Source organism: Lemur catta, chromosome 2 (assembly GCF_020740605.2).
Source record: "Lemur catta isolate mLemCat1 chromosome 2, mLemCat1.pri, whole genome shotgun sequence".
NCBI classification, from domain to species: domain Eukaryota; kingdom Metazoa; phylum Chordata; class Mammalia; order Primates; family Lemuridae; genus Lemur; species Lemur catta.
In genome coordinates, this window is record NC_059129.1 from 112,157,126 (window position 1) to 112,301,304 (window position 144,179).

The window sequence follows — 144,179 nt, forward strand, 5'->3', positions numbered from 1 at the left end:
AGAACAATGAGAGATTTTTCTTGCTCTAACCTAGCCAAGGAAAAAGGGAGAATTGGAACATGGTCAGAAAGAGGCTGGAGACAAAGGTGAGAGTAGGGAGGTGACATATGCCCAGTGTGCTGCCCATGGGGCTGTCTTCTGCTCAGAGAGGATAAGTGACTTCTACTGAGGAGGATTTGGGAGAAAAGAGATTGAGATAAATAAAAGCATGGAGAGAATCTGCCAATGCTAAATTATTCCACCGGTGTGTGGTTCCTTTAGAAATGCCTATCATGGGAGTATCTTTACTTTTTTTAAATAAAACCACTGATCTCAGACATCTGGGCAGCTTATGGTTTATCCGTTTCTTAAAGTTATCTCTAAAGTAGGAAAGTCCATAAACTCCAGTTTCTCTTTGTTAAATAATTCTATAGTTAGGAAGGTCTCGCTTTTATCTAATTATTATGTCTGAACACACACACATACCCACCCCCACACCACATACACATAAATTTTGCCAGATTAGATGAATATTTTATGACTACAAGCTTTTTTTCTAAATAAGCTAAAGGCTACTGGAAATTATTGATTTTCAGTATTTTTTGCATGGGTAGACTGATTTCTTCTTTTCTTTACTAAAATGGAAAATATCTATTTACCATCCTTTGCATAATAACTCTGTATAGATTTGAACTTATTCAAAACGGATTGTCAAGATGGTAGTTAAAATCCAAGTCAATAACCTAGTATTCTGTTTTGCTTTTTGCTTTTTTAAATTAAACTTTATCTTTGCTTTTAGGAGTTTCATTCATTTAGCCAATGGGATTTTGTGAATGGGATTTTTCTTGTATATTAGACCTTATTCAATAAATAGTTAAATTAGAATGTCAATGAACCAAATCTAAGCATCTTTCATTTACTGTAGAAATAGAACCCTTTAGATAAAAGTCTGATTCTAATTTAATATCCACACATAGTTTTAAAAAGCAAAACAAACTAGTTGGTTATCAATATCTTCTACTGGAATTCTATACCTGGTATTGAAAATGCTAATGTACTATATAGTCTGTTTTGTTTCCTGTTTTTGCACTCAGTGAAGAACTAAAGTTGATATTCAATCTCAGTAAACACAGCTGGGGTGGTTGATATATTTATTTTATTCCCCTTTTGCATTTAAAAAATCAAACTTAATATTATTTTATATATGTGGTATTTTATAATAATAAATTCCTTTTGGAAGCTGGCATGGTATCATTTATATAGAGGATAAATAACGAGTTCTACAATTTTTTGCAAATTGCTTTCTCTTAAATGCAACAGGAGGTGGCTGGATTGAATAACCTTTAGCATTCCTTCTTGATCTAAATTTCTACCATTATGACTGGGGTTTTGGATATACCAACCTTTCCATTGGAACAATGAAAACTGGTTTTATTTTAAATTATGGGTTGTCAGTAAATTTTGGAACATTATAATCATTAAAGGAATCGTGAACAAGTTGCATTTTTAATATTGTGTAGTCATATACAGTGTCTGATAATTCAGAGCAAGAGATCTGGGACACATTTTTCAGGAAAGGAAGATTCTTGCTTTCTTGAATGGTTTTCCCCAGCATCTCTCTAATCCAACTGAAACTTTGCCTATAAAGTGCATTTTTCATTAAAGAAAGCAGATTAATTTAAACACTAAAACTACGGTGAAATGATGAAAGCCATTTTCTTTCTTAGGGTAAGAGAAGCACAGTTTATCTAGAGTAAACCTCAAGAGATTAATCACTGAGTTAAGGATGCAAGTACAGCAGTGTTTCTTAAACTTTGATGTGTCTACAAGTTGTATGGTGATCTTGTTAGATGCAGATTATAATTCAATAGGTCTGGGATAGGGTCAGAGATCTTACATTTCTAACAAGCTCTCTGATGATAACAATTCTACTGGGATCTCACATAACAATAACGTATTTAACTCTAATATTTGGGGGTAAGTACGGTTAATATTTTTGGCTTGAAATCTACAAGTGTTTGGAGGTCACTTTCTCTCCTGAACTTTCATAGACTACAGTATTGATGGTTAAGGTGTGTGGTGCCAAAACTAATATGTTCAGACATAAATTGTCCCTTGACTAAGGGGATTTGTTTACTGGAATGAAACTAAATTTTCTAACACATGATTTAGGCCAACTGTGTCTACAGATATATGCACATGGGTTTTGAAGTAAATACAGAATTTTTAAATGTATCCATGCTATTTAACTTTATTTTGCATGTTTCAGATGATTCCATATGAACCAGGGTCAGGCTAGGAAAACAGTTAGCTGCAGCAAGTTATATGCTTTTTAAATTTTTTTTACAGCAGAAATTTGTTTAGACTGTTTATAGATAAATGTTGTAGAAATGTTTTGTATGAAAATGGAGGCATTTGTTTATAAGGACACACTAAGTCATTCATGTAAAAGCTGAGAAGACTATCATCATTGAACTGAGAAATACCTTTTATTTGTTCCTCCCCTTGAGGTGTAGCCTCAGTGTTGCTATTGGTGATGACTATATCAGATAAGTTTCAGAGCATGGCTTATTGATAATGAATAATTCATAAACAGATAATATTCACAATTATTAAAGTATTTCAGAGGCAACATAGGTAGAACTTCAATATAACCCTAGTTAAGATTGTCTTTGTTCAAATCTAATATAAAGACCTTACTTAATTTTAGAGAGGAATTTTAATATCCATCATCATTTTACATATTTAAAAATTTAGGCATAAAAATTTGAAGTCACAGAAGTTGTCAAGAACAGAGCCGAGAATAGATTGGTTATCTCAAAATTGTGTCCTCCATAAAATTCTCCAGATAGGCTTTCCTCTGAGAGAAATACAAGTAAATTTTCCTTTGTCTTTGAGATTTATTTCCTTCAGTCCAAAACATTTATCAAGAGTCCATTGTGTGCACTGAACTATTACTAACTGTTTTGTGGGAAAGGATTTATGCAAAAACAAAACAGCAAAAATAAACTATATGGACTTTTGCTCTTGTCAAGATGAGTAATAGAGACTAGATTTACCCTTTGCCTGGAATAATTATAAAAGCAGATAAAATATACAGGACAATGGTTTTCAGATATGGAACATTAGGCAGCACAGGATAGTGATCCCTGAGAAAGAGGAAACAAATAAGGTGAGCATGATGATTGCCAAAGCTCAGTGTCTAAAGAGAGTTTTCAGGTCATAGTGCAGGGAAGGAGAATCCGAGTGGAGCCTGGTTTTCTCTCAGAGTGGAAGAGATGCAGCTGGTCATATGGGTAGCCAGAGCTCCTAAAGGTTGCAGAGTAAGGTCCCTGAACAGAGAGAGTTCTTCTTGTTGTACACAGAAGAGAGCTATTCTTGTTGTACTCAGAGAGAGCTCTTCTTGTAGTACACAGAAGAGCTCCTGAAGTCTCCAGAAGATCCCCTCAGGTCTTCAGTTGGGTATATATCAGCTTATGCACATCGGAAAACTACTTAAGGTTGGGAAAGAACCACCTGAAGCAGCACAGGCAGCAATCAGCAAAGGTTATCCAGAGTTGGGAGTAGTTCTTGTTCCTTCCAGCCAAAGCAGAACACCTCATAATTGAAGAGACGTAAGAGAGAGTACTCAAAAAGTTATCACCTCAGTAGGGAAGCAAAATAAGCCCTAGACTAATAATGACTTCTTTCTAATCCTACCTCACAAAACTTAAAGGTATATGCAGATTGCATGAGAGTTGGTGCTCCTGACCCCAATGTTGTTCAAGGGTCAATTGTAGTTTGGAATAACTCAGGAAAGCAAGGAGCTTGCCTGATATTAATAAATCTTCAAGGTGGTTGATTGCAGGCCCTCCGTTTTCTTTCCCTCCAAACTTTTCCCTTCCTTTCTTTATCAGTACAAGGTTGGAGAAAAGATTTACCTTGCGCGTATCTACTAATTGGTAATGCTAAGGTTTGATTTGTTTGTAAAGGAAGATGTCGCCTCCTAGGTATCAGAGTGGTGCTTCAACTCTAACCATGAGAAATCAACTGTTTGTTCTCAGTTATTATTATTATTTCCTTAAAGTTCTTTCTGCAATGTCAATTACTGTGCTCCACTTCCCCACCGCTGACCCCAAAGAGTGTTGCACAAGAACCTATTGATAGGGTCAGTGTGGTTTTAAAACCACTTACGGGTCCCAGGAGAAGCTTGAGTGGTTGGGAATGGAAGATGAAAACAATGCAGAAAGAGGACAGGCTTTGCTTTCTTTAAAAGTTTGTCTAGAGCTGCAACTAACAAGGAAAATCATTAACAAAATGCGTTTTATCTAAGAAGATCAGAGAAATGTTGATATTAATGATTATATTTTAACTGTTAAGATACTTTAAGGAATACAATTTTTTGTTACTATTTGGGATTTATGGGCTAATGTTAATGTTAATTTTTACAGTTTTTCTAACTCCTGTACCTTAGATCTAAGATTAGATATTCATCATGATTAAAAAATGAATTCACAACTTCTAACACAGGAAATCGTGATATCTCTAGGGAAATTAAAAATAAAAAACCAAAAAACTATTAATAACAAAAATATCTGTATCAGTAGGGTTAAGTTTAAATTTTATGCTTCCAAGTAAATTTTTAAAAGAGCTAGGCTTCAAGTCCAATGACCCAGGAACATCTCAGAAGCTTCTCTTCTTTAGGAGACTCTATCCACCCCAAATTCCAACAGTGATGCATGAGCGGTTAGAGTTTATTTAATCAAAAATGACCCAACTCATTTTATAAGGCAACTTATTCCTTATATTTATCTGTAGTTACTAACTATAGATAATATCTACTATAGATAATATCTACATAATAAATAATATCTACTATGAATAATATAATAAATATCATAAAATAATACTGTTATTAGAGTTCTAATAAAATATATATTTTATAATATTAATAAGAGAAAACATTAGAGACACCAGGATTTCCTGTGTTAGAAGTCATGAATTCATTTTTTAATTATCATGAGCATCTAATCTTACAGTTTTTACCTCAGATTTTATAGTCTGCACAGAAGCAATTCATATAAAAGTGTATTGAAAAATTTTAAACTATTTATATATATATTATTACAAATGAAGCTTATGTGGACAAATTAAAACATACTGGTGAATCATAAAGATATCTTTGTTAGGTTTTTGACTGCTTTAATTTTTTTTGATGTTTTTGCCAGGTGTTAAGGTCATCATGTCAACCAGAGGAGGGATAATGGTTGGTAAATTTGTGTGTGTGTGTGTGTATGTGTACATATATATATATATATATATATATATATATATATATATATATATGTAATTATGGTTGAGTAAAAAGGTGTGTGTTAGTTTACTTCTATATTCATACTAAAATGTTTATTAAATGCCCACTTTGTGCTAAGCAGTTTGTCTGTGCTGTACCAGTGGATGGTTAGATGGTTAGCAATTTTTTTTATTGATCCTAAAACATTCAGAATTGTCTCATTTACCGGAAGAAGTTAAAAAATAACATTATGGAATATAAGAACCTAGTGCTGAGAAACTTACAGTAGAATTAGGAGACAATACACATCAAAAGTTTTAAGGGCCTGTCAAAAACTTAACATAATAATATTTTTCTTTTAATTGAAAGTGGCCATACTCCCTATACACAGGAAGGAAAGGCTATAAAGTATGGATAGCAACTCGGTATATATTTGGATAAACTGATCAAAAGTGGAAAAAATCCATCAATGAGCTCCCAAAAGTACATGATTTGTGAACAGGAGTTTGAAGAAATTAAGTGACATCACTTAAGAGTGGAAGATGGCACAAATAAGTACATCCTCCTGCACCAATCATAAACAGTAGGGTAAGGAAGTCACATGGAATAGCAAGCTGATGAGTTTACTGGGAAAATAGGATCTGTGCTGGGAAATGATAAGAATTACAATGAGATGCAGGTGGATGGGTAAAGTGATCTAAAGAAATCAATTCAGAAACATAAAGAATTTTAGAGCAAAACAGTCCTTTACCCTGCATCTTCCCTTCAGTCATGAGGAAACTGACTTTACTAAGATTACATGGCCACGGGTGGCATTGCCACTTGGGATTAGAGCCCAGGGTTTCCTGTTTTCAGTGTTCTTTTCATATTTCCTGCTACTCTGCAAAACAATGTCCCACTGACCAAGAGCAGAAGAGACACATGAATACAATGATAATACAGAAATACTTTCTTTGGAAATTTCTATTTTAAATACTAAAAGGAAATCAATCTCTTTCCCTTCCCTCTGCCTTTTACTCTACAGACTCTGATCTTCTGAAAATTGGTCATGCCCTAACCCTTTCATTGTCCAGCTTCTGTCTTGGTGAATGTTAGTTTGGCATCCTTTCTGCTACACAGCAGGAGCAGGGTCACCAACTGGCAGCATAGGCTCTACCCCTTCTGCCTGAGGACACTCTATCACCCAGCGCCAGTCTCAGGGCAACATCCTTGGTGGTCTCCCAAAGACAGATGCCCCTCCAATCTGTTCCAAACCTCACCCTAGTTATGCTGCTCCCTGGCCACAATTTGGAATCCTTTCACTGTCATCACTCAGCAAATAATGGATGGAACCTTTGATGGTTTATAGTTCCACCCACAGTTCTGCACTGAGCAGAAGGGAGAAAGGACCAAAGAGTGTTAGGCTTTTAAAGGAGAGCTTCATTTGGCTCTGGCAGCTACTCTAATACATCTCAGAGTGCCTGTCATCTGGAGGAGGATGGGGTACCACAGTTAGCACTGCTTTCAGCATTTCTTTCTCTCTCTAAGGATCTTTAAGATTGCCCTCTACAAGGCATGGCTGGGGAAACTAGTTTAGCCTCTATCACAAATGCACAAGGTCACTACAACAGCCCTTCTAAATCATAATGTTTAAGGAGGGATGAAATATGGTCATCCTGTAGACTCTTAGTACGAGGGAATCAAATATGTCCTCTAAAATGGAAAATGAGTTAAGAGGAGGAGTAGAGAATCCCATTTTCTCAAGCCCCTGTAACCACACTTTGCACTGTCCCAGGTACATAACTCTTTGCCTTTGCGGCTTTTGTCTCCAAGGACAAATATCTACTCCAAGGGGTGTAAAGTCTCTGGGCAGGGCAGTTTTGTTTTTTTTTTTTTTTTTTTAAGAAACAGGGTCTCTCTCTGTCTCCCAGGCTAGAGTGCACTGGCATGATCATAGCTCTCTGCAACCTCGAAATTCTGGGCTCAACCAATCCTCCCAAAGTGCTGAGATTCTAGGCATGAGACACTGTGCCCAGCCTTTCTGGGAAGTTCTATTCTTCTGAATTTCATATGTATTAAATGTCATGGTTGGAAAGCCTTAGAAACATTGATAAGCTTCATATTATCATCGTTATCTTAGTTTGCCAAATAGACCTGAAATGCTATCTTGCCAATGTCATAAAGCCTGGCTGTTAGTGTGTCTCAGAAGACCTGGCTATAGTGGACTGAATAGTGGTCTCTAAAAAGGTATGTCCATGTCCTAACCCCTGGTACCTGTGAATAGGACCTTATTTGGGAAAAGGATCTTTGAAGATGTAATTAAGGTACAGACCTCCAGATGAGATCATCTGGGATTAACTGACCCTAAATTCAATGACAACTGTCCTTAAAAGATGGGGAGAACATAGATATAGAGGAGAAACACAGGGAAGATGTGAACATGGAGGCAGAGATCAGAGTTATGCAGTTAAAAGCCAAGGAACACCAAGGCTTGCCTGTAGCCACCGAAAGCAGGAAGAGGCAAATAAGGATTCTCTCGTGAGCTTCACAGGGAGGGTTGCCCTGCCAACACCCTTGATTTCAGACTTCTGGTTTCCAGAACTGTGAATGAATAAAATTCTGCTGGTTTAAGTCACTAAGTTGGTGGCAATTTTGTTATGGCAGCCCTAAAAACCTAATACGCAACATATAGAAACATGGAGAAGACTGATGGTGAATAGTGTCTGCCTCTTCTGCTGAGATGTCAGCCAGCCTGGCCCTGAAGAGTGAAACTAGATCTCACTAGAAACCTTGCAGACATACCCCTTCTCCCTGAAATTGCATTTAGTCTCTCCCAAACTTTAATCCTCAAACGGTTCGTGCTAATTCTTGCTTCACTCCCGCTCCCATTTCTCCACTCCTCCAAACAGTATTGGCTATATAATTTGTGGGGTTCGATACAAGATGACAATGTAAGTCCCCTTGTTTAAAAATTAAGTATTTCAAGGCAGGGACAGTGGAGCATTAAGCAAAGCATAGGACCTTCTTAAAAGTACAGTTCTGTTTGACTGCACAGGTTGCAGGCGCATGAAGCTGGCCCTGCCTCTTACATCCAACTACTCTGACTTTGCAAAAATCCTCATTCAATACTGAAAAATACCAGTACCCTTATAAACTATTCACACAGTCTATTTTCTGGCTTTAAGTAGAAATCAGCTTTCTTTTGAGAATAGCTTTCCCTAGATGTCCCTTCAATGTAGACTGCTCATTGTCTCACACTCTAGGGCCATTAGGGATAGCATTGACGTCCTGTGTCTCCCTAGTATTGCTGCTTCTGAACTGTTAACTATCTCTTTCTTATACCAGCCCTTGATTCACTTAGGATCTTCCTCCCTGGACATGCACCTCCTGCCCCAACTGTGTATAGTCATCCACTCAGTTCTGCATCAGTCCACTACATTCATGAAAGTGTTTTTTTAAGTCTTTGTTTTTTATCGTATAGGATCACTGTTGGTGGCTTCAATGTCTATGTAGATAGTTTTTTCAATATCTTAGTTCCCAATTTCTTGATCTTCATTCTATGCCAGTCAACCCTACCCATAGCTCCTCCATAGACCATGCCATCATTATACTTCTAAAACTTCAAAGAAAACCGTCCTATTTCCCAATTACAACTTCTTATCTTTCTATCTCTCTCATTTGATGGAGATTTGTGGTTCCTGAGTTCAAAACTGGTTTAGATTCTTCCCAGCTATTTAGCCTTATTCAAAATATCTAAACTTGCTGAGCCTCAGTTTATTATCTGAAAATAGAGATAATTATTTCTATATTGTGGGAGCATGGATACTGAATAATTTAAAAAGTCTGAGTGTAGCACCATTAGCAGACTCTAAAGTGTTAATTAAAATGAAATATTTATCTGGTTATATTTTCATATTTCGCATAGATTTTGCCTAAAGGGAATTTGGAAGTGGCAGTAGTGAAGTGGCAGACGTCATAGGCCTCGGATGGGAAGCCGGGGCACAGTATGAGTGAGCAGATTAGCGTTGAGAAGACTTTGGCCACTGATTACCACTTTCAGGAAACAAGAGGAGATCGCAGATCTTCAGTGAGAAACCAGTTTCTCAGGAAGCAGAGAACTCCTTAATTTTTATCAGCAGCACCCTCATCCAGCTAAAATGGCTTTTAAAGGGCACAATGAGACTTTAATAGTCAGGAATTTATTTTCCTTAATAAGAACCTGAAAGAGAAACTTGATAGACATTGTTTTCTGCTTTTCTTTGCAGAAAAAGTTCCCTGCATTGCATGCTGCTTACCAATCTGCTAAAATAATCTGTTAATAAATGCGAAGACAGAGATTCTGGGTGCAGATAAGAAAACTGTGTACATTCCTACCCTCTTCAAAATCCAAGATTAGATCAAAGAGCAACCTTGTGACACCTGGAGCGCAAGCCCTGGGGCGCGCACTAACCCGCGGGACGGAAAACCTGATGCAGCGTCGGAGAGCTGGAAGAGAATTGGAATTCCCCCAGTCACATCAAACAAATTCTTAACAGAACCTCACAGTCATCCCAGGGAACTGGAAGTGGCAGGCAGGGAGGACACGAGATTTGTGACGATCACCGATGATTAGTTGTGTGTTAACGCACACGCAAGCAAAAGAGCTCTCCCCAGGACGCCAGCAGGGAAGAGCCACTGTCGCGCTCGCCCCGGGGAGCTCCTCGGGGGCCGGATTTGCACCGAGAGCAACGCACCGCCTGGGAGCCGAGCTCTGCGCCTGGGGGCGGGACGCGGCGACCGCTCCCTCCGCCCCCCAGTCGCTGCCTCCGCCTGGCTGCGCCCCGGCCCAGCAGCTCAGGCGCGGCCGCATCCCCGCGCACCGTATCGGCGGCTCCGGGCCGCAGAAAGGTTGGGCGAGCCCGAACGCGAGAGGACCTGGCCCAGGCTCGGCGGGCAGCTCCGGGCGCAGCTGGTACGTACCTGGTGGACGGGAAGCCGGAGTGGGTGTCACTGGTGCGAGGATAGGGAAAGGACTTGGGGTGTCGGGGGAGACTGAGGGAAGGAAGATGTGGTAAGTGCAACTTTCCCATTTTCCGCCCCTTTTCCTCCCGGTCTGCACAAGTATCTGGGGAATTCAAAGCAGGTGCGTCTTTTGCTAGGGTGACCACACCATTTAACACGCACACCAGGGTACTTTTAGAGTGAAAGGGGGGCGCTCAGGTCAACAGGCGTAACCCGGGCAGTCTGGCCACCTGATTTTTGCCCACTCTGCCCTGAAGGTGGGCATTAGTGACCTCCTGTCACAAGTTGCCCAGCCCTTCTCTCCGGCCAGCAATGCCCTGTCGTTTCTCTTGGGCGGTGCTTTCCAAGCCCCCAGCAGCCGCGAGCCGCCACTGGGTCAGCAGAGACCCGAGTTCTAACCGGCTCTGCCAGCGTCGAGCTGTGTGGCTTTAGCTAAGTCACCCCACCTCACTGGGCTCCGTCCTTTCTTTTGATAAAATATGGGGATAGGTAGACCGGACGAATCTATGGGTCCCCCGCAGCTACTGGATTTTCCCTGCCCCTCGGTCACCAACGGGCCGCGGTGGAGGGACCCAAGTGCAAGGTAGTCTCAGGGGCTGAGGGACCTGGTGGGCCTGGGTCCTGGCTGTTGCTGCTGCCGCTTCTGCACCCCCTTGGGGACGCTCCTGAAGGTGCCTTCTAGGGAGAGATGACCCTGCCTTACCGTTACCCAGGCTGGCCAGTCCCTTCTGAGCGAGGCCCGGAAGATCAGGTCAGACCCGTGTTCTCTTCACGGGGAGCTCGGCCAGCCAAACTCCGGTCCTTTAGAAAAGTGCTTGGCATGAGCTAGGCACAGGGGAAGCACTAAAACAAACAAACTAACTAACAAACACCCAGCAGGTGGTAGTGTTATTAGCTGGAGTCTGTGGAGGCCTGGAAGGTGGGAGATTCAAGGCTGATGATCATTAAAACGTTCACCAAGAAAAAAATAAAAAACCAAAACACTTATCTATGGTTTGAATACCAGAAAGACACTGTATTAGAATTACTGAGTATTGCATTTCTCTTTGTATGTATATATATTCAAAATCTATCTATCCACTTTATCTCTTCACATGATGGCTTCCTTCTTACTGACATTGCCACGCATTAAAAAAAAAAAATCCTCCTGGGATTTAATATTCAGAAAGCCAAGAATTTGAATTACTAAAATGAGAACTGATGACCATACAGCTTATGGGTAGCATTATAATGTGGTAGGTTCTGGGTCAAGATTGGTTAAACCAGCATTTTAAGAACCTTGTTTCCTGTTAGCGTGTGTAGCCTGCTAGTCAGTTCCCCCTTACTGGCACTATCTCAAGAGAGTTCATTGTCTAAAAATGTGTTTTGGAAGTTCAAAGGATTCAATTTTGAAGGAAAGTATAGTTTTGAAAAAACAATTTTTTTTGGAAAAAGTTTTTAGTAATTGAATTTTTAATCTTATCTTTATCACAACTTTCTTCAACAAAATATCAAAGGCCAATGGACTACTTTATGCAGAATATTAAAAAAATGTGTCAAATTTCATTTTTGTTAAAGAATTTTTTCCTCCTTTTTAGTCAATTTTAAACATATGTTTAGATCAATGATGGATCAATTTAATTTTCCTCATAATTTTTACAATTACTTAAATTGTTATGCAGGTTGCATTACAGCATTTTTTATAACTTTATGGAGATATAATTTACATATTATAAAATTTATTCCTTAAGGGTGAAGGACTTTTTAGAAGTTTACCCTTTTCAATTATTTTTCAATAATTTTTAGAAATTTTACCCAGTTGTAAAACCATTACCATAATCTAGTTTTAGAACGTTTTCATCACTTCGTAAGAAGACTTTGTAGTCTTTATTCTCACCCCCAGCTCCAGGCAACCATTAATCTACTTTTAGTCTTTATAGATTTGCCTTTTCTGAACATTTCTTCTAAAGGGGATGATATACTATATACATGGTCTTTTGTGTGTGGCTTCTTTTACTTAGCATAATATTTTTGAGGTTCATCCATGTTGTAACATGTATCAGTATTGAGTTCTTTTTTACTGCTGAATAGTTTTCAATTGCATGGATATACCACATCTTGTCCATTTCACTAGTTGATAAACATTTGCGTTGTTTCCAATGTGGGGCTATTATGAATCATGCTGCTAAGAACATTCACATGCATGTCTTTGTGAGTACATGTTTTCATTTCTCTTGAGTAGATATGTAGCAGTGGAATTGCCAGGGTGTATGATAAATTTGTGTCTAATTTTTAAAGAAAATTACAAAATAATTTTTCTTGTAGAAATTGTATATTTACAAAATGTAAATATATAAAAAACTCTAAATTCTAGAGAAATATATGTTTCTTACTGGATCATATGTGATTTTATAAGTATATATAGAGTTGGAGAGGAAATACTGCTTTCTTTTGCATTTAGAGCTCAAGTACAGCAAACACTTTTGAAAAAAAGATTGCAATATCTCTCAGAAATGAGATTTTTCTTGCTTAACTTTTTTCATGCTAAATGAGAGTGAATCAAGCTTAATCAAGACTAAATTTCCTTTAATGTCCATTGAAAATAAGGAAAAATGTAGTTTGAAAATTATATTTTAAGAAGTTGATTAGACTCAGCCCTGAATGGCTTGACAGTAAATTCAGTGATTTTTCCATTCCTTCAATCCAAAATTTTAACTGAGTTAGAAAATAAAAAAAAAAACACCCTTTGTGAATATCAAAAACAAACTACAAAATATAAATCCTATGATAAAATAAGCTTCTGTAACCATGATGCCATGCAATTCTTTTAAGTAATAATTAAACATATTCTGTTACCAGATGTGGGGATCTAAGGCCCAAGATTAAGTGATTTACATATATAAAGAAATCACATATTTGGGGTAAATCCAGGGCTCTGCTTTCCTGTTTAAAAACTTCTCCCATTAATGCCATTAATGTACATCCTAAATCCTATTGATCTCAGACATTTTCATATACTTTATGTCCTTTTTATAAGTCATTATCAGTTACTAACATTATGTAAAAAGAACTCTAGGTTAAGCATTTGAACATACCCATAAAACCAAAAGAGGTTATTATTTTTTCTTTTAATTAGAGGTATAACTCATTTTGGGAAATCAAACAGATATTCTACTTTTTACTTAAGTGAAATATACTTTTTGTTCTAGCTCCCAATGGCAAATAGCAGTTTTATGCATCTGCACAAGTAAGGAACATGCTATGGATTTTACAGGGCAGAGTGAATTTGTGTCCTCTAGTCACTCCTAGTCTTAAAAATGTGATAGTGTCCAAGAGTTGGGTGCTTGGTTGGAGAAGAGAATTTGGAGATATCTATATAAAAATGAAATAATTCAGATTTGCATATACTCCAGAACAGGAGAAGGCAATCTCACCCAGAATCCTGGATCAATTAGAAATAGGATTTCTCAGATTGGAAAGAGGCCAAGGGAATGGGGCTGCTTTAAGACCATGTGGTCTGGAGCCAAGACAGTTTTAGTACTTGTTTGAGGGAGAGAAGCAAAAGCATTTACAGACAGTGTGAACAGAGCTAGATGGCTTCCTGTACCTCCTGGACTCTCCCTTCCTGCAGGCACTACTTCCTTTTAAGCTTTAAGATCTGCTGTGCTGATGAAAGAGAGTCCCCATCCCCATGGGGATGTGGGGATAAGCATGGTTAACTGTAGGTTTTCATTCTATGGATAAAGGAAGACACTGAAGAAGTCCAGTGTGGTAGCTTTGGGAATGAAACCGTGGAAGACAGGAAAGAATTAATTAGTCTTCCCAAGTGTGCTTATATTTTACTAATCATAAAGTGATTTATTTCTAGACTAAATTTTGTGGGTTGGGCTAATACATCTCAGAAGAATAAAGCACAATTCTTAAAATCTCTGTGTGTATGTGTGTGTGTGTAAATAAGGATGTCTTACAACTCATGCAGTTATTAATACATTAGTTTATTATGTTAATTTTAAAAATTGAGAATATTGATACTTCTATCAAAGAGCCTCTGGAGCCAGGTCTAACTTTAGATCTCAAAATGCTGAAATAACTCCCTCTTGTGTTCCTTTCCCACAGAGGTCTTTAAAATCTAATAAAAAGCCAGATTATAGGCATGATGGATTTTGTACACTCCGAGGGTTTGTAAAAAGTCTATCAAGCCAAAAGAAGAAGTTATAAAGACCAGGTCTTTCACAGAAACCACTCTGCCTCTCAGTTCCTCCATCCCTGAAGAAGGGTGTCTGTCTATCATCATTCTGTGCATTGCAGTGAAGAAGCAGAACTTTTCACAGTAGTGAAGAGTAAGAAAAACAAACAAACAAACAAACAAACAAACAAACTCTCTCCATGTCTTTTTAACATATCATGAAGCTGTTTGTATGTGTTTATAAATGTATACTCTTGTGACTCTCCAGAGGTTGGATTTGAGTGGTATTGGACAAACTGCTGTTGTAGTTTAAGCAAGAGATGCTAATGAGTGAGTCAGGGCAGCGGAATTGGGGATAAAGAAGAGTATTCAGGTTCTAGAAATATTAGGGCCTGCAAATGATTTGGTTTGATGACAGTTGGGATATGAAATTAGGAGAGCTGAGAATGAAGACTGCTTCTCAGATTCTTGGCTTGGGATTGAGAGCTGGCACTATTTATAAACATGGGAATATAAACAATGGCGGCATATTTGATGGGTATACTGGGTTGGGTAGTATCTCCCCAAAATTCATGTTCTTCCCAGAACCTCAGAATGGGACCTTATTTGGAAATAAAATTGTTGCAGATGCAATTAGTTAGGATGAGGGCATACTAGAATAAGGTGAGCTCTTAACTCAATATGACTGGTTTCCTTATAAAACAAAGGGAAGCGACACAGAGACAGAGACACATAGAGGGAAGACAAACATGTGACATTGTAGGCAGAGATTGGATTATGCAACTACAAGCCAAGTGATGCCAAGGTTTGCTGGCAACCACCAGAAGCTAAGAGAAAAGCATGGAACAGATTCTCCCTCAGAGTCCACAAGAATGAACCAACCCTACTGACACCTTGATTGGATTGTTGGCCTCCTGAACTGTGTGAAAATAAATTCCTATTGTCGTAAGCCACTCGGTTTGTGGTAATTTGTAAGAGCAACCCTAGGAAACAAATATAGTAGGTATCAAGGAAGATGTGAGTAAAAAACAATTCAGAGGTAAATATATCCAAGAGGCTGTTGTATAACAAGATTTAGTTGACACTGGCATGCGCGAGGTAATGGTATAATGATGAGACCTCTTATGAGACCTCCTATATAAAGCACATAGATTGAAAAGGAAAGTGGGAGAAAATGGAAGCCTGAGAAATGGGTGCCCTTGGAAGCCCCAAGAGGAGGAGCTGGAAAGGGCATTGCCATAGCAACAAAGGTACGTAAAGCTTAACAATGTGTGGTGTAATCAACAAGTCATAGTCAAAAGAGAGGATTACAGGAGAAGGATTGAAAAGACTTTTGATTTGACAAGTAGAATGTAAGGGTAATGGCTTTCATTGGGAAGTGAAAGCCGGATTGTATTGAGTGAGAAGGAAGTGGAAGGTAAGGAAATGGGATCAGCCAGTGTTGAGTACTCATCCCAGGATTATAGGTGAAGGATGAAGGAGAGAGTTGGGTATGTAGGGGTCAGGACACAGGGTCAAATCCATTTTTATTTAATGTTTAAAGGAAAGCCTTACTTCCCCCTTTAGATGCCATAAAGATGTCATTAGTGTGGGAGAGGCTGAGGGTACAGAAAAGGTTAATTCGTGGAGCTGCTTTCCACAGGAAGGATTAAGGGCAGAAGTGAAGGCCTTAAGCATACAATATGTTTTCAATCTGTAATAGAAACTTGAAATTTTTTTAAAGGAGAGTAGTTATTTTTTTCTTTCCATAGAAATAACTATATGTTAAGAGGAGAAAAACTTGTATTTATTGAGCAATATGCCAGACCCCAAACTAGGTATTTTCGCATATTTCATTTATTTTTCAAGCTGTGGAGTTGGTCTCATGGCTCTGTTTTCTAGATGAGTAGGTGAAGAGAGTATCTATTTAAAGTCATTTAATAGAAACTGGCAGAACTGAGATTAGAAGCCATGTTTGATTGATGCTTAAGTCCACAGACTTTCTACCACACTAACTGGAACTGAATAAAATGCCCAGCTCACTCACTCCTGCTGGATGTTCATAACAGCCACTGGCTGAGCATGGCACACGCTCAGCTCTTGTCCTCAGTATCATTTGTAAAGACTGTTGCAAAAAAGCAATGTGATGATTTGGGCAGTGCGTTTTCTGTATGCTGACATGGTTGAAGTCCTATATCTCTGAAGTAAACCAGGCCATTTCAGATTTTTCATTCGTTTGTACCATATGGATTTCATCATATGGAAATGGGGATTGGGAAGGGAGCAGTTTTTATTTATTTTTGTCAGGAAGAGGTGGAAGAAAGTTTTCAGGGAAAGTGAGGAATGCTTTCCTGACAGTGTAGATCTGGGTCAGCTCCCTAAGATGTTTGTGGACTTTTGCCAAACAATATTAAGCTTCAAGCAAAACCCAGCATAGTTTGTTCCAACTCTGAGAAGTTTGTATTTTGGATTCTAGGTTTGAATGCTTTGAAAGGAACAATAAACCTTTCAGTTTTATCTGAAAAACTTAAGGAAACAAATCAGTTTTTTACTCATAGATTTTTATTTTTACTGAGCCTTTAAAAACATGTTTTAATTTATTCTAACTTGTTGAAAACTTTTCATATTATCTGTCAGTAGTTATTATTGGTCTTAATTGTCAATTGATTTATTTCCTTTTTGTAGATTTTTTTTCTTCAATGTGATCTACACAAAATATGGATTAAGTATAATGACAATAGTTTAGGTTATACCTAAGGACTTCTCAAATTATTTCATATAAGGATTGTTAAAGATTTACTTTATCAGGTAAATTAAAATATTTTTAATTTTAATTCTAACAGTCATTTATAATTATTTCAATATTGAGTATCTTCTAGTCTTTGTACATTTCTAAGGATATATTTTTACATTAGTGCAATAAGGATGTATAGTTTGCATCCTACCTTTTTCCTCTTAAAATTACCATTGCTGGAATAAAAATGAGTAGGAACATCAAATTAAAAAATAAAAGAAATAACATTTTTCTTTATTATGTATAGTGTCCTATAGAACAGTTTTTGGCTAGATAAAATTTCAGACCTTAAGGGTATGAAATAGAGCATTTTCCAGTTTGCTGAAAGACTACATTCTAATTTCACTGTACCTTGTGGTAATCATTGATTTAACTCAGAAATGAGAAAACAAGATAAAAGAAAAGCATACCCAAACCATTAAAATACATTACATTAGCAATGTTTAAATGAAGAATTCAGTTTTTCAAGGAGACGATATGTACTTACTATTATAAATTGTTCACCAAGAATCACAGATATGAAAATATAGTCAAACAATTACTTTTTTAATTTCAATCTCATCCTTTTGTCAACTCTTTATCATTACATGATAATGTGTTATTCTACATTTCATTTTCTGGGCAACCAATGTTTGCCACTTAAAATAACATATTTTAAACTTTCAAATTTTGAAATAGTGTTTTTAAGATAATATACATTGCAATGAAAAACAGAAATTTCCAAAAAATATTAAGAGAAAGTAAGGTCTATTTATATTTGGTTGGCCCACCAACTAGAAGTAATCATAATAAAATTATTATTTGCATATATGCAGCTTTTTTAAAAAACAAAATGATATCATACCACATGTGTTGTTTCCCAGATAATAAATCAACTTAATATATCTTTCCATTTTATTAAATTATAGTTTTTAGTGGCCGCATATGCTCTATTAAAATATTTAACTAATTTTCTGCATATACACAGAATGTTACTAAATTTGGTTTTATAAAAAATATCATAGCAGATAACTCTGTGCATAATTTTATACACTGTATATACCTATCTGATTAATTCTTTTAGATAAGTTTCTAGACATAGAATTTTTGGGTCACTGGATATTAATTTTTTAAGACTATTGATATATTTTACAAATTTCTTTTCAGAAATCCTATGCAATTTACATTCAAACTAACATTTTTACTAAATACTAATACAGCTCCAAAAATTTAAAATTTAGAAATCAGCAGGAATGATAACTCATATTTGTATTTCTTTGGCAATGAGGCTGAATGTTTTTGGTTAGCCAACCTGTTTATTGAGTATTTTGGATTTATTTTTATGAATTGCTCTTTATATTCTTTGCCTATTTGCTTTTTATTTATAAGTATATTAACTTTTTGTACATTTTTGTTGCAATTTTTAAATCAGTTTTCTTTTCGCAATTAATTAGGGGGCATTACTTTGTAGAATACATAATTTTTTATGGCTGTCAAAGCTATCAATTTATTTTCCATAGTTTCTGACTTTGTTAAGTTTGAGAAGGCCTTTCCCACTTGTAAACATATTCACCTACATTTTCTTATAGTAAATTTGATGTCTTTTGCTTCTATTTAAAATTTTAATCCTTTGGCAATTATTTTAGTAAGGAATGAAGTAGGGATCTAACTAAAAAGTATTACTTTTTTATGGCTAGTCTTGTCTCAAATCCATGTGTACTGTAACTGTTTCCTTCCCCATGGATCTGAAATAGTATTCTCTGCCCCCTCACTCCAACACCTGCCTGGAAGCTCACCTTCCTCAGAGCTGTCCTGACTCTTGGGAAGTGCCACAGACTTTCCACCCTCATGCTTTCGTGCTGCCATTCCTGCACATGTGTGCAGGCTCTTTGACTGTCTAAGCCACCTTGATCCACACTGTCACCTACCACCTGAGCCCCAGAAGGAAAAGAGTGTCCACATCTCATATTATACCAACCAGCTTTCCTAAATTCCCACATTACCAGTTTGTTAGCTCTGTAAAATAGCTAATTTTCCAATGCTTAAAATCTCTGTGTTTATCATTATCTCTTCATCTTGTCTCTGTCTTGAAACATTTTTTTACTTTTTCTGCCTCTCCCCTGGCCCAATTCCTCCTTTTTACTCTTCCTTCAAAACCAATCCATCATGCTCTCTGGAACATCTGTTCAATCATACTAAACTCCCTTATGTTATTAACCTCCACCTTTTTCCTTAGCCCTGAAACTTGACTCTCCCCTGGGCATTGCATGACCCGGTGAGCCCTTTTTATTAGAGACTGCTTATTGTTTTGTATTTCATGAATCTCAGAGTCGAGAGTGGTGACACATGCCCTCCATACACCTATGTGCCACCTCTAGGCCATTATTTCTCTACCCCCTTATACTCGCCCCTGCTCCTGTGAGCCATCTGGCTGTACTATCCTCTACAATTGCTCATTTCTATCATCTACACTGACGGTCTACCACCTAACAAGCCCCTCCTTCACTGAACACTCCAGCAACTGGTGTACAGTCATGTTTTCTCACCCATCTCTTGTCCTAAATCTGAGTGCTTTCGTATTTACATCCAACACTATGACCTCTCAGTTCCTTGACCTTCATAACTCCAGTGACATTCTCTTTTACTCCTCATCCAACCATTTCTGTAGCCACACCCTAGACTTGTTATCATACAAAAATGTTCATGTCCTAAAATCTCAAGTTCAGAAACTCTTTGGAAATAGCATCCTATGTCCTTTTTTTCATACCAATCCAAGGATTTACACCTACACTTACCCTTTGGCTTCATTGGGATGACTAATTCTTTGATCCATCTATTGTCATTGTCCATGTTCTTAGTGCTTGGAGTAAAATGTTTCTTTGTGGCTTCCCTGCTTCCATCTACACAAGTAAATGGAAGAGTTACAAATTCTGTGTGCTTCTGGCTGATCCCTTTCCACCCTTTTTCATATAACCACAGCAACCTCAGAGCCTCACCACCACCAGCCTTGAGTCTTCCATGAACCTCATGACCCCTTCTCTTTTTGTTTTTGTAAATCACTGCAAGAATCCCCAGACTTCCACGTACCATGAGCAACCATCCTGGTTTTCCTGGGACTAAGGAGTTTCCTAGGATGCTATGTAAAGTAAGCCCTTGACGTAAAGACTGCACACTTTTGAAATTTTTGGAAGTCTGTATTTTCTTTTTGCAAGTCACCTGTCTTCATCTTCATTTTGAAGCATTAAGCTACTATTTTATCTAAAGTATGTGGTAGCTTTTACTGTTCCTTTTCTTTCAATATGACCCTTTAAATATATTGCACATTGAGAAACTCAGATAACTAAGTATATTAGTTAGGTATATTACAGTTATCCATGATAGAAAATCCATGTTGAATTGGAATTAAGGAGAAAAGAGGAATTTGTCATGTTTATGTAACTGAAACCAGCCTTCAGTCACAGCTTAATCCAGAACTCAAATGATTTTACAAGGACCCAATTCTTCTCTCCTTCAACTTGTCTTCATTCTCAGGCTCCAATTGGTGGCAAAGCAGCTGTCAACTGTTCCAGTACTAATTTCTCAAGTATAGATTCTAAGTAAAAAAGTGTCTTACTCAGTAGCTTTGGCACTAATCCTAGGATGGACGCACTTGCATTATAAACCCATTCTTGAAGTAATTGGTATGGCTGGGAAAATGTAATAAGCCTGCTGGGACAGATTTGAGTAATACCCAATTCTGTACCAGTCACTATGACCTGAAACATTTGGATCTTTTATTTGTCAGTCCAGGTATTAACTTCATTCTTGGAAACAACTGAATCCCATGGAGTGTGAGTAGAAGAGGGAAGGCTTTTCAAAGGGAGAAGTGTGTTGGGCAGGCAAATTGCTTACCACCATCATCCAAACTGATGACAAATGGGTTAAAAACAAGAGACATAAATAGGCTCTGATTAAACCTGTAGGACTGTCTTATGTATAAAAACTGTAAAAAATTATTAATATATAGGATTTTATTACATTATTTTGACTGAATAGCAGTATTTTTAATATCTTGATTTTTGACTGTATTCTTTTCAGCTGAAGTTGCAAGGTAAGCCTTGTATAAATAAATTCTGTTCAATATATTCTCTTTAATCATCTTTAATGGATTTTATTTCAAATTATCTCTGATCAAATAATATTTTGAAGAGAAATAATAAATAAGAAACAAGGGAATCTTTCTCTTTATATAATTATTTTTGCAGCTAATATTTAAGAAAACATTAACACATGATTTGGGAAATAATAGTTGGGGAAAACAATCACCAAACTAGAAATTAAAAAGCTTTGTTGTGCAGCCAACTCAGCTTTTAATTAGTCATGTGATTCTGGAGAAGTCTCTTAATTTCTTAAGATTTCAGTTTTTTGTCAACATGATTACAATAGTGTGAATAATAGGATTTCAGTTCTTTATTATGAAATCATTACAGTGAAAAAAGTACCTGCATTATTCTTAATAGAGTACATAATTTCATATTGGTACTACATGTGCCCATTTATTTTCAAGTTCATGTCTTTGCGTAGTTATAGAAGTCCTTTATCTAAGACTTTAATGAACTCTGGAACTTAGTACATGCATCCTTGAAATGAATAGTTAACTAAGTTCAAATGAACAAATGTCTATTAAAAGGAATTCTCCTGGATACAGGTTATTTGTTTTTAGTGATATAGTGCATATGGAAGTGAGTGAGACTCCATCTTTTCCATAAGAAGCTTAGAATTTTATTTGTTTAGGGGTGGGGAGGGAATATAATACATACAACTGTCCTTCAAGGCAGACTGTAACAGGTGCCATGAAGGAAATCAAAGGTGTTCAGGTGTTTCAAAGAAGACAAAGATAAACTTTGAGGCTAATCAGAAAGACTTTATAGAAGATGTGGTAATTAGGATGGTCCTTGAAGGAATTTCAATGAATGGGTAAAGCATTCCTGATTGAGAGAACAGCATGAGCAAAGGTACAAATACAGAAAAGAAAGAGACAGAGCTGTGTAGAGATTTAGGGACTGGGCAGAGATAAAGGTAAGACAGATTGAGACTGTAGGAGAGAGTCTTAAGTGCTGGGATGAAGACTTTGAATTTAAATTTGTAGCAAGTGGGCATCCTTGAACATTTTTGAGTAGGGAGTAATATAATCCACACTGTACTCTTTAAGTTAAAAATTATTTTGACAGGCTGTCTGTATGTTAAATACAAGAGTAACATACAATTAAAAACAGAAGAAATGGTTATTAACAGAATCTGTAAAATACTAAAGAATTTTGGTTTACTGATGATTCAGTATGAATTGGTCATGTCAAGTGGTTATCCAACAGGAGTAGTATGTTTTTCAACTGTACAAATAGTAGTATCTTATCTAGAACAGAGGAAGTGATGGCCTAATTCTGTTCTTCCCTGGTCAAATTGTTCTGAACATTTTACTCCTATAAATAAATACACACACACATTGATTAGGATGATGAGTATTGCAGAAGTGATAGAAGGAATAGTTATGAAGTGGAGAGATTGGAGAATTAAACATTTAAGAAAGAGGGCATGGAAGAGTATCACAACATGATGTATAAAAAGAGAGAGAGAGAGAAAGAGAGAGAGAGAAACAAGCCTAAGCTTTGGAGTTAGATCTGAATTTAAATCTAAGGTCTGCTCCTTACTAGCTGTATTATTTTGGGGAGATCACTTATCACTTTGCAGTCTTAGTTTCTTTTTTTTGTAGGCACTATTATTAACTTGCAGTTTTATTGTCATGATTAATGACTGTGAAGTGATGAGCACGTTTCCTGGCATGCAGTACACTTTCATCTCTGTGACCATTATTTTTATTTGAAGGACCATGTTACATAGATCGGGCTTTAGACTAGTCCTGTGAGGTACCTCAAGAAAGATTTTGGAGTAATATTGGAGAGAGAAAGATTTTTTACTTCAAAACAAAAAAGATGTGATTAGGGTTAAGCTGCAATAAAAAAGTAATGGTAAGCCTAAGTGGGTAGAACTTTCTAGTTTAGATGTGGTGGTGGTGGGCTAGAGCCAGGACTATATATATCTTCTATGTGAAAGTGAAGAAATCCCATCCCTCCTTAATATAATCTAGGAGGGATTTCCAAAGAAAAGGGCTTCTCACACTTTTCCACCAAAGAAGTCCCAGAATTTAGAGGCATAAGTCAAAGTGCTCCATAGAAAACAGTTTCTTTAAAATTTCATATTCATCTTATAAATTTATATAAATTTTATATTCTATTTTATAATATGTCTGTTTTGTTTTAACATGTAAATAGATCTTTAAGATATAAACTGTCAAGTAAAATCACCTAGATATACAAAATTTATCACGTGGTTGTGAGTATTTTTGGCATTCACAAGAGTATTCCCAAGGGTACCTGGTTGAAGAAGCACTGCCTTAGTAGTATACAGAACCCACAAGCTCATAGCAGACAAGGATTCTCTCAGTTTCTCAATACAAATAGGCTAATAATTCAGATTTCCATTGATCAGAATTTGTGTTTCTCAGTTTAACCTACACAATTATATTACTACTAATATCAAAATATTTGGCAATATAGTTGCATAAGCATATGCAAGGAATAAATAAATTTCAGAAAAGGCATGAAAATGAAGGATATGTCTAGCTCCTGAGGTTGTAAGAGGTTAAGTGACTTTGTAATATTACACCTGGCTGCTGCGTTCATCATTCATGGGCTTTTGTGTGTTGTTTGCTCATGTTCCTATTTAATTTTTCAATTAGTGCTTTGAGGGAGACAGATGTTGAGTAAATGCTGCTTTGTGAATTATTATTTTGGAGGTTTTAAAATTAGGATACTTTTTTTTTGCTTTTTATTTAGCTCTAAATTTTTTTTGTTTTATATTATTTCTCCTACTTTAGTTGCACCAAAGATTTCTGCATAAACTGCTTTAAGAGTTACTGACCTGAAAGGGAAGTTATCTTCCCTGAAACTCGATCCAGACCAGCTTTTGGTGATTTGCTTACCTGACCATGCAGCTCCTCCCTTGAGTTTCATGTTATGATTATAATAATAGGAGCACAGGCAATCTGATCACTTTAGCCGTATTGCTGGATAGTTTATATCACTGCAGGGGGTATCTGTTTATTTACCCTACAATGATTCATCATAGTTTAGCTTAGAAAGTTAGAAGTCAGCTTAGAAGTCAGGAGATTGACTTTTGTTTTAAATTTTGGTTAATTACTTTGTTATCTATCCCTGATATTATAGCTTAATGGCCCCTTGGAAGATTGAAGAGATTAAAAATGGAGAGATGCCTGATGCTTGTTCATTTTACAATTTTGTCTAGGAATACTGCTCTCTAATTTTAATAAATTATAGTAGAAACACCTCCTTAATGCTAAGGAATATGCCAGGGCTGAGGAGGCCAAGTTGAACAGAACGAGGTCCTAGCCTTTGAAGAGCAAGGGGTTTATGTTGGGTAGGGAAACAACTGCAAAACTATGTGACTACAGCTACTGTAGCAGTATGAATCAAGTATAAACATGCTCAGAGGTAGTTATAAGAAATCCTAAAATCAGGGATGGTTTCTCAGAGGAGGTGATTGTTGTACTACATCTTGAAAGATAACCACTGGTTTGCCAGGCAAAGGGGAAAGTGTCCTAGGAGGAAGAAAGAGATTTAAAATGTGGGATATGTTTATGGAGCTATCATTGATTCAACATAATGGAGTAAGTACAGTACAGACCAGCAGCAGGAGATGTGGCAGCAGGAGATAGGAAACAGGTTCAGAAGGGCCTTGCATATCATGCTAAATAGTTTGGACTTGATTGATGGTTTTGAATTAGGCGGGTAATGGAGTATTATTTTTACGGTGGTATACTGGGTGCAAGCCCATGTCCCTTGGAACATATACATCTCCCTCTAAAACACAGAGGTAACCTACATTAAGGGAAATAGAGGAAGGGCTGAACTCATGTTTTTGAGTGGGTGAAGTTTTAGATTGTTTGGCTGTGTGATTGCCTTCTAAGAGGGAGGTTAGATAGGGATGGAAAAATATGACTAATTAAGATTCATTGAGTTTGAAACTAAGGAAATGTTGAGACTGAAGATGTAAATATGGGTGTAACTGCAGATAAGAATTGAAGGCCCTTTCTAGAAATTGCTATACTTAAATAGAGTCTTGTGTTAAATTTTGTTAGGAATAGGTTTGCGGTAAGAATTATATGATTTAACTCTTAAATTATGTTTTCTCCATGTTTTTGTCAACAGAAAATATGTAAATAGCAAAATTCTTTGAAATTATGAAAGATTTCAAAGTCATATTTTAAAAGGAGTGGCCTTCTTTAATTTATTTTTTTAAATGCTTGGAATTTTTTTTGCCAAAGATTTTTGTTCTGGTGCTTTAGTTTTTCCTGGTCAGCTTCTCTACAGCTCCAAGGATAGAGTTTAAATGAAGGATACATTCAAGGGTACCCTTCAGGATAGGGACTCGCTCTCCTCTGAATTTTATTTAGCTGCCCTTGCAGAGCATTCCGAGAAGTGTGTGCATAGATTATGTAACTAGTCACTTAGGGCCATTGGTCCCCTGTTAATCTGGCCCTCTTGAGAGACAGTGAGCTGGGAGTGCACTGGGAGCAGGTAGGTCAGACTCCGCATTGTTACTTAGCAGTCCCTGCAGATTAGTCATAGGAGGTTGTTGCTGAGCAACCAGGGGGCTCTGTGGTGGTGCATCAGCCCCCTAGGAATTTTACAGTAGTGGGGGACCCACCCCCATGAGAGAAGCAATACAGTCTGGCAGAAGGCCAAGCCTCCCTCAGAGACACAGGGTTGTTAGTAGTAAGTATTTGACCTTAGAATCAAAGAAGATAACTTATGTTCTATGAACATGCAAATGATTTATGAAATTTCTTCATGTATATTTAATTAAACATGAACTTGGGGCAGGGAAGGTAGCTCTGGCAGTTAGAGTTCTCATTTCAAATATGTTCATTCCAGGTTCTTTCCTCTTCAGGCTTAGCTTCAAGGTAAGTTTTCTGGGTCAATGAAAAGTAATTTTTCTTTGTGCTGCATGAAATATGTAACTTTTCCTATTAACGTTATTTAGCCAGAGTAAATATTTACATTTGAGAAAAACCAGCAAGCAAATTTGCTCTGGTCAAACAGGCCTGAATGGAAAAGTATTTGATTCAATATCAATGGATGAATTTGCTACTAATATTTGAGATACGCCTTGAGTTTTCTTTCTGTATAGAAAGGTTAGAAAGTAACAATTCACCAGGACCATGTCTTATTTTATTTTTAATATTTCACACAGCACATAAATTACCCTTTAGGAGAGTGGGTAAAATGTTGAAACTAATCAGCTTTGTGAGAAGGTTGAGTTCTGCTTTTAGGACTCAAAAAGTTGCCCTGTTGAGCAGTGGCTTCTCCTAAAGGTCATATTTTAAAGGCCAAGACTTAACACCCTCAATATCTTAGAGTATCACACAGTTTCATCGAAGGCTAAAGTGTGGAGTAGTGAAACATGCACTGTCAGATTTGAGAAATAGTTAACATTGGTCAGGTAGAGAGAAGTGATGGTATAAACCTTTCTTATCTCCCACTTTCATGTTGATATTGTATACCCTTGATATGATGTGGTGAAAATGCCACTTTGCCTCTGTGGTCTTCCTCCCAAAATCTTATACCCCAGTCTAATCATATGAAAACATCAGACAAATCCCAATTAATTAACTGTGACAAATGTGCCATACTAATGTAAGATGTTAACAATAAGAGAAATTGATTGTGGGGTTCTATAGGAACTTTCTGTACTATCTTCAAATTTTCCACAAATCTAAAAGTATTTTAAAATAAAAACCTTATTTTTAAAAAAATACTACTACCATATGATCCAGCAATTCCATTTCTAGGCATATATTGAAAAGATTTGAAAGCAGAGTCTTGAAGGGACATTTGGACACCCATGTTCATAGTAGCATTATTCACAATAGCCAAAATATGGGAGCAACTCAAGTGTCCACTACTGGATGAATAGAGATGCAAAATGTGGTATGCACATTGGAGTATTATTCAGCCTTAGAAAGGAAGAAACTCTGACACATCCTTCAACATGGATGACACTTGAGGACATCATGCTAAGGGAAATAAGCCAGTCACAAAAACACAAATATTGTATGATTCCACTTATATAAAATATCTAGAGTAATAAAATTCATAGAAACAGAAAGTAGCATGGTGGTTACCAGAGGTTGTGGGGAGGGAGAAATGGAGATGATTGTTTAATTTGGTATGAAGCTTCAATTTTGCAAGATAAAAAATTCTGGAGATTGGGTGCACAACAGTGTGCAAATATTTAACAATACCAACTGTATGCTCAAAAATGATTAGGTGATAACTTTTCATGTTATATGTATTTTACCATAATTTAAAAAAGAAGTGCTGTTAAGAATTACCATTTTCAATCCATTAGCCTGATAAAGTCAATACCACACAGATATACTATTTCTTTTCCTTTTCAGTTTATGATTCTCAGTATCCTGTTTGAAGGTTAGTAACCTAGTGATATCAGATAGTAGAGAGGTTAAGAGAATAGAATAATTAGTATAATATTATCCCAAAATATTTGCAACCACTGGTCATCCAAAAGCCTGTATAAAAATTACCTGGAAACCAGCAGGATAGAATGAATGCTAATAAGAACTCAGAGTTTGAAGGGAGGAAAAGATGGATTGGCAGCATTTTTGGTTGTTTTAGTCTAACGTAAAAACTTTCCTGAGCAGAAGACACAGTGATAATTATATATTAATTATTTGGGTTGATATGTTTTATTTCTTCTTTAGAAGCAAAACAAACATCCTGTTATACACACTCTATATTTGTTCCACTAAAAGCCTACAACACGATGACAGAGAGTAGGGGAATATTTTCTATTGGAATGTTTCTAGTAATGTCTGGAGTTATTAGTGGGGTTTTAAGGAGGTGGACTTAATATTTGTGCCATAAGTAATTATTTCAATTACATGGCAGGATTAAATGGCAGGTTGAGCCAATTGAGATTTGTCTCTGATTTGCACCCCCTTTCCTTTTTTTTTCCTTTTAGAATCAGTGTGTCTTTGAAATCCAAATACATTAGAGTCTAATTTCTTTGATTTTTTTTTTAAGCTGAAAATTCTTTAGAACATCACATTTCCAAAAGGAAGCTATAACACTTGGGAATGTGATCACAGATACCTTCTAGGGTCCTAATCTGAATTTAGTGTTAAACAAAAGAAGCGAGTTTTTACTTTTGCAATTCTTCAGGGAGAGTAATAACTACATATGTGGTATTTTATTGTATGTGATCTTCCTTAAATCCCAGAGCAACCTGGAGAGATAGGCAGGATCAATATTATCATGCCCATTTTGTGAGCAAGGGTCTGTCATTTACCTACAGGAAATGAGTGGACTCCTCAAAATCAGCAACTGATAAATGGATAAGCTGGATCTAGAACTAATTTCAGTGCTTCTCCCTCGATATTATGCTGCTCCTAGGACTTTCTTTTACTGGCTCACTTGTAAGCTGTGAGAAAATGTGGGAAACAAAGGAGAGAGAGACTAATCAGATTATTTGAAAACTAATGTAAAAGAGTGGCTAGCATAGTGCTGCTGATTTTTTTGGGGGGAAAAGGATTGTATTTGACAGTCTCAGTGAAATATTCCTACCACATATAATTCTTGGGTTTCATACAGTTATTAATAGAAGTTTAGTTACTGTACTAAGTGAATGGTCTGTGGAGGATAGATTGGAAGGGGGATGCCTCAGACCAGGGAGACTAGTGAGAGATGCTCTAATCTCTGTAAGAATGCATGGGATAGAGGAAGGTATGGCTGGGGAGGGTCAACCTGTGCAAATGGTGCCTGTGCAAATGGAGTTGTGAGGAAGAGTGAGCTAAGGAACATTATGAGACTGGAATAGATAGAATTTGATGGTTTATTAGAAAGGAAAAGGAGAGGGAAGACAGCAGACAGCACTGACCCCTGAATACGTAGTATAAAACTAGTCTCTCTTCTCTGAATAAGCTTAGTAAAGTTAAACAACACATACAAGCAGAGAAATATTGATGTTAGTGGCCTCACACAGGAGAAAAAGGGACAGATGAGCTCTATAAAATGGAAAAAATTGCCTCTCTCATCTTCAACATCCAAGCATTTAACCATGGATGTGTCTGCTCAAATATGTAAGCTGCCTGAGTGAAAGGGGGCTTGTTTTACCCTGTGATCAGTTTTAGCCACTTTCATCAGAAGTACGTATGGAAATGAAAATATCTAGATTGTTTTCTAGTTATTTAAAACTAATAACTAGTTTTAAAATGGGTCTTTTAATATATACATGCCTAAAAGAATATGAGCAAGAAAAAGCATGAAACCTCTTGCTCTTAGGCATTACATGTGGATTGAATATTTTGGGGTTCATTTTTTCTCTCCAAACATTTCAGTCACTATATCATGTGACTGAGGAAACAATGTCCTTGTTCCTTGGCACTGGAATTCAAAGATGAGCTGTGGAAGGGATAGTATTGCTTTTTAAATCACACATTTGAGAAAGGCTGTCACTCACCTAGTTAATCTCCTTTTAATGGAAATTTGAAAATCTGAACAAAAATACATATCTTGCTATATTGTTGATTTTACTATTTAGTAAGAATGTCTATGACTGTTCATGTTACACAGTTTAAGAGCAAAATGAAAGAAAGATTGCTTAGAGTACAACTGATGGGTTTGAGCAGTGAACAAAACAATAAAAAGAAACACACTCCTTATTCATAAGGGAGTATGGAGCTGCTTACTCAAGAAAATTTGTCCTGTTCCTGCTATCAATCAGAGAAATAGAAAAGGAAAAAAATTGAGATGAGGAATGAAAAAGTAACAATGAACATTGTTGAAAAATTGTATGGCATTTAGTCACTAAATTAGATGTTTTTTGCCCAAGGAACCACTTGTTCTTTTCTGTAAGAGACAAGATATTTATCTTAATAAATCTTTTTTTTTTTGCCTTTTGTTTCCTTCAGGGGACATGGTATACTGAAAAGGCACTCCATCAAGAGAAATCTGGGGGAAGGAGGAACCTATAAAATTACTGAGGCAACACACTAGCAGAAAAGATTGAGGTAAGTACACCTTTTGTTCCATTGATCCTGGAACATATGGAATAACATATTGAGAATGTCCCTGAAAATGTCTGTGTTGCTATAAAGCCAGAGGGCGCAGAGAAAAGGTAAGGTGGGATGTTTTCATTTTAGAAAACAAATCAATATAGTTTAACCAAAGCTTGACAGAATCTATTGTTCATGTCAAATTACTGAGACCTTGAGATACACCTTTTCATCCCGTATCTGCCAGGGATCCGCGATTAGTAGAGAGACTGAGCTTGGTTTGATATTTCCATTCTTAGCTGTGCCTATTTAAATTGTTCTCAGTAGGGGCAGCTAGCCCATCAGAATAATCTTTTAAAATTTATGGCCTTTAAAACAGAGGAGGAATTTATACTATTACCTATTAGATCTTATAAATTTACTACTTTTTCTCATTACTATTCTCCTCAAAGACCACAGTAATAGATTTATAATCAATTCATACAAGTAAATATTCTTGATTACATTGGTGGACATAAACCTCTAATACTTTTTTGAGAGATGGGTTCCTGTTTCCTAGTGATATTGATCTATTTTAAGGATGGATTAATCCTAGCACTCTGGGAGGCCGAGGCGGGAGAATCGCTTGAGCTCAGGAGTTTGAGACCAGCCTGAGCAAGAGCGAGACCCCGTCTCTACTAAAAATACAAAAGAAATTATCTGGACAACTAAAAATATATATAGAAAAAAATATTATCCAGGCATGGTGGCACATACCTGTAGTCCCAGCTACTCGGGAGGCTGAGGCAGAAGGATCACTTGAGCCCAGGAGTTTGAGATTGCTGTGAGCTAGGCTGACACCATGGCACTCTAGCCCAGGCAACAGAGCAAGACTCTGTCTCAAAAGAAAAAAAAAAAAAAAAGGATGGATATCTGTGTATACTCATATTCACCTGCAAAAATGGCATGTCCTTTGAAAATTAAGGGCACATTCATGTTGCAATCTTATGTGTATTTCACAAAAATTCTGTCAGTTTGGTGAAATTTGTATTTGAAGGCACTCCAATCCTTTAGTGCTGCATTGTTCTACCTAGAGTAAGATCCTGGCTTCCTCACTGCAGATTAGATGATAGATCAGGAAAACTGAGTGTAAGCCGCAGCCTGTAGGAAGGCTGCAACAATCCTCCCACTCTCAGGTTCCTATGAGAACACGGCTCCAAGGGAATAGGAAAGAGTGGAAGACATTACATTTGGTTTAGGCTCATTGCCTGGGATTCTCAAAATCAGGATGCAACTTTCCTATTAACCCACTGTGATTTCATGTAGACATTGGCAATGGGTTCATTTCCATGTGTCATGGGAGCATTTTTACTTTAATGTCAAATTTTAAATTTATGTCAATATGTCTAGAAATAAATTTAAGAATAATAGGCCTTAATTGAAATATACCTTTTATTATGAAGTAATTTCACATAAATATTTTTCAAAAACATTTATATTTCTATGCAAACCACCAGAATCTCCACACTAGGAAAAAAAATAACAAGGAGAATTTTAAAAATTAATTTTGTATTTAAGAAAAATTAAACTAAGATAATTAAACTAACTAAGGTCTATATTGGGGGCTCAGTGTACAGTGATATATAAACATAATCTTATTTAATTCTCATGATAACTCTGTAAGGAAGGTAAGGAAGGCATGGTTAGTCCCTGTGATATACATGTACCTTCCCAAATGCACACATTTAGCTAGTGGGTAGTAAAGTTAGGATTTGAGCCTAATTCTGTGTGATATATAAGACTATGTCCTCAACTGGCTTGGATAGAAAGGTTTGGAAGGAGCTAAAATACTATCTGTTTCAGTGAGTAAAGTATGTTGTTTTCATAAGGTATCTATAATCAGTTTTTAAAAATATATACTTTTAAGGAACACATTATCCCTTTACTCTACAAACTCTATTAAAGAGATAAAACATTTTTTTGATTTATTTAATAAAAAGCACAATACCCCAAGAAAATGCCAAAATAAAAAAACACTAATAAAACTAGCATAAAAAAATCCCTCAAATCATTGAAATACTAGCTAAAGGAATGTAGAAATCAACAAAATAGACTAATACAACACATGGTGTTTTATTCTAGGAATGTGACAGTGGTTCAATATCGGGAAATTTATTAAAATAATTTCATAGTCATAGACTAAATGATAAAACTCCTATATTTTTTACTTCCAAATAAATTTCAAGTACATTTGATAAAATGTAATTATATTTCCTTTAAGAAAATACTATTACATACAATGTAGTAATTTAGGAATAGGGAGATATCATTAAGGTGTAAAAAACTTCAATCAATGACAGGGGGAACAACTCCATAGCTAAGCATAGTCCCTTCCAACTCAAGGAAACAGGGAGTGGCTTATTTGTACTCACAAGTACCGCCCACCATCTCAGAGATTAAGCTGGGGGACCTAATCACTACACACTGTTGGGAAGAGGTGAAGACTGCAGGTCAGAGGTAACCCAAAAGGCTCATCAAATCTGCTAGAATACCCCATAAGAAACACAGGACCAGCACACCTTTCCCTGGCATGCTCAGGGACCAATCTTCGAGGACCTGAAGACAGGCCCACAAGGCAGGCCTCGCACAACCCAGGTCTCGACCAAGAGACCAGATGAGAAGGAATCAGTGAAAGAACTCCAGAAACATGAAAAATCAAAGAGAAAGAACACCCCGAAAAGAAAACAGTAAATCCTTACCAATGGATACCAAACAAAACAAAAAGATTGAAATGACAAATGAAGAATGTCAAATATGGATTGTAAGGAAGCTCAAGGAAATACAAGAGAAAATAGAAACCCAATATAAAGAAATCACAAAAATAATGTAGGGAATGAATGAAATATAAACTAAAGAAATAAAATTATTAACAAAAAATCAAACAGAACTTCTAGAAATAAAAAATTCTTTCAAGGAAATACAAAACACTGTGGAAAGTCTTAAGCATAGACTAGAACAGGCAGAAGAAAGAATCTCAGAGTTGAAGACAACACCTTTGAGTTAAACAAGTCAGTCAAAGAGAAAGAACTGACAAGTAAGAGAATGAACAAAGCCTACAAGAAATATGGGATTATGTAAAGAGGCCTAACATAAGAATCATAGGCGTCTCTGAGGGCAAAGAAGAAAATACACAAAGGTTGGAAAACCTATTTGAGGAAATAATTGAGGAAAATTTCCCTGGCCTTGATATAAATCTAGATATTCAGGTACAAGAACCTTAAAGAACCTGTGGGAAATTAATTACAAAGAGAAAATCACCATGACACATAGTCAAGAGTCACTCCTATAAGCCATAAGGTAAAAGCATTGGTAATTTACAAAGGAAAGCCCATGAGACTAACTGCAGACTTCTCAACTGAGACCATACAAGCCAGAAAGGATTGGGGCCCCATTCTCAGTCTTCTCAAACAGAATAATGGCCAACCTAGAATTTTATACCCTGTAAAACCAAGTTTTTTATATGAGGGAGAAGTAAAGACTTTCTCAGACAAGCAAACACTGAGGGAATTTGTGAAGACCAGACCTTCCCTGCAGGAAGTACTCAAAGCTGCATTATACATGGATTAACACAATAGATACCCATCAGTGTAAAATCACCCAAAAGCTAAAGGTCAGAGCCCAGATACCGCAATGACTCAATAGGTAAACCAAAGCAATAAAGTTCTGCTCAACAGGATAAAAAGAAATCCACCCCATTTATCAATTATTTCACTAAATGTAGATGGCTTGATATCCCAACTCAAGAGACATAGACTGGCTGAATGGAAAAGAAAATGCAAGCCAAGTATCTGCTGCCTTCAGGAAACACGTCTAAGCCAAAAAGACTCATTCAGACTCAAGATGAAGGGATGGAAATCAATATTCCCTCCAAATAGAAACCAAAAGAAAGCTGGTATAGCCATTCTCATATCGGATAACATGGATTTCAAATCAACAAAAGTAAAGAAAGACATAACAATCAGATGTAAGCCTAGACAAAGAATTTATGAAGAGCTCAAAGGCAATCTCAGCAACAACAAAAGTAAATAAATTGGGCCTGATTAAATTACAAAGCTTCTGCACAGCCAAGAAAACAATCAGTACAGTGAATACACAACCTACAGAATGGGAGAAAATATTTGCATGCTATATATCTAATAAAGGGCTAATAACCTGAATCTACAAAGAAGTCAAGCAAATCAGCAAGAAAATATCAAACAACCCCATTAAAAAGTGGGCAAAAGGCATGAACTGAAGCTTTCCAAAAGAAGATAGACTAATGGCCAATAAACATATGAAAAAATGCTCAACCTCTCTGATCATCAGGGAAATGCAAATCAAAACCACAATGAGATATCACCTAACTCCAGTGAGAATTGCTTTTATCAAAAAGTTCCAAAACAGCAGATGCTAGCGTGGATGCTGAGAGAAAGGAACACTTATACTCTGTTGATGGGACTGCAAACTAATATAACCTCTATGGAAAGTAGTATGGAGATACCTCAAAGAACTGAAGTAGACCTACCATTTGATCCAGAAATCCCATTATTGTGTATTTACCTGAAGGAAAAAAAAGTCATTTTATCAAAAAGACACTTGCACTCAAATGTTTATTGCAGGACAGTTGACAATCCCAAGGATGTGGAATCAACCCAAATGCCCATCAATACATGAGTGAAGTAATAAAATGTGGTATATGTATACCATGGAGTACTACTCAACCATAAAAAATGGTGAACTAATATCTTTTGTAAGAACCTAGATGGAACTGGAGACCATTCTTCTAAGCAAAGTACCACAAGAATGGAAAAACAAGCACCACATGTACTCACTATTAAATTGGAACTAATTGATCAACACTCATGTGCACATATGGTAGTAAAACTCAACAGAAATCAAGCAGGTGTTAGGGAGTGGGAGAGTTCTAACAGGTTCAATGCACATTATTTGTATGATGGACGCACTTACAACTTTGACACAAACTGTACAAAAGCCATTCATGTAACCAAACACTTGTATCCTCATAATATTCTGAAATTATAAATAAAGAAATCATAGAATGAATTAAAAAAAAAAAGAAAACGTAAGAACCCTAGAGGCTTACTACATGACAAATTTCATTCTAACCAATGCAATAAATTTTAAAAAGACAAATATTTCCTGAGTTTTTATTATCTATGCTAGAAACTTTTAAATGCTTTATAAATATTATTGTCATTCTCATTTTACAAATAGGAAGCCGAGGCCAAGAGAAGCTGAATAACTTGGCTGTGATCACACACCTAGTAAGTGGCAGATTTGAATTAGAACTCAGATGGTTTTAAATCTTTAATCTTAGTAAATACTATGGGGTGCTACCTCTCAAAGGTTGTAATTATTAGAAAAAAGGTGAGATTGTGTTTCTTAAAAAAGTATATATATATATTAACTAAAAATACCAAGAGGATCAACTGAAGAACCATTAGAGTAACACACTTCAGTTAACTGGCCATACAAAAGATAAATGTGTATAAATCAATTGATCTTTTCATAACAGCAACAAATAGAAAATATGATGAAAAATCTTATTTATAATATCAATTAAATATCATATAGCTATAAATAAACCATATAAGATATATGCAAGACTTAAATGAAGAAAATATTTTATTGAGGAACACAAAATAAACTTCGCAGTGATGTAGGTGTATATTACATTCTTGGATGAGAACAATAAATGTTGGACAGATGTTAGCTTCTCCAAATTCATTTATAAAGTAAATACAATTTCAATTAAAACTCCAAACAGATTTTTGGGAACAACTTGGCAAAATGAAAATTCATGTGAAAGAATGGACAGTGTGGGAAAAGCAATTTTTTGGAAAAAAAAGAAGAATAACAAAGGAACTTTGCTATTTCCAACTATTAAGATCTATTACAAGGTTACAGTTATTAAGATAGTATGGCACTTTTATTAAAACAGAAATTTAAAGGAGCTAAATCAGTTTGAAAAATCTCCAAGACAAATCAAAGCATATAAAAGTAATGCACAATAAAGACAGCATTTCATGTTGATGAAGAAAGTACTGACTGTTTAATGAGCAGAACAGAGAAAAATGACTAATGTTAGGAAAAAATGTAAAGTCAGATCTTTTATTCATAAAATATTTAAATATCAGATTGATAAAAGAAAAAAATAATGAGACATAGCTGGAGGAAAATAGATTGGTGAATAATTTTATATTCTTGTCTAACATATCAAAAGCAGAAACCATAATTAAAAATTGATAGACTTGATTATAGATATATTAAAAGTTCTGTACACATAAACAGAAAAGAGACTCAAACAGCATGAATCTAATAATGTGTTTGAAAATCATTTTTTCTTGATATTTTCAGGGGGAACAGAATTAATAATCCAGTAAGTTCTGACTAACATTATACTATGTAACTGCTGTTTAAAGGCTTAGACAGCAAAGACCATCCTGAGATAATACTAGTTTGGTATTATATCCCCTGCAGGCACAAAACATCATAGAAATTTTTGTGGTATTAATGTATGTCTTACCTAAAAATAAAGATGGAGTTCTAGAAAAGAACAAATGATACCAAGGAAGGTAGGATTGTTCCACCTAAAAAGGTCAACTAAATTTGGGTTATAGTATCAAAGAGAGTAAGGGATTTTAACCAGACAGTTTTATAATTCTTTCATGTACCAGGGCATTTTATTTCAGAAGAAGTTATTTGCAACCTCCTTGAGTAATGTCTGAATTTTTATAACATGTTATCTTTAATAAAAATGAAATAATTCCAGTTTTCTGTCTTCCGTAATGCAGTGGATAATTGCAGAGGAGAGATACGATGATAAAATTTGGAGAAAAAAATGTGTCCTGTTTTATTGTAGAGTGTGATTGCAAAAAAGATTGTTTTCTTTATCTCCTTTCAGAATAGCTTTGCTCTTTCAATGCTTGAGCCCCAGAGCAAGTGTGAAAGGAAAATTTATAATGACAATGAACTAGAAAATATTTTTTACAGTTTTAATTTAGGTAAAATATCCTAGTTTATACCAGCCTATCCTATAACCATCAATTCACACTAACAAAATAGCAGTTTTCTATCCTGGGCCCTATTAGTATAATTGCTGGACTCTGAAGAGTAACCAGTGGGCCCATGAATCTCCTAGTCTTTCTGTTCGCACCAGCCCTTCTCCATGTCCCTGGTCAATGCACCGATTCCTGGCCACTGCTCTTCCTCCTGAGGCCGCTCACCTTGCTTTGTGCCTTTCTGCTAGCAGTCTCTCAGCTGCTGTGGACCACCCCTCCCCTCACCTGTGTTGTCCTTTTATTTTTAAGCTCAAATTGCCCAAACTTCTGCATTCATCCTTCCCCTCCTTTCTAACCCTGATCATTGTCCTTGGATAAAGTTTGTTACTTCAGCTCTCTTTAGTCATCAACCCTGAAGTTTATTCCCTCTCTGACACAAAGACTGGAATTGTTAATAAATGACTTTCTCTGAGGCAGGTCTTGGTCTTGGAGTTTGGCCAACGGCCATCATCAGTGTCCTACCTATAAGGACTTTTAGGTATTCATGAAGTTATATCCCTGGCAGATTCATCCTGCTGGCTCAGGAGACATGCCTAGAAATGTCTGAATCTAAAAAAAGAATACAGTGTAGACACTAGCTCTAACACCCCTGCCAAACATTGGCTTTTAAACATGTATCTTTATTTTTCATAGATATATACACTTAGTACATAGAGTTTTGACCACTCCCAGAAAAAGGCTGGAAGTAGCCTGAAGAACTGTATAAAATGTTTTCTTTTTCTTATGGGTAATAAAAACAAAAGAGAGGCTTAGCCTGATATCGGGACTGGCCAACAGTTTACTTTGGGGAGGTCCTAGGGATGATGTGCTAACTTTCTTCAATTATGTAAAGAATATCATGTCAAAAAAGAAATCTGTATAATTGAGAAGACAAAACTAGATTGAGTGGAATAGAATCAGGAGAATCAACATTTTTGCTTAATCAGAGGAAAGGCTGTCTGCAATTATAATGAGCTACCTCTGATAGCTGAGGTGGTTCTAGAAGCTTGGTACCTCTAGCAACGGATGTGGCACAGGGATCCACATGTGGGATGGTGAGGGGTTGGAGGTGGATAATTAACTCATCTCCAAAGACAAAAGTTGCAACATCTGTTATTGAAATCATTGATGTGGGAAGGGCTCCCCTGAAGACAGTTCAATGTGAGACTACAAGGCTGCTTTTGAGTCAAGCCCACCAGCTTTGTCAGTTAACTCTTAGACCTGGGCCAGATCTCTCATCTCTGGACTTTAGTTCCTACATCAGAGAAATAGAGATAGTAATAGTATATGTTTCATAGGATTGTGGTGAGAATTGAATAAAATGAGTAAAGAAACTAATTCAAAATGTTGGGATACAGTGGACACTTGACAAATGGTACTATTATTATAGGGAACTATAGTCTCATCTTGGGAAACACGTGGACTGCCTTACACAGTCCAGAAGGTTAAAATGATACCCACTAATGTAGGGCGTCCCTCTCTTCCCATCTGGGATTTGTAAAAATCTACAGTGAGAAATAGTAAACATATGCAACACTAGAAAACCTACCAGGCCAATTGTTCCATTTTGTTAGAATTTGCTTATTATTTGTCTGTTCTTAGTTGCCAGAAAGATTTTTTAGTTCATTCTCTATCTCTTTGTATTATGCTAAGGGGCCTATATTGTCAACCTCAGTTTGGTGTATCAAAAGAGACGTGTTAAGACTTGTTCAAAGACAGCCTGCTCATGCATGTGGATGAGTTTGAACGTTGCTAGGGTTTGGCTCTATCTGTGTCACAATCAATTCCTATTTTTAAGTCATGTTGTTGGAATCAACCATTAAATAATTTGAATTAGCTGTTAAGAAGTCCAAAAGAACTCAGGTGGTTGACCTGCAGCCAGATTATGCCAGTATGAGACAAATAAAGCAATTCGTGATTGCCTGTAACAGCATTAACTCAACGGACTGTGGTTCACTTCAACCATGCTTACCAGCTGCAATTAATGAGCTACTTCAATACTCTGTGCTCACTTTTCCAGGCCTATCTTTGATTAGCTCCACTTTCTTTTTCTTTTCACAGTCCATATTCTGTTTTATGTTTGTATAATTTATATATTAAGATATAAACAATGCAGAAAACAAAGAATAAAATCAACTCCTACCTCCCAGAATTGACTCATTTCATTTTGTAACATTTGCTTAAAGTCTTCCTTTTTTTAATTTATTTTTTAATTTCAGAATATTACTGGGGTACAAACACTTTGGTTACATATATTGCCTTTGCACCGCCCAAGTCAGAGCTACAAGTGTGCCCATCCCCCAGACAGTATGCACCACACCCATTTGGTGTGAATATACCCATCTCCTCCACCCCGCTTCTACCTGGCCAACATCCAAAGAATGTTACTTCCACAGGTATACATAAATGTTGATCAATTAGTACCAATTTAGTGGTTAGTACTTGTGGTGCTTCGTTTTCCATTCTTGTGATATTTCACTTAGAAGAATGGACTCCAGCTTCATTCACGATAATACAAGAGGTATGAATTCACCGTTATTTTTTATGGCTGAGTAGTACTACATGGTATACTTATGCCACATTTTATTAATCCACTCATGTATTGATGGGCACTTGGGTCGTTTCCACATCTTTGCAATTGTGAATTGTGCTGCTATAAACATTTGAGTGCAGATGTTTTTATTATAGAGTGTCTTTTTTTCCCTTGGGTAGATACCCAGTAGTGGGATTGCTGGATCAAATGGTAATTCTACTTTTAGTTCTTTGAGGTATCTCCATACTACTTTTAGAGGTTCTACTAATTTGCAGTCCCACCAGCAGTGTATGAGTGTTCCTATCTCTCCACATCTGCACCAACATTTGTTGTTTTGGGACTTTTTGATAAAAGCCAATCTCACTGGAGTTAAGTGATATCACATTGTGGTTTTGATTTGCATTTGCCTGATGATTAGAGGTGTTGAGCAATTTTTCATATGTTTCTTGGCCATTAGTCTGTCTTCTTTTGAGAAAATATTTGCACACTACATGTCTGATAAAGGGCTGATAACTAGAAACTATATAGAACTTATGGAAATCAATAAGAAAAAAAATCAAATGACCCCATTAAAAAGTGGGCAAAGGACATGAACAGAAACTTTTCAAAAGTTTTCCTTTTTAAAAAAATAAAATGCTACAATTAGGTAAGGCTCCTCTCAGAAGCATCTATGAATTAGTGTATATTGTTCTAATCTATTTTATATTTTCACACGTGTTTATGGAACCATTACAATATTTAGTCTTGGTTTGTGTTTTTCAAATTTACAAAAATAACCTCACACTTCTTTTTATGACATTATGTTTTTGAGATCTGTGTAAAGATATATAGTTCTAGCTCTGTTCTCCCTTGTGAAATTTGTATTTCACTTGGAAAATAAAACACTTTGTTTGCTACTCACATCTAGTAGCCTTCTTTACTGCTAAATTGGGCACATGAATAACAGGATGTAATTGCTGGAACAGGTAGGAGAAAATGTCTTATGTCTTTATATATTGTCAACATTGGATCTTTTGAAAATAACAAAAACTAAACTGGATGGGAAGTCAGGAAAATGTGAATAAACTAGGACTTTTTCAGGCAAACCAAAATGGAGGATCAGTCTGCATATGAAGAAAATAAAGCTGTGAGAGGTGAAGTGACTTTCTGATGATAAAGCAAAATAAACAGGAGACCATTTACCTGGGGTAATTTTTGTACCCGGAACTCCTTATACAAACAAACTGAACTTAACTTAGAGGCTTTTCTGGTAACTGATTAATTTTGAATTGAACTTCAGCCAGTCACAGAGAGCCAACTAACTGACTGGGTACACAATTAGGGACCTCCTATCAACCAGACCCACATAAGGCAAGTGCCTAGCTGTAGCCAATCAAGTAATTTCTTTACTGTGCTTCTGCATTCAGTCTATAAAAGCCCACGGCTCAGGCTGCTAGAGCAGAGCTCTCTGAACCTCTTCTAGTTTTTAGTGCTGCCTGATTCATGAATCATTCTTTGTCAAATAAACTGTTAAATTTATTTTATCCAAAGTTTTTCTTTAAACACTGGATTACATAGCTGGTTAATGGCAGTTTTTGAAATACCCAGCCCAAATCTCAAAATTAATAATTGCATGGAGTAGGAGATAGAAAGCTTTCTATTTTATTGTTCTGTCCATCATGCTACTTCTTAAGTTTAAAAAGGATGTAAATAACTAAGACAATGAATTTTTAGAGCCCCTTCATTAGAAAAATGAAAATGCCTAATACCCAGTCTCAAAATGGCTGGTTACAGTATAGCATTAATCTCTTGTTTTTCCCTCATGATTGCTCTTTTCCCTTCCAGGTAAGTTTAATTACTGCCTCTTTTCACTGGGTAAAACACTCTGTCCCATTTGTCCCAGTAGGTAGGGGAATATGGTCTGGCAAATCAGGTGCCACTGGTGATCAGAAATCATCTTTTTTCTAGTTACTTTCAGCTTATTTTTGCCCTATAGTTGTCTTGACTTCTGGCTAGTTAATGAATGTGACATGTCCATCTCTTCAAAATTTGAGCGTGCCAAGTTTGTACTGGAGACAGAGAACTGACCCACTTATTAAACCACAGCCTGAAAAACAGGATTTGTGGTTCCAACCCAAGCCTGCAAGTTTCTTAAACTAGGCCCAGTCTCAGGTGTTCTTCATAGTAAGGTGGCATTGCTATTGTATTGTTATGGTACATGGACAAGTAATTCTTCATTTCATTTTTATTTTGTACTTCAAAACTAGTGCAGCTACTAGGGTTAAAAGACTTTCAAATAGTTTTTAAATTTTCCTCACTTCAAATTTGTTTTTGTTTCTCTAAGATGATTTATACATTTAGAAGATAAATAAAATCTGTATTTTTGACTACCTCCTCCTGTGAGTAAAAATTTAATTGCTAAAATACTCAATCTGAGTTAAATGATACATTAAAAGTAAAGATAGATCATATGTTAAGTATCAAGTTTCAACCTAATTATGTTCTTAATAAAATTATGGTAATTTGAATTATCTTCAAATAAGTTCAGCCTGTAAAATATTAATATACAGATGCTTGAGAACACATAATGGTTTTCATTAATTTAATGTAAATCTATTATCTTAGCTTGCAAATAGCATGGAAATTTTAACCACAGTCATAAAAAAATCAAATTCTATTAGTAGGAAAGTGTAAATGTGTAGTTGTTTGTAAACACAACCCTAAAAATTCAAGATAATAACTTTTAAAAAGATGACATTATGGTTAAAAAGCTGCACATTAGCTGATTATTCTTATTTATCTCAGATGGTGGATCTTCGAATTGCTGGAAGCCAATGTGAATATGTTAGCTGCTGATGATTATCAAAGTCTTCAGTATATAACAGTTCTATATATGTGGGTATGGCTGCTGTAATGTGGCTAAAAGGATAATGTTTCTCTCAAAGTCCAATCTACATTGCATACCTGTGAAGGCTCTTGTTTGGTTTAATTTGGTTTGTGGTTATATTGTTATTTGCATATAATGTGGAATATGGCTTAGCTCTTGAGCTGACTGCTAGGGGGTCACCCAAAATGAGCCACTTCACTTAAAATTATTCTGTATGTTAGTTTGTAGAGTCTGCTGTTGGTATTTAAATGCAAATCATAGCTTAACCCATCACATAAAGTTGTAATTTCAACAATATATTCTGTTTCTTTTGATGTTTTTGCTTGTGGCAATTTATTAGACCACCACATAGGATTTCATAGTCTTTCTGACCAGGCGATCATTTGAACTGCACAAAAGATTTGGTGGAAAAAGCACTGGACAAAACTCAAATCTCTTTTCTATACCATGCTTTGCCATTGTCTGGCTGCAGGAGTCTCAGAAGTCATTTAGAGATACAGCACAGTGTAGGGGATCAAATTATTTTGCCAAGTTTGAGTCTCACTTGTGCTATTTATTAGCTATGTGGCTTTAGGCAAATCACTTAACTCTGTGTCTCAGTGTTTCTATTTGTAAAGTGGAATTGATAATAGTACCTCTCTCATAGGGTTATTAAGATTAAATCAGTTGATATTTATGAAGTACTTAGAATACTGCCTATATACAACTGATTAATAAAATTTTAATGTGATTTGACTTCATTGGATTTGATGTCTATAAAGATTATTTCCAGTTTGAAATTTTATCATTTTAAGTCTGTTTCTTGCCTTTGTTTTCAATACATCTTTAACTTAGTAAACATATGCTGGTAAAAACATTGTTTCTATGTAGAGTATTAATGGTTATATGGCAAACACTGATGATTCCTTTTCTGTCATTTATTTTGAATCAAGGCACATTTGCATAATTAAAGAACTATTTTAAAAGCTAAGCAAAACGTTCATATATCTCATAGTTGTAGATTGCACCAACTCCTATAACTGGACTTGGAACTTGTTTCTGCATTTTATAGACATTTTATTTACCTTCCAAAGGCTTACTGTCATTTATTTCATTTTTCAATTTCTGTCTTTATAAATGTGCTATTGGATGGAAGGCTATTTGGAAAAGAGAATTTGATGATTGCTTTTGACCTATGTATTGTCGTATTGTCAGTAAAAACATTCCACTGCTTATCAGGTTCCTTTAGTACAGGTTGGTACAAGGCTTCTATCTTTTTTAGGCTTATCGCACACCCATAACTCTTTATTAAACAATCTATAGTCTGTTTTAACTATGCTTGAAACCTGTTAAATTGTAATATTTTGTAGGACAAAGAGCAGTGTAACATTGAATAAAAGCTTAGTGGTTGAAGGATGGATTAGTTTGTTTTTTTAAAGATGGGGCATGCTCTCTAGGGTGAAAGAGGACATTGAAATTGGAACTCATCTCCACTGATGGGAGAAAGTCCAACCAAGCCAGTGGGCTCATTCTCTGAGAGAGAATGATGATAGCAACAGGAGGCAGTCCTGACAGGTAGGGAGTCGGAGTCCACGAGGACCAGCAAGGTGCAGCAGATGGTGTACCAGCAGGTAGGTGGGCCTTGATGACACAGAGTCTGGAAGCAGATGATATCCAGGCAGATAAACAGAGAGGTCTGATCACAGATTGTGGAACCCCAGGGCTGGGACTGAGGTTGAGGCCTGGAACGCAGGTCCTGAATAAACTAGGTAAACTAGCACAGAGGCCCATTTTGGAGGGAATATTGTACTACCCAGGGCATTAAAGCAGAGAGTCTATTATGTGGGGCCACAGGTTAAAGGAAATATGTGACACCCTTAGTTTTGGGGGCTGCGTGGATTGGAGGGATGCTGGAGCTGGGAGCCAGGCAGGTCTTTATAGATGTTGACTTTGATATTCCTTAGTATAGACTCATGTGACTATCTTTTAAAATTAGAAAACTCAAGTGTGTTAATTACTTTATTACTGATGAGGAAGATTAGAAGGCAACTTTGATGTAATTAGCCTTGTATTTTTTTTTTTTTGGTAAAGCTTGCAGTAACCTTCAGATGAGGCTGAATTCCCTGCAGTTGGGAATTGCACTGCTCACATGCGCTTAGGTTAAGTGAAGCAAACAATATGGAGGTGTTTTTATTCCCTACTCCTCGGATTTATCCTTAGAAAGAGGTCATCTTTCAGAGGAAGAATAAAATGAAAGGATTAGGAAGGAGGTGTTTGTTTCTGGCTGAAGCATGCTTATAATAGAAGAGAAAATGGTATGGAAGTTGCTGAAATTAATTTCCTTACAGTGACATCATTGTTAACTGGCCCTTTTTTGGGCAGTCATTCCTTGGGGGACTATCAGGCCTCGTTATGTTATTAGTACTTGGGAGTGCTCTATAGTAGACCAGAACCTCCACCTCCAAGGACTAGGACAAAATTGGACACTAACTCTTTTGCCTGAGTTTTAGCTTTTAACAGCCATCCTTTTTTGATTTTAGACCTATGTGTACTGATATATTTGTAATAAAAGAAAAAAGAAACCCTCAAATAAAACAAAATCCAAGCATTACTGTGCTTTACATTTTGAATGAAACCTTAGATTAATGTCCACTTTTTTTCCACTAGGTTACTATGAAGTTTCCAAGTTTCATTATTGTTTTTCCAAGTACTATTTTCAATAGAGGAAAATCCATGTTTCTTTGTAATAAACTTTTTTTATAATGGTGAATCTTATCTAGAGAACCTATTCATTTATTCCTCAAATAGCAGTTAATTTAAGTAGTTAAAGTATAGTAAATTTTGCTGTCATGAAATCTAGCTTCAAATTCTGACCTTCTGTGACACTTGGGGGCAAGTTATTTATTATACTGGGTTTCAGTTTCGTATCTTAATTTCTACCTTCCTCATAGAAATACTGTTATTTCTGGTACATCTTTGGGAATCACAATGTATGACAAAGCTTTTCTTTTTTATTGGAAATCATTTTAATATGTTCCACTCTTGTATGCCCTCAGAATCTGTATATAATTGTCAAGGTCCCACCAGAGAAACAGAAGAGAAACAGAGAACCAGAACCAGTAGGAGGTATATATTAAGAAACTTATTGGAAGGAATTGGCTTAAGGAATCCACAGGTTGGCAGAAGGGCAGGCTGCAAACTCCAGGGGGAGAGTTCAAGCTTCAGTCCACAGGTGGAATTTCTTCTTCCTCAGGAAAAACTCAGTTCTGCTTTAAGGCCTTTTGAATGATTGGATCTGGAGTAGCCAGTTATTGAAGGATAATCTTCTTCACTTAAAGTTAATTGGTTGTAGATATTAATTGTTATACATCTACAAAATTCCTTCACAGTAACACCTAGATCAGTGTTTGGCTGATGAACTGGGGACTATAATCCAGTCAAGTTGACACATGAATCCGACCACTACATCACAGTCTACCCTTTGTCAACTTTGTGCCCAGACATATTTCCTTAAAGCATACTTAATCTCAAAATAAAAACAATAACAAAGCTGTTCTTCTGCCTAGCATGATACAGCTATCCTGAAGCATGTTTTGCAACCCAAAACATGCTAACTGTTTCCGCAGAAGAGGATACAATGGCATTGGGTGATGATCACTATTCTTGACATCCTGTAACTTAAATACTGTGATGTAAAATTATCTATTATTAATATATCTTGGAGTATGGTGGCATAAATCTGTAATCCCAGCTACTCAGAAGTCTGAGGCAAAAGGATTGCTTGAGCCCAGGAGTTCAAGTCCAGCCTCATTAGCACAGAGAGACTCTATCTCAAAAAAGTTTTTTTAAAATTAATATATCTTATGTTAGGTGATAATGGCTTAAAATAGGAATGAAAGCAAAACTGTTACATACACATCACAGGCACATATATTTATAATAAAATGTGGAATATTCATAACTTGTCTTTGTTTCTGGAACTGGTCATGGGATCATACTGGTATTTATAACTTCCCTCCTCTGCTACCCATTCTGTATGCTCATTGCTTTCAGACAGACATCTCAGCTGGTCATGGTTTGTTGCCTGGTGGGGTGACCCATACCTTCATTCCTAGAGAGTCTGGTTGATCCATTGAATTGTTGTGGTTTTCCATTGACTTTTCTTCACAGAATGTGGTAGTAATATGAGATGCCCTAAGGGATCTCCTGTATTTCAGACATACTCTTCCTTACCTCCATTGTGTAGTACAGCCTAATTTCCCCCTTGGTAATCAGGATTAATCATCCCAGCCACTATAGTAACTTCCTTCTTTGCCTGTTGATTCAGAAGGCTGGGGAACCCAAAGTGACTGGTGGCAGTCTTAACTCCCAGTTCAATGGAATCATTCTTGTGTCTTTCGTGAAAGCACTCTTCCTTTGATGCTAAGACTTACTGACCAGCAAAACGTAAGGTCTTGGAGATGGAAAGCACAATTTTTCTAGTGGATGGCTAAGGGTAATAGTGAGTGTTATCACTCCCATTTCTACTCCTTGATGGCTGGATCCATGAATCCTGGCTATAGGAAACATAACTCCACCTACTGAGCATATACTGATTTCGATTTAGAACATATACAGCCTCCTGGCAGATATTGTCAGAACCCAGCAAGGTACTATCACTTACATGGCACTAAAACTGGGTCTTCAGAGACCATTCCACTGTTCCATCATGCCATCCATCTGCTTCAGGTGATGAAGAAAATGGTAAGTCCAATGAATGAGAATTTCTGTACTTCATTTACTTTGGAGTAAGTTCCTTGATCAGAAGTGATGCTACATGGAATACCATGACGGGTGATAAAGTATTCTCTAAATTCATGGAGGGTAGTTATGGCAGAAACATTACATATGGGGACAGCAAGTCTATACCCAGAGTAAGTGTCTAATTCCAGTAATGACAAAGCACTACCACTTCCAATATAGAAGCAGTCCAATATAATCAACAGGTAGCTTGGTTGATCACCCAGGGCAATGGTGCCATATTGGAGGCTCAGTGCTGGTCTCTGCTGCTGGCAGATTGGGCACTCAGCAGTGGCTGGAACCAGGCTTGTTGAGGAGAAGTCTATGTTGCTGAGCCCACATATAACCTCCATTCCTGGCACTATGGCCACTGTTCATAAGCTCATTGGCCAAAGACAACCGTGGCTAGGGAAAATTGGCACAGTATCCACAGAATGGGTTATCCTGTCCACTTGATTATTAAAATTCTTCTCTGACAAGGTCATCTTTTGATGAACATTTACATAGGGCATGAATATCTTTATGTTCTTTGTTCATTTAGAAATGTCTATGCACATACTTCTTCCCCAGACATCCTTGTCACCAATTTTTAAATCGTGTTCCTTCCAAGTTGACAACCATCTAGTCAAATGGTTGACCATAGCCCATGAGTCAGTATAATTTTGTACCTCTGGCTATTTCTTCTTCCAGGTAACATGAACACCCAGTTTCACTGCTCAAAGTTATGTCCACCAGGAGGATTTCTCTTTACCACTATCCTTCAGAGATGTACTAGAAAGGGGCTATAGTGCAATAGCTAGCTGTCTATATATCTTGCAAAACCATCTGTAAACGAGGCTCAAGTCTCTTTTTCTTAGTCAGTTGGTGTAGGGAACTCCACATGGGGCCCTAGGTGCAGGCCAGTAGAGAGAAGATAGTACTGCAGGTAGGAGTGGGGACCATAGGCATTTGGGCCTCTTCCTTATGTAAATTACTGTGGCTTTTGGGGCCTGCTTGAGCCCAATCTTGAATATACCACTTCCATTTGTTATGGGAGTGCTGCTGTGCATGCCCAACTTTAAAAGGCTTGGAAGGTCAGATAACACCCAGTTCATGGTGGGTAGCTCAGGTCTCATGGTAACTTAGTGGCCCATGGTTAGGCATTCAGTTTCTGCTAAGGCCCAGCAGCAAGCCCAAAACTGTTTCTCAAAAGGAGAATAGTTGTTTGCAGAAAATGGCAGAGCTTTGTTCCAAAATCCTCAGAGTTTTCTCTGTGATTCACCTACAGGGGCCTGCCAAAAGCTCCAACCAGCATCTCTGTCTGCCACTGGTAGAGATGATGAATCATATCTGATGAATCATATGTCCCAAGAGACAGAGTGGCTTGCATGGCAGCCTGCACTTATTTCAGAGTCTTCTCTTATTCAGAAACACACTCAAAACCAGAAGCTTTTTAGTTACTCAGTAAATGGGCCAGAGTAACACACTCAAATAAAGAATACGTTGCTTCAAAATCCAAAGAGGCCCACTACTAGGCATTGTGCTCCATTTTGGTTGTAGAAGGAGCCAAATGCAACAACTTATTTTTTGCCTTAGAAGGGATATGTCAACACGTCCCACACCACTAGGCCCCTAAGAATTTCACTGAGGAAGGCCTTACATGGGCCAAAGAGACGAGTTAAATGGGGATGTAATGGAAATCATTACTAGTTCTTGATGGTTCCGCTAATCTCTACAATCCCTCTAGAAATGCAGTTTTGCTTTCAGTTTACTATTTTTTCTAAGTAGAGACATTTCTGATCATTTCTGCTTGGCTATTCCATAATAGCTTACTAGTTTTAGAACTCTTACATTTATACAAATTAAGTTCATAGTACCTTAGTCTTAGAATGCTTATGTTTATACAGATTAAGTAAGAATTTAGCAGGTTGCCTATCTATTTCTTTTCTAGGAACACCATGATCAACCTAGTCAATGCCATAAGTCTCTACAAGTCAGACTATTCTGATTACTGCTTTGACTTTTCTGTCTGTCTTTGGTGATTCTGTGCTGTCACATTGGCCCTGCCACCCTGGGATCCAATTATCCCTATTGCATTTAGCAATCTCAGTTTAGTGGCAGCAATTCCCACTGTAATTTCTGCCTATAGAGAAAAGTGACCACAGAGCTCTTCAAGGATGCAGGGGCTCATTTCTCACAGTCATGATGAAAAGTGTGTCCTCTGAACCCTCCCTCCTGGGGTAGGTGTGCAGGTCTTACATGATAGATCCATGCTAACATTTCAGTCTCCCCAAGCCTTTGGAGACCTTCTTCTCCAATATACCAAGGAAGTTAGTTCTGGTATTTGATTTCATTTAATGTAGGCCACCTTTTAGTCCATGTTTCCACTAACCCACCAAAATGTTAGAGACTTTTCTAACCCCTTGAGCTACAATATTGAATGTAGAATCTCTGCATAGTGGGCTAATATCAGTAAGTTCATCCTGATTCAACTTTATGTTCCTTCTGCAATTATCCAACATGCTTAATACCCATTGCCATATTCCCCAGATTTATGAAATCATGCATTTCTTTTGGTGTGTGGCACACTTCCTCATGGACCATGCTTTGTACCTTAACCTTTGAAGCCTGCTGGAACTCAAGTCTAGTTATAAGCGTAGAAGCAAAGAAGAATCAGGGGGAGGCCCTGAGGAGAATCACCAGTGTCTTACAAGGAACCTATCTCAAGGGAGGCCATTACAAATTCTTCAGACAAAGCAAGGTTAACCTCAGACAGGAGCGGAAAGGCTCTTCTACTGACAAAGAAGACTCATCGGAATTCCTGAATTTGATGTCCCAAACTTCCGTGGGGTTTCCCACGTGTCCATTCCAATTTTCAAAATCCCATTCCTTCCCAATCAACACCACCACTTTTACAGAAGAAATTCTGTGAGATTGGGAATTCATTTTTTGTTGTAATTCAGCAACTCACAGGATGAAAATCTGGGTCTAAAGTCTTAACTCCATGGCTATAGTAGATAAGGGTTTATTTGGGGGCAGATATAGGAGTTTTCAGGTTATTTATGCAATGCTTGAACAGGGAATTTCTAGCCCTTAAGTTATCTTTTTCTTTCTCTTTCCAGAGCCCAGTTAGCAGCTACCAACCAACCTCATCATATTCTTTAGTTTGAGCAAAATGTTCTAAGGTATCAGATACATGGTCACCCAGAACCTTGCATTTTATGAATATTTGATATAAGTATGCAATAGTGATATGGGTGTTTCTCTATTGCCACGTCATGCCACAGACTACCAGCGAGCTCTTTACCACTAGAAACAGTCATTTGTACCTTTAAATCTAATCAGATTAGAGAACCTATTCCAGAAGCCCCAGAAGCAAACCAATTCAGATGACTTATCCTTAAAATTCTGTTCCTATAGAACCACTCTTAGTATAAAAAATCCATATCATTCAGTCAGGGTTCTACCAACAAAACAGAACAGAAGTTGCTCTGATGTGATTGTATGTTCAATTTATATAGTGTGCGTAGTATGTGTGTGTGTGTGTGTGTGTGTGTGTGTGTGTGTGTGTGTGTGTGTGTGTTTGTAGAGAGAGGGACAGATTTGTAAGGAATTGGTTTATGTGATTATGGAAGCTGGCTAGGCAAGTCCAAAGTCCTTAAGGCAGTTGAAAGGCTGGACACTCTCTGGCAGAAACTGAAGCTGCATACTGTCCATAGTCCATAGGTGGAATTTCTTCTTCCTCAGGGAAAACACTAATCTGTTTTTTTCAACTGATTGGGTCAGACCCACCCAGATTATGGAGGATAGTCTCCTTACTTAAATCAACTGATTATAGATGTTAATCACATATATAAAATTCATTTACCATACCACTTTGATTAGTGTTGGAGTGAATAACTGGGACTGTAGCCTAGCTGAGTTGAGACATAAAACTGATCATTCGATAGTTCAACTTTGTTATTGATGACTCAGAGTCATCACACATATAGGCAGATGTATATGATGTATCCACAGATTATGGCTAATTATGTGCATAGGCTCTAACTTGGTTTCTTGAAGAAGTTCTAGATAATAGATGGCTTTTAGTCATTTCTTTTTCTTAAAAATAGAATGAAGTATTACAGATATAGAGTGCTTTTTGGTAGCATGATATGGCTCCTTTACTTATTTATTTTTTCCTTCCAAAAAAGTTAACTGAAGTGGCCTTTTCTCAACAGATTTTCTCACTCTCCCGAAAATCATCTTATCCATGGGCTAGTACTATTAGTGTCTTTGAATTAACAATTAACATACTGTTAAAAGCATCCATAACACAGTGGATCAGTCATGATCTTTGGGTTCAGGACTCTTTTCCATTGTGTTCATTTATTGATGCCTATAGAGGACCTAATTCTGCTAACAGGTTTGGAATTTAGTTTTGTTTAACTAGTTAGGAAGAATTCTAGAATTTGAAATTCCAGAATACTGGTCTCTGGATAGCTGAGCTTTCTCAGCATATTGTTTAAAGAGCTTAAAAAGTACTTAACAAAAAAGAAAGAAAGAAAAGAAATCAGGGGGACATGTTACTAGAGTGATATCTCTGGTAAGTGAAAAGAGCACATTCCCAAATAAACATTTGATTATTCGTCACAAAACAAGGTGATGTTTTTTCCTGGTGACTACCACCTGTAGCCAAGCTCCTGGGACTTGCTTAGGTGGAATAATGGTGTGTGTTGGGCCATTCTCCTTTCCTGCATATTCTCTGGTGCCAAGAGACGAGATATAAGTTGCTCTGACAGGATGGCAGGTGCAATACATGGCTGAGAGAGATTTTTATGGAAAACCTCTACAGCAGCTTTTCTGATATCTTACCATTCAAATCTGGTGGGGTAGAAGTTGGGGGAAAGTTTGATTCCAAAACGTGTACTTTATTATTCTGTATATTAAACTTATTGCATCCTATTTAGTGAAATGTGAAAGGATTATTTGAAAGAAAAGAATTGGGGTAGGGGGGCTTCCTGAGAATCAGTAGCTCCCTCTGTCACTGGGTCCCTTTCCCTATCTCCATTTATGATCGCCAGGACATCACCCCTGTTTTATTTTGGGTGAGATAATCTCAGTGCCTGAGGCCAATCAAATTCTCTCCGTTGTCTCTCCTAGTCTCTCCCAAGCCTCAGTCTTTATATTCTGCTCTGGTATGTGATGCAGTGTAAAGAATTTAGGCTTTGGAGTCCGACCAGGGTTTGGATTCTTATTAAGAGATTAGCTGAAATTTCTAAACCTTGATTTCCTCATAAAGAAAATGCAGGTAAGTCAGAGAATTCTGTTGGAATAAGATCATGTGTGTGTGAAGTGCATGGTACAGGGTAGATACAAAATATATTTTTTCTTGCTACCACGCTCCACTTCCTGAACATAAAAATATGTGAATAAATAGCATTTTGGGTAGAGGGGAGAGTTGTTCCTGCTATTTCTTCTAGTCCTTTGACTGTGACTCCATATCTATTACTCTAAAGGTAAACTCACACTAGTTACCATTTACCTCTGGAATATTGTGTATTTTAATAATTATGATCTACTGAAAGTGTACTGTATTCAGAGTTCTGAACCAGGGCTAAGGAGTACCATAAATACCAACCAAGATTATTGTGTGATTGCAGACTTTAAGAATGTAGCCTACCTTTTTATTGTATTCTCAACCTTTAAAAACAGATGTAAGCCTTATTCCCAGATATCACTTGTTATATTTTTGTTTGCTGACTTTCTCATGACCTGTTAGAATATATTACACTAGCTTTCTATTTTTTTTAATTTCATACTCTTTCACAATTTTAGTATTAGAAAGAGAAATGTTGATGTCTAAATACTTTGGATTTTTTTCTTGAGGAAGAAAAATGTGGCTCATGTCAGTTCACTTTTTTGCTCATACTGTTAATATGGGTAGGAGCTTAAATACTTTAGACCTTCATGTTTTTTCTCTCCTATGCTTCGGTTTATACCCAGGGATTTTAAATTCTTATATATGAGTACCATATAGTTTCTTTATCATCATAAACATTCATTTATCCAATAAAATTTATTGAAGACCTACTAGGGCCTGAGGATATGGAACAAAAATGGAAATAGTATCTGACCGCTAGAGACAAGTAAATGTTTATGTCCCCTCAAAATTCATATGTTGAAATCATAATCCCCAAGGTGATGGATTTAGGAATTGGGGTATTTGGTAGGTGATTGGGTCACAAGAGTGGACCCCTCCTGAAGGGGATTAGTGTCCCTTTAAAAGGGACCCTGGAGAGCTCCCTCCCCTGTCCTCCATGTGAGGACACAGCGAGGATACAGCCACTTATAAGCCAGGAGGCAGGCCCTCACCAGACCCTGAATCTGCCAGTGGCTCCATCTTGGACTTCTCAGACTCTAAAGCTGTGAGAAATTTTTTGTCATGTATAAACTACCCAGCCTATGGTATTCTGTTGTAGTAGCTCAAATGGAATAAGATTATCTTCACGGAAGTGACAGTCTACTAGAGAAGGCAGATGTAAATAAACAGCTACTAATGGTGGTGAGTTATTATGGAAAAAATGTAGATTACTAGAGAGAATAGCCCTCATATTTATAGTGCTAATAAAAGTGACTTAACTTTGTAAAGCAGTTAGATAGCCTGCATAAGGCTTTCTAATTATTGACTATTATGCTAGCCTGTCTGTAAAAGGAAAAGAGTCATTTTAGTTCTTATTCTTCTTTCTGTAAAATACTGGGAAAGAAACACTTATGTTTTGTCCAGCTATAGGGTTTTGAAGCTTCAAAACTTAAGAAGATGCTTGAAATTGTAAAATTTGATCTCAATAACTATACTGTTATATTTTAGTATTTCTTTTCTCCCCTTGATAGTAATTTATTTTTCATGGTATTGTGAGTTTTGTTTGTCTAGATGCATAATATTCTTGAGAGTTTTTTCTTTCTTTCATTCTAGATAATCTTCAGGCTTAGCACCTGCAAATGTTTATATGTAGAAACAATTATTACAGAGCTGTTGTATATACCAGTGGAATCTAATCAGTGTACTCTTTGTCTCCATTAAATAAAAGGTCTAGTAAATTTGTTACATAAAAGTATATTGTATTGTAGACCTATCATCAAAGTTTAAATGCTCTCTTAAAGAATAGTAACAATTGCATAAATCTCATTTTTATATTAGGTAAACTGCACACTAAGATTTTAAGTGTATTCCTAAATAGTTGAAAAGAATAAGTTCATGGCGAACTACATGAAATTTATTTACTTAAATATGTTTTTAAGTTTGAATTTGAGAAAAATAAATTTTGCCTAATTATTGTGGTAAGAAAAGAAATTGTTCCCATAGCATCAAGAAAAGCTTGTTATAGCCAATCTGATTAATCAGTGCTGAGATTTGTCCCTATTCACGCCACCTGTCTGGCTCTCAGTGACCCAGGCTCCACAGTACAGCAGGGCCACAGAGTTACAGCTTTAGACACGCAGCCAGTCAGCTAGAAGTGCAGCTGGGAGGAGTGAGGGTCAAGAAGGTTGATGGGGTGGGTGGGAGTCCTGGGAGTGGAATCGAAGAGAAACGAGGGCATCCCTAAATTATAGATGTGGTACTGAGGCTGTAAAAGCAGAACTGGCATACAGATAAAAGTAAATCATTTTGTCGATGAAGGCAAAATCACCAGTGATCCATATGTTTGCTCTGCCCACACTTGGCGTATTTGCCACTTACAGCTCCAGATCCACTTCCTCAAAGAGGCTGTCTCTGATCTCCTAATTTAAATCCTCCTTGAGTTCTTATTCTTCAAAAACCTATTTTCCCCCTCTAATTTTGAAAGTTATAAATTGTAAATTATGTATTTGGTTACTTATACATGTTCTATATTCTCCTTTAGTTTTTTTAAAAATAAATTTTATTGTGTATATTCAAGGTTTATAACATGATGTTATGGGATACATATAGATAGTAAAATAGTTACAATAGTGAAGCAGATTAACAATCTATTGTCTCAAATAGTTACTTCTTTAGTCTTTAAATCCTTGTTACCACAGCTAGCTTCCAGTTGTTCGCTAAATATTTGTTAAATAAATGAATGATGATCAAAGCTTTCAACTGGTTACTCTCACCTTTCCCCTTCATCCAACAGAACTTGAATCTAAACTTGCTGCTCTTGGCTACATATTCATTAGGAGCTCTCATAAACACCACCAAAATGCTTGGAATTTTGCATGGATTTTTTTTTTTTCAGAGTAGTTTTTCAGTCGGCTCGCAATAGACATTGGTGATCGTCTACCCAAAAAATGCAACCCAACCTATTATCATGACTTATGTTAGTGTTGTTAATTAATTTTTATCGATGCCAATGACTGTTGTTAAAATGGTATTTTGGAGCCAATTTGACTTTCATTTCTAGTGTAATGTGTAAAATTTGATAGTGAGGGAAATTTATAAGTGAATGACTACTATTGGGATTGTCTCTTATTTGGGGGATATCTACAATACTACTTCCTTTTTCAGTATAGCTTAGCAGGAGTTGCTTGAAATCTTTCTGACATTGATGTTTCCAGCTAATGTCATTGATACTTGTTGCTCTTTTTTTAGCTGTGTTTTTTTATCTTTGAAAGATTAGGGAGTAATCCAACATAAACACTGGCTTTCAGCCACATCTCAGTGTACTCAAAAAACCAATAAAAGTTCTCTTAGTCCAGCTTCACAGATGCAGGAAACTAGCAGCTCTTGCTTGAGCCATTAAGGGACATAACTAAAGATAAAGGCTTTGTGAAATATCAGATATTTGGTGATGTGTATGATAACCTCAAAGAAACACTCACAAGTTGTAATTCTCTGCTATTGTCCTGAATCACTGGATTAATCTCTTTAAATCATGTTAAGATATATACTAAAATTAAGTTTATTATTCTTTTGTGTGAATTTCAAAGAAAAAAACTGCCTGGAACCTTAGTTTGCTAATTAAAAATATTATATACATTTAATCTTCTGGGGATCTAAAATATTTTTGGAGTAGGTTGGGCTTTTTGCTGCTTCTGGAATAATTAGTAGGAAATATTAAAGCTTATATTTGCAGAAGTGGTTTGGTTCAAGCCATTTATATTATGCCTTGAAAACACCATGCACACATGGGCACTGAATTGCTTACTATATAATTACTATATTGAATAATCCTTACTAAATGATGAGTCAGATCTGCTTTGATTTATAAATTTAGAAAAGTAATGACATAAATTTTAGCTACATCTTACTCTGCAGCAGAGTAGAAAATGTATTGCCTTAGTTTCCTAGGTGCTTTATGATTTACAACTTAAATACTGTCCCTTGAGATGCTAATAAATCCATTTTGTCTGACATTTAGCTTTTCACTAGTTGCCTTCATTCATTTATACATTCATTTTTCCTTTTTTCAAGCTTGGAATTATTGTTCTCATAATGATAGTAATGTTCACAACATTACTATGAAAGTTTAATATGGTTGAAGTTCAAGCTTGACTTTTCCTTACTACAAGGGACCCTCTCTGGGCAGAGGTCTTTCTGAATTAAGCCCCGGGGAAAGTCTTGTGTTCTTGGCAAGAGCAGACCTGTCTCAGGACCATTGCTGGCTGCCATTTAATACATCTTCTTATCTTAGATCTGAACCAGGGGTCACTGAATACAGTGATCTGGAGGAAATATATCTGGGTCTCTTCAACAGGGACGTTCTTAGCCTTTGTTCTAATGGTGTCTTTGCCTCTACACTTCATCACAAAATAAACAAAGACTGTATTATCTCAGAAAAATTGTGAGAATTTATGAGATATTTCTATGACTAGATTTGGATAACTTTAGATGTGATAAAACATGAAAAATGCAGCATAACCAACCTATGGCACTAAAATTACTCAAGTCAAGTGGAAGAGTTTATAGTCCATGAAAAGGTGGAGTAAAGGTACATCAAGTAACAATTAATAGATTTCTTGTCCAGGAACTACTCTGGGTCATCTATTGAAAAGAATCCCTGTGTTGTGTGCCCCTTCTGTCTTTATTGCTTTGATGTGCCACTGAAATCACACTGGCAGGGCTCACTCACAAGAGGGTGCTGCCTGGGAACAGTTTCAGGGATGTATCAATTCTAGTTTGCTAAAGCTCATTCCCAGAAACTGAAAAGTACAAGTATTGCTTGGTTAATGTGTTTGGATTGGACTCAAGACCTGACTTTGAATCTTGACCCTGACACTCACCAGTGTATGGCTTGAGCAACCTCTCCCAGCCTCAGTTTTCTCATCAATGAAATGAAGATGATCATACCTATCCTGAGAATGGCAGGAGGACTATTGGTTATAATAGTATCTGATTGATAAGGCTGTTGTGAGGATTAGATGAATTAACATATATGAAGATTTAAAACCAGATATAGCATGCAGGAATTGCTCTACAATATTATTATTATTATTTATATCATCAGTAGTATTTTTATGCTATTGCTGTTCTGTAGAATAGGGATTAAGCTCAGGCTGTGAAATCAGGGAGAACTGGATTTAAATCCCTCAACTTTCTAAATGGGCATCCTTGGGTATTTTACTCAACCTATCTGAGCTCAGTCTTCATGTATAAAATGGAGAGGACAATGACTCCTATCTAATAAGGATGCTTGAGGATGGAAAGCATAAAGTACATAGAGATTTTAGTGTAGTTCCTGGCATATTTGAAGCACTTGGTAATGTTTGATGTTTATACCGACAATGATATTTATTCATTTTTATTGAGTATCTACTTACCATCTGCCACACATTCTTCTAGATATTGGGGATATAGTGTTGAACAAAACAGAATCATAGCCTAATGGAATTTCCATTTTACCAAAATGTTAAACAGTAAGTTTGAATTATTTAACATCATTAATCAAAACAATTTTTTCATAAGGAATGAAAACTAGACTTTACCAAATAGAAGACGTGGACTTTTTAAATAAATAAAGATTGTTGTTATTTACATATTATTTACATGGGAATAAATGCTTCTAAACACTTTAAAATAATTTGTTTTCTTGACAAAGTTTAAAGATTTCTACCTTTTATTAGGATTTTATTTACTCTATTGACTTTGCAAAATTAATGAGGCTTTATACACACATAAAATACACTTGAATGTATTTTGAAATGTCTCGATATAGAGTTAGTGAATATTTTTTAGAAAGGTATTTTCAGCTGGGCATGGTGGCATGTACCTATAGTCTCAGCCATTCCAAATGCTGAGGTGGGAGGATCACTTGAGCCCAGGAGTTTGAGTTCAGCCTGGGGAACATAGTGAGACTCCATCTTTAAAAACAAAGATATTTTCAAAATTGTTGGCATCTGAAATATTCAGCCCTTAACATGCTGACTCTTTCCCTCAGAGATGATATAAAATTTAATTGTGCTTTTAAGGACATTGTGAATGACCAATCTATTCATGTGAAATCATTCTGTAAGATCACTTAGCTCTTCTTATATGATTTATCTATAGATTCTTGATTTTTTTCCACACAAGCACTGAGTAAGCTTAAATTAGTAAAAGATAATATAATTCTCTGTCATCCTTAAGGCTTATGGCAAGCGTTTCACTGTTTGAAAGGAGAAATATTCTTAACTAGCATTTAAAATTGTTATTTAGTAAACTCTTAGTCTCAAACTTTTTGGGGTAAAGTTGCCTCTGTGTATGATTAGAACTGATTTAATGAAGTAGGAAGAGGTGAGTCTGTAAAAGCAAAAGTAAAGTAATTTGAAAATCTATTAGCTGAGAGGTTTTTGCTCGTTACCTTTCTAGAGAACACACATTTTAAAAAAGCCACAACTTTTTATGTGAAAAGATATCGAAAATGACAGTCAACAATAGAAAGAGCTGCACAAAAGAAAAAGAAAAAATGGAAACTTTTATCATGTGCAGCCTGATATTAAAATATTCTGAAAGCACATGAAAATTAATTATCTACTTTAGTTTTCCTTTACAAATGAGTTGGAAATGTCAAGCAAATTTCTGGATGAATGAGAAGGCTAAGCATTGAGTCATTTGCAGGTGTTTTTTGAACACAGCAAAGCCTGGAGGATTCTGGCATGCATAAGAAAAGCCTCCACAAAACATGGTGGGTTATCACACTCACATGCACTTTCACTGCTGTGGACAATATGGTCAAGAACAAAGATGCTCACGTTGCCTTATGCCTTGAAAGACAGTAAGATATGGTGGAAGGAACACTGGGCTGGATCTCAGGAGACCTGGGTTCTAATTTTTTACTCTTCGTCTCGGCAACTCAGAGACCTCAGCTTTGGAATTAGAGGATTGAGATTAAAAAGTTGAATATAGTCTTCCCTAAAGTCCCTTCCAACTTGAACAACCTGTAGCCCTGGGATCACTTGTTCTCTTACAAACCAAACCACAAATGCAGTCATGTTCTCCTTGCTTGGACCGCAGGGTCAAGAAAGTTTACTATGTGTTTAGAATTGTAATCATTGGAAAGTATGAGAGGGCATGAATATTTGGGGATTAAAGAAGCACATAATTACACCAAAAAGTTCCTGTTTCATTAAGCTTAAATTCTTTTTTTTTTTTTTTTTGAGGCACAGTGTCGTGGCGTCAGCCTAGCTCACAGCAACCTCAAACTCCTGGGCTTAAGCAATCCTACTGCCTCAGCCTCCCGAGTAGCTGGGACTACAGGCATGTGCCACCATGCCCGGCTAATTTTTTCCATATATATTTTAGTTGGCCAGATAATTTCTTTCTATTTTTAGTAGGGACAGGCTCTCGCTCTTGCTCAGGCTGGTCTCGAACTCCTGACCTCGAGCGATCCACCCGCCTCGGCCTCCCAGAGTGCTCGGATTACAGGCGTGAGCCACCGCGCCCGGCCTAAGCATAAATTCTTGATCAGAATAAGAGGAGACAGTTCTCTCCTGGTGCCATTCTCTAGCCTGAAAGATTAGGCTAAAATGACTGTGTCCATTATTAATCCTAAAACACCAAAAGGAAGCATGTTCTCACATTGAAATATATGGTTTCTTTCAGAAAACAGATTTGGAATTGGGTTGTAAATAGAAGAGAAAATCCCAATGACTTGCATATTTCTTCAATCAATATTACCATTCACCTAAAAACTCGCCCATTTAATAAACCTTTCTTTAAACAAGTCACTTACGTATGTAGACTGAATATTCATACTTAGATATTTCTTACTATTTTAGAAGAATAATCAAAAGGTAGAACATATACAAGATATGTTAAATGTAACAAACTGGCATCCTAACCCTACATTCCATGTTTAGAAAAAAGACAAAATAAGCTCAAGTTGGGATCTTCAATCAATATGTTTCTCAAAATGCTATAATAATAAATGGCTCAAGGGATAAACATGATTGGCATATTGCACACTATAATCCCCTCTCAGAGATTCGTGCTGAATATTAACATCCTCTGAGGGTATTTTGCAGTAAATTTATTTATCTTTTAAAATAAAATCTTTATTGACATATAATTTGCACACCAAGAAAGTTACCCATTTAAAGTATACAATTTGATGATTTCTAGTATATTCAAACACTGTCAGCACAATCAATTTTAGATCATTTCCATCACTTCAGAGAGAAACCCTATACAACTGGCTGTGATTCCCCATTTCCCCCCAAACCACTTCCCTGCCAGCCTGACACTACCACAAATCTCTGTTACCTCTGTAAACTTGCATATCTTGGACATGTCATGTAAATGAAATCATACAACATGTGTTTTCTTTCATTTAATATAATGGTTTAAAGGTCCATCCATGTTGTAGCATGTATCAATATCTCATTTCTTTATATTGCCAAATAATATTACATTATAAGGATACACTACATTTTGTTTATGCATTCATCAGTTGACATTTGTGTTGTTTCCACTTTTTGGCTATTATGAATAGCATTGCTATGAACATTCCTGTACAAGTTTTTGTGGACATATGCTTTTATTTCCCTTGATTATATACCTAGGAGTGGAACAGCTGGGTCATATGGTAACTCTATGTTTAACAATTTGAGGAACTGCCAAACTATTTTCTAAAGAGACAGCACCATTTTTCATTCCAGCCAGCAAATGAGTGAGGCTTTTAGTTTCTCCACATCTTGTCAACATTTGTCATTGTCTTTTTTATTATAGTCATCCTAGTGGATGTGAAGTGGTATTTCATTGTAGTTTTAATTTGCATTCCCTAATAGCTAATGATACTGTGTATCATTTCATATACTTATTGGCCATTTGTATATCTTCTTTGGACAAATGTATATTTATAGCCATTGCCCACATTCTAAATTGGGTGACTTACCTTTTTGTTATTCAGTTGCAATAGTTATTTATATACTCAAAGTACAAGTCTCTTATCAGATATATGACTGGCAAATGGTTTTTCCAATTCTGTGGCAGTCTTTTCACTTTTGGTGGTATCCTTTTATGTGCAGAAGTTTTTCATTTTGATAAAGTTCAATTTATTTTTTTCTTTTGTCACTTGTGCTTTGGTGTCATATCCAAGAAACAGTTGTCTAACCCAAGGTCACAAAGCTTTACTCCTATGTTTTCTTCTAAAAGTTTTATAATGTTAGCTCTTACATTTAGATCTATGGTCTATACTGAGTTAATTTTTGTGTATGGTATGAGGTACAGGTCCAACTTCATTCTTTTGCATCTGGATATTCAATTATCCCAGCACAATTTGTTGAAAAGAATATTTTTTTCCTTATTGGATTGTCTTGGCACACCTGTTGAAAATCAATTGACTATAAATGTATGGGGTTATTTCTGGGCTTTCAATTCTATTCATTATAGGTGTTGAAAACCTATAGCTTTGTAGTAAGTTTTGAATTTGGAAGTGTAAGTCCCCCAAGTTTGTTGTTTTTTCAAGATTGTTTGGCTGTTCTGGATTTCTTGCATTCCAATTGAATTTTAGGATCAGTATGTCAATTTCTGCAAAATAAGCAAGCTGAATTTTGATGGGGCTTGTGTTTGAATCTGTAGATCAATTTGAGGAGTATTGTCATCTTAACCATATTAAATCTTCAAATCCAAGATCTACTTATGAACTCTATCTTCATTTCTTGAATGGACCTATTTCAAGGTGTAGAGTATTTTTTATTGACATTCTCCATAGCACTCTTCTTGGTGAAACTGTTTAATATTAGGAGGCATTTCTGTCAACTGTGCTAATGACACAAGGTTAGGAAGAGTAACATATAGTATAGTAGACTTGATACATATCTCAGACCAGATTGATGTACTGAAATCAACAACATGATATTTGTCAGCCTTAAATGTAAAAAACTATAGTTAGGTTAAAAATTTTAACTGCTTTAGAATAGTTTTGGAGAGTTTTCAAAAATCAAATTATGTATAGGTGATATTTATTTAGCTCTAGAATAAAAGACTTAGGGCATGATAATTGGCTTTTTAGATATTTGAAACTCCACATATGGAAGATAGAGCAAAATGAAGCAAAACAATAGGATGGTATTATAAGGGGATAGATTCGGCATTATGAGCATACTTTGTACATAATAAAAGGCTATTCTGATATATTTATTAAAGTATAACATAAAAAGGTCATTCTAATATTTGATGGTCATAATAATGACTATCAAAAACTGCAAAAGGCTCAGTGACGGAAAAGATACTGCCCTGTCCAGTATCTTTTATTTACCAAACAGGAGAAAGAAATTAAAACATTTTAAAGAGATTCTTGGCAGCAAAGTTTGCGAAGGTTTTATTCTTTGCAGTAAAGAGTAAAATTGTCCAAGTTCATATAATCCAAATAAGGTTGTGGAAGTAATTTTTATGGCACTATGGTTATTTCTTTGAGTAGATCCATTTTACAGTTGGCTTTATTTCTTTCTGGTTTTAAAACAGAAAGCTGAGGCATGGAAGAACATCTCCCCATGACTGAAACGGCAACTTAAGCTAACATCAAGATTAGTAATAACATCACTAATAATTAATGAATGCTTTCTGAGGTTGGTGGAATTATTAGTCTCATTTTATTAATGAATAAACTAAAGTTTAGAGAGGGTATATGACTTGCCCAAAGACATAGAGCTATTTGGTGGCGGCGCTAGCGTGACTCAAGTGTTTCTGATTCTAGCTGCTGTGTTTTCCTGCCTTCCAAGAGAAAAGCTTGAGAATAGAATTATGAAAGTTTAGTTTAATGGCTCAATTACTTAGTCCTATTTCTGTTGTTTTCCTTATCCTGATTATATCATTTCTTCTGCATTTCCTTTGCTTTAAAATACTTCATAGAAATAGTACTATAGTGATTCTAATAAATGTCTTTGTTCTCTTGAGTGAGTTGGAACTTCAAGACTTAACTAACTGTGGTGGCTTGATATCTGTTAATATCCACAGGTCATGAGATGACACCTGGAAGCACTAGAAACACAAGCTGTTATAGAATACTCGGTTCATCTCAAGCCATTTTTATGTATTCTTTAATCTAAGATCAAATAGTCTGATCCTGGTTTTGCTTATCCTAGAAACTAACTATATACTTAGGGATGCCCTAATTTGAGAAAAGTCTCTAATCATAAAATGCAGCTTGAAGGAAGAGTCTGTTAAATCACTATGGTTCCCTGCATCAACACAGTTTATACCTGTGCCCTCTAGGAGCTGCTGATAGCCTACCACCATCCCCAAATGGATGCTTCCAAAGAGCTGCCACAACAAAGTGCCACCAACTGGGTGGCTTAAAACAAGAGAAATTTATTTGCTACAGTTCTAGAGGCCAGAGGTCTGAAGTCAAAGTGCTGGCAGGACTGTGCTCCCTCCAAAGCCTAGAGGAGAGGACACTCTCTTGTGTCTTCCAGCTTCAGTAGTACCAGGTATTCCTTGGCTGGTAGATGCATCCCGCCCATCTCTTCACAGGACATTCTCTCTTTGTGTCAGTGTCTTTACATTGTCATCTCTCTTTTTATAATGACACTAGTCATAAAGAATTAAGGATTCTACCCTGTTCTATTGTGATCTCATATTAACTTAACTTGGTTACATCTCCCCAGACCCGATTTCCAAATAAGATCATGTCCACAGGTACTGGGTGTTAAGACTTTAACGTATCTTTATTTGGAGACACAATTTAACTCATAACACCAACTCTGGTATCTGTGTTACTGCTGAGGTGTGACTAAGACCAGCCCCTCAGGGAAACATGGAAGTGGGTGGAATCATTCTGCTGGAAATCAGTTAGCCTTTTAGCATTTAGAATCTGTGTTCTTTTCACCACCTCCTTCAAAAAAGGATGTATTTTCATGATGATGTAGATATGCTGATATTTGAAGGTCCACAAGATGATATTATTTCAACTAGTGCAGTATGATATGACAACAGTAATACTGCAATGCAATGAAAATATCAACAACTGACAAAATCAACAGACTGGGCTGATGATGTGATTGAACTAGCTGCGACAATCAGAGAATGATTGATATTTGAAGCACAGCTTTCAGCAGCAGCTGCACCGAGAATTGGTCTTAGTGAATCACCACTGCAGCTGCCATTTTTCTCTGAGCCAGATAAATCCTGACATGAACAAGGTACTGTTACAGGAAGTGTAAATTCAGCCAGTTATGAATGTCACCGGCGTAAGTATGAGACTTGTAATCATTCTCAAATTAGAAAAAGGAGATAATTTTGACATTAAATATATTTTCGTTGAGCATTTTTGTTTCTTTTTTGTCTTATTTATAATCTTCTTGCCTTAAATTTTATGCAATTGAATATCTTAAAGTGAAGCATATCTAAATAAGTAATTTACCTTCTAAAAAACAAATATATTTAATATAATGTTTAGAATTTAGTGTTCCTAGTAAACACAACTCCAGGGAAAAATAAACCTTTATAAAAAGTATATTAAGATATTTTTAAATTCTAAATTTGGATTTTAATGACATCAACAGTTTTTACATTTAGCTATAAGTGTTGCTTGAACTATAGTGAGTGGCAGCCCTGAAGTGCACAGTCTGTACAGCCTAATGTAATGCCTGCTACAAATGCCTCTCCAGTTCTAGAAATATCATGAATTAGAAGGTTAAGCTTTCTTTGTTGTTGTTGACCCATATGCCTGGGTTAAAAAATCATCAAAATGACAACAACAATGCAAAAAGAAACAAGGCTAGGCCGTATCACTTAATAAAAATAAGTAGGAAAACCAGAAATGAGCATTTCAACATAAGTCTCTTTATTGATGAGCTAAATATGAAATCGTAATTTGGCCAGTGTACTTTGCAAATATTGTTCTTACAAACTGCTCAAAAATAGCTCTTCTCAAGGCCTTTAAAAATGGATTTATCGCAAAATGTTATTTTAGATTATTTTCTTAATGTTATTCTACAATCTGAAACTATAATACTAATCTGCATCTTATTTAGGTAGAAGCATCTAAATCTGGAGCATGTTAAATAGTTAGCAAAGATATGTTTGTCTGCATAAGATTCCTCTAATGCATTTCTCTTCTATCTGTGCTTTTCCTAGACTATATAGGAGAATGAAATAGCGATGACAAAATATCAGGACAAAATAGACTCAAGAGGGAGACCTTCAGCCCAAGAAATGACATGGTCAAAATCACACAGGAGTTTACACAGAGTTAGTTTTGAAAGAGAACAGACAACAGCAAAAGGAAGAAAGTTGGTTACAAAGTCAATTTTATTAATTAAAAAAATACTTAAAATGCATTTGAAATTTTTACAAACCTTTTCTGGTCCTATGTTGGTAATTGTTTATTTAGAGGCAATTTGCTTTTAGATGAAGCTGAGTTTTATACTCCCCCCACAATAAAGAAATGACCTGTTACCTCGTGCTAGTCATTTGACCTTCTAACGTACAGTTTGTCTTTTGGTACAAAACACAGTCATAATAGTGACTTCTGCTTATTACGCACTTACCATGTGTTAGGCATTATACTAAGTATTTGTCAGACATTGTCTTATTTAGTCATAACATCCTGTGAGGTGGAAGTTTTCTTTTCATGTAATAGATAGGGAAATTTGGGCTAAGGTTGCAACCCAAGTCACATAGCTGCTATGTTCTAGAGCCAGTCTGGCTCCAAAGCTCCTGAGCATAGCATTATACTGTTTTTAATGTTAGGGTCATTTAATGTTAGGGTCTTTAGCCTTTCATGACCAAACATTTATGACCATCTGACTCCTTTGCCCAGGGCTCTCACCATTGACACTGCCTCTCAGCAGAAGGTGAACCTTGCAAAAGCCCTTAAAGCATCGACATGCTACATATGCAGATGAAGAAACTAAAGTCCAAGGGCTTAATGCTTTGGAAAGGGTCATTTAGCTAACCAAAATTATGTTCATTTAATAAGAGCATCTTTACTTATTCAAAAGGGCACCAAATTGTTATATTTATATCAAAAACAATTTTTTTAATTAGGGATATATTATGGTTTTGTTGTACTCTTTGCCCACCTCCCACCTCTGTTTCTCTAGGAGTCCGTGGAATCACTTTCTGGTGGATGTGCCAGATATCACATTTACTGGTTGTCTTGAGCTGCCTTCATGGGCACATTGTTATGGTCTTTTTTAAACAGATCAAGCGTCTTTGAACAGGTTATTGATCTTATCAAGGTAGGGGTGGAGCATCTGGTGTTAAGAATATGATGCTAATAGGATGTCATTTAAAAACCACTTTGAAAAAATATGGGACATATCCAAAGTGACCTCTAAGGTAGAATTCATCAACTTTACTTTCCCATATATTCACTCTTTGCTGCTTCTGTGAGCTGACTTAGTCAGCCACTTCTACTGTTGGTAAGTCAGTGTGGCTTTGTGTTAGGCAGACATGGATCCATGCTTTGACTCTACTTGACACTGGCTCTATTATAACCTCAGGCTCCCTTGGGCATCCAATGGCATTAAGATTTCTTTCCGAAGGTTTTTTTTAAGGATTCAGTGAGAGAATGTTTAAAGCATCTGGAAAGTCATGGGTGCTCAGCAGTTGTTCACTTCCTTCCCCAATGTGTTGGTATATTCACTTTTACGTATAACATAGTTTTCATGAGCTTTCTTTTGTGAGCATAAATGTTTGTAGATGCCAGATGTAAATCTACTACTATGGACATAACAATAGTGGGGTTAGACCTAACATTTTATTTCAATTTATTTTATAATTAACATTAAAATTCTTTTATTAACTGTGGTTGATACCTAATAGATTCCTCTTTAACCCCAGATATACCTATTAAAATGTTGTATGTCATAATGGAACACATGCGAGGCTTATGAGATGATTTCTTGGTGTTCAAGGATTATGATATAAGTAAGCAAGTAATATAGACTAAGAAGTTCAATATTGGTGGAAAAATTTAAAATTTACTTCCTTTATTGAAGCTTTGCAAGCAAACATTCAGAAGCAGTAAGTAGATTACAATAAATGTGAATCTGCTGCTTTGGTGCTGTGGTTTTTATGTGGCACATGGTAAGAGGATGGAAAGAGGGGCTTTCCTGGTTGATCTGCATGGCTTTCAGGTTATATTTAAATGCCAGGAATTCTAGAACCACGTAGGCCACACCTGAGAAGATATGCAGACAGATGGGAGTGAAGCAATGGCAATTTTGCATGTTGAGTGGCAAATGTCATGAAACACATCCCTCATCTGCTGTCTCTGTCCCACTCCTAACATAGACATGCCCTTCCCTTATATCAACTCAAAATAAGAAAAAAGCTTTTTTTCTTTTTATTCCCAAAGCTAATTTGTTGCTGTACAGCAACCTTTGTCCAAGTATCTTGCAACCATTTACAAAGGAAAGGTCATTTTATGGCAGCCCTTCCCACCCTGATCCACCTGAAGGAATGAAAAGTAATAAGTCTGATCATTATGCAAAGAAAATGAGGGTGTGTGGAATCTCAAAATATGAAATCCCAGTATTAAGAATTTAAAAGAAAAATAATTATAAAACTCAAGCATGATACTAAAAACAACAGTGAAAACTAGCTTCCAAACAAGTGGAAAGACCGTGGATAATGCAGTCATTATATGAAGAGGAGGAGATTACCAACAGATTTCTCTTCAAATGGAAAGAGGGGAATATCAAATTCGCATGCAAAGTTAATTAGTATGATTGACTTCAAAGAAAATGGAGTGGTAAAGAGTCTTAGAATCTTCCCTGATATCCCTTAAACAGCCACCGTGTGCATTCTGCAGGCTAATGCTAGAGAAAAAATAATCTTCCAGACAAAGCTAATATGGTGAGTTTCATCAACCTGAAATAAACAGTGTAATGAAAAACAGAAATTTTTGGTCTGGCTCTTCTCTAAAAATTGCTCTCCTTGTTGGATGGCCCAGGCCAGGTGGGGAAGGACTATTGAAGAGCCTGGTACAGTGTTGCCTGAATGTTCTGGAATGCTGGTGACCTTCCAGTAATTGCAATGTATCTCACAAATGATACAGATTCTCAAACTCTTGCTTCTTATATGGATGGAACAATCAGCTTCCATGTTGCCAACTTTTTGTATTACCTTTATTTACTTCAAAGCTTAAATGTGAAATTTAGACTCACTGTATCTTTGAATGAAACTTAATAAAAATTGAAGAGGAGAATTTTGTTTCAGTTTGTCATTTCTACTTATAAACATCAGCCTCCTAGAATGAATGAGTAGCAAAACAATTCTGCTTCCTTCTTCTTTATTCCTCTCACCTCATTTCTCCCTCCAGTGTAATAATTAAAAAAAAAAAAAAGGAAAGAAAGATATAGGTGCCTGTTGTATGTCCTTTTCTCCCTTGGAATTCTGGAATTTAAATTAAGACTAAAGCCTGATTGAGACCTGGCTTGTTCAGAACCCTGATTAATGCTTTTCTATTTCAAGAAATGATTCCTTTAATTTTTCATGAAAGCTTTAAATGGATTTAAGACGTTTGGACTATATCAAATTCCCTTTAAATTTGTTTGTCAGCTTGAATCAAGGTTAATTCTATTATTCTACGTTTTTAATCATTACCTCTCTCCTATGTAACATAATAACATTTTTTTCCCCCTTTTGCTGATTACTGCTGCTTCCTCCTGCCTTCTGTCGTTCAGTTTTTGGCACTTCCTGATCTCTCTCGGTCTGAGATTCTATTAATTCTCACATTTTCTACTGTATATAGTATAAAAAATTGCTGAAATTTCTATTTTCCATTTTCTCCTTTTGTCTAAGTTCCAGGCCCATACTCCTGGTTGCTTACCAAGCATATCCTGTGGGCACTTTTGCAGCTGCCATCTGACTCTACTAATCTCCCTCTCACCTGTTATTTTGTTGGTGGTTCCACTATTGTCCTAGTTCTCTGGAAATAGAACCTTGGAACTGTTTCATCTCATCATTTTCCCTCATTCAGTGTAGCCTATCACCACGTTCCATGGATTTTTCCATTTTGAAATGTTGTTTATATCCATATGTATTAGTTAGGACATCAGTTTGGCAGTTATAACAAAGTCTCCTCAAAAACAATGGATGAAATACAATGTAAGTTTAATTCTGTCTTATGTGAAGTTTAGGTAGGTGGTACAGGGCTGGTTTAGTGGTTTCTTCCATCTTGTTTTGTCATCCTCAAGGAATTGTCTTTGTCCGCCTCATGGCAAATGTCTCATTACCACAGATGCAGTCCAGTTTTCAGAAAGGGGAAAAGAGAGGAGAGAGACCACACTCCCCTCTCTTTCAGGTTGTAACTTGGAAGTGTAATACATCACTTCTGCTTATGGCTCATGGTTAATGACAGAATTTACTTGCATGACTATACCTAGCAGCATGGAAGGTTTGGTAATGTCTTTAGCTATGCATGCAGCTGGACTTTCTATTTCTATAGCAGAAGAGGAGAAGAGCTACTGGCAGCCCACTAGCAGTATCTGCCACTTTCTTACTCCAATTTTACTATCATTACCCTTCTGTGGGTTCCTATTGTCCATTGTCAAGATTACTTCTATAGACTGTTAGCTGAATTTTCTGTTTGGTCACTGTCAATCCACCCATTCTTTCTTTTACATAACCATTTGTTTTTTTGGTTAAAACTTGTTAAACCTTTGCTCAGTGGCCCACAGCATAAAGTCTCTGATTCAAAGCCCTTTATAATCTGATGCTAGTCTACCTGTTTTCAGCCTTTTCTCAACTTTCATTCTTTCATAAATTTATTCGTTCAGTAAACATGTATTGAGTGCCTACTATATGTCAGACACAGTGTCATTTGTCCTACTAAGTTAGTTCATTTGGGCTCTGTGTATAGAAAACATCCTCATGAATGCACATTCTCTCTAATATCACTGCATTTCATCACTTTGATGGTTGTTTTCACCATTGTAATGCTTGAGAGGTTAAATACATCTTAAGAACAGCCCTTTAAAACTAGGTCTTACAGTTGAAGTGGTTAATTTGCTTTACAGAGTCACATTATGTTCACCTGACACATTTCAACTTTCAGGTTTTTATAAATTTTAGAAATATGACTTGCTTTTAAAAACAAAACAAAAATGGAAAAGAATATTATTGAAGCAGCTATAACTAGATTTAGTAGCTCACTGACATTGTAAAATAGCTCAAATGCAAGCACAGACTAAATATTATAGTTGTCTAGTTGCTTATTTGTTCCCCTGCAACTTAACCTAATCCCTAGTCCTACAGACTGAGGCGTAAAGGTCTTTATAGCAGAACACGTCTTTGACAGGGCTTTGTCCTCCAAACTACATTTCCTTCTCCTTCCACAATCCTAGGTATTATGAGGCAGAAATTTAGATAATATAATTAACCTGACATAGTTTTTTTATTTGCATTTATTTTTCAGAGAAGTTGCTGGACCAGATGGGATACATGAGGCTGAGTTATACAAATTCAGGGTTAAGTCCATGTATTAAATTTTGATATTTTTTTCATCATTGATTTCTTGTACAAATTTTGATTTTTAAAACATATTGCATTAAAATACTATTTATCTTGATTTCTGAGCTTTTGGGCAGCCCTTGAAATTTTGTATTTGGGGCTCAGTGGATTTTTCTTCTTTATGCATATTATTTACATATTGCCATGGCTGGCTGCTTCAGTAATTAAAACTTTTAAGTTAGAAAATATGTATATTTGGAAGAGAAAATAAGTATCTATTGTTTTGCCAAACCTTAGAAGAAAAAACTCGCCTTAAATTCTAACTGCTCATGGCTTAAGTATTTACCTTTACAACTGAGATTGTCTTGGGATATGCAAAGAAACCAGTCCCTGAAAACAAGCAAGGCAGGAACACCAAAAGCGAAGGTGGACAAGTGCCCAGGATTAATACTTTTAGCTACTTTATTACATTCTATCTTGAAATGGCTTTTCTCATTACATCTCCAGCCTGGTAGCCTCATCTAAAATGGCAGCGTGGCCACGTCCTTCACAAACTACTGTATACCCTGGAGGGGAACGAAGTGGGGCCGGGTAGGGAGGAGAGTGGATAGAGCCTCAGACATTGAAGTCTGAGGTACCCAGAGCAATTCTGCTTGTATCTATCATATATAATGGTCTTCTGCTAAAATGTTCATTTGAAAAGAATATATTTCACAGCTGAAAAAAGTTTGAAAATTACTGAACTCAATGATATTCAAGATCTCTGCTAACTCACAATTCTGAGTGTGTATGTGTTTCCAGGGTGATGCATTCGTGCTGATTCACTCACGCCTTGATCCACACTCCCCTGGCAAGGGGTGCAGTACACCTGGGCAAGACTGCTGGCTTTTTTGGTTTTGATATCTCTTAGCTGCCATAAATATCACCATGTTTTCTCTGGATTTAATTGTACTTCCAGGAGAGATAAAGCAGAGAGAATTAGACCTTGTGTGATAGCAACATCTTGCAAATTGTGCATCCTATATTGAAGTTCAGGAAGAACATATTGTTAATACATCTAGTTATATTTATTTTTATTTTATTTTTAATTTCTGTCAATGTGTTTACCATATATAGCAATTACAAGTTAAAAGATAAGTTATATTAGTCTATTAGTATAGTAATACTTTTAATTTATGGAAATAAATATTCATGTATGGGAGATGTGTACACATAAAATTTTTATTTGGTATTGTTAGGGGCATGTCACTGTTCTTGAAATTTTTTCAAGAATTACTTTACTTTTGTTTGTGAAATATTTGATAATTGGTAACTTAAAGGATGAGTAGAGATTCTCTCAGTCTCTTAACCTTTAGTGTGTTCATGTTAAGTATCTGAATTTTGATGTATATGAATAATCAAAAATATAAATGGATTACTATTTTCAAAGTCCATTACATAAGTATATTTGAATGAAACATAAACTGCAAAGAAGTGGAGAGGGAAAAATAGCTATCTCAATCCTCTTCTATTTTTTTTATCTTTTTATTTGTTGGTTCTATTGCAATTGGCAGAGATAAGTGGATTTTCCTAAAATAAAATTAAACAAAAATTTAATCATGAAAAGGGTATAAAATTATAGGGATTTTTAAAACATGTATTTTACAGATGCAAATAGCAATGTTTACTTTTATCTAATGGACTTTAAACTGAATTCCTATTTGTAGTTTCTACTAGATCTTTGTTAAGAGCTATGTCTAAATGATTGAAAAAATTAAAGCTACAGACATTTGTTTACTTAATCTTGTTTTTTAGGGGTGCATATTTGCATTATATAAATTTTTATTTTATTACTACTTCCCATATTTTTCTCTTCCTCTTCTCAGTTCCTTGTATTTGGTCTGCACATACAGGACTCAATTAAAGGGAACAGCAAAAACCATATGAGAAGCTGGGTATGGGAACAAGGTTAAAATATGTCTGCTTTTGATTTTTAAATTCTTCCAAGGTGATAAAATATGCACTCAGGTAGCTCTAAGTCTGAAAAGCACCTCACGCACCTTGACATTCAACAGATATTTATTGCATTCCTCCTACCATCTGTGAAACACGGTGGTAGGGACAAGACGAATGAGTCACAGTCCATGACCTCAAAAGGCTTAAAAAAACTTGTTTGAGGCAGGAAGGCAGACACTAATCAGAAGTGTATAATGCATGTGATAAGTGCAATCAGAGAAATATACCAGAGTGTTTTAAAGCCCAGAGGAGGGAACCTATCTAGCCTGAGGGAAGCATAAAAGGTTTCTGAGAGAGGAGTGCCCAAGTTGACCCAGAATGGATGAAGAGATGTTAGTGAGGGCATGGGCAGGGGATGGAGGGCAGAGACCCTCAGTCACAGGGGTGATATAAACAAGGCACAGGGGCTCCATGGGCAGGGTGTGACTGCAGAGCTTTAAGATTGGTACCGGGGAGCATGGGTGAAAAGGAAGGAGGCTGCTTGGGGCTGGTTCTTGGAGGGCTCTATGTACCATGTGAAGGGATTTGGACTTGATTCTATAGGTGATGGGAAGGCTGAGAAGGATTAATCATAGAATAATCATGAGCAGATTTTCTTTGGAATAATTCCACATGACATCTGTGCAAAGAGTGGATTTGCAGGGAGCAAGCATGCATACAAGAAAATCATTTCGGGTGTTGTTGTCATAGGCCAGGAAGGGCAGACTGAACTAGGGCAGTGGGAGTGAGGTAGAGCGAATTTCCAAAGTGCCTTATTGCTAGGAGTGGATAATGAGAATTCTAATAGTTTATACCTCCATTATTTTTCTCCCTTCTTGTGTCAGGTGCTAAGCCCTGAAACACAGAGTCTACTCTGTGAACAGGAATTGTATGCATATAGTTTATTTTGAATTCTAGGAAGCAAGATGGTCAGATTCCTTCCATATAGTCTCCATGTGGGTACTGGGAATATTGGTACAATGCCTCAGGACACTTATGAAAGGTGCAAAATATTCTCTGAAGTAGTGTTCTAAAAGTGTCATGTGTTTCTACAATCTCCCAAAGGTGTAACCATGCCAAGTATTTTCTTACTGTTATTTGTCTGTGGCTACAAATGCTTCCCGTAATGATTGGTTGTTTTTACATGATGATTTTCTCAACTTGACATTGATCTCTAATACCACCGATGCAGCAATTATCTACCGGATTTTGTAGCTGATAATCATAGGCACTAACACCTGTTATTTGAAATGAAGCCCTTTTAACTTTTAATAGATTTTTTGTTGTTGTTGAATTAGAGGTTCTACTTTTCCTAAGAAAGTCCAGCAAGTCATGGTGTTTATTAGTTTTAACTTTTTTTTAAGCCAAAATGATTAAAATTTGGTTAATTAACTGAACTGTCTCCTTTGCTGGTTCTTCATACTTTTTTTTTTTTTTTTAATTTGCAGGAAAGAAAGTTTCTCAGAGTTTCTTCCTAAACCTGTGTTAGAAATAACAGCGTATTTTATTCAGATATTTGTAAGTATCCTTTTCTTCTTCATTTAGGAAATTAGATATTGATTTTGTGGAAGAAATGGTTCCTACAGTAAAACACTTGACAGGATATAGCTACACAGTCTGAGGTAGCATGCAGAATTTGTATGAGAGTAAAACACACACAAAAATCTGCTACTCCTCAAACAACAAAGAAACCAAAACCTCAAACAGAAAACCTTCATCAAGTCTATCTACAGCTAGTGAATATTTGGTTTATTCTTTGGCAGTTTCTTTTTCTTGATGTCATTTTCTTTCTTTCTTTTTTGAGACAGAGTGTCACTCCATTACCCTAAGTAGAGTGCCATGGCATCAGCCTAGCTCACAGCAACCTCAAACTCCTGGGCTCAAGCAATCCTTTTGCCTCAGCCTCCCGAGTAGCTGGGACTACAGGTGTATACCACGACACCCAGCTAATTTTTTCTATTTTTATTAGAGATGGGCTCTTGCTCTTGCTCAGGCTGGTCTTGAACTTCTGAGCTCAAGTAATCCTTCCGCCTCGGCCTCCCAGAGTGCTGGGATTACAGGTGTGAGCCCCCGTCCCCAGCCTTGATGTCATTTTTGTTACGTTTTTCCCCTTTGTGAAAATATCAGTGTGTCCACATATTTTAGAAAGTTTATAACATCAATGAAGAGGGGAAAAAGAGTAGGCCATGAACACAGGAGAGGAAAAAATTTGTATTCTGTTAAAAGTTATATGGCTTTTCCATGAACACTTTCAGTGAAGCTTTTTAAAAGTCAAATCTAGGTCTGAAAATAGCTAAGGTCCATTCAGTTGCTTATGAAATGCTTATTATTGTGCTATACCCAAAACATGTCAACTCAGGAATGGGGAATCTGAGAGACCCTTCCTATTTCAATTTAACAAGAATTCAAGATAAGCATACATTTTCAGAAACAGATAGATGTTTTATTAGATGAATTTAGAAGAAGCAGTGACAGGAAAAAAAAAAACTTTGTCCTAAAAATGTATCGGTAGTGATAGCATTTTCTATTTTGTTCTTCCCTGAAAGAAAACTTCAAGTCCAATGAAGTTCTATTATAGCACTAAAGCAAACATTCAGCATGTTGAATTTAATAACACAGAGCCAAGGGCCCATGGTATAAAGACAGATCAGTGAAGCAGTCATGTAACTAATGTGTGTGGATCTGAGTGTACTTCTCACAAGCTGCGTAAGACCTGGGACAGCATAATTCTGGCTTCTCAATGGTAAATATTTGTTTCAATGTTGTTGACTAGAAATGATGACTACCTTAGATCATTTTATGATTCCAGGAAATCCCTGAAACATTGCTGCTCAGTAGTTAATAGTCATTTTATCTTGGTTAAGCTATGGTTATTATAATGACATTAACATTTATGTAGTAGCTAATAAAACCAACCAACAGGAACTGAGACATATTTCTAACTTGCTTCATCAGATAAGATCTCAGCAAATTGTTTAATTAAAAGGTGCACTAAAAGCTCAATTACACATTCTCTAGCAATATAGGCTGTTTACTAGCTATGCAGCATTAGTTTTCAGTTCCGATGCATACATTTGTTAATCTTGTGATTTGAGGCAAGTACCTGAACTCTCTAATTCTTCAGTTTGTCAGTAAAATAAGGATAACAATGCTTATGTCACAGATTTGTTAGGGGATTAAAGGAAATCTTGACACAATAAAAGTAACAATAATGAAATAATCCTATACTGCAGTTATGATTTCCTATCCTTATTGTTTTGTAAGCCTTGACATATTTTATGCATGTAAAGATTTTATTTGTCAACATATATAATCTATTTTGTGGAAGAAGTGGTATTTATAAAATCACTGAAAGAGTGGTTAACATGTAGACTTTTGGCCACACTCCCAGCTACTTTTAACAAGCATCTTAGATAACTCACATGAAAGTAATTCACAGGCTACCGTTTGAGAAACACGAATTTTCCTTTAAAAAATTAGTTGATTGTCAAAATCAACAATATGTATATATACACACAATATACATATACATACAATATATACATATACATTGTGTATATATACAATATATACTATATATATTATAAAATATATATATTTTCCTGGGACCCTACCTTGGAGATTACGATTTGGCAGCAGATCTGGAGCAAGTCTTTGGAACTTTTGTTTTCAAAGAATTACCTCACTGATTTTGACATCTGCAAGCTACTGCTGTACAGCCTCACTGTATCTCTAACTTTTTATTGATGAAGCTTTTGGCTGTGCTTACAACATGTGGATGAGAGGATAATTATGAATGTGTGCTTCAGCTAGTCCAGATCAAGTTACAGGAGTAAAAGGGTGAGTTTGGATGTCTGCACTGTATGCAGTAATGAGACTGACAGTCTTCTCACCCTTGCTTCTGCAGCAACTTTAAGTAAATCCATGTATCGAGCCCATAAATTGCAGATTTCCTGAACCAGAATGAACTATTCCTGACCATCTAGTCTAAACCTTTTATTTCACAGAGGAAGCAAGTAGGCTTAGAGATTTGCTTAAGGCCCCAGGACAAGAACAGGGCTAACAATCGGGTTTCTGCCCTGAACTCAGTGCCATTTCCGTCACAGTTGGCTGACTCTGCCATTTCAGGAACCTGTAACACCAGTGAAACCAGCATCTCTAGCACTGACTTTGGGCTTCCCAAGCAGCCATAGAAAGTGTTCTTTGAGTCAGCTTTCCGACCTAACTGTCCAGGCATCTGCAAGTGAGACTGTCTTCCTCCCCAGTTCCAGTTTCAGTCTTGAATAGCAAGAGGCAGAAAGGCCACTAGGGACTGCCGGTACTCACCTGTAGAGGACACATGTTCCTGCAGTGGCACCATCTTCTTTATTGCCTTCTGGAGTCCTTATCTTACCCAGAGCCAGGTCTTTCCTTAAACTCCCTGTCTCCAGGTGGCAGAGCCATCATCATTTTAGTCAGTCTTCTTATGCTTGCATCCTTTTTTTCTTGCCATTTCTTTAACGGCCCTTATTTGGACACTTTTTAGCTCTGGAGTGCCATTAAGTCCAAGAAATCTTAAGTACTACCCTGTCCCAAGAACAGTCCTAAGTACTAGAGATGAAAAAGGAATTCAGTATGGTCCTAGTTTCAGAAGAATTGACAACATTATGAGGAAGGAGGCTGGTATAAAAATGTTATGGGGACATTTGTGAGTGCCACAAGAGCACAGGAGCCACAGCGTCCACTTTCTAGGGAAATAAAAAAAGCCTTTCCAGAGGAGGTGAAATTCATCTGTTTTAGGCGTAAAAACCATAAACCACACTATAAATGTGTAACACTTTGAAACCACGTGAAAAGAATGTTCCCGAGGCTTAATGAAGAGAGCAAATACAATGGAGATAAATAAGGCAGGTGTCAGCATGACAGAGGGAGAGAGAGGCACTGCTACACGTGGCAGGAAGGTCTGCGTCTTCTCCTCACACCAGTGCCTCCAACCTGCATGACCCTAGGCGCTCTAGTCAGATCTTGAGGCTTCACTTGACTCACTCCTTCAATTCATTCAAATAATGAAGTCCATGTTATAGACTATCCTACATACTTGGGAAGCCATCAAATGGAGAGGAAAAGTGCATCCCAGACAAAATGCTGTCTGAGCCAAGGCCTTGATTTTGAGTGGCTGGAAGGAGAGGACTCCAGGCAGGAGGAGCTGCATACGTCCCGTGGCCTGGGTCTGGAGGTGAAAGGGAGCATGTCTGGGCTTTACACGTCTTGAATGGAGAGCAGTTTCTTTCAACTGCTGGACCAGAGGGGAGGGGAGAAGAAGCAAGAGATGGTGTGGGAAGGAAGCAGAGTGTAAGTTATGAAGGGTGTTGTAAGTCACGTTAAGGAGTTGGGTGAGTTTTTCCTGGAGTAAGGGGAGTGACGGAAGATCTGAGATGGTGAGATTTGTTTGGCTAGTGCCAAGAATGGATGACAGGGCAACAAAACGGAGGCAGGACAGTTGGTGAGGAGGATAATCTAAGCCAAAGAGTCTGGTGATCTTAACTAGGGTAGTGAAAGAGGGTGGGAGAGGGGCATCCTCTCCAATAGATTGAAAATCTGTTTAGAGACCAGAGTTTACATGACCTGGTGGTCATGGAGAGTGAGGGAGAAGGATGGGTTTCTGACCTATGCAACTGGGTGGATTATTACAGTGCTGTTCACTGAGAAAGAAAATTCAGGAGTAACAAGCTTCCAAAGGAAGATGAAGATCTCTAAGCCAAAGGGATGAGATCAGCTGACCTGTGGTGGGGCTCTTCAATATTAAATGGCACTCCACATGCTGAGAATATCACACACATTGTCACACTAGATCGTCTTAACTGTGGGAGGTATTATTATGTGAACTCCAAAGAGGTGGAAGCCGAGGCTCAGAGAGCTTAAGTGCCTTACATAAGTTCCCTTAGTTAAGAAACAGTGGAGCCAAAAGTTCAGACCAGAGTTCTAAACCAGGTGTATTGCATCCCAAAGCACATGTACCTTCTCTGCTTTCTTTTTAGCTCTGACACATATAATTCTGTGAAAATAGGTCAATTGTAGAGCACAAATAACTGGAGACTTTATGGACTGTTACACAGAACACATAAACTCTACCTTCCAAGTTGCCACCATGTCTCACTTGGAATGCTACAACTGTCTTCTGATTCATCTCTTGAATCTACTTTTCCTCTTTTTCAATCTATTCCATTTGCTACAGACAAAATGACCTTTTTAAAACTCGATTCTGATTGGCATTCTATTGCTTAAAATCCTTCAATGACTTCCTCTCACTATTAGAACACACCAAATCCTTAACATGTCTGAATGATGTGGCCCTTAGTAAACCACACACTTTATCATGAGCAGTTCTCACCCTGTGCTGTGGCCACACTGTTCTTCCTTTAATTCCTGAAATCTGTTGTGCTCTTCTGCACGAAATACTCTTTTCCTACCTCTATACCTGCTCGCTACTTTTCTTGCTTCGTGTGTCAGCTCCTACTGTCAATGAGCCAGATCCTGATACACTCACATAACACCTTATAATTTTTCATCTAAGTCTTACCACAGTTTGTAATCATATAAAGATTTGTCTTGATTTTTTTAATAATGTTTTTCTCACCCATTAGATTCTATAAAAACAATTATAAAGCTGTTGGGGTAGTCATATAATTGGCACTCAATAGTTATTTTTTGAGTTAATTAATTCATAAATGTATGAAAGTGACTTTGGATTAGCTAATTTACATTTGATAATTTGCTTGGTAAATTACTGTTTAGAAATTTTTTAATTTAATCATCAGGGAAATGCAAATCAAAACCACAATGAGATATCACTTAACTCCAGTGAGAATGGCCTTTATCAAAAAGTCCCAAAACAACACATGTTGGCGTGGATGCAGAGAGACAGGAACACTCATACACTGCTGGTGGGACTGAAAACTAGTGCAACCCCTGTGGAAAGCATTATGGAGATACCTTAAACAGATTCAAGTAGACCTACCATTCAATCCAGCAATCCCATTATTGGGCATATACCCAGAAGAACAAAAGTCATTCTATAACAAAGACACTTGTACCCAAATGTTTATAGCAGCACAATTCACAATTTCAAAGATGTGGAAACAACCCAAATGCCCATCAATCCACGAATGGATTAGTAAACTGTGGTATATGTGTACCATGGAGTATTACTCAGTTAGAAGAAATAACGATGATACGACATCTCTTTGGTTCTCCTGGAGAGAGTTGGAACCCATTATATTAAGTGAAGTATCCAAAGAATGGAAAAACAAGCATCACATGTACTCACCAGAGAATTTGTTTCCCTGATCATCACCTAAATGCACATCAGGGAAGGATACCAATTGGATATCAGACTGAGATGGGGGGTGGGGGATGGGTGGGTTGGTGGGGGTTGAGGGTGGGGGGAGGGGATGGGTGTATGCCTACATGATGAGTGCATTGCGCACCGTCTGGGGAATGGTCATGCTTGAAGGTGCTGACCTGGGGAGGTGGGGGGCGGAGGGGATGGAGGTATGACTACATGGTGAGTGCCAGGCGCACTGTCTGGAGAATGGACACGCTTGACGCTCTGACTCAGGGGGATGGGCGGGACATGGTCAATGTATATAACCTGAACTTATGTACCCCCATGATGAGCTGAAAAAAAAAAAAAAGAATATTTCTTTTACTTGTAAAGTAAACTGAGTTTCAGTCATATACAATATTGTTTTTAATACTCAAATGATATAATATTTCTCCTGGTATTATATTGTAATTGCTTTTCCCCTTCTGAAGTCAATATTCTTTTGCTCAATAAATGAAGCTAATTCGAACAGCATAGGGGTAATTACCTAATTGACATTTTTTTGGATTAAACCAATTAAACCAAAGCAATTAAAACTTGGAAATGGCAACTATAAAACAACAATATATCACCATTCAGTATACTGATGAAGGATGGAAATACGTCATAATTTGTTTTTTAATGTCATGTTTTTATTGCACTTGCTAATTAGATGAGGCTTTTCCATCCCGGCCCCACAGAAAATGATTTAGAATTTTCAGGAGTGAATTTTATTTTTTCCCCTCAAGAATGTTTTTCTACCATGTGACTACACACAGTGTAACAAATGAAGGTTGGGTATGGCCTAGGGAAGGATGCCACTAATGTGTCGGTCCACAGCCTTCAAGTGGTAGCTCTCAGTGTTTAAAACTGGCTCCCAGAACTCTGGACTGAACAACTGATTGGACTGTGGGATGGAGTCTAGCATGAGAAATTTTTTCATTCCATTCTCCAGATACATTGTTGAGGTCCCCCAGGATTGTCTGCTGAATATAGACAATCATAGTTATCTAGCCTTTCAAGGTCTAAAAGTCAACTGAGCGGAATGATTACATAAACACTAAACAAATTTTTTATAGCTTGAACAGTCTATAATTCTAATTGGAAGAAGGGGGTAATTAAAGATGGGTTTACAGATTATACCCACCATGTCCACAAGTGATCTGATATTAAAAAGTAGTCTTTATTCTTAAAAAAATTAGAAACCACTGTCATCTTATGAGATAAATCTGGCCCAGATGTCCAGAGACGTGATGTTTAGACTGGATTTTGAAATTAACCAGATGGTTAATCATACTGGCAATGTGGTCTCTTTTCCTCATCTTTGACATCAGAGTTGCTTTTTTGTTTGTTTATTAATTGGTTGATGACTAAAGTTCTTTCTAGCTCCAAAATTCTCAAATATCTACAAGTTAAAAATTAGTCTATTGAAACATTTTTATGAATATTTTAAATGCAGAAAACACAATTTTCTTCCAACTGTTGAACTTCACAGGTCATTGAAAATATGTCATGAAAAGTTAGTCACTTGCCCCCAGTCATAGACAGTAATAGAATTAGGAGCTGGATCATATGTTTCCATCATTATCCTTAATTTAAGAAATGGGAGTCACCACTGAAATAAATTAAAGAGGGAGATTGTGCCAAAGTGCAGGTAATACCAAAAAGTTGTAGTTTTAAAAAGTCCATAATTGCTACTACGTATTTTAAAAATAGTGATAAGACCATGTTTCCCAGGTAATTCTGGTGGCAAGTTTTAGAAAGACTTAAAAGAAAGACAAGAAGCTTAGGTTTAAATGAGTCTACATCATGCATAAACACAGCAGCAAAATCCCCATTCTACTTGGCCTCAGTTGAACAAATGCCTATGGAAAAAAAATAATCAATGAAAATTTCTGCTGTGACTAGGCTAGCTTATTTTAGATTAAAATTACATCAAAGAAACATGTTTCAGACTATACATAAAGCCTTCTGATTTAGAATTTACTGGGAAATAAATAGGTTTTGAATTTTAATCTTGGCAATTAATGATACTTTAAATTACAAAGACTGCTTTCTCTCCATGCTCCATAGAGGATTTTCTAGGGAAGGAGAATTTGCATTTACACGCAAGTATGTAAAAACAAAACAAAAACCATGAATATTTGTATGTTTTTTATTATTTCCACATCTGCAATAGGGGCTTCTGAAAATGTCAGAACATTCTTCTCGCTGAGCTCTGTGATGTATGATTATTGTCAGAGTGCAGCCCACCCCAGAACACATGGCTTCAAAGCTTTCTGAAACCTCTGTTCTCTAGGTGGAGTGTGTAGCTCAGAACTTAGAGTCAGTGCCTCTGAGACTGAAAGACCTGGGGACAATTTCCTGGTGACACAAGAGCCACTTAGATCAGAACACTCCTTATTAAAATGAAACAAGCGCTGTCATATACATACTGATTAGATTTGTCTCTAAGCTCCTACTTTTTAGGGCAAGTGAAACATATTTTCAGAAATCTTACCCATGTAGCTCAGAAAATTCCAAGTTTTGAGGTTATTGGTGAATATACCTACTCCATAAGTCTTAAAAGTGAAACAAGTTGGCTTTTAAATACTTAGAAGTGAATTAGAATATGTTTTAATCACCACTTTCCTCTTTAGTTCCCTGCTATTTTTGATGAATGGTTAGGAAGGTAAATGGGTTTGATTTAAGCAGGTTTGTATGTAAGAGGTGTCAGTGAGATGACAGATAGCAGCTATTTAATTACTAGAAATAAAACTAAAATATCTAGGTTCTCCTTCCTACAATGCAAATGACAATAAAGGAATAGTTTAGTTATTGAGGGAACATTACATGACAGGGAATAGGGAAACTGAGGTTCAAAGAGGTTAAGGAATCTGCCGAATATTATGCAATTGATGGTAATAGAAACATAAATTTGACTCTACTATCCTCACCAGCCTTAAAAATAGATAGAAGATAAAGTGCTGATAATTCAGGAAGATCTTTTTCTCCCTCTTTCCCAAAATAGCACTCCTTTTCCATTAGCTAATTTGTGGAAATGCCACGATGGATGATTTGGTTCTTTGATCTAAGACTTTGCCAGGAGTTTCCCTTGTAAGGAACCACATAGAGCATAGCCCTGGGAATGAATTAATTAAATATTTTGCAAGAGCTGGTTTTTTTTGTTTGTTTTTGAGACAGAGTCTCATTCTGTTGCTCGGGCTGGGGTGCCATGGCATCAGCTTAGCTCAAAGCAACCTCAGACTCCTAGGCTCAGGGGATTCTCTTGCCTCGCCCTCCTGAGTATCTGGGACTACAGGCGTGCAACACCACACCCGGCTAATTTTTACTATTTTTAGTAGAGATGGGGTCTCACTCTTGCTCAGACTGGTCTCAAATTCCTGAGCTCAGGTGATCCTCTGGCCTCGGCTTCCCAGAGTGCTAGGATTACAGGTGTGACCTACCACTCCTGGCCAAGAGCTGGTTTGGTTGGGTTGAATAGGAGAGGACGTTGGAGGGTCTATGTCAGGACCAGGGGCTGGGGAGGGAGGATGAGGAGATTGACAAAGGAAGATGATGAAGGATGCAAAGCAGCTAATCTAAGAGAGTCTGATAAAAAGCAATAATCACAATTGACCAGAGGTTGGATGCATTGTTGTCATGAAATTGTGCTCTAACATGTGTTCTAAAATGATCATACAAGTCTCCCTTACTTCACTGCCTTCGAATATTTATTCTCAGTAATTATCCTATTACAAACAACTATTTGGCCACATTTCTAAAGATTGCTTCTGATATTTTCTTTTTTATTCAGAGGTGAACATCTATAAATGATGCCCCCCCAAATATTAGTTGAATTAAATAAGATGTTCTTGAGTGCTGCCTTTTTCTTAGTCCATTTTGTACATGTCTTTGTGAAACACAGAAAAATCTTAGTTAATAGCATCCAGCATGTGCTGGCTAACTCTTCAGGGCACAACACAAGCATTGGTGAGCAATTCTTTCTGCCATTTTCAGTGTGTCCATGCTTCCTTTCCTCCCCACCTCCCACTGCTAGTGAGGATATTTAAGAATTATCTGTAATTACACTTGTTTTTCAGATTATTAAAAGCTGAGTCAGCTTTTTGGTGTTTTCTTCAGTTATTTTAATTATGATAGATTTGGGGGCATTTGCCATACTGGAATTCTTCAGCATCCTTAATCAAATGTCAAAGGATAAGAATGGGAAATCTGATGTGAAATAAACAAAATGGCAGGATGACTTGAAAGGCCTTTCTGGTTTATACTTGCTGCCTAGGGCAGGGGTGGGGACCTGCCCCCTGAAGGCCACAGGTGGCCTTCTAGGTCCTTAAGTTCAAACTTTTGACTGAATCCAAATTTTACAGAACAAATCCTCTTATTTTTATTAATACATTTTTGTTCATCTTTTATATCTTTATTTTATTTTTAAAATGAACATATTTAAAATTCCAAAGAATAAAATAAGTTTCAACAAAATAATCCTCCCAGATTGACTGGCACAATTAGAACATTAGTGAACCGTAAGGGCTAAATGGACGGCTGCTACGCTCACGATATACTTCTAACTTCTCCCATCTGACTGGCCCCACTACCACTGAGGCTGGTTGGTGAGAGTTTATGAGGTTGAGTATGCCAGTCTGTTATCAGCTTTTGACAGTGGTGCAGTGTGTTTCTGTTTGAAGTTGAATTTGTGAAAAATTGCACAGATCGACAGTATTTTTTAATTGTGTCTGCTAACTGAATCAAAAGCTCTAGGGAAGCATCAAGAATCTGTATTGCTAACAGACTTCCCAGCTGAGTCTTAGGAACAGTAAAGTCCTGTTCACAAGGAAACACTGTCCTTGTTCAACTGGCTGTATAAGATTAATTTTCAATAAATAGGCTTTTTATCCAACCTTGCTCTCTTTCTCCTTTTGTATTTCTCCTTGTCTCACCCATTAAGATTTGTAAAAAAAAAAAAAAATCTTAGGAAGAGCTAATTTGCTTTGAATTTACTCCGTCAGTCTCCAGGCTGGCACAGGTGAGATGAAATATTCCCAGAGACCTCATCTTGTTGTCTTCGCCTTCGCACAATTTAATCAGTGTTAAAGTGAAAAATCTGGTTCTTTGTGGAGCAGCGCATAAGACGAGGAATTAATTTACACTGCCTGGTGTCAGGATGTAACATGATTATGTTGGCAAAGTGATAAAAAGAAAATATCCAAAGCTCATAAAAAAATTCAAAAGAGGTCACTGTTAGAACAGATGGATGTAGCAGAGTGTCTAACAATTTAGCAGCTTCTGAGCTGAAAGGATATTCAGGTCAAGGTTGTACATAATAGCTCACAGAAGGTCATCAAATGTTAACTATAGATTTCAAGGGGAAAGTCCTGAATTTTACAGTAAGATGCATATTGATTTGTCTTACTGCATAGAAATGACTAAAGACTGGCAAACAGAAAGTAGTCAACTGCCAATTACCCCAGGGAATCTAATACAGTAGTGGGTTTCCTTTGCTGAATTCTTTGGGACCTTCTCTTTTATAACTGGAAAATATCTTTCCATAAAATGCAATCTTATTTTCATATTTTCACAAAAAACTATAAAGGTAAAGTGCATACCAAAAAAGCCTAAAATTAAACCAAAAATATTAGGATTATTAAACAAAAGTTCATGTTGACCTCTGACTATTACTAATGAATCCTTCCAATTGTGACATGGAAGACAGGTTGGAAGGTAAAACTAACACTCCTAAAAAAGATTATGCCACCAGCAATAGGAGTGTTTGCTTCCATTTTATTATGGGAAAGAATTTTAAGGCATCTGAATGTGGTGTTCACAGGTTACATAAATATACACACATACATAATAATATATAATTATGCTCTATGTATATATATATAATGTAATGAGAAGTATAGAGAATAAAAAGTAAATTTTATTGAAAATTATGCATATTATTTCAATCATATGACCTTCATTTTTAAGATTCAAAAATGAATTGAAGTCTTCACATCAGATGAATTGCTTAGACAATATTTTGAGTTTGTTGAAATGCTATGGTGAATATGTGGTTCAAAGAAGGAGAATATTCTTGTTGCAGTGTTTCATGCATGTGGTAGATGGCCGTACTAGGTGAGTTTTAGGCAACTTATTTATAACTTTATAACTTGAGGCATTTCTATTTTATTCTAATCTCTTTTAAATTTATAAGAGCCTATGATTCTAGAAAAGAGGCAATATAATAAAATGAGTAAAAGCCCATGTTTTGGAATCACAACAGGGCTTAAAATCATAACTTAGCACAAGTTTCTTAATATCTGAAAGATTTAATTTCAAGTGTCTCATTTGAATTATGGGGATATCTCTCTTTCTCTCTCTCTTCCTGACATTTGTGGTAAGGATTAAATAAAAAAATATATGTAAGGCAGTGTACAATGTATGACATATATAAAGCAACTGCCTTTCTAAGTTTCCAATTAAGAATAGCTGTTGTACATGTGTATGGCTGGTAAAATTTTTAGCTGTCAACTGAGATTTCTTTACTCCTTTACACTTCCTTCAATGCTTTTCATAGACACTATTCACTGAGGAATTATACATATAATCTAGAACAAAAGATCACTTACATTTCTAATATTTTTTAAAATGCAAATAATGAGCCATAGTCTTGAAAGTCAAAGTTATTTCTGACAAGAGCCTGACTTTTTGAAAGAAAAGTCTTTTTGAGCTGAGACTGGAGAACTGAGAACCAACCTCAGAGTGGGAAAGAGTATACAATGACATAAAAGTTTGTTTTTATGTGTCTGGGAATGGAATTGAATCATGGACTAGATGGTGGCAGAGGAATTCAAGATGTAGTGAGACCCTAGTCATTATTCCAGTCTCTGTGGATGTGCCCAGGCCTCTAGCTCACTGGGTTGAGCAGAAGGGAGGTTGAACAACAGAAATCTTAATGGAAATCCAAGTGTAGACAGAACTATACCTCAATTCCCAGGGAAATTTTTGGCATCTTAAAGAAGATTCATATGTAGTATGGCCCTAAGAAGGTAGAGAAACAATGGTGAAGAGAAGTGCCTAGGCAGGTGGGCCTCAGTGCACCTCATGGAGTTCTGAGGCCCTCAGAGGGATACGGTATTTTGAAATGATTTCATGGACTTCAAGAAGGGCACAGAATGGTTTAAATAGACCATGGACCTTAACTATCCAGGGATGGAACAAAGAAGATGCAGTTGCGCATCTCTCTACCTGAGGTTACGGTTATGCCTGAGACAGTAGCAGTGGATCCCAGTGCACACTGAGAGCTGAGGTTGACAGCAGTTTAGTAGCCGAACACTGCACACCCTGCAGGGCTACACAGGAGTTGCACTTGGGAACAGAGTGAACAACAGGGTTATGGGAGGAGACTTTGTAGTATTAACAGGGTGAGGTGCCTGTGGTTCCTGTGGAAGCATATGATTGGCTTGTTTGAATAATTCTGCAGGCAGGAAGAGAACTAAAACCTGCTACCCAAGGACAAGCAGAAACTGGACCTGGTCCCTTTGATAAGGAGGGTTGTTTGGCTAGGGGACCTTATCTATACAAGCAGAGTAAGGAGGGGAACTTATGGTCAGGCCATTTGAAACCTGTTTTATCAGATGTCAAGCCTTCATTTTTGGCCTTATGCCACAACTGATCCCTTGATGATTTGATATCAGTTTAAATCTTGATGATAACTGGTATTAGAAGGGCTTTCCTAGGAAGCAAAGTAGGCACCTAACCAGGAGGGAAAGGGTTACATTTTGAGGTGGTCATCAAAAGCATGAATTTCAGGGGTGTCCCCATGCGTGGCCAGTAAAGGCAGTTGAGAGACCTGTGTGACATTGATGGAGAGAGTGAGTGTCCCCAGGGGTGTGAATTTAGACTAATCAATGTGTGTGTCAATAGTGACACCCTGGGAAGGGGGGATATTTGCCACTTTCTGAGTTTATTTAGAGTTCTTTGAAAAGCCCATTAGGCTTTTCAATTAAACTGGCTGCCTGGGGCTGGCTACCTGAAGCCTACAGGGGAGGTTGAATTTCCACTGAAGGCTTTCTTCAATATCTCAGCATTGTGTATTCTAGGAAGTGAAACAGGTGCCTTGGCAACTATCATTAGTGTCTAGAATTTCAAAAGGGATAAGGAGTATCCTTCTGAGGCCTTGGATTGTGACCTTAGTATAAGTAGAGAAATCTGTTAACTTGATTTATATTTTGAGTTATCTATGAAGCAAGAGATTCACAGAGTTTGTTACTCTAAGTTCGAAATGAACAGATGGGACCAACTGGCTGGGGCATCCAGTGCTAAGATCAATGGCTGAGGTGTGCCAGTGGTGCTGACCCTTGGGTCCTGTTCTTTATTAGGGACATCCTGGGTAAGGGATGAAAAGCAGAAACTCTCCATTGAGCTCAAGCATATGTGAACTTCATTGCTCTTCATTCAATTTGTCCTAAGGAGCTCCTCAGGTAGCCAAGGACTCTGGGAAATAGATAATCTCCTCCAGCCCCATGGTATCTGGCAAGGGAGTGAGGATAGAGGAGGCTGCCCCCTTTTGTGGGTGGAATATGTCCAGGTTTGACTCCATCCTGCATGGAGGAGGTCTCAGTAGCCATGCCAAACTCATGGGGGCACTGCTTCAATGACTGAAGGCATTATGGGTAGCTGGGCACAGAGAATCACAGGCTTAAGGTCTATGAGACCCTCTATTTCCAGAAAAGCCCATTATGTGGCCAGTAATTGCTCCTCTGGTGTATAGTGCAAGGCCAGGAAAAGCAGTTTCCTGCATCAGAAGCCCACAACTTATGCTCATCATAGGTGTTCCAGAAACTTCAGGAATGTGAGATGAGGTTGCTGAAGCCTCTGAGGACACTAACTGTAGTGCCTGTTGATTTCAATTTGGACAGACGTTATAACCTTCTGTTGGAGGAGTTCCCCTTCAAGATGGGTCAATTTGTAAATAAAAATAGTAGTGACAGTAAGTAAAATTTGCAAATACATATGTTGCCTCCAAAACCCAAAAGGGACTAAAAGATACTTTACTTGTATTAACTTTGTGTGGGTACTGAGAAGATTAATAACTGTTTCTTGATGGTATCAAGGGTAAAGCAGTCTTTGGTTTACCAACTAACTTGCAAGAATTTAATAGAGGTGACCAGGCCATGTACTATTGTGTGAGATAATGATCTACCCCTTTTTTTTTATGTGGGCTCCTTTGTATTCATATGTCTTTAATGAATATGTCAAACAAATGTCCTTGGAGGAGGATGTCATCAATGTAATATAGTTCCTCTGCTTCTGGAGAAAGGTGGATGTAGTTATGATCTTGCCTGTAAAGATCATGGGCAATGGCAAGGATGCTGATGTATGCCATGGGTATCCATAGGATACTGTCTCTTTGGAGGTAAAAGCAAACTGTGACTAAGAGGCTGTTAAAATAGGCACTGAACATATCATATTAACCAAATCTATAGCAGCAAAATATTTTCAGTTGCTGATTGGATGGAGTCATCAATTTCAATAATTAGGTTGTTGGGAATAGGGGCCTTAATGGTATGGGACCACGACATTAAGGTTGTGGCAAGCTACTGTGGGGTACCATTTATTTGTTCCAGGTTTAAGAACAGGATGTATAGTCCCAATTGGGCTACTAAATGGAGAAGCAGTAGGGATAATCACCCCTTCACTCAATACTGTTATATAAGTTTTAATCCTTGAAGGCCCAATTTTAAATTACAATGAGTCATGTTAATTATTTTAACTTGGGACAGAGGGAGGGGAGTCATGAGTTCCCATTTTGACAAGACAATTTGTAAGTGTCAAAGACTTAATTTAACTTTAATTTTCATTTATTTTTCATTGGGTCAGAGCGTCTATGCCCTCTATGGGGTATTTTAGCACAATGAGTGCTATGACCATGGGGAATTTAGACAAGACAATAGTTCTGATGGTTAAGGGGAAGCATATATCTTTGTCTTCTATTTTATATTCAGTCACTCCCTTAAGATTATGGGGGATACCATGTTTAATTTTAGTAGGATGCCTAGGCATAATGGTAATTTGAGTCCCACTATGGGTTAAAGACATGAAAGTTTACTGAGTGGTGCATTTCAGCAGATATTAAAGTTAATTTGGAACCTATGCTGTAGAGGCACAAAAGCCAATTAGTGTCCTTTTATCTTTGCTGTATAAATTCTAATACATTTTGGATTTTTAATCAGGTCAACTTTTGGGCCTTTGTTTAGGTTGTTTTTTACTGGTTTCCTATCTCTATATCCAGATTTTTTTTTCCTTTCCTTTGTTTAAATAGAGATCATAAGACTGATGGAACAGACTCTTTGTAGCAATAAGATACCAAATTATAAACAAGACCTAAGGCCGTGCCAGGCAAAGGTTAAGTCATGCACCCCTACACTTAAAGAATAAACTATATTCAACTGCCACAAGGTTTTTTTCTTTTTCTCTAGCAGCTAAACAAGCACTGGCCTTGAGATAAGCAATATTAAAACAATTACAGCTCACCAACTGCCTGATGTTGACTAACTGACCCACACCACCCCTCCTACAAGCCATAACTACAGCTTTTATTGGATAGGAGACTGACTTCAGTAACTGTCTCTTGATAAGAGACCACCAATCATGGACTGATTCTGCCAGTTTCCAGAGGCTGTGCACTGGATACTCTTGTGTCCTCTGCTTCAACTTTTGATATATATATATATATATATATATATATAGCCTAATTGTAATATATGTAATGTCGTGTCTCCACCCCAAAGTGAACATGGGACATATATAACATACATGTTTGCTTATTACTCATGCATGTGTCCCTGCTTCGTGAATATTCATAGCTCCTCCTGTAACCTGTTAAATATGTATACTGAGCCAACCCACTCGGCGCACATTTCTGTCTCACCTTTCCTCCTTTGAGGTGCCTGCTTTCAGTTTCTGCTGGAGGCTGCACTTCCCAGCCTGCAAGGTGGCCAGGCTGCAGGCTTGCAACCCTTTATAGGAAATAAATCTCTCCTCTCCAAATTTAAGAACACTTATCTTTTCAGTCAACAGCAATTTTTGTTTATTTTTGTTATCAGTGGTGGTGGCCACTGGATATATTTGGTGGTGGTGGGTGTCCTCTCTACCCTGATCATATTACAAGTTTCTTCCTCCAGTGAGCCTAAAATTAGTGTCATCAAGGTTAAGGGTCTCCCTCATAGCAACGGTTGATTTTTATGTGTTAAAGACTTGGGCTTAAGTTGGGTTTGAATCGACAGTGCCATGGAGATAACATGATTCCACAAAGGTACCATAGGTATTTTCCTGTAACCCTGAGTTTTAGGATATTTGTTGTAACAGAGACATAGTCATCAGGGTTGTGCAGAGGAAAAATTCTAGGCCTATAGCCCAGACTTGATAGATCAAAACCATCCTCTGCCACTACCTCACATTTTCTGTCATATGGGCTTTCTTTTTTTTTTCCTCTGTAAAAATTCCCTGAGAATATTTTGGGTTTCTAGCCAGGTAAAGTTGCAGCTTTCAGTTTCTGTCTCTCGACAATTACCTTTGGTGCAGAGATTCTAGGTGGTTGTGGGGAAGCACTTCGGAGCTTGGTGGCTCCCCTAGTAAGTGTCTGTCTCTTCCTCCGAGGAGTGCCAGTTAATCTCCCTGAAGCTGAGGTCCACATCTAGTGAGTAATTTGTCTGTGGATCAGATGGGAGCCATCAGGCCCAAGATTGCAAGTTTGGCCCTATAGTGTGTGGGTAGGCAGCCATGCTGTGCCCAGGCATGTTGGCTCTGGATTTTCCATTGGGAGATCAGTTGAGTACCAAATGCTCCTTCCTCTCCCCACCCTTTTTTTTTCCATCAGCACCTGGGCCACAGGCCACCATGGATGTACACCTCGATGCCCTTGGAGGTCAGGAGAGCGCAAGTGACCGCAGCAAGGGAAGCAGCAGTACAGGAAACCAGCAAGGTCACTACCCTTGTATGAACACCAGTGACAACTGGGATGCCATACTTAATTGTCTGTGGGTTGGTGGTCACCTTTCTTTCTACAAACCTCACAAAGTGCTGTCCTTGGGCCTATCCCATAGGTGCATGATTACAAGCAACCTCTGTATAGCTGCTTCAAGCAGCCAGTGACAGTCACCACACTAGACACGGTGACCAGAGAGCTCCAGCCTGAACTTTGGTAAGCAGGACTGAAGTACTGACTGGTTAAGGCACTGGTTTTTCATTGCATTTACAGGCAGGAGCCTTAGAGACCACCTGGCAAACACAGGCTGAACCTGATGACACACCACAGCAGTGTATATTTAACAACAATTTTATTCTTGGGAACAAGAGCATTGTAAGATTTAAAGAGATAGTAATGACTAACAAAGATAATACAGGTCATAGGTCAAGCCCCTAGCAATTAGAGGTTTTGTCTCAGGTACCCTTCACCGTATCTCAGAACCAGTTAACCAAGAGTATTTAATTTTAGCTGGCCAGGTGTCTTCAATAATGTTTGGGCATGTCATGTGGTTCATGACACAAGTGGATTTGGTTGCTTCCTATTCACCCCATTGGTGAAGGAAAGATTCCTGCCCCGGGGCTTCACAGATGGCTGGACACACAACACCCAACACTAGACACATTCGATCCATAGCAATTTGTTGGTCACATACACTCACAGTCCAAGGAGAAGAACACCATAGGCCATTTAGGGCTTTGTGGGGGTTGTGATCATAATAGTATGAACAGCCAAGGGCTGTGGGAGTAGTAACAGGAGGGTGTGGTGCCCCCAGGTTTCCACAAGAGGATGTGATTGGCTTGTTTGAATAATTCCGTGGGCCAACAGGGAGCTGAAACCTGCTACTCAGGGATAAGGAAAGGTGACTGGTCCCTTTAATAGAGAGAGTTGTTTGACTAAGGTACCTTATCTATGGGACCAAAATGGGGAGGAAAACTTGTGATTAGGGCCACTCAAGGTCCTTCTAATTTTACCAGATGTCATGGCAGCACATACATATTGAGCCTTAATTTTAGGCCTTATACCACATAGGAGAATGAGTCCTGTAGCTGATCATGAATTGTTTGGAAATTTACTCCAGAGAGAATACATTTTAGTGTAGAAGTGAATGATTTTCCTTTGAATCACAAGATTGTTTACTACTATAAAGGAAAAGTGAGGACCTATGAGTTAAAATAAGTTCTGTTAAATAATAATGCATTATTCTTTGGTGACTGAATGAAATGGATATATTGCTATTATTTGGATAAGAAGAAATTGAAACTTAAGCCAGAGCTTACTTTTCTGGCATTATGGAAGACTTAATGTCCTTTAAAAAAGCCTAATATACAACCCTTTAAAATGTAGAATAACATGTTTTCAAAACTCTTTTTAAATGAATGTCTGAATTGGCAAACAAGAGAATTCTTCACAATCCTAGATCAATAAGAAATCACAAATCTGGAGAGGCAGATGATTACTACATCCAGAGGTTGACCCAGGTTCAGTGGTAACTCAGACCTTCTGTTTTAAAGAACTGGAGACAGACAAAGAAATTTAGGACCTACTCAAGGTGGAAAATCAGAGTGGGTACCCAGAATAAGGATTATTCTGTAAGTAGCACTCACCTGCCAATACAGACATTCAGAATTTTGGACTCAGCTTATCACTCCTATTATGGTAGATTTGCTTACAACACTTCCCCTTTTAATAGTCTTCTAATGGTTCTCCTTGATCTATTTTCAGAGAATTCATCTTATACACATCTTTACTTTTCTATGTGACTTAGAAATTTTCATAGTTCCCAGTGCTCAGAAGAAGTACATTCATGTATTTTTAATGGCATTCATTTTCTTTGCTACTTGGGTTCTAGTTATGACTGTGCTTCAATTTATTTTTCCAACTCCATGTGGCATAACACTCCATGAGAGCCAGATGTTTCCTTTTCTTTTATTTGAAACGTGCCTTTTACACTTCCCCCTTTATGATTTAACTTAACATATTTATCTGGCTTAGTAAGCCTTTTCATTTCCTTTCTACCTGTTTCAATCCCTCCCAAATTTTAAAGCTTAATCTGTGTTCTATAGCTTCTGTGAAGTTTCCCTTAATCACCCCAAAATTTAATAACCATTTCTCTTTTACATTTCTTTTTTTTTAATTTTTTTTTTATTTCAGCATATTACTGGAGTACAAATGTTTAGGTTACGTATATTGCTTTTGCTCCACCCTCAGTGAAGACTGAGTCTGTGCTTAACAAATATTTAGTGAGATGTAACTGAAGGAGAAATGAATGAAGTAGCAGATAAAATGGGTTCCTGTCTTGCCTCCGTCACTTGCTAGCCAGGTTTCCAAACCATTTCATTTCTATGATCCTCAATTTCCTCACCTTTAAAATGAAGATAGTAATGACTATCCCCCAGCAGAGGATCACATGAGAGAATTCTCATTAAAGTGCTCTAAAACAGTATGTGCTCAATATATGTTTATGCCATTTTTCATATTATAAAAATCATCATTATAAAAACTTTGGAAAGCAATAAAGTTCAATGAAGAGAATAGAAATATTTATAATAACACCAGCCAGAGGGAATTACTATTGTAATTTTGGTGTATTTCCCTCACAATGTTTTTCTGTGCATATATTTTTAAAACTAATATGTATACTCATTTTGAATTTTTTCATTTATGCTTTTTGAATAAATATATTTTAGATATAATTTTTCATGAAGTCTTATTTTTCTATTGAATTTATAATATATATTAAAGAAATATGGTAACAATATTTTGTACAAAAGACTTTTGTAAAAGTCAAGTATATCCATTTAAATAATTTTACTTCTATTAGCTTAATTGTAGGTTAATACAAACATGTATAACGATAAAAAATTTCAGTGGCATAATTTTTCTTTCTGAAGTTATTTGCTATTTGATTTGAAATATGTTTTGCCTTTATGACCCAGAAAATCCTCAAAACAAGTCTTAAATTTTTGTTACTCAAATTTTGATTATGTTAATATCTTTTGCTTGATTAAACACTAAAATGATTTCTTCTCCTATAAAGAAAAATAAAGTACCAAAAAGAACTTAGAAAACAAATCAAAGATCAAAGAATTTTTCTTTAAATTAATGAAATAGAAGAAAAAGACATTGCTACTGCTCAAAGTAATCTACAGATTCAATGCAATTTCTACCAAAATTGTGTACATTTTTAAAGCATCTTTCCTATGTATCAACTTTATTTATCCAGTTTAATTAAGGAAAGGCTTATGAATGATTGCAGGCCCCAGCCATCTCCTTTGCTTTTTGGCTAGGTACAGTTTACGCAGCTGGGCTTGCAAGAAAATTTTCTTTTTTCAAATTTTCATTAAAAATTTAAAATTATGAAAAAGAATGGTCAAATGATACCAATAAATATTATCGACCTTCAAACTATATGGTATGTAAAATATGTATGTGATATATTTGTGTATGTAAGAACTGAAAAAATTCTGGAAGGATATGTACCAGAATTACAACAGCACTATCAGCAGACAACGTGATATAAGGCAATTTATTTTTTCTTTTCTATGCCTTTCAGAATTGTCCTTTTTCCAACAGTGAGCATATGTTAATATCATATGCAAAAAGAAAAATAATTTATTTAGAAAAGGAAAAATGGAAAGATAGTTCATTTACGACTCAGATATTTATCGAGTACTCTGAGCTTGGAAAAAAATACCACTCAATGTGCTTTTTCCTATTTTCTCACTCAACACCTACACCAATCAAGATAGAAGACTTCTGTGACCAAATCTGTGTGGGGGTTTGCAGTGAACACCAACTGAGTGTCCTCCAATTCAATTCTAACACTATCTGCCTGGACATAGGGTTAGATCCTAAATGTTGAGGACTCAGTTTCCAAGACCACTGGGATTCTCACGACCCCCTCTTTGGGTTTGATTAATTTTCTAAACTGGCTCGTAGAATTAAGGGAAACACTTATATTTGCTGGTTTATTACAATGAATATTACAAAGGATACAGATGAAGAGATGCACTGGGTGAGATATGGGGGAAGGAGCATGGAGCTTCCATGCCCTCCCTGGGCATGCCCCCCCCCAAGAACCTCTATGTGTTCAGCTATCTGGAGGCTCCTCGAACACTGTCCTTTTGGATTGTTATGGAAGCTTCATTAAATAGCCATGATTGACTAAACCATCATCCATTGGTGATCAACTTAACCTTCCATCCTTCTCCCTCCCAGGAGGTTGGGGCATGGGGATGAAAGTCCTAACCCTCTAATCATGCCTTGGTCTTTTAGGTGACCAGACCCCTTTCTGAAGCTTGTCTAGGGTGTGGCAGCCATCAGTGAATCATTAGTATACAAAAAAGACATCACTTTGGAGATTCTAAGGACTTGGGCAGTTATATGCCAGGAAACAGGGTTGAAGACCAAATAAATATCTGACAATATCACAAATACCTACTAAATAGGTGCCAGGCATAGCTTTTAGTGCTATGAATACATCAGTGAAACAACCTACAAAAACCTCTGCTTTACCTTCTAATGAAAGGAGATAGACAGTAAGCAACTGATGCAATCAAAAGTAAATTAGACTATCTATTAGAAACTATTAAGTGTTACGGGAAAGTGGGAAAGCAGAGCAAGATACAAGGAAGCAGGAACTCATGGGAGGAGATGCAACTTTAAATGGAGTGGTCAGGGCTCTCTCAATAGTATCTTTTGTGACTGTTTTTCCCCTACCATTATAATATTACTCAGATTAAGAGTTATTTTCAGGAATCATGAAGAAATCGAGAATGTCAATCTCATTTTAACTATTGAAAAGAACACTTATACGTGGTTTCTTCCTGAAAGTATGTGAAAATATCCGCTTTAGGGAGAAACTCTCCCATGGGCAGTGTAAGGGAGATGTGGTTTTCTGTGACAGGTGGCTTATATGGTTCAGATGTTGCAAAAAGGTAGCCAAGTTTGAGGTATATGTGTGTGGGAGGGGGAGGAAGCAGATTGTAAATGTTTTAATGCCTTTTTTTAAAACATTAAGTTTCTTGAAATATCTCAGAGTTAATCTCATTGTGTCTTTATAGTTCACAACATCAGAGGCTGTCTCTGGAGCCACACCAATACCATAGTTTAGCAGGATAGTGATGTTCATAGTGATACTTGATTATAGTGCTTATAAATTAATATGACTGATATCTAAACAAATTTCATTTGTGTAGTTGTTAACCAGACACATTTACGGCCGTTAGTTTGTTTGGTTCCAAGATAGTAAAATAGATAATATTAATCCTACTCCTGATAAATGTAAAAAGTTAATTATCAAAGAAATTAGATGTCCTTCTGGAAGCCAAAAGTCTATCAGAAGGCAATACAGGATTCAACTTTAGAAATGTTCACTTTTAGGTGACCAAACATTCCGTTGCTCTATATAGACTGCTTAACAAACAAGAGGACTGATTTAAGGGCAGTCACCATAAGAGTGTGTTAATGTAGTTCAATAATGCTCAAAGCTCTGCTTTGAAATCTTCATTTGAAATATTAATACTTTTCTTTTGAATGTGTGCAGATCTAAATTACTTAAGTAGATTTTGAAAAGAACATGAAGTCATTCTTGGTATAAAGAGATGGTTGATCAAATAGGACACATGGTTTTTGATTAAAAACAATTTACTATAAAATGTTATATTTTAAATATAATATCCTACCACTGTATGATATATGAGCATAAAATGAGTTGCCGTGATGAAGTCACAAAAATATTAATAGTCTGAAAAGTGAAATAAATATGTAGCTTTGTAAAGTAATTGCTTTGATGGATATAGAACACATTTACCTGTATAAATTTTGCTGTTAGTAAAAATAGTTCTATTATTTCGTATTACACTGCATTTTTCCTTTGAAAGATAAGTATATGTAAGTTATAAACGTTTTCTGAAATGAAAGCATGAAATTGAACGTGTCCATGCTCAAACTAATGCTTTAAGTTACCTTTATATTGGAAGAGCAATGACGGGACTATTTTTTTGTTATAGATATAAAGGGCTGTCCGGAAAGTACCCAACCATGTAATAGGAAAAATTGTGAAAATTATGGCTGGATACTTTACAGACAGTTCTCACATCACTCTCAATAATAATCGTAGGCAAAGAAATTAAGTCTAGAGGATAAAGGGCTTAATTTCTCCTCTTGTTGAGAATAAAAATAGTAAAGAAAAATCTGTTCAAACTATGGGAACTAATTGATTTAAAGAATCAGAGGATTGCATTTATGTACAAGGGAAGGCTGATAAATTATATGTAACTGACTTCAGGTTGGCAAGTTTGTTCAGTTTAATGTTTGTGGACCCTTCCTGAGAAGGCCTGTCTGAAGACTAGAACCATCAGATGCTCTGGATAAGGGTGGTACTGTAAGAGTTTTTGCATTAACTACTACTCTTCCTTTGCCAATCCATGTTTGCTACCCACACCCACAAGGCATTGTATTTGCCATTAGTCTACAGCCTGACTCCAAAGCTGTTTTAATGTTAACACAACAAAATTCATTTTAGTATTTAATAATTGAACTTTCAGTCTTATTTCTTTATTTTATTCCTTATTTACTTTGGTCTTTATTATGAATATTAATAATGAGAAGAACCTTCGCTTACTGTTTGCCAGCTCATAATTGATAAGTATCTGTTATTAATTCAACATTGATTTATTGATTATATTGAACAACTATGTTCCAGTCCCTATACTAGGCAGAGGGATGCAAAGCCACTTCTACTGTGACCACATTAGTCAGAGTTAACTTCCCCTTCTCTCCTTTCTGCCGATGTCATCAACAGTTATTTGTCATTTTAAAACCACCTATCTCATTAAAAGGGGAACTGACTTCTCACGCCTTGCATTTACTATTCCCTGCACAAGCATGTTATGTTCCTCTTGGAAGGGAAGAGTGCAAGCAGACCGCAAGAACTTCAAAAACTTGTTATTTTCAAATTCAGTTCTGAGGCTTTTGTGTGCTTAGAGTGTCTTCGTGCTCCTTTTGAAATCCAGGAATACTTTGTGTCCAAAAGCAGTCAGAAAAGTGCAAAGATGAAAAATGGATAGTCTGAGGGCAGCCTCTCACTGGGATTTGCTTACTCATTCTCTGAGACCCCATTAAGTGCTGTGTTCCCTATGAAGCCTGGCCTCATTTTCTATTTTGGAATTAACCACACCCTCCTCTGCACATGTGTTGGAGCTGCCTCTCATGCAGCCTTCACAGATTGCCAGCTGAGGCATGGGATTGTGCCAGATCCCACAGTAACTAGTGTGGTGCTTTGCACAGAGTTGGTGCTAAATAAATACCTTTGGAATTGAACCAAAATACTCCTTTAAGCAGGCTCCAGTACTTTAATAAAATAAGAACACAACAATATTTGAATCACTGATTGGGAAGGATAATGCGAAATAAATGAAAATGAGGGAGTATAGGTAGGGTTTGAGGTAAAGTGGAAACAAAAAAAGAATGCATATGGTTTCTTCTAGTCTGTGCTAAGTTATTTCAATTCTGACCACTCAGAAGATAGACATAAAGGCAAGAACTATATAAAATGTAAGATAAGAATGATGCTTTGCTGTGGTTATAACCATTTAGAACTAGGCTCATCTAAAGGAGAAGAAAAAATATCACTTTTAATTCTGGATACCACCCATTCACATAACATGCACACACACACACACACACACACACTCAAGATAATGTATTAAAAGGGAAACCTGCTTATTATTTAGGAAAACTTTTTGGTGTACACTGAATTTTTATTTTTATTTTATCCCTATAGGTAGCTGGGGTTTTTTTTTGTTTGTTTGTTTTTTTTGTTTGTTTGTTTGTTTTTGGTTTTTTTTTTTTGTATTATGAAAAGGAATAGAAGGCATTATGGTAATGGCAGAAAAAGTACTATCTGAACTTAGGAAGGACGTTGACACAAACTGGCTATGTTACATTGCTGCATCACTTAAGTGTATGGATCTGGAATCTTGGACTATATAGTCCTTATAAAATAAAATTCTATAATAATAGAAGAAATCTGATAGTCCTTTGGGAAACTTCAAGGGATTGGGTGAGCCCTATAGAAAACTAACTGCCTATAGTACTTTATGGAGGGTGTATATTGGGTCAGTCTTTCTAGCAGGAAACTAAAAAGAATAGGAAGACCAGTTAGCTGTGACCCCACCCCCCACTAAAAACACACATACACACACATACTCAAGGGGGTTACATGATTTATTGCAGTTAATCTTTTTTATATTTAACCACATCCATTCATATTATTGTTGTAAGTGGCCCTATCTTAGTATAGTAAGTATTGTTGTAAGTGGATGGAAAGGTATTCAGATTTGTGCATTACTTTTTCTGGAAGATTATGGGAAAATCACTTTGCATTTTGAAATTTATATGTTTAAGCTGTCACATTATCTCTGTAGTAAAAATAACTTCCATGTGCCTACCAATGTATGTTGAAGGATCTGTCTCTGTATTAATAATTATTAAGCAAAACCCTAAGCATAAAAGAAATGTGTATCTTGATATACAAAAGGTAGAATTCCCTTTGTCTTACACTGGAGGCACAGAAATACCATATGTGGAAGAATTTTACAAAAAGGTAGGTCTCTAAGTTAAAAAAAAAAAAACTTCTTATACATGTCTACATTTCATGTAAATTCTGTTTAGCCGAAAATGGTCTTGATACTTAGGCGAATAGTAAATGTGTTAAAGGATTCACATTTTAGGGGTGGATCCTTTTATTTTATTTCCAAATACAAGATTTGAGGTCAAGAAAGTTAGTGCCCATTAATACATGAGAGGATTAATAAAAAGTGGTATATGTATACCATGGAGTACTACTCACCCATAAAAGATGGTGGTCTAGTATCTTTTGTATCAACCTGGATGGAACTAGAGACCGTTCTTCTAAGTGAAGTATCACACGAATGGAAAAACAAGCACTATATGTACTCAATACTAAATTGGAAATAATCGATCAACACTTATGTGCACATATCGAAGTAAAACTCAATAGAAATCAAGCAGGTGGGAGAGGGGAGGCGGGATGGGTAAATTCACACCTAACGAGTACAATGCACGCTATCTGGGTGAAGGGCACACTTAAAACTTTGGCTCAAACTGTATAAAAGCAAATTATGTAGCTAAAATGTATGTACCTCCATAATATTCTAAAATTTAAAAAAAAGAAAGATAACTGAAAAAATCAGACTATATCTCATCTTACTAGACTACGGGTTACTCTTTGTAGCTTGTGGGCCAAGCACAGGGCCTTGCACTTAATAATTTAGTAGTAACTTGATAAATGTTGATTGGATGAATAAATAATCTGTTCTTATTGGCAGATAAAGAAGCAATTGTTCTAGTTCTTTCACCTTGTTTAGAAGGTGTGTGTATGTTTCAAAACAGAAAATCAAACAAAATAATGAGCTGTAGGCAGGGAACTGAAGAAATCTAGCATAACATACTAAGATCTTGAGAGCTGAAGAGAGACAGATAAGGCAGTTATTTAACAGTGGAGACCACTGTCTGTACGTCTCTCTGTCAATCTTTCTGTCTCTGTCAGGAAAAGCACTGACTTTCCTAAATGCATATTTTTACTTCTTTGTTTGTAATGCTATTAATCATAAGTATTTTTTCAGATAGTCTGACTCCTGCCTCCAGAGAACTAATGTAGCCGGTAAGAAGTTGATCTTCCTTATAGAATGAGTGGTGGTTTCACTATGGGAGATGGAGTGAGTGATATGGGTTGGAGATTGAGAAAGGAAGGTATTCACCCCTTTTCAGTGTTGGCTTCAAGTAATGAAGCTTGAGGAAAGAATGTGTGTGAGCTAGAGAATGGACCATCTCACTTGGGAGGGAGGAGGTTGCAAAAACTTCTATTTGTTTATACTTATGCTTATAACATACTAATATGCTCCTTTCTTAGCAGACTTTTTGGAGCCTACTGGGAGCTGATTAGTGATTTTTTTTTATGTGCCTCTAATGCTCCATTTAGCTTAAACATCTTTGTCCTCTTCAGTTGTGCTAGTGTTGCACTTTCAATATTTCAGAGACTGTAAAGATGCTGACACATATGTGTATATGTGACTGTGTAATGGTCTTTTGTTAAGCATACTGGAAACTGTGTATTTTCAATAGAGATCAAAGTGTGTCCCAGGCAATGTACATTGGATTACCTAGTTGTGGGAATGCAAGGACGTCTGTGAAATCTCCATATATCCAAACTGTCTCATCTCCTGCAAGCAGCCGCAGTTGACAAAGCAGAAGTCACTCAGATTCCTCTGCTAATTCTGTAGAAGAAAAAGAGGAAGAGCTGCTAGTGAGTCAGCTGCCTTGGGTAGCAAACATAAACATAATTAGCTTTTTAAGCTCAGAAAATTAAAAGAACCTAGAAGTTAATCTTTCATTTTTTGTAGTAGTGTTTTCTCATCTTTCTATAGGTTATACTTTTTTAAATGTCACAAAGCATTTGGAGAGAGCGATTGTCTCTACTTTATACAAACACACACACACATATGTATATATATAATCCCTTTAAAAACATCAAGCATATGCAATCAATTTTGTATAGGAAACTAACAACAGCCAAGTAAGATATCTATTTTGGGGAGGGAGAGCCTTTCACTTAAAGATATGCTATTGCTTGGTTAAATTGTCAAAATGTTACTTTTGGAGACTTTCCATGCTAGAATATCTATTTATTCATAATTTTCCCAGTGAATATTTCCATTCTTTTAAATTACAAAATATATGCTCATTATTGTAAGTCAAAATATATAAAGAGGTAATGAAAATGGTTAATATTCTCCTTGTTCTCCCTTCCATTCCCAACTAAGATTGGAAATTATATTCTTTGTTCAAATTTGAGATCACATTATATTCATTACTTTTGCTTCTTTTCCCCCACACTGTAAATATTACTTTTTACACTTGCTTTATTTTATAGTGTGTCATGGACACATCTCCATAGATAGATCTAACTGGATCTAAGACATTCTTTAAAATAGAGGTATAATATTCCATAACATAATATATAGTTTATTCCCATTTCTTCTGATGGGCTTTCAGATGATTTCCAATGCTGCAATAAATCTCTTTGCCATGGAGTTAAAAGAGCCCAGTTAAGAATCACCTTGTGGATTCAAATGCTCCTGCCAATGATTTCTAGGCCCCTGACACATTCTGTCAGGAAGGTAACTTTTGTCTATAGAAAGCTCCATCTTCCCATGGCCTTGTGGGGCTGGGCTGGGTGAGCTGTCTGGTCTACCTGTGGTGGACCATGACATCTTGGCCACCCATCATCAGAAGCAGGCTCTTAAAAGGAAGATTGTGCTGAATGTGAGGTTGGACACAGCCAAGTAGCTCCAGAGGAAAGCAGCCTTTTTGCTTGGACTCCTTGTATGGCCAGTTCTGTTTTTGATCTTAAAATGTGGTTAATGAATATAACTTTACCAAACTTTTAGATAGTTTTGTGATGATTTTGTTTTCTAGCATCAATCTACAAAAAAGGGCTAATTAAGAAAGTCTATACCTGGAATAATAACAAAAGACAAAAGCAAAAATTTCCAAAATAGCAGCCAGCCAGTAGCAAAAAAATCTTGAAATAAACCCAAAACTCAGAATTTCTTCAGCCATGTTGAAGGCCTACCCCATGGGCCACCTTTTTAGAAGTTCTGTTGTAATATACAAATTCCAACCCAATATTCCTTTATCATGTCCCATCTTTCTAAAGAAGTTTACCAATTTTATTTAATGTAAAATATATAACATATAAATATTTGAAATAGTATACTTACTATTTTTATGTCTATTATTATGTTTAATGTTAAGGTTTTGGACTGTCTGACAAGTCAAATTAAGATATTCATGGAGCTGTTCTTCCAAGCCTAGCATAGTTAACTTGTTTGCAGTTACACAGAAAGATGCTTCACATAGATAAACGCTTGATCATGGCCATGGTGGCTTTCGAGGTAATGTTAATTTGCTGAGGACAGATTGGAGGCCTGGAAATGGGGTCTACTACCAAACTGGGTACTTCTCACAAGCTGTTGAGAAGAAATCTCTAACTCAAATTCATGTATCATGGGATGGCTCACAGTATAACCAAACATTCAAACTAGGGAGGAACACTGTAAAAAAACGGGAAATCAATTGTATATATATGTGTGTATATATTTTATACATAATTACATGTCTGTGTGTGTGTATATATTTTTTCCCTATTTTCTCTATGTAAAAAATAAGGCAGAATCTAAAGTAGCTTTTGTATGGCTATCTATACATATCACAGATAATTTTGTAATAATTTATGTCATCTTAATTTCAGAGTGAACTAAAACTGGATTTGCATCTCTGAGTGCTGGTTTAGCAGCTGTACAACTTTAAATGAGTCTCTTAACTTCTCTGAGCCCCAGTTTCCACATCTACAAAGTGAGGATAATACCTTACTACCTGATGGGATTCTTGGGAGTTTTAAATGAGATAATATACATTAAAAGGTTCACGCAGTATTGAATATGAGATAATATACATAAAAAAGTTCATGATGGTTTCTCTCTAAAATGCAAGAGGTCTTCCAGTAGGAAGATACTTCTTGTTAGGATTAAAGGGGATACATAGGAGGGTGACAGAATAAAGAAAACTTAGTAAGATATGAACAATGATGCCAATAATCAAACATATGTCTTCATAGTTGCAAAGAGTTTCTTTATTCTTTGTCTCACTAGTTCTTCACAAGAATTCTGTGAATCAGACAGGTAAATTGTTATACCTATTGTACAGGGGAGGAACTGTGACTCACAGAAATGAAGTGGATTGACCAACATCCCCTTGCAAGTCTGTAAGGAGCAAATTCATTTTGACTAACAGTCCAGTGCTCTTTACATTATTTCAAGCTATCTGTTAATTCTAGACAGTTGACAAATATCAATTGAAAGTCCAGTGGATTCCAAAATTGTTTCTGAAAACTTAGCTTTATTCTCAAATTTCCCATGATCTCTGGAAAGACAAGAATAGATGTGGAATTAATAGAATACTTCCTTTCTTAGGCAATTTCAGACTATTCCTGGATTTCTAAGAACCACCCTAAGCTCAATATACATTTCTTGGGTGCAAGGGCCCAAAGATGTTGTGTTTCTAATATCAAATGCACCATGTTTTATGACCATTTTATTTCATTTTTAGCATATCCTGAATTGAAGTTAACTATTTGGAAAGGGCTCACTTCCAACTACCATGAAAGCTTTTGTTTGCTCTGTGTGGGCCAAGGTTCACATATTTCTGCCTTCTTCAGTGGCACAAATGGTTATCTCCCTCCCTTGGCTGATAATTAGCACATTCTATGTTATGATATCTATCTTTGCATATATACTTTCTTTCTCTCTCTTGAGAGTACTAGTCCCCTAAAGATGGAGAAAATAGCATATTTCTGTACTCTCAATGCCTAGCTGACAGCCTGACATTTAATAGCTTCTCAGTAAATTCTTAACAGCTTCTGCTGCTTTTGAGATACTATGCAATGTTGACATCTTAGGAAAGATTCATTTGAAAACATCATGCAAAAGAGGCTGAGTTTCAGAATAAGCAATAACTGTTACCTCCCTCTTTGTACACTGAATGATCGTTTGAGAATTCTTTCTTAGAAAGAGACAACTGGTAGGAAGATAAAGGATGCTTAGGAAAGCACTAGTAATTATCATGTCCACTTGAAGGCAAGAAAAGGTAAAATAGGTCCTACAGTCTCTAGCATAAACATGAGTCTATTGAAAATTACATCTGGGACCAGAACAGACCAAAATACGTAGCTTTCTCTGGGGGGAAAAAGCCTTTGAGATAAAGTTGAATTTCTTATTTCTAAAGAGCAAGAACAGACTGTGTTTTATTTGGTCCCTACAAATTATAGTGATTTGGTTTCAGCCTGAACAAGCACCACAAGCAAATACTGGCAGGCAGAGTCTCTACAGGAGTGGTCAAACAAGTCAGTTTTCATTTCCTTCCAAGCCCTAGTTTGGCTGATCTATCCATAGAAAAGCAGAACAAAAGACAAGGGATTACTGCACCCTTAAGCATCCAAGTGGCTCATTCGGCTCAGGGGTTATTTTTAGCAATCTGGCTCACACTGAGGACTTCCTGCTCTAACTCAGCGAATGTGCAAATGGAAGCTCCAGGACGGTAACGGTAGACATTGATGGAGGTTGTGATCAATGATTAGACTCCTCAGCCTGTTGTGTTTTTGATCTAGCCATGCCTTTCAACTACTGTGGTGAGCATTTAGCTCCGAATAGGCTCATCCTCGTCTTCATGTGCACATTCTGTTTGTAGATGTTGCTATGAGGACAGACTCATCAGAAATGACTGATGTGGAGCCTGGGGTCAACAATTTTGCATCTTCAGCAAGGGCAGGCCGCCGGAATGCCTTACCAGATATCCAGAGTTCGGCTCTCACAGGCGGAACCTCAGATTTGCCCCTGAAACTGGAAGCTCTCTCCGTGAAGGAAGGTAATACTCAAAATCCTCTTAAAATCAGCAGCACTTCTCTCTCTTCTTAACCAATCCTTTTCTCTGGAACAATCTCTCTTTTAAATTAGTTAAAAGAGCTCTTTTTCTTACTTGTTTTCTTAAACCTCTCAGCTTTTGTTTAAGAGTAAGTGGATTTTTCAGCCTGTTGAAAGTAGACAATTTCATCGTTTAGTCTCATGATGTGTTTGCGGAAACTGAAGTTTTATTATTCATTGAATGTGTATAGTTATGCATAAGGCTCATATTTGGTAGTGCAAATGTGAATAAGTATGATCCTTCCCTCAGTGAGCTTACAAAATTTATTGAGAAGCACTCAAATAAAATAATTTTCCTCCTGCCCTCCCTTGACGAATCACTTTGGAAGCTTCTGCTTCACTGTAGAATGCTACAAGCCCTTCTACTTCTCATATCTAGGAAGAATATTACTATCAACTAGGGATGAGATCTTTAAAGTGAATCTTTGTATAAAAGGGGAGCGTTCTTCAAGTGGAAAAGGTGGCATTAAGAAAAAGGTAGATTGAAATAAAAAAAGAAAAAAAAAAGAAAAAGGTAGAGCATCAAACCATGAACAAAAACTTGGGTCTTTCTCTCCATTGCTTACATACAGTTTATATAGCTTCTAGAGTTTAGTCTTTCAACAATAAATATAAGAATACTTTCAATAAAATGTTGAAAGTGTTCCTTCATTTAAAAACATTCATAGATATTTAGGAAAAAAAAGAACACACGAATCAAAGTTAAAGAAAACTTTACTCATAGATGTTAAAGATAATTTTAGTTTTAAGCCATTAGCAAAATACTTGTGCCTTGTGCCCTATTTTAGAGTCTCAGCTGGACTCTACTATGCATGTAGAAATTTATTCTTGGTGGCAATGAGGCAAGGGAGAGCCAGAAGCTACTCACATCTAGCCCATTCCTGGGAGCCCAAGAAAAGGGCCCTTGGTTTTTTGCCTCAGGAGGTTCTGTACTACCTGGTAAAGTTGCAAATGTTCCCGGTTCCATCTCTATGAAATACTTAACACCCTTCTCAGCCAGAGACTGTGGCCAGACCATGCAGTCCGTGGTTATCTCACCTTTTTCCAAAGACCACTGCATTTTTCGTATGGGACACTACACATGAGAGTAAAAAATACACATATACACATGAACTGCTGTAATAAGAAAGAAAAGATAGAAAAGATAAAGGGAAGAAAAGAAATAAAAACATATGTAATGTTTTTGGTCTTTTAAGTTTGAAAATGTCAATGATATTGCTATTGAAGGGCCCATTCTAAACTAGTGAGGTGAAGAAGATAATTACTTGTTGGTATAAAAAGCCTAATTAAAAATATATCTACCTTCAACACACACACACACCATCTTAATGTTTACTGACATGATGTATTTAAGCAAAAGAGAGCAAATATACTGTGGGAGAGTCAGTAGTCTCCATTTTATTTTAATGACTAGAGACAGCAGGATCTGAAAGAGTACTGTTCCTGGTTTTATATTTTTCTTTAAATCATTTTGAAATACAGTCAAAGGCACCAATTAAGAAACTCAAGATGTTAAAAATAAAACCACATATACCACCAGCTGCTAAAGAATGCACAAAAGGATGGAAGACATCATGTGAAGTGAAATAAGCCAAGCACAGAAAGACGTATACTGCATGATCCCACTTATATGTGAAATCTAAAAAAGTCTAAGTGCTAGAAGCAGAGAGTAGAATGGTGGTTATCAAGTGCTGGGAGTTGGGGGAATTGGGGAGATGCTGGTCAAAGTAGATAAAATTTTATTTAGGCAAAAGAAATACATTCAAGAGATCCACTGTGCAACATGGTTAAGTACCATCAATAGCATGTACTGTAGACTTAATGATTGCTAAGAGAGTAGATTTTGAGTGTTCTCACCACAAAATATTAAGTATGTGAGGTAATGGATATGAATTTGCTTTATTTAGCCATCTCACAATGTATGCATATATCAAAACATCATGTTGCGCAGCATAAATATATACAATTTTTATTTGTAAATTAAAAAAATAAAAAAGTAGAAAAAAAGAAAAACATTCACAAAAGGAAATAGGCTTACACAGGTAGATGGCATAGATATTGTTTTATTAACAAAGCTGTAAATAAGTAGTTAAGCACAAATATTATTAAGGATTTTTAAATGAATAGTTTTCAATTGTTAATAGCTAATACTTCGTAGCAAGTCCTTGGACAAGGCTTCCTAGTTGCCTGCAAGAGACATGCTCAGTTACAAGAGTTACTGCATGCAGGGAAGCCCAATGCTATGATTTTCTACAAGGTATTTATAGTTCCTATGTAGTTTCTCTCATCACAGATGTATTTTACTATTTGGGTCATTCTTACTATAATCTTAGTAACTAGGCTGACATTCTACCTCATGTGATTTCCAGGGTAACAGAGATAGAAGATTAACCCCAAGTCAAGTTTGTCCCTAGAGAAGAAGAAAAGATTTTGTTAACTTTTACCCATGGAGACTGATGCAGTAGTTTAGTGAGAGATGATGGCTTTAAATAGGCAGTAAAAATGGAGAAAGGTAGGTGGATTTGGGACATGTTTTATAGGCAGAATCTATAGGACTCAATAATGAATTGGATGGATCGGAGATGAGGAAGAGAATTAGAGGATAACTCCTAGAGCAACCAGGTGGGTGGTGTTGCCATATGCTGAGAAAGACCAGCCTGAAGCAGGGCCAATTTTGAGAGCTAGAGAAGTGACTATTTCTGTTCCCTCCATATTCCATTTAAGATGCCTAAGAGCCAAGTAAATGGACATGTCAACTAAGCAATAGGATAGATAGGTCTAGCTGAGCAGAGGAAAAAACATTCAGAGGTGTACATTTTTAAAAACTTGAGAATGTATTTTTAATGATGTATTTAAATGTATTTTATATGATAGAGGAGAAAACAGTGCAAATGAAATCATCCCATACCACACAAGCCATATGAATAGATTATCTTTTTAGTACATATGCAAACACAGAATGTAAGAAGGAGAAGAAACTTTAGAAGGTCCATCCTTTTGATATATAGATGTTACCATAAGTAAGCCCCAAGGAGGTGAAGTGATTGCCCAAGCTTGCAAAATTAGGTGATGCTAGAACCTCTGGCTCCAAGGCCTTCATCTTTCCCATTATGCCGACTTTTCCCAATGAATCTTTACGGAAGTTCTTCTGAATGTTTCTATGTCACATACAAAAAGGATGTTGCGGTCAAATGTTTGGAATTGATGGTTTAAGCATAATTGGCTTTATAATTTTTCAATAAGTTTTCTTTTTAAACAAGGACTTTTCAGAGCCTCCGTAACAGAGATTTTAACATGCTATTGTGCCTACAACCCTCTAAGGATGAGACATAGCATTTCTTTCCCTCACTTCTTTCACATTATTGAAGAAACATCTTATAGAATTATTGTTCCATGAGGCACTCCAAAAATGTGTCCCTGTACCTCGTGTTCTAACCAGGAGTAGAAAAAGCAATTGATATAAGGAACTGAGCAGAACACAAGGATGGAAATAGAAAAATGTAAAAAATAGACTATTCTGATTTATTTTAAATCTATATTAATCAAAAGCATAATACAGTAGATAGTTCAAGTGGTGTGTTACTAAAAGATACATCATTAGGTTCTGAGTGTAATCCTTATTTAAAATAACACAGGTTACTACATAAATATGTATAAAAGAATTTTTTTTCAAGCTAGACTTCTGGAGAACAGAATCCAGATAATTTAGGAACCAATATTTTCTTACTTTTTTAAAATTTCTTATTAATTATGACCAAGATAATGAGATAAACAAGTGTTCAACAAAGCTTATTCACATTTGAAATGACAGGGGCAGGTTTGAAAGGAAAGCTTGATGTTTCACTCTCAGAGAAATTACATTAAAAAACTACATTGACAATATATTCAATTATTTTGAAACCATTTGACAAGTACAAAAGGTAGAAGAATAACAATAATAACAACTATCCCTGAAAGTGCATTATGTATGGAAAATAACTTTTTTATTTGATTGCTGTTTTCCTTTCATTAACATCAAATTACAAAGTTAGCAGCAACTGTAGCCTCTTTCAGAAGTTTATTTTTTTCTTTTATCCCCAATCATCTTTCAATATATTTCTAAACATTCTGGTATAAGAGGTGTTTGGAACTATGCTTCCTATTTTAGCTGATAATCCTGAGCAAGACACTAAATCTTCGACAGATGATATTCCACTGGTCTTCATCTAATCAGTACCTTGAGTTCCTAGTTCATTTCATAGAAAGAGAACTAACTACTTAAGGGGACTTTATATCATCACCTTGTTAGACTAACTTAGAGATGTCGGAACTAACTAACAGCTTTTCTCTGAAAGCTGTAATGCTTTGTAAGTAGTTTGCGTAGAATCACTGGTGGCAAATGCTGCTTAAATCATTGTAGAAATAATTTAGTGCTTTGTATTTCATACTGCCTCAGAGTACCATTTCCTAACAAGTCTATTTTTCTGAGAAAGGTCTTTCAGTAACACTTATTACTCCCCTGCTGTGTTAATCAGAAGGCAACTAAGTATGACTTCTAAGATACACACTCTCTCTTGATCCCAATTCTCCCTCCAGTTACTGTCCCATATCTTGTTTCTGTTTTGTAGCAAAATTGCTTGAAAGAGTTACTTCTTTTTGTGCCTCCACCTCCTGTTTGTCCCGTTCTTTCTCTAACCCTAGTAAGATTTTCACTCCACTCCATTACTCCACTGCTATTTCAAGATCACAAATGACATTGTCTCTGCTAAAATCAATGGTCCATTCTTAGTCCTCATTTTACATGATCTCTTGGCAAGTTTGTCAGGGCTGATTGTCACTTTATTCCTGCAGCATTTTTCTTCCCTTGGTTTTCAGGACACTCCGCTCTCCTGGTTTTCTTCCTGCCTCACTGGGTGCTCCTCCTTGGGCTTCTCTTTCGTCATCTCCCCTTTCTCTCAACAGATGGGAGGGTATCAGAATTCAGGCTTTGGACATCTTCTCTATCAACAATCCTTCACTTGTGATGCCATCCAGTCTCATTGGGATAATGATCATCCTTTTAATAACTCACAGATTTTTATCTCCTGCCTGGAGCTCCCTTGAACTTCACACTGACATGCCCCGCCGAGTTGGCATCTCTGCTTGGATATCTAACAGGAATCACAAGTTTAATGGGTACAAAAGTGAACTCCAGATATTCTCCCTGAAACCTGCTTTTCCTGCCTTACTTCCCCATCTCAGTGAGGGGCAATTTCATACTTCCAGTTACTAAAGCCAAAAATATTGGAATCTTCCTGGCCTCCCTTCTTTCTCTCGCATTCTCTATCCCATCCATCAGCAAATACTATCAGCTGCTCTTTAGAAATTGGTCCATAAATCTGTCACTTTTCATGTGCAGGATCTAGTTTTGGGGGACCTCTCTGAATCCATTTTCTGTTCTTTCATTCTCCACATTCTCCCACTTGCAGTTCCTTCCTGCGCATTGCTGCCTTACACCTTGCTGTTCTGTCTGCTCAGAATGCTCCTCTCCCTTCTGTCCATACAGCACACTCCCTTACCATCTCGGGTCTTAACTTGAATGCTCCATTCTCAGTGAGGTATTCCCAGCCAACCCTATCTAAAATTGCAAACTTCAGTTCCCAAGATGTCTTGATAATTCCTATTTTCCACACCTGCTTTTATTTTCTCATTAGCAGTTTTCACTTCCCAGAGACTACACATTTTACTTATTTTGTTTATTGTCCATATTTCTCATTAGAAGTTCCCTGAGAGCTGTGACGTATGTTTTATTCACTACTTTGTATGTCATACATGCTTAATAAATATTTGATGAATGAAAGTTGAAGAACTGAATAGAGTACAATAGATTTATCTTCCAAGATGCTATTGGTAACTGGTACAAGCAATTTGGGAGGAGTAGAGACTTAAATAGTTTTATTTTAAAATGGAGACAGCAAAAGACAATACCTTTTAAAGGATAAAAGAGAGGAGAGTGTGGTGGAAGAACTGCAGTCGAAAGAAGGTCCTTGTTAGTTTGAAGATGATAGTGACTTGAGGAAATGGAAGAGCCAGGGGAAATAGAGAAGGGGACAAGATCATTAGAGTCAGCCTCCTGATGAAGCAGAAATGGATAAGATCCGGTATCCAGAAGGTGTTAGACCTGGTTAGTAGGAGCAGTACCAGGGCCAGCTCCAAACCAGGCTGGTTGCACAGGTCCCCAAGCTCTGAAGAGACTCACACTTGGTCAAATGCTCTACTGGTATTGTCTTGAAATTTGTTATACATTTTGAAGAAGCATACTCCATTTTCATTTTGCACTGGGTGCCAACACATTACATAGCCAGTGCTGATTGTAGTAGGAGGGAATACAGAAAGAATAAGCACAGATCACAGGTGGTTTCAGACATTTAATGGCAGGAAGTCGAGGATGCTTTTATCTGATGGCTTGAATGTTTTTGTCCTGTGCAATAGGAAGTGAGGTCATTTCCTAGGAGCAAAGTGAGTAGAAAGTGTGAAAAAGCTGGAAAGAGTGCGATCCAGCATAGAGAGATAGTTAAGGGCATGGACCATGGAACCAATTGTCCAGGCCCAAGTTGTGACTCTGTCACTTATTAGCTCTGTGACTTTGGGCAAGTCACATTGTTTGTGTTTCAGTTTACTGATGAAGTTTGTAATATACTTTAGAAGACTAACTGGCACCTGTAGAATAGTAGAGAAAGTTGATTAGGAGAATATAGATTTCCAAGCTTACTCTTATCTCCCTTCTTTGTATAGTTTCCATACCTAGATTGAGGGCAAAATATGTCCCAGTCAAACAGAAAATGACTAGGGTGGATAAAGGGAAAGTGAACTGTTTTGTTAGAATATAACATAAAATATATCTTAATATATTCTACATATGAATGAAATTTTTTTTTCAGATGTAAAAAAGAAAGATGAAGAAACAACACAAGACCAATCCAAAAAGCCCCAAAATGAAGGAAAATGAAGGCTCATAATCTGTCAAGAGCGCAGAATTTTTGCAAGTTGAAAGACTTGGTGGCTCTGTTTTCCTGAGATGTTTGATCTGGTGGTAACTATGGTAACATTGCAGCCCTAAGCAACATGTGTGTATTAGATAATTTTGTTGTGATGCTACTCACTTGGATTGCAGCAATGATGTCCAAAGTAGGGTATTAAAAGGCAGGTTACTTCCAAATTGCACATGAGAAAAAGGTTAAAAATGCATGATCACTTAAATACATATCATTGTCTATAAACCCAACAAAATTCACTGTTCTCTTTTGGATTTATTTAAACAGATGTATTTTTAATTTAATTTTTGTGGTGATGAGAAAATCACTTATTTGTAAATGTAAACCAAACACCATTAACTTAAAACTTTATGGAATTGTAGGAAATTATGGTGGTTTTTTTTTGGTAAGAAGGAACAACAGAATGGTCAAAATTCACATGGATAGAATGTGTTTGTTTTTAACCAAAAATGCACCAGATTTTTTTCCCAAACCTTAAGAAAGATTTGGAAAAATTGTAAAAGTTTGACAAAATAAATATCTCTAGTATATTTTTGTCTGACACATTTTGCTTCTAGTCTGTGCATACTGTGATTTTTCATGTAGCCCTTTAAATGCAAAATTTGTGACTAATTGTTTATATGGAACATGCCTATTAAATGAATTTTATTATCTTCCTTAACTTTGGTGTGTGTGCGTGTATGTGTGTGTATATGCGTGCATATGTATTTTACTTCAATATGAATTACAGAAAATACTTTACTAGTTGCTTTATGCTCTCTTTTCTTATTTTTAGGGCTTTTGTGTATGTATGACTTGTTTCTAAGATAATTTCCTCAGAAATGCAGACCTTAATTTTTCTATCTTTCTTAAAGTAGCTAATGTAGCAGTAGGCACTTAAATATTTAGGCAATGATGTAGGTAGAAACAGCAAAATATATCCTTTTAATATATATTTAAGTATATATTTTAAAAGGAACAAAAAACCAAAGCTTTAGTAAATTTTGATTTATTAGACATTTTAGGAAAATAATAAAATTCTGATTTTTTAAACATTTGAATAATGAATTTATTTTCATTTTCAGAAATATATGCATGTGGTTATATTTGATTTGATTGTTAACTTAGGCTACATCTGTGTACAGTAAACAAATAAACTCTTTCACTATTAAAGAAAATTGTTACTGACATAAATCTCTTTCATTTTATCTTATGAAATATGCCAGGTGAAAAATGGTGAAACATTTTAAAGAATGAAATTAATGATCTTTGTAATATAAATCACATTCTGCTTATTATTTTATTGACCAAGCTTACCTTTATAACTTATATACAGCAAAAGGGTAGATTTCAAAGAACTTGATTGTTTTAAGTTATCAAACATAAGTTTTTTCTTATAAAATAATCAAAAGTATTATTTTAGGTATAGTGCTAATTTAGTATTCAATAAAATATATTATAGCCATTAAAATCATATTTCTAAAGATTATTTAATGACATGCGGTTATAATCAGTATAAAGAAAAGTTAGAGTAGTTTTCCACTGGAGCAGGTAAGCAATGTTGTCCCCAGGGGGGCAGTGGGCAACATCTGGAGACATTTTGGCTGCCACAGCTGGAGGAGGAAACAGAGGAGAAAAGTGCTTCTGGAATCTAGTGGGCAGAGGCCAGGGATACTGCTAAGCTGCTAAGCATCCTACAGTCCTACAGGGCAGCTCCCGACAGCAAAGAATTATCCTGGCATGTGTGTCAACAGTACTGAGGTTGAGGAATCCTGGAGGAGAGTTAAACTGTTACGCACATGGAGTTTAGATTCGGATTACCTGGGTTTGAATTCTAGCTCTTCTGCTCACTAGTTGTGTGATCTTGGGCAATTTACATCATGTCCCTAAGTCTCAGTTTTATTCTCTGTGGAATGGTGTTAATAATAGTACATATTTGATAGCCTGCATGGAAGCAGTAAATGAGATAAGATATGTAAAACAATTTAATAATGCCTTGCTAAGGATAATTATTCAATAAATAGTAGCTGTCACCATCATTGTTGTCCTTTGCGTTCCAGATGCTCTGTCACTATTCTCTGGTAGTGGAGGCAGTGGGCACCTGAATTTGTTCATTCATCTTTCTGCCTTCCTCTGTGATTTCACCAACGTCCTCACTTCTTGACGCTGGGAGAAGACACCATTAGGTAGGGCTTAGGGTGTGCAGGTGGCAGGGAAGTGGTCAAGGGCCAAGAGTCAGAACCAATAGCAACAGAGGAAAGAAACCACAGCATCAGGAACTTGAGGTTAGGGACTTTTCCTAACCTGGAGCATACACAGAAGTTAGGAGCCTACGACCAAAGGTAACCTTTTCTCCATTAACATATATTAGCATAGTAAAAATCACATCCTTTAGGGCCATGACAGTTCCAAGCCAGCCATGCAAGGACAGAAAGTGGGAGAGTACCAATTCTAGGGATTCTCCACCCCTTTCTCAGAGAAATCATGAATATTCCCATAGAATTAGGGAACCAACATAACAAGGTGGAATCTTGTTAAACTCGAGGTTTCCTCCACTCTTGAAGCAGACCCATTCCTCTTTCTGGAACTTATTCTCACTTTACTTTTGCGTAGTAAAACTTTTCTGTTTCCTGTAATAAAGCTGCTTGTGTGAGTTGCTTGTGTCAGTGTTACTCCGCCGCACTGGCCCAGCTTGTGATTCTTCCAAGCAAGGAGCCAAAGAACCAGGACAGCTCACTCATAAAACCAATCCTGACAAAACTATGATGGGAAGGTACCATTCATGGCAATTGCCACATTATACCATTTCAATCATGCTAATGAGTGGCTGACAGGTGATGAGTATTATCATTTAACAATGAGTCACCTCACTAGTGTTTTATCAGTTACTGCAACAAAACAGAATTTTGAGTCAGTATTTAAATAAGTAACTTGTTCCATGAAAATGTAGAAGAAAAAGACAACATAACTCTTGGATCATAGTATTATATGGTATTTTCTCTCATTTAGAAAACCAAAAATGAAGCCAAGTTCCTCCTTATTATTGCTAGCAGTGACATATATTCTGAATGATGTATATCCTAAATCACCTATTCACTGCAATGCACACAATAATGTCCATGCATGTGTGTGTGTATGTGTGTGTGTATATATATATATATATATGCATATATATATATATATATATAAATGTATCAGGCTTGTTGATTGAAAATATTTGCTGACAAAATGATTTTTTTTTATTTTTTATTTTTTTGCTGAGGAAGAACCCAGACAAAGGAGAATGAAAGGTCCGTAGCAGTTTAAATACAAAACCAAATTTTCCTATCAACTTTTTTTTTTTTAAATCAAGCTATATGGGGAAACTATTGTATTTTGTCATAGCAAGTAGACACTTCTACCAAAGCTACCTAGTTAGGGCTCATTAAAGAATCTCTCCACTCCCATTTTGCCATTGTCTTTGTATAAGCCACTTGTTTTAGTCAATAGCTGTAAAGTCTTAATTAATACTGTCAGATAGGCTAAAAGGGGACAATAAAGCTATAAAGCAGCTGTCTGGAAACTTAACTCTGTACAAAGGAGAAAGAAGATTTTTTAAAAAAATCCATTCTGTGTCATGTGCCCAGAAATATTTTGTGATCTGGGCAGAAGAGGTTTGAACATTCTTAGACTCTGAATGAGTTCAGGGGAGGTGTCTAACTTACAAAAGGAAATAAAACATTAGGCTTACTTTTGCTTGGGTGGCTTGGCAGCTTCAGCAGATGATTGGGGAGCGGGAGAGAGAGAGAGAGAGAAGAGAGAGAGGAATAAGAGAAGATGTAACCAAAGCTCACTACTCTGCTGCCCTGCCTGTGGCACCTGACCCGTCAAGTTCAAAGTACAGCTCTGCCATGGCTCTCATGGCTTTGGTTACTTATTTTATTCACTGTGCTTCAATTTTTTCAATGTGTAAAATGATAAATTATTAATATTATGAGGGTTAAATGAGTGAATACTTGTAAATTGCTGGGGATAGTGCCTGGTACATAGCAAAAGCTAATAGTAGTAGTATTTGCCAGAGAATAAAGGATGATAAAGACTTTAAGGTGAATATCCTAGATCTGTTGATTTTTTCTATGTTATTTTGCCAGAGTGGGTTTCCTCCTATTCCTTTGTTCTCTTTTCTTTCCATTAGCATCATCTCCTTAGCATAAACTAGGACTGATTAATCAGAATAGATCTCATTTTTTTTTTTTTTTTTTTTGAAACAGAGTCTCGCTCTGTTGCCCGGGCTAGAGTGAGTGCCGTGGCATCAGCCTAGCTCACAGCAACCTCAAACTGCTGGGCTTAAGCGATCCTACTGCCTCAGCCTCCCAAGTAGCTGGGACTACAGGCATGCGCCACCATGCCTGGCTAATTTTTTCTATATATACTTTTAGTTGTCCAGATAATTTATTTCTATTTTTAGTAGAGACGGGGTCTCGCTCAGGCTGGTCTCGAACTCCTGACCTTGAGCGATCCACCCACCTCGGCCTCCCAGAGGGCTAGGATTACAGGCGTGAGACACTGCACCCGGCCTAGATCTCATTTTTTTTTTCAGTTATTGATGACAACTCTCAGAGCATCAAAAATCTGCAGCTATTTAAAAGTGGAAGCATTGGCTCAAACAAAGGGTGGGGGGCAGGTATTGTTGTTATCTATTAAAATCCTAGAATGGATTTCTTATTAAGCACATATCAACAAGGATAATTATTATCATAGCCCTACTTTGAGTGACTGGTGATTACTAAGTTTCTGGTAGATCCTTTTGAAGCTTCATATAAATAATCATACAAAATAGTTATTAAAGTTTTTCATTTTACAGATAAAGAAAATGGAGAATAAAATGGATTCAGGGAGTGCCTTTTGGAGTTTACACAAGAAAGTGACAACAGTCACCTAGGACAGGGCTTTCAGAGCCAGGATGTCCACAGCCCTTCTGCCCCAAACGGGCTCATCCGTGAGTCTTATTAAATTTGTCTGAATTCCTCTCAGGATTCCTAGGAAAATTCAAAAGTTGTGTAGGAAGAACAGGACATGAACCATGATGAGGCATTTATATCTTAGCACAAACAATTTTATTTATTTGTCTGGTATTTATTCTTTCATTCATTCATATTTTACCTCATGCCAGAAAAGATTTTATATGGCAAACACAATTAAACACGTTTAATTTGCCATTAATTTGTAGGACCCTGAAGGAATGGAAAAATTGGTGAGACACCTGTGGCTCTTTAGGGGCTGGGGGTGAGGTAGTACCTGAAAAAGAGGCACAGGGGAGAAAGGCTGAGCTGAAAGGAAGAGAGGCACCGCCCCAAACCTGACTCATGTCACACTCAGCACGGGGCTGGCCTTGACTGTGAAGGGGGTACAATGACGTTCTGAGGAAAACACAAAAAGTCATCTAGCATGAGCTAACTGTGAGCATTTTAAAATTAGGGCCACAGAGGCAAGTTAAATCATCTCATTTGTTCCATGTAGACATATTTTAGGGGCTGCATAATGTTTGGCAGTACTGAGGACAGAAGCTACTGAGCCCTCAGGGATCCATTCTTCTGAAAGCAAGAAATTTAAAAAAAAAGAACTTTCTCACCCTAGAGTCTACGAAATTGACTTTGACAACTTGGTGAAAGTTCTCACAGTGCTTCAGACATATCAGACACTCAAATATTCCTGTGTTATCATAAATTTGTCACCTAAATTGGATTACCATTCTTGGAAGGTATTTGCTTTTTAAATCTTTCCTTTCTTTGATTTAAAGTTGTGGGGAACAATAGAAGAAAAGCATGGGGCTGTCAGTCAGTAAATGTGGATTTGGTTTCAGGGTTTTGACCTAGATTTGACCTAAATTGACTTCATGTCTTTGGGTAAATTATTTTCACCCCAGGCAGTGTTTAATTCTCATTTTTGAGAATTACTCATAATTGACACTAGGTGGTGCTCGCACCACACTTCTTACTGACCCCACAAAAGTTAAATTTAATCAAGGTTGCCAGAAGTTTCCAATTTGTTTGTTTTACCAATTCTAGCTACACGTGTTGGTCAGATTTATTGCAAAAACAAAATAACTACAACCCGAAACTACAATATTTCAAACACTTTTTCCAAGAGACAGTTTAGAAAGTAAATTATTAATATAATGGAAAGTGTGCTAATCTCTGGCTATCAATTTTTTAGGATACCTATGTTCTTAGGTACCAAAAGAAGGTGCTCTAATACATCTTTAAAATATGCTTCATAGGAATATAAAGGCTATCATTTTTTCTTCCATGTAACAAAGCATTCCTTTTTCTGTATAACAGGATCAACAGGATCTTTTTCATTAATTTAAAATAACTATGCACAAATGTTTTATTCATTAAAATCAATTACAAGCCATTCTTAGTTCTCTACAAGTTTAGATTCAAAATAGACCTTTGATGTCTTTCAAGTTAAAAGCACTATTTTCAATTGTGACTTTTAGATTTGGAAAAGTACCTGAAAGCTTGAGTCCAAGTAAATGGTATGTGAATGTATGGCTTTATTCTTGATTTAATTTAAAATATCTTTTATTGCTTAATAGTTTCCCCTTCCATTTAGGAGAAAGATGGGTCTCGGGAAAACAGAATGAGGATTAATGAAATGATTACTCCTGGTTTTCCAAGGGCAGAAAGGAAAATAGGGATAAACCTTTCCCACAAAATGATGTGTGGGAAACTTGAGTGTACAAAGTGGACATTGGCCAAGCAGTCTTGGCGAGGTCCCGTTGTGGGTAAGAGGGCCTGAGCACAGCTCGGAATCTCAGGAGTGCTTTCACAGGACAGGCAGTTCTGCATTCAGTGACAGGCCACCTGTGGGTGGGTAGCAAGGGGACAGGATAGATAGTAAAAACTAACCCTTAATATGTATTAAAAACCGTTCCCAGTGCTTTATGGGATCAGTTTATTTAATTCTCACAATAGCCCTACATATGAACAAACAAGCCCAGAGAAGTACTATCCAAGGTTACACTAGTCAATGGCAAAGCCAAATTTCAAACCAAAACAGGCTGGCTCCAGAATCTGTGCTTTTAACCACTAAACTATACCACCTGCCCAAATGAGAGCAAACACTTATACTGTGTTTTCTATATGCCAGATACTGTTCTAAATGCTTTACTCGTATTAACTCTTTTAATCTCATAACAACTCCATGTCATAGGTATTATTCTTGTCCCCATTTTACAGCTTAGGAAACTGAGGCACAGACAAGTGAAAAGGTTAAGATGATGATTAAAGTTGACGGTAAGCTTAAGGATAAGACTGCCTTTTCTTAAAGTGCATTTGAAGGCTCCTCAGCAGGTGCAGAATTCAGCTCTGATCCCTTCCCTTCCTCCTTCCCCTTGGGTTTCTCTTACTTCCATTGATGCCGCCCCCTCCAGACTGCCTAGAGCTGCTTCTCTTTCAAGCCTTTGGTCTAAACATGGGGATGAACTTCTGTTCTTGGCACCTGTTGTCATAGTTGGGATTTTCAAAAAAATATGGCCCTAAAAATAGCAGGAGAAGAGGACACACTTAACTTCCTCTGCACTGGGGGCTACATCTTGAGATATTGCTGCCTTAGCAATAAGGTTCTGGGGCATCTTCACAGACACCCACCTGCTTCCCACCACCAGCACGCCGTCCATGGCTCCACCTTCCCACCAGCCTTCCCCTTTCTCACCACAGCCAAGATGGCTTTGGGTCTCCTGCCCAGGTGCTTGTCCCCTACGGGTAATTAACAAAATGAATGGTCCCACTCTTCTGGTGAGAATATCTGCTTCCCAACAGCAATGGAAGTTTAAATGGGTGGCCAGGAGAAGAGGGCGTAGAACTAGGGAGATACCTTATCAGGTACTTTGCCTATTAGCAGAAAAATGAGACCTAGTGGCTGGATGATTGTCTCACCAAGAGTGGCAGAAAATCCAAAGGAGAAAAACACACTTTTTCTATTCTATTCACAGGTTCTTTTCAATACAAGTATTCTTTTATTTCTTGGAATTTCGGTTTTCCTATGTGTAGAATGAAGTTATTAAAAAGTTCTTTAAATCCTGCCTAATTTTGATAGTCGGATTTTTTGATTCATTTTAAGAAATATTTTGAGGGAATAAAACTTATTATCAGCAATAATAGCATACCTACTTTTAACTTGATATTTCTTTTGTTTATTTTTTATTTTTTTCTGGGCTACTTATTTTAGTTTTCCAGCTGAGAGGACACAAACTGAACATTGTGTGGGCAGTCTGCACAATTGTACACTCAACAAATGAGTGTTATCTTTTCTTAGTATTAATTGAAGAAATGACCAGAATCCCTATAGCAAGTAATGCTATGTAAAACTCTCATTTACTCAATTACTTCCATAGGTTTCTAGTGAATGCTTCCCTGAAGCTGTCCTCACTCCCCATCACTGCTTCTCCATGATATGGAAATACGCAGCTCCACACGGCCACGTGTCTGACTTGTCTGTTACACACGTGTTACACCACGTTACCCTTGGTAATGAGCCAGCCCATCTGAGTGGCCAGGAAACGTAGGGCATTCTTCGGCCTTTACTAAGACTCTTTCCTCTTTATCCAGACTGGTCCCTGTTCTTAGATGGCTCTGGAGTTACCACATTTAATGTCTTCTGGCAATGATGGTCAGAGAGAAAAGAGAGGAAGGGACCCATCAGTGTTCCTGCAGCCTTTCTGAGCACAGGTGTGGACACCAATAATGGGCAACAGGATGAGTGGAAACACATGATGAAAGTGAAACATGCTAAGTGGATGGGGGCCTGAGGGGTAACCAGGGGTCCAGTCACAAAGGAAGGATGAACCTGGGTTTTGAGGATGAATAGATGGGCAGAAACAAGAAGAGTGTTTCAGATGTGAGGAGAAGCTGAGAGGAGGCAGAAGCACAAGGCATATTTGGAGAGAAGTGGGCTAAGGTGGTTGGCACTGAGGTGCAGAAAGAAATAGTGGGAGATGTGGGAAACAGGTTGGAAATGAGGCTCAGAATAGATTCTAGAGACCAGGGAAAGGCAAGCTGAGGCATCTGGCTATAACCTGTAGGCAACAGAGAAATTTACAGACTTTTTTTCAGCAGTAAACCAACAGGATAAATGCTATCCAACTTCTCAATTTTTCTTAATTTATATAAATGAAAATATTTTCTCTCTCATTCCTAGTCAATAAATGGGAAATAGGTGTCAACAAACAGAAACTAGCCTACTCTGTTAAAAAGATCTCCACGTCCGAGAACAGATCTGGAAACTGTAAGAAACCTCAAAGCACGCAAATGACTGCTCAGCATCCACATATTCCCCTCCCAGAACACTTGATGTGTTTCTTGCAAATCTGACCTACCCTGCTAGTAATCTGCTAACAAAAGCATTCTCTCCCTAGATCAAAATTCCTTTGACCCTTTCTCTTTATCTGTTTTTGGTGTTAAGAAATAGCATTTCAAATCCCCTCAGCCTTCTGTGAAAGCAGGCAGATGTGAAAATTAGATTCCGAACCACTAAGACTTCTGAATTTTAATAAGCTGGGACACAACCATGGCCTGGTAGCAAAATCGAATAGGATTTTCACATTCAGGAAGGGTTTCCTGTTAATTTTCTAAAAAGAAACAATAACCAGGTGGTAGTTGACAGGCCAACTTTAAAAGCAAGTATTTGTTATGATCTCCTTCCTAAGGGAAAGTAAGTTAGATAATTAACAGAAGAAAAGGGAACAGGAGAGAAAGCCAAGAGGAGCAGAAATACTAAAGATAATGTATAAAAAGATATGTGAGGAGGAATAGATATTGCAAAATAAGGAGAAAAACTAGCCAGCTTTAGAAAAATAGAAAATGAGAGGAAATAAAATATAACTGCACATTTTTCACCAAATGGTTGCCTAGGAAACTTAACTAGGATTGGTTCTCTCTCTGCTGAATAATTATCGAGGGGCACACTGAATTTAAAGCCTCTTGTCTATTGGTGTCAACTGGAAAACTTATGCTTCAGGCACAGTAGTTATTAGGACCATATTTTCTATATCATGCTTCTAACAGCAGAAGTGGTCAATTTCAACAATTTTGGAGGGTAATAGTAGAGGAATTACAAGACTGAAACCTAGAAATACAGGCAGGGTGAGACTTCTGAAAACTCAGATTAGTCTAGGATGGCACATTAGTATGTGTAACACCAAGCAACAAACCATGGAAAAGTCAATTAGGAGAGCAGCTCAAAGCCCATTTAGCAAAGTGAGATCATCTTTACAGTTAGAGTAGTATTCTGTTGAAAACTGTTTTCCATGTAAAGGGTTTGGTACACTTGAAGTCATGTAGTGTGGAGATAAAGTTTCACATTACAAAGCAGTTCTTTATCTTCCATTAGCATGCAGCCCTAAGGATTATATCATCACTGTTTTACTTTTAGTCAAAGAATTATAAAGAACAAAGCACATTAAAAAATGCTTTACAGCTCCCATTTGAATCTGTCTTCCCTACATTTTATTATGTTTTGCAGAAAATGTTAATATTACACTTTTATGAATTAACTCATCTCTACAAAGTTGTCCCTCTTGTATTTCTTGGGCTGAATTCTCAGAGAGAGAGAGAGAGAGAGAGAAAATGTGTGTGTGTGTGTGTGTGTGTGTGTGTGTGTGTGTGTGTGTGTGTGTGTGTGTGTGTTTGGAGAACTGCAGGAGGGCATAGGGCCAACAGGAGTGGGAGGGATTATTTTCCATAATGACTCACACTATCTTTTTTTCCTAAACAAAAATAGGAGTTAAGGGTGTGAAAATTTTTGCTGATGGTTGGAAACAGACTTTGGTTATATCGTCTTATTTTTTCCTTCACATTAACACAGAGAAGTTTTCTAAAAGAGAAACTTGGAAGATAATTTCCTATTCTGTGTGATAGAGTAAATCATAGATTATAAATATTTATGGTTACAGACAAATTGGAAAGGTATAGCATAAAGCAAGAAAGAAATTATTTGGCTTCTAGCAAATGTTTGAATTTCCTTCTTGGAATTCATTGTGTCAACCATTTACTCATCCTTCTATTGACATTGTCATGTTACTTTCATCTATCACAGAAAAAAATATAAAATCCTAGAAGTTCATAACAGGACCAGTAGCATAGCAAAGTGACACTGAACCCCCTGCTACCTGCCTGGATTTAGGTCAGGATTATTTCCAAAACTAGAATGGGGCAGAGAAAGCCCAGAAAATCATGGTGGGCTTCTAGTCTCATGGTGGGTGTGCGTGTGTATTTCACTGGTCTAGGTAAAATTCGGGGGGAAAAGATCAGGTATGTATATCATATCTCTCAGTATTTTACATCAGTTAGGCATAATTTATGTATGTATATATAGTTTCTCTTTTTATTTTATTTTTTATTTCAGCATATTATGGGGGTACAAATGTTTAGGTTACATATATTGCCTTTGCCCCACCCGAGTCAGAGCTTCCAGCATGTCCATCCCCCAGACAGTGTGCACCCATTAGGTGTGTATATACCTACCCATCCCCCGCCTCCCGCCTGCCTGACACTGGATAAATGTTATTACTCTAGGTGCACTTAAGTGTTGTTCAGTTAATACCAATTTGATGGTGAGTACATGTGGTGCTTGTTTTTCCATTCTTGTGATACTTAATAGAATGGGCTCCAGCTGTATCCAGGATAATACAAGAGGTGTTAGATCACTATTGTTTTTTGTGGCTGAGTAGAATTCTATGGTATACCACATTTTATTAATCCATTCATGTATTGATGGGCACTTGGGTTGTTTCCACATCTTTACAATTGTGAATTGTGCTGCTATAAACATTCTAGTGCAGATGTCTTTTTTATGGAATGTCAACTATACTTTCTTTTAGATCTTATGTTTTAGTGTGTAAGACAGCTACATATTCTCATTCTAAGTAAATTTCACAAAAGAATAAAAAAATCTAATTCAAGAATAATGGTTGTAATAAAACAAATTTTGGAAATTCCAATAAAAATTTGGTATTATCATGTTAGTATAATATATATCTTACCTGCTGCCTCCCAGGTTATACTCAGAGATTAGCAATTAGGTGAATGTGTGACCTTGAATCTCCTCAAATATTACATGAGAAAATTAGCCCAGATGATCTTTCAAAATTCTATTCTTAAAAGGTATTTGGGTTTTGCTATTTGAGAATTCCTTACATAAAAATAAAGGAAAGATACATTTATAATTCCATAGACAATATAAATGGACACAAATAAAAAAATAAGAAAAGTATTAGTACTCAAATTAAAAAATAATGGACAATACTAGAAAGTTCACAAAGGAGAAAAAACCAATGTTTGAAAAATAATAAAAATTTGAATAAAATGCAAATGCCTTTTTTTGCCTGTTGAATTAGCCAAGATGAAGCAGTGATTAAAAACTTGATTCCTGGAGGTGTACAAACATGACTGGAAGTGGTGTTCAACAATTACGGGTTGTGGGGCCTTGGGCAAGTCTCCATTTTACCACAGTAAATTGGGAATAACAGTGGCAGCTACCTCATAAGGTGATTAATGCAGATTTAAATGAGATGACTGGAATGTGCTTAGCACAGTGCCTTGTATATAGTAATAGTTTGATTTTAATAAATTATTCTCGCTCATGCCAGTGGAAATGGAAAATAGCACAGATGTTTTAGTAAGCAATTGGGTAATGTATTGATGAAATAGTAGTCTTTAACATGCTTTAAATAGTTTTTAATAGCAGGAAAATGGATCTAGCAATCCCAGCTTGGGAAACACAATGAATTAAATGTTCTTAGATTTTCACTTAGCAAAGGCCATCAACTTGTAAGCTTTTTTTCCTTCTTTTTGGAGACCGAGTCTCACTCTGTCCCCCAGGCTGGAGTGCAGTGGAATGATCATAGCTCACTGCAGCCTCAAACTGCTGGGCTCAAGTGATCCTCCTGCCTCAGCCTCCTGAGTATCTGGGACTACCCACCCAGCTAACTTTTTTTTTTTTTGGTATAGATGGTGTCTAGCTAAGTTGCTCGGGCAAGTTTCAAACTCCTGGCCTCAAGCAATCCTGCCTTGGCCTCCCAAAGTGCTGGTATTACAGGTGTGAACCACTGCACTCAGTCTCTTTTAAGCTGTTTTGACTCAATACCTTATTCTATATGAAGAACTTATGTGCAAATATATACACATAATATGCATATACATATGTGTATATATAAACAAAAGACAATAAGAATATAAACAATTATAACTCATTAATGTTTGGAAAAGAGGAACTTTTATCACTTATTACTGTTGTATAGTAAATTCTGTGTCTAATTTTAAAAATTTGAACATGAAATTCTATATATGGAAATTAAGAAATTTATTTTGGGTGTATTTTCTGGAGCTATATTAACTTTTTAAACAATTTTTTGGCAATGCCCACAGGTCTCTAAAATTTCTAGCTGTATATTTTTAAAGACCTAATACTTAATGTTATACTTAAATTCAATAAATGATATTTTCTATTAGTCACATAAAGTAACTGAATGATTTAACCAAATTATTTACTTTTCATATAAGTATTTTGATATACTAGAACTATGAAGTTATTGCCAGTTTAGGTTATAAGATCTTTGAAAGATTCTTCTAGTTTGTTTAATGCATTTACAATAAATCTATAGCTATTTATATTTGAATTACATAGTCTCCAGGAAATATGGAGCTAGACATAAAACATGCTTTTTCACTAAGAAAACACCTTTTCCATTTGATGAATTATACACAAGAAAACAAAACTATCATGTAACAGTAAGTAAATCTTCATATAAGTAATATTCATGTTAATATCATCTATATCTATATATTTCATAGTATCTTGTGGAATTTTTTGACAATATATTCTGAATAAAAGATCTCCAGTAAATAAGACTTACCTAGCCTAAGTCCAATCATAAGTTTTCAATTTTTAGTGAGGATGACAGTATATTTTTTAAAAACTGGCTACTATGATGTTCTCAGCGTGAAACCTTTTTGCTGTGGTAAGTCTTAATTCCTTTAAAACAATGAAAAGATTTAAATCTTGGTTTCCAATATACTGGAAAACATTTTAATTTAATCAAATTACTATTTTTTTTTTCCTGTGGCTCTTTAGTAATGAAATATTTCAACTTTATTTTGGGGATTACATGGTCTCTTAGGCAACTAATTATCAGGAATTTTAAACTTAATGATTCATTAATCTAAATTTACCGTTTGTAGCCAAGTGTATTTCAAGACAAAAACAATGAACAGAGAAAGCTCTATTCTGACTGTATTTTACTATTTCTTACATATGTGTTAATATTCATAGAGATTGCTAGATTAAAATGTATTTTTTCTTAAAAATTTGCTAAGAGGGTGGATCTTATATTAAGTGTTCTTATCACACAAAATAATAATGGCAACAAAGCTTTTGGAGGTGATGGATAGGTTTACGGCATACAATGTGGTGATGGTTTCAAGAACATACTTATTTCCTAACTTATAATGTAGTATATATCAAATATATGTAGGTTGCTGTATGTCAACCATAGCTCCATAAAGGGGTTTTAAAAATAAAATAGATTTTCCCAAGTACCCAATTTTCTATTATTTTTCATAAAGATTATGAATTGTTTTAATATTCTTATTGCAATTTTAAAAAGTTCATCTCTCAAAATAAAATACTTGGAATAGCACCACTGTCTCACAAGTCCCGGATTTTGAGCTCTCTGGAAAGTGTGAGCCAGTAAGGAAGTGCAGACGGCAGAGATGGAAATAATGATGGTGATTTTCTTCTTCATGTCATGCAATGTCATTTATACCATGAGCACTTTCACTATTTGGAACCCTCTAATCACAAATCAAATGTCTGTTATTTGGGGACACTAAACTTTGCTTCATAGATCACTCACTACTACTCGGCCAGCTGGGAGTGGGTCTGCTGTGCCTGGTGTGTACCGTGGTATAGGCTGTACCACTCCTGTCCACACTGAACATGCGAGCGCACACTCCTGCCCCCCCTCCACCCCTGCTTGCCATGTCTAGATAGGGCCTATTATATGAAATCAGTAATCATCTGTCATAGATGAACTTAAAGTGTTCATCACTGCTCTTTGAGTACAGAAGGCAGACACCGAACTCTGAATTTCAGCAAAAAGAATTTATTGATTCATGTAACTAACTGTAAGGCCAGAGGTGTAGCCAACCTCTGAAAAAGGGGGTCCAGGAACTTCAATAATGTTATTGGGCTCTGACTACATTTCTTAGCTTTCTGTGTCTGTTTGGCTTTATTTATGGCTGTGTCCAGGAGCTCAAGCTTTGCCAAAAGCTCTCTTTCTTGGTTCTGTTTGTCTCTGCCTGGCTTCATTTTTCACCCTAGGACCAGGCCCCTGGCAGGCAAGATGGCCATCAGCAATCCCAAACTCCTAACTCCCAGCTTCGACATCTCCCAGGGGAAAGAAACTGTTGGTTCCCAACAGTTTCAGCAAATCATTTCTGGGATAGTTTGGTCTGTCTGACCTGAGACATGCTCCTGTCATTGAACCTTTTCACTGTGGAAAGAAGACACTTGGATTGGCCATGACTGAGATGTGTTCTCACCATGGTGGTAAGGAACACAGAGTTGGCCCCATCTGCACCCAGTGGAATTCAGTTGTAGGAGAAGAACTTGATACCTACATTTATCAAAACAGTAAATCTATAAAAAGAAGTAAACACTTTATTTTTATGAATTTTAAATTTTTATGATGGAGCTCATATTTATTAAAGAACTCATGATCATAATCATTGCAGTGGAAGTTGAGTAATGATTAACATTCCCTCGACATGTGTTTATGTGTAAACATTTCTATATTAGTTAGGGAAAAGAAGTGTGGTTTTGTTTCTTAAGATCTGATGCTCTAAGATGGAATAGCATGACTTATAACCACTCTGGTGACTAACACCACACACGCCCCAGGGAATCAGTTCTCCATGTATATCCTTTCCTATACGCTATACCTTGAAATGAAAGATAGCTATACTTAAATGCCATGAACGTTCGTGGTCAGTTTCCTTGCCAGAGTCGGAGACAGACAATGCTTTGAGTACAGAGAAGATTTAGGCAGGAGAATCATTTAGCTAACATTAAAAAGACAAATTAACTTGTCAAATTCTTTCTCACAGACAGGAAGAATGTAGATTCTTGCATTATGAAGTATCATTTCCCATAATGCCAAGCATACTCTTTCATGTTTCGTGTTGCAATTTGTGGTTCCACGATAAACTACAAATTATAACAGCATTCACAACAGTTGCATATGGTGGTTGAGGAACATTTTATAGTACTAAACAATTTATATTACTTTTAGATGTAACATGAACTGTGATACCAGATCAACTAGCTGAAAATTGAACACTAGAATTGTGAGTAGTTTCGATTTTATTAACATATACAAATACATGTAAATTTTTCAAAATAAAATAACGATGTTTAATATTCATTGTCTTTGGTTTATAATGTTAATAGCTAATGTTGACTATTTCATAAGAGAGATAATGCTTTGAGTACATAGAAAATAATTTTAATTTTGGAATATTTTACATTAATTTTAATTTACTTTTAAAATTTTTTATTTTAAGGGGTACAAGCTGGATTTTGTTACTTGTATATTAATTTACTTTTTTAATGAAACCATACTCAAGCTTTATATACACTGAATATAATTACATATTATCTTTTTATCTTTTAGGATAATTGCTGCCAGTAGAACACAAAATAGGTGAAAAATATCGATTATTACCACATAGTTATTTTGCTAATAAGAAGGCAAGAAAAACACATTTTATTTAATAAATGTATGATAATTCATAAATTATGCTCTTTATTATTCATCCGTACATTGATAGTCCATCAACAGTACAACCAGACATCTGCAACAGTAACTAAATTCATTTGTCTTCAATATTTTGCTAGTTTTCAGCCTTATGAAATTACAGTGTTGCACATGTCTTTCGATTTTGTCATTAGAAAGGTATATTTGTTAAGGTAGGACACATATTTAATGGTATGTGAGCTTCCATTTTTATTCTTCCTCTGGGCCCCACTAAAGTTAAAGGAAGAACTAGACAGAAGAGACAAGAAACTTGGTCTAAACAGGGATATCGTGAGATAATTTAGGGTGTTGATAAAATGATTTATTCTAGGGCAAGGCCAATAAAGAGAGAAAGATGAAGCCAGGAGTTAGCTGATAACTGGGAGAACAAGGGAAAGTTGAAAGACTAGTTTTATGCTGAAGAGAAAAGGACAGATTTTGGAGTCTTTCCTGTTCTGAATTCCTTGAGTTACTCTGACTTTTTCTGTGTTTTTGTGCCAAAATGCTGTTATTTTGATTCTCTATTACCTGGTTTATATTTAACACCTCACACTTAAAAATTCACAATGGGCATTTTTAACGAGTTTAAATCTCTGTGTGAAACTTTAGGTGTGCAATAAATTAATATGTGTTATGTATAAATAAAATATATGTATGCTTAAATGTTTGAGTTCTCTAGTCTTGAAGGTACTATAAAATTGATATCAATCAATTCTATTTCATCTAAATTAATTCGGGATTTTTATTCTTAGTCTCTATATGCCTTTTTCCTCATCTGTGAAGTGAATTTTATAATGGTACCTACATAATAGGGTGGTTGTGAGAATTAAATGTGTTAATATATGTAAACTACACAGAATAGTGCCTGGTCCAAAGAAAACCCTATATAAAGATTTGTTACCATTCTTGTTACCTCCACCCTCATCGACACTGTTGTTCCTATATTCCAGGGGGTGGGGATGGGCCATGAGGGAGCCAGGTATGGGGGGGGTGCATCCTGTCCTGGGCTCTTATCTACACAAACAGGCATCTGTGCTGAGAAATCACCTTCCTTTAAAGTTTCCACACCAGTTACTACCACATCCTGTCTGCAAGGCCTTTCTGGTTTCACTTTACACTTAGCTATTTTCACTCTTTTTTTTTTTTTTGAGCACAAGAGAGACATTTAGCTCAGGAGAATTCTGTGTCAGAGACATTTACTTAGATAATGCTCTGCTACGCTGCATTAGAAGGGAACTCAGCAAAGCGTGTTACCTCTCACTCCACCTGGGAACTCCGGGAACTGAGGCACGAACTCTTCATCCCTCAGATCCTTCCAAACTGAAGAAGGATTTCTGCTCACCTCCGGGCTCAGCCTGGGGAAAGAGGCAGGTGAAGGACCAGGGCCCTCCTGGGGGCCTCACTAGCTCTCACACTCTCCTGCTTCCTGCTCATCTCCCTTTTTTCTCTTCCCATCCCCCTGCCTCAGCCCAAGTCATCTTTACTTCCTACACATCTTATAAAATCTTAGCTGGAGCACTGGCTGTTATGTCAGCAGACGTTCTCCCAGGCTCATTGTTTATGTCCGTGGGTCCCTAAACCCAAACACTGTGACTTCTGCTTCTGAAAAGCCACCCCCTACCCCAGCTTTCCACCCCCACCCCCACCTCCACCTCCTGCTTGTCTTTGTTAGCAAGCCTCCCCCAGCAACTTTGCTAATGTACTAATGTGACTGAGAGAAAAGACAAGAAAGAATCAATGATTTATATTTCAAGTATTACTTTGTTCTAGTACCTCTGTGTTCTCAGAAAGAAAGTTGACTTCTCATTTAGATGTGTTCACCCTTGCCTGCAGTCGCCAAAAGGGTGAGAGCTGGTTTTCTTGCACAGAATCTGTTTCACAAGAATAGTAAGTCCCTCGGTCATACATGCAATCTGTGGTTCTGTGGGTCACATTTCTTACCCTCTGCAGGGTTACACCTAAATAGTGTGTAACATCTGCAATTTCCTTGGCTAGATTTGCCAGTCATTTTATGAGGGCTTTCCCTTCTCCAAGTGCTGGCCCCAGCCACTCCCATCCCTCCTTACCCTCCTGGAGATATTAGCCATGATGCAGGCTGAAGTTCTCTTTCGTAAATAAGCTCTTCATAAAGGGTGAAGAGTTGGCTTTCCTTAGAGATAGGGTGTCTTGTACCTTTTGTCTAAGCTAGAACACTTTGAAAAGTGAAAGAGGATGCTATTAATCATACACCAGGATAACAGGTGTGGATTGGGATAGTCCTTGGCAAAGCAAGCTTTATGGTTCTACTCAGAGTTTATAGACAGTATAGTCAGTTGCCCAGCCCAAAAGTTTTAGCCATATCTACTCCCTCCGCATGGTTATTGCCTGGTCTTTTACCATCAACTGCCAAGTTTAAGAAGTATTGGCAGAGCTTAGGCTTGCATAGGGTCAGTGGTCCCTCTCTGATTTGTTGAGTCTTCTAAGGCCGTGTGGGTTTTGCTGATTTTAGCTGTGGTTTCTTTTTAAGAGTCCCAGATTTAAAAAAAAATGCTATTTTCATAAAGGCAAAGCAAAGAAAGATGCTTACTTCAGATTAAATGCTTAGCAGCTGTCTAAAAAAATTCTCTCTCCGAGACCAATTGGTTCTCTCTGGCTTTACAACAAAGTCCTAATTCCTCTCCAAAAATAAGGTCTGTCTCCCCAGCATGAGTCCAAGCCACTGCCTTCTGGCAGCCCTGCAGGGTAACTGGGGCTCTCTGTCTTGCTGTGTTTTTTGTAGATAGTATTTTTTTTGGAAATTCAGAACTTAAAGAATGGGCTCTAAAGATAATTTTCACCCCATTTCTAAGTGTTCTGTATGCTGTGGAAATTTATAAAGCTCAGCTGACTCTTGTTTCTTTCCTAATAATAGATTCCCCTGCATCTACACAGAAAATTTAAAGCATTCAGTGATTTGCTCACATTCAGTCCACTGGTTTATCTGCAATTAGTATTGACTTTGGAGTCAGCCTCGTCCCCCAGTTCTCTCCCATCTAGCAACTCAAGATTACTTGCTTTTGTGGTGCACATATTTGTCCCTGATGGGCTCCTACATCTAGTGGGTACCACTATTAGCCCACAAGACTCAGTTGTATAAGAAATGTGACTTTAATTGCAAAGATATGGAATCAACCTGTGTACCCATCAACTGATGAGTGGATAAAGAAAATGTGATATATATATCACACACACACACCATAGAGCACTGCTCAGCAATAAGAAAGAATTAAATAATGTGTTTGCAGCAATTTGGATGGAACTGGAGGCCATTATCATAAGTGAAGTAACTACTAGCCACTACTCAGAAAAATAAATGCTGCATGTTCTCGTAAGTGGGAGCTGAACTGTAGCTACACCAGGGCACACAGAGTGATATAATGGACATTGGAGGCTTAAAAGGGGAGAGGGAGAGGAGAGGTATGAAAAATTACCTATGGGGTACAATGTACACTACTCAGGTGATGGGTACACCAAAGCCCAGACTCTACCACTATGCAATATATACACATAATGGCTGCAGTCCCCAACTCCCAGGTGGCGGAGCAGTACCAGTCTGTGGCCTATTAGGAACTGGGAACACAGCAGGTGAGGGACAGTCAAGCCAGCAAAACTTTATCTGTATTTACAGCTGCTCCGATCACTCGCAGTAAGCTCCTCCTCCTGTCAGATCAGCAGGGGCATTAGATTCTCATAGGAGCACGAACCCTACTGTAAGCTGCGCATGCAAGGAATCTAGGTTGCACGCGCCTTATGAGAATTTAATGCCTGATGATCTGAGGTGGTGATGCTAGCACTGGGGAACAGCTGCAAATACAGATTATCATTAGCAGAGAGGTTTGACAGCACAATAAATGCAATGTACTTGAATCATCTCAAAACCATCCCCTCTTACCCCCAGTCCATGGAAAAACTGTCTTCCATGAAACCAGCCCCTGGTGCCAAAAAGGACCACCATGTAACAGAATTCAACTTGCACTCCCTAAAAGAAAAGAACAAGAAAAAAAAGAAGTGCAACTTTATTTCTCCAAATTTGAATTTAGCTTCAAATAGGAGTTCTACAATGTGGTTTCTGCCTAATCTCCATCAATTCTAGATAAGCTCAATTCATTTAAGGTATGTCTTTAGCTAATGAATACATCATATTTCATAGAAATATGAAAGTCAGACAAATATTTTCTCATCTTCTTTCACCAAATCCGTCAGCTTCTCTGCTTCAGTGCCCACATGTTATGCCACCTCTCACCCGTTCCAATGGAAGAAATGTCTCTACTCCTAAAGCACCTCCTCCACTGCAACTCTTCTGAAATTATCCCCCTTTTCTTCATTTGCCCTGATACCTTGAAGGTCTAAACTCTTGTAGTTAAAAAGTTCAGGATTTTTAAACCAAAATACATTAGCTTCTAAAACCCACCACTCCCTAACTTTTCAATGGTAGAAATACATGTCTTGAAGTGTACTTTGAAAAAGTAATGAGACAAAAGGGAATTTCTAGGATGAAAAGACATTGGTTAAACAATAAAAATATATTATCCTATTGCATTTTGATTTACAATATCACTGTGTCTCCTTGAGCTTTGACCTTGCCATCTCTGTGAATGCTCTGATAGGGACTAAACATTGACTTCTGCCTAGGAAACAATCATTAGAAATAATTGAAATAATTTTATTGTCTCTGCTGTCCAAACCTACCAGGTCATCTTTCATAACTCATATTCTCATGCTTTATAACTCCAATGCCCTAAAACTTCACTGTACCAGTCTGTGGAAATTCACAGTCCTTCATCAGCAAAACCCTCATATACTTCCTCCTCTTATAAAAATTTCTCCTTCATCTTCTTGCTCTGATTTTTGGCTTTCCATGGACAGTGTTGATCATTTTCCTCCTATACCTCATGGATCTCTGAAGCTGGTGGTGAGGTAACTTTCCTCCTAGTTTTCTCCATTTCTTCCAGATCATTGTTTCTTCCCTCTCTCTGTGTGTAGCCTCCTTTGAAGCACATGCTCTAAAACTATCCTCTCTTCTGTCCCTCCTTGTTTGCCTGAGAACTGCCCATCATACCTCTTCATTTCATGAAGATTAACTCAATGAGCTCACTACCTATCTCTTAAACACCTTTCTTCTTATAGCCTTGATATTCACATAGAAGATCTATCCAACCTCTAGGACTTTCATGCAGTTCCTTGGGGTCCCTTCCAATTACATTGTTTATTCACCAACCCTTCTTCTGGTCATTTTCCAGATATTGACATTAGCAATAACTGTGCCACTTCTAGATTCTCATTCTTTAAAAATTACCTATTTTTTTCCAATTCACTACTTCTAATAGTGCCATTTCAATAAGGTTTTGAACCACCAGAGATCTCCAGTGAATTCATTCTACCGTTTTACCCTTTCTTCCCTTTGTCTTATCCCTCACACTTCCTCACTTCTATCAATATTTGGCTTACACTTCATGATCCATTGCTGTACTTCCTTGGAAATATTATGAAGTCACTTGACCCTCTCTCTCCATTGTTCTCACCTGTGCAACCTAGCCCTAGTAAAATCCACCTCTCTTCCTATTCTTGGCTATATTTGAACAAATAAAAAACCCATACCCATTTTTATTATTTTTATATTATTAATTTATATTATATCTCATTATAATGCAGCATAAATTATTATATTATAAAATATATATTATGAAGTACAAATTTCCATTTATAAACATGATTCTGAAGTGAGACCTCAATACTTTCTACACCTCCCCGTACATTTCATGAACAAATTCCTTCTCTTACTCTGTGAGGTATCTATTTTATACATTCCCTCTCCTCAAATATCTTCCCCTCTTCAATTTACTAATGAAGTTACTTCTAATTTCGATGAGAAAATAGAAGCAATCAGAAAATGACTTCCTCTCTGCACCAATATGTCCACCAACACACATTCATCTATAGCAATATAGTCTATTCTACTCACATCTAACCCAAAACTTTAACATGTATCCTAGGTCTTGTGTTCTTTTGCTCACCTAAATGCCTTATTCCTACAATCATCCCTATCTACTGCATGATTCTCATTAGCATACCAACATGCTGTAATAGCACCCATCTTGAAAAAGAATAAAGGCTTTCATGACTCCACATAACCTTCCACTACTGTCCCAATTTCTGGGTCCTTCTTTATGACAAAACTTTTTAAAGGACTTGTCTATACTCACTGGGTCCAATTTCTCTCTCCTTAGTTTCTCTTAAATTCAGTCTCCTCCAGTCTATGGAAATAACCCTTATCAATGTCATTAATGACCTCTATGTCACCCAATCTGAACATCAACTCTACATTCGTCTTTCCTAACTTCTCATCAGCACTTGACCGGTAACCACTCATTCCTTCCTGAAGTACATCTTCCTTTGGCTTTTAATGTATGACACTATCCTTATTTTCCTCCCACTTCACTGGCCTCTTTTTCTGAGCTTTCTTGTCTGGATCCTTCTCCTCTTCCTGATTTCTGAATGCTAGAGAGCTCCTGAGGCTCAGTCTTTGAATCATTTCTCTGTACTGTTCACACTCACTCCTTGGAACCGAAGGATTAAATGACGTTAAGTCAGTTCCAGGGCTTTAAAGATCAATTAAAGATCTGGTTGCTTCTAGATGTATGTCATAACCATAAATCTCTTGTATGAAGTCCAGACTGCCATATTGAAATGTTTGCTTGATATCTGCCTTAAATGCATAACAGACATATCTCAAACTTATTTCCAAAAGAGAAAAACTGATTTACCCCTTCTAACATAGCTTTTCCCTAGTTTCCTCAATACACTAAGTAGAATTACAATTCAATCAGTTGCTCCAGCCAAAGTCTTATAACTGTTTCTTGACAGCTCCTGTTCTCTCCCATGGGACAGCACGATCAGCATCAGACACACTGGGGAGGAGGGGCAACCCCCCAGGAGACAACCGAGGACTAGACACCGGGATAGTCCCATAACAGCTGGAGGTTACTTTCTGGCCCCTGGCCCCTCGCCCTTTCGTCTCACCCCCTGTCTTCAGATATTAGATGAAATATCATGGAGAAGGGAGAGGAGGAAATCCTTGAATTAATTTATTGAAACCCTAAAATAATCACAATTCAATTTGTTGAAACACTCAAAAAATCACAACCACAATACCCTCAATAATCACAAATTATACAGAGCTTGCAGAAGAGTGACTAAGTAAAGTTTCTTCTACTTGATAGAAATGGGAAGTTGAGTTAGTAATCAACACTTATGTGCACATAAAGTAGTAACATTCATCGGGTGTTGGGCAAGTGGGAGGTGGGAGGAGGGGATGGGTACAGACACACCTAATGCGTGCGGTGTGCACCGTCTGGGGGATGGACACACTTGAAGCTCTGACTCGGGTGGGGCAAAGGCAGTATATGTAACCTAAACATTTGTACCCCGTAATATGCTGAAATAAAAAATAAAAAAAATTAAAAAATTTTTAAAACGTTCAGTTAAGGAAAAGCCATGAAACACATTATTATATGTAGGTCTGGACTAAAAATTTTTAGCCCCTATCATTGAGATTTTTCTCCTCTTTCCTCGGCTTCTGGGCTTTCTTTCACGATTGGTCCCTTCAGGGGCTGCAGATGAATCCCAGTGAGTCTGCAAATGATCTATTAAGGTGCCAGAAGAAAACATTAATATTCCCTTTAATATTTACTGTTATATATTATAAAATGACATAGAAATTAATCTTTATTAAGGTTTATGTATGTATTGACATTTGTCCTTTACTCTCACTCATGCCAGATAGTCACCTGTCTATCTGGGTGCATGAAGGACAGGGACAGCCTCACTTTTGATCCCAGCTTACTGGGATTTACTGCGTTGAATGTGGACTCGATTAAGTAAATTCATAAATGATATTATCTAGCTTTATTTAAACTAAACATTCTAAAATGAGACAAAAAGATTGGGGGAATGTCTGTAAAAAACCTGATGCCATAAAACAATCATAGAAATATGCATACAACCTAGCAACAAAAAATGAGCACTGATCTGATATGTGTTCTACTTCTAGTGCAAGCTCTTGTCAGCCACATTCTAAGGTATAAATTCAGGCCACATAAGTAGTTTTAACAAAAAAATTGACTAAGAAAGTTCACAATTACAAGATGACTTGAAATGCACATTTATGCCCTTTGTTACTGAAGATAATCCTCACCTTAAGTGCATGTTGAGTCTTTAAATAGTAGCTAACAGTATTACAAAGCTATCTATAATTAGCAAATCAACATATAAAAATATTATTTATCTTCATCTCATTCTCCTCAATTTATATTTTATCAGTTTTATAACGTTCATATTGTTAGTATGGTAATAATCTATGCATATCAGTTACAAATAAATAAATATACATATATGAGGTGAACAAGCATTTATTACTGATGGAGAGAAACATAAAAAACATTTAGGGACCACTTCTCAGTAGGATAGCAATCAGCAGGGCTACTTCTAAATCTTATACTGGAAAATGGTAGAGCTATACAGTGCTCCAAGAAGTTACTTAAAGAAACAAGCTCCCTTGGGACCAACAGCATGTTCTGTTCTCTTGTTGAGTTTTCTCTTTGAAAAGTTATAAAAAGCAGGGCCACTAGCTTTCACACATTTAGGTAAGTCCCACACCCTCCCATTCATTAATTTATTCCAACATTCTTATGAAGCACATCCTTTGTGTAGAATGTGACAGTACAAAGCCCAGAAGTTCCCCCTGGGAGTTTCCAAATCAGGTAACAAGAATTCTTGGAACCAATTCTAAATTGTTCTTGGTATTTGGCCACCATCTGCCCCCATAGGGTGTGTGCCAACTATGCAAATCAAATTGCAAGAAGAGGTTTGGATTGCTCAAGCTAAAAATCTAGATATACAAATTAATTCTAGTTAATTCCTGGGTTAAAAACAGATTTTCAGTAAAGGGCTATTTTTCCTCCTCCTTTTCCCCTTCCTACTTTTCTCCTTTCAATGCATTAAAATAATACTACAGATTGTCACAAGCATTCAATGTTAATCAGGATTAAGCAGAAGATACAGAATATGATAACAGCTAACATATATTGAATACTTGCTGTGACACCCTTCCAAGCATTTTATTTCTACTAACTCATTTAACCTTTTCAATGACTGTTTAACTGACAATAAAGTACACTTTTAAATGAAACTAAAGTACAGAGACGTTACCTAATTCAGTTAATTTTATATATGGTAAGGAACATATGGAGGCTGGAGGCAAGATTTACCCCCTGGCGGTCTGGCCAAAGAAAACATGTTCTGAATCACCATGTTGTATGTAATACGCCTCTAGTCCTCTTGATGTTCATTTGCATATGTCATTTTTTTCTTTTTCTTTGTTAACTTTCATAAGATATCATTTACGTATAATAAATGTACCCATTTCAAGTGTACAGTTTGATAGTTTTGACAAATGCACATACCCAGATATTCAAAAAAACAACATGGAGAACATTTCAATCACTCTAAAAAGTTCCTTCATGTTCCTTTCGAGGAATAATTGAATAACTGATAATTATATCATTATAAAACATTCCTCTTTGTCCCTAGCAAAGTTCACTGTCCTGAAGTCTACTTTTTTTTTTTTTTTTACCACACAGATGTGTTTTATTAAAAAAGGAAAAAAAAAAACCCTTTAATCAGAAAGTCTGATTAAATTCAATATTAACTCAAGCTCTTAAAAATCTTTTGGGAAAGCCAACAGGGTACATCACAGAAAAGCAGGCAGCTGCTGACAATTCTTTGGTGGAAAAGTAAGTTGCATACTTATATGAGCTGCTCAAATGATTATCAAGCCCAGGTTTTGTTTTTCAAAAATAGGTTTCAAGATATCCCAAAGAAACCGTAGATACCCTCTAACAATACAAAAATTTAACAATGAAATTTAAGTGTGTAGCAAAAGTCAAATATGATAATACACATTAATAATTTATAAAATAAGCCTTTCAGTCATAGAAAACTAAAATGGGGAGAACTCACTGATGGATAACATACATAAAATGAAGGCTAATAGCAAATGGAACTGAAACATTTTCCCAATGACTGACTAAGTCACAGAAAAACAGCTTAGGAAAACTACTAACAGGTAGGTTTTCTTTTTTCCTAGCCAATTCAGTTCTACTTGGATAAATCTGGTTATCCATCAATACATATACAAATTAGAGTAATTTTTTCTACTCAATTACCACCATTTTTTCCCTTTCACTTTTTTCCTAATTTTCTCTAGCAACGTTTTTCCTTTGGTTTGACCTCAGAAGGTTTAGAACCTAAAATGAATATCAACTCTTATTGGAATAGCACTTGGGAAATGCAGTCCTAGAAAAGGCAAATTTTTAATGGAGGTGGCTGACAAAGTGAAGCATCCATTCTCAATGTGACGGTGTCTCCCATATTAGTCCCTAGGTTAATGGCTGCTCTTGGCTAGATCACATGACCCAGCATGATACTGGAATGCTCCTTGGTGAGGTACTGCAGAGCCGTGTGCACAAACACCCACCCATTTAAGCTTTCAATAAATACAAAGCATCATTTTAAACCATTTCAGTAGAATAAATAAAAAATATTGCATTTCTAGTCGCCTGCTTTGCTTCTTGAGCTGGCTTGGAATGCTCCTCATGACAAAGAAGACACAACAGTTAATCAGTGGCTACTCCAAGCTCTTTAGATTTCAGCACTTCTCGCTCTTCAAGCCTCAGCAATTTTTTTGCAGCAATAATGGTATTCTTATTAGCATCGCCACTATCATGGGACCAACACTGCCAGGAACTGGAGTGATGTAACCAGCTTTTTTTCTGACTCCTTCAAAACCCACATCTCCAACCAACTTGGGTTTAGCAGTTATGGGATCCTGAACTCTATTTATTCCCACATCAATCACTGTTGCTCCCTCCTTGATCATGTCTGCTGTGATCAGATTTGGAATACTTGCAGCAGATACTACAATATCTGCAAGAATTGTATGTTTCTTCAGCTGCTCTTTGGGAGTGTATCGGTGACATATTGTAACAGTGGCATCACCTCCGGGACGTTCATGTGCCCCACCTGTGTGTAGTAACATTGCAATGGGCATTCCAACATTTTTTGACCTTCCAGCCACAACCACATTCTTCCCTAGGGTTGGAATACCTGTTCGCTTAATTATTTCCCACACACCCCATGGGTAGCTGGTAACATGGAATACTGGTCCAGACACATTCGCCCTACATTAATTACATGAAAGCCATCAACATCCTTGTCTGGAGAAACAGCATTGCAGATCTTTCTCTCATCAATGTGCTCTGGAAGAGGCAGCTGAACAAGGAGGCCGTCCACATTATTATCATTGTTCAATTTATTGGTTAAATTCAACAATTCTTCCTCTGAAATTGAAGCTGGTTTCACAATTGTCTCACTGTTGATTCCCACATCTGCAGCGGCTCTGGTTTTGTTGAGGACATAGGAGTGACTTGCAGGATTCTCTCCAGCCAGAGTCACGCTTAGGTAGGGTAGTTTATTGCCAGAGGCCACCCACTCTTCCACCTCCTGCCACACTTCTTGCTTGATCTGCTGGGGCAGTTTCCTTCCAGAAATGACAACAGCTTCATTTGGAACCGTAGCGAGGTGGAAGGGGCGATGGCGGAGTCAACAGCTCTGCGCAGGGCGGAACAGCCGAGCGGCCAGCGCGGACATAAGGGAAGTCGCAGCCATAGCCTCTGCCGGGAGGCTGAAGTCTACTTTGCCTCATAATAATTTAACCACTTCAGCTTCCTTATGATTAGCATTTGCATGATATACTCCTTTTACTTTTACTTTTAACATATGTGGCTTTATATTTAAAAGAAATTTCTTGCAGACAGGATATACTTGGGGCCTTTAAAAAATATTCTCCTATATTGCTCTTTGATTTCTCTTTGTCCCATTCATGTATTCTTTGTTCTTGCTTCCTTCTGTTCCTGCCTTCTTTTGGAATAATTGAATTTTTTTAGCATTTTTTATTTTAGAGCCACTTTTCGCTTATTAGCTATACTTCTTTTCATTATATTTTAACTATGACAAATACAGCTGGGAAGTAATTTACGTACATTATTCAACTGGTCAGCTGAACAACTAGTCTATTATAAGTGGTTCTTTTTTGAAAACAGCAAAAATTTGTTGTAACATTACACTGAAATTAAGTTATGTTTAAATAACATTATTATATTTTAGTGGACAAAACAAATTTAATGAAAACTGCAAAATGCAAGAAATGAGAAAATGGAGTTTTTGAGAAATGAATCCATAAATGTGGCTTCCTCAATGTGCCATTTGTTTCAAAATTGATGTGACTAATAAAATGAGTTTTTGCTGAGCATTTCCTTTGATGTTGACTAGGGCTATTTTGATAGTCATGAATACTTAAAATAAAATGATGAATTAAGGATATATTACTATACTATAACAACTTAAATGAATGTTTTGCAGCTTTGCAAATGATTGGCATATAGTTCTTCATTAGTTAAATAATAAAATTTTTATTAAAACTCAAGTCAAAGCAAGATTTATGAGATTTCCAGGTTAAAGTTAGCTTTATTTACCTGAAAACCCAAAGACAGCTATTTAGTTCTCTCTTCCCAAATTCTGTCTTTGAAAATACTAAAAATATTTTCTATCCTAAAGTTTTATTTCAGTAGAATTGTTTTGTTTGCCTTGAATTAGAATGATGACAGCGTCTAGGTGATTGCTTCATGAGGTATGAGATAATATTTTCCCACAAGGTGACTGTTAGCATATAGAAATAAAGATCTCCTAACTTGTCTGGTAGAGTTTCCATGACGTTAAATTTGAAAATGAACCAAATATAGAAGTATCAGAAAATTCTAGGACATTAGGGGACAAAAAAAAGGAACCTAAGAAAGGAACCAGAGTAATACCATCATTTCCAATGAATCATATGCTAAAGCAATTAGATAGTTTATCTAAGGATATATCCTTTGTTTGAAACTTGGCAAGGCTAGATAGTTTATGTGAAGATATACCCTATGTTTTAAACCTGGCTGGTAATCTTTCAAAGTCAAAACAAGAAAATCTTCTCATAATAGGATTTTAATATAGGGCAGTCAAAGATTATTTATAT

The 144,179-nt window shown here is 36.8% G+C and overlaps 1 protein-coding gene and 1 pseudogene across 4 annotated transcripts; one reads left to right on the forward strand and one right to left on the reverse strand.

Moving 5' to 3' along the window:
* Window positions 1-9,695: 9,695 nt before the first annotated feature.
* Window positions 9,696-114,873, forward strand: PKIB (cAMP-dependent protein kinase inhibitor beta). 4 transcript variants are annotated; one of them, XM_045542307.1, is made up of 5 exons: window positions 9,696-10,181; window positions 30,194-30,292; window positions 74,733-74,802; window positions 106,971-107,147; window positions 114,103-114,873. In XM_045542307.1, exons 4-5 carry the CDS (start codon window positions 106,979-106,981, stop codon window positions 114,168-114,170), a joined length of 237 nt encoding a protein of 78 aa, XP_045398263.1. In that variant the 5' UTR covers window positions 9,696-10,181; window positions 30,194-30,292; window positions 74,733-74,802; window positions 106,971-106,978; the 3' UTR covers window positions 114,171-114,873. The 4 variants fall into 4 exon arrangements, with proteins under 4 accessions (XP_045398263.1, XP_045398261.1, XP_045398264.1 ...); XM_045542305.1 differs by lacking the exons at window positions 106,971-107,147; window positions 114,103-114,873 and having other exon boundaries at window positions 74,733-74,788; XM_045542308.1 differs by lacking the exons at window positions 9,696-10,181; window positions 30,194-30,292; window positions 74,733-74,802 and adding an exon at window positions 106,666-106,842.
* A 26,850-nt stretch (window positions 114,874-141,723) lies between these two features.
* On the reverse strand, window positions 141,724-142,774 carry LOC123632235 (annotated as a pseudogene).
* Window positions 142,775-144,179: the final 1,405 nt, after the last annotated feature.

Bases quoted from the DNA above. Each gene is read 5' to 3' on its own strand.
- PKIB (XM_045542305.1), top strand. From the start codon at position 9,835: ATGATTAGTTGTGTGTTAACGCACACGCAAGCAAAAGAGCTCTCCCCA. The intron at 10,182-30,193 runs GTACGTACCTGG...TGTTTCCTTCAG, and splicing joins GGCAGCTCCGGGCGCAGCTG to GGGACATGGTATACTGAAAA.